Raw genomic sequence first — 144,179 nt, 5'->3', positions numbered from 1 at the left:
TGCAGCCTTTGGGGAGTGACCCAGTGGATGGATAGATGTTTCCCACCCCCGCCCCCAGAACTCTGCCTTTCAAATAAAAAATAAACAAATCTTTTAAAAAAATTAAAAAGAATATACAATGCAGAGCTAGACCTACACAAATATTGTCAGTCAATCTTTGAAAAAGGAGCAAAGTCAACTCAGTGGGGAAAAAAGAGAGTCTTTTCAAAAGTTGGTTTTAGAATAATACTCACATGCTCTCCTTCATCCCCCAAAGTACACCTAGGCATAGGTCTTATACTTTCCCCAAAATTAACTCAAAGTGGATCCTAGACCTAGCAATAAAATGGACACTGCAAAATTCCTAGAAAATAGCACATGATAAAATCTAGGTGGCTTTGGGTTTGGTGACAGTTCTTGGCCTTTGGAATATATGAATAAAATGGATAATGAAGTTAACCCACGATATTGTGATTAGTTACACATTCCTTTTAGTTATGGTGGATATCCTTTGATAACCATGAAATATTCTTAATATTATGACTATGTATGGAACGTTCCTGTTAAAAATATAACACGTTATTTTCATAGGACAACTGCTTGAACGTTAACTGAGGCATGCAAAATGTGTCATGCCAGAAAATTACTGAGAGGCAATTATCCCAGGGAAGTTTGTAGTGGAGAGAATGGACTCCATGATTGTGATGTTGTCGTCTCATGCATTAACTCAAAATGTGTCTTTTTCACTATAACTGACTAGCTAAATTTCAATTTTCAACTGTAATTCAAAAATTTAACTGCTGTGAACCATTTTTCAGAATAATTTTGTCCACAGGAGCAGGCTATTGTTCAAACAGGGTTCATCAACTCTTAATGGAGCTTTTCATATATAAAGCACCTGGCTCAGATTGTAAAGAGAACTTTTCTGATTTATTGCACTGGCTCACTAAAATAGATGAAAAGGTTTGAGATGGGCATTGACATGATGGTTTCATAAAATCCGGGAACTTCTGGAGTTGGAAGTAGTAAGGATAAGTTCGGATCATCCTGTCAGATGAATGCTGCCAAATGTGATCTACTTTCTTCAAGTTTGTTTCTTGGTCCAGATTTTCTCAAAATGGACTCTGTTATCATTTAGCATTTGCATTTGATGAATGATTTATATTATACAGCTTTGTAAGAAATTCAAAATGTACATTATCATATTAAAGGCTTTGAGAAGGACTAGGAGAAATAATCCTGCTTCAGTTTGCAACCAGTGTTACAAGGAGCAGGTACTAATGCTCACGCATGTTCAAAATGGGGAAAGATGACTGTTATGGTTTAGATATGGTCTATTTAGACACGGCCTAATTATGTCCTCCCGAAGGTTCATATGCTGAAGACTATCTCCAAGGTTGTGCTGTTGGATAGAGCAATTGATAAGTGGTGTAGTCCTGTAAGAGGTGAGACCCAGTGGCAGATTTTTGAGTCACTTGGCATGCCCTGGAATGGGGTTGTGGGACTCAGTCACTCTCTGCTCTACCGGTACTTCGGCTTGAGATGTAATTTTTACTTTCTCTTGCAGGCATTCCTACCATTGCCATCCAAACTATGAGATGATACAGCCAAGGGGTAAATGAGCCTATTTTTTTTCATGAATAGTCAGTTCTAGGTATTTCATCACAGTAACACAGAATTGAGTAACATTGACTAATACACCGACTTAGACAAAAGCAATATGGTGAGGTGGACATGTGGCACAGCAGTTAGGGCACTGTTTGGGACATCGGCAACTCATATCAGAGTCCCTGGGTTTGAATCCCAAATCACTTCCAATCCAGCTTTCTGCTAGTGTACACCCCGGGAGGCAGCAGATGATGACTCTAGTACTTGGGCCTCTGTCACCCAGGTGGGATGCCTGGGCTGTTTCCATCTCTCGGTTTCAGCCTGGTCCAACACTGGTTGTTGGAGACATTTCAGGAGTGAATCAATGGATTGGAGAACGTTTTCTGTCTGCCTGTGTCTCTGTGTGCCTCTCCGCCTCACAAGTAAATAAAAAATAAAAAAGCAGTTAGGACAATTGTAAATATTTTATGTGATATAACCTCTAAAATTTTCCTTTATAAGTGGTTTTTTGTAACAGTTTTTTCCCTATTAAAACTGGTCTACAGTTTCCCTAAGAAAAAAATGACGAACAAATTACTTTGGAGTATAGAAAGCAAGATTCAGGAATCTTTAAGAAGCATCTCAATCTCCTCAAAAAGTTGCTTAATACTCTGTAGTTTACTCCCAATATTAGAACTATGGCTATCAGCTGCTGATGACTTGAACAAAATATTCTCTAATTGAAACTTTTCAGCTTGAGAATGTGTGTGTGTGTGTGTGTGTATTCTACACATTTTATTGTCTTACTGAGTTTGTCCGAAATAAAGATGAACTAATTTAATAGTTATCAGTTAACACCCTATCACCTCCACCCCCTTAAAAATAATTTTATGAATCCGATCATTATCTTCACTCTAAGTACTACATCATACAATGAATTACCTATGATGAAACATTTTTTTAAACTTCCAAATTAGGTATACTATTCATCATCTGTGCCAACCATGTCACCACTGCTAATGTTCAAGAATATTATCTTTTTTTCCTGTATGTACATATCTTGCATTATTTTGTACACTTTAATTTTAACTTAGAATCCATTTGGTTGTGTAATTGATGAGAGGTACTACATTAGGGAAAGAGAACAAATATGGACTGTGATGTGTGTAATGAACTTTGCAATCATCCCCAGGGCTTGGGTAGTGTCAACTTTGATTAAATGCTTGCAGAATAAAGTTGAATAGGTGAAAAATTGTAAATGTCTATAATTCTATAAACAATGATTACTAAACAGTCTCACATCACATATCATCTTCTACTGAAACTTGGGTCTTTAAAAAAATTCTAATAGGGAGTAGGTGTTGTGTCATAGCAGGTGAAAGCTGTCACCTAGGGTGCTAGCATCCCATGTAGGTGCCAGGTTGTGTTCTGGCTGCTCCACTTCTGATCCAGTGGATTGATGATGGTCTGAGAAAAGCATTGGAAGATGGCCCAGGTGGTTTGGCCCTTATCACCCATGTGGGAAACCTGGAAGAAGCTGCTGACTCCTGGCTTCAGTCTGGCCCAGCCCTGGCCTTGAGACCTTTGGAGAGTGAACCAGGGATGGAAGATCTCTCTCTGTCTCTCTGTCTCTGTAACTCTGATTTTCAAATACACAAATAAATCTTTAAAAATATCTAATAGAGGGGCCAGCGCTGTGGTATAGTGGGTAAAGCTGCCGCCTGCAGCATCCCAAAAATCCAGCTCTCTGCTATGGCCTTGGGTCTCTGCACCCATGTGGGAGACCCAGAAGAAGATCTTGGCTCCTGGCTTTGGATCAGCACAGCTCTGGCCATTGTGGCCATCTGGGGAGTGAACCAGCAGATGGAAGATCTCTCTCTCTCTCTCTCTCTCTCTCTCTCTTTCTCTCTCTCTCTCTTTCTCTCTCTCTCTCTCTCTCTGCCTCTTCTTCTCTCTCTGTGTAACTCTGACTTTCAAATAAATAAATAAATCTTTAAAAAATCTAATAGAATCCACACAGTTGTGGTATAGTACTGCAATTGAAAATTGAAAAGAAAGGAGGGTAACTCACTCATAAAGAATGACAAATTATTGTTAAATCAGAAATGGTTTGGTTAAAGTTTCAGTAAGTTTTGGAGCAAAGAATTCGTCAGTTTAAAATACCAAACAATGCATTCTGATATTTCTGTTTTTAAAATATTTCTGTTTCTTTTTAAACAGGTTGGTAACCAAATTAGTTTTGAACTCTGAAGTGATGGATTGAGAAAAACAGGAAGCCTAAACATGAAATTATGGAACAGCTAAAGCCTATCTAGGCTATGGAACAACTACAGCCTATCTAGGCTAAACAAGACTTTTCCCCCAATAAAACTGAATGCCAGTGACTTCAAAACTACATGTTGAAGGATATGACAGAATCAGAATCAGAATCCAGATGTCCTGATTGCTGGTGTAATGCTTTTCCTTCATCAAACTCTCTCTCCATTTGGTATACTCAATATTAACTTTTTGCAAAATTATTATTTTTTTTTTACAAATTTTAAATTTCTGGACATTGTTTTCTCATCTCAAAAGCCAAGTTGTGTTCTCCTTCCCTCTTTGCTTACCACAGTTCAGAATGAAACATGATATAACAAAAAGCACATTACACTTGGTGCTTTGCCACTAGTACCTGGCTATGGTACTATGAGCATATTCCCACAGCCTGGTGGCTGACTACCACCAGAACAAGTGATCCAAGAAAGCGCAGGCCAGAAGCTACAACATATTTCTTAGCCTCAGTTGTCACACATTGTGATTTTTTATAGTATCCTATCGTTTGTATACGTGAGTCTCCTTTAATGTGTGAAATGACCATAGAAAGTCATACATACCAAGAGGCAAATATTATTACTTAGATGTTACCTTCAACACTGGCATAGAGTCATACCTGCTATCTCCCAGTTGCTGTGGTAGTGTCTTCCAAAAAAAAAAAAGTTAAATAAAACGTTTGACTTAGTAATTGGGCAGATGAGGCTGACTTATCTATAATCTTTTTTTATTTTTTAAATACTTTTTTATTTATTTACTTGAAAGTCAAAGTTACAGAGAGACAGAGGCAGAAAGAGAGAGAGAGAGAGAGAGAGAGAGAGGTCTTCTATCTGCTGGTTTACTCCCCAAATGGCCACAACAGCCGGAGCTGCGCTGATCCAAAGCCAGGAGCCAAGAGCTTCTTCCTGGTCTCCCAGGCTATATCAAAGAGCTGGATCTGAAGTGGAGCAGCTGGGACTCGAACTAGCACCCACATAGCATGCTGGCACTGCAGGCGGAAGCTTTACAGGCTACACCACAGTACCAGCCCTCTATAGTCTTTTTAATAACAAATCTTCAGACTGAAACAATTAGTTTTTAAATTTAGAGTTAAAATTGATAATAAGATATAGATATTATGTAAAGAAAACTGGGGGCCATAATAAATTAATTAGCAAAAAAATACTGTCTCATTTTCCTTTCCCTAATTATATTTAGTAATAATAGTGATTTCTTACTGAACATTTACTCTATATCAAGTAGTTAGACTTCCACAAAAATAAACAGAGAAAAGCCTTTAGCAAAAAGAATATTGTTTCTAAAGCCACAAAAAAACCCCACAACATTAATACTGATTAATTTTAATGTATACCATATAACTCTATAAACTAAGAAAGAATAAAAACACCAACTTTGAATTGCAGTACAGATTGTATGGCTATTTTCACTTGCCTTCAAACTGCATTTCAGTACATTGTTTTCAACTCTCTTAGCTTTAACAAATTAAGAAAGTAGAATTAAAATAATGTATGATTTCTCAACTCTCACCGGCTTGGCAGTAGGGAGTCCCTATAAAGTATGCCTGAAAGCACATTAGTGAAGAAAGCACTTGCCAGAAAGGACTCGTGGCTTTTTTTTTTTTAAAGATTTATTTATTTACTTGAAAGTCAGAGTTAAACACAGAGAAGGAGAGGTAGAGAGAGAGAGAGAGGTCTTCCATCTGCTGGTTCACTCCCCAGTTGCCTGCAATGGCCGGAGCTGGACTGGTCCGAAGCCAGGAGCCAAGAGCTACTTCTGGGTCTCCCATTCGGGTGCAGTGGCCCAAGGACTTGGGCCATCTTCTACTGCTTTCCCAGGCCATAGCAGAGAGCTGGATCGTAAGTGGAGCAGCTGGGACTTGAACCGGTGCCCGTATGGGATGCTGGCACTGCTGGCCCGGCCTTACCCACTATGTCACGGCACTGGCCCCTAGGGCTCATGGTTTTTAGAAGTGTGTGTCTATGTATTCCACTGATTTCAGCAGTTTATCATTTCATTATTTTAAATACAGAGTAAGGATAAGCTGACATATGCAAAACAACGTATTATAAGGCGAAAATAAAATGCCATCTGAGAAGGAAGAATTTAAGATACAGCTGTTCCTTTTGGGTCATTTCTAGGATACAGTCACGCACTACATATTTGTTATTGGTGAAAGTTCTTAACCTTAAGGCCAATTACTACAAATACAGAAAATTCTATGAAAGAATCTAGGAAAAAATTGCTGAAGCCCTTTTTATTTTTAGGATTTACATCTTTATCTAAAAGTCAGAATTACAAGGACAGGGAGAGAGAGAGAGAGAGGGAGAGAGGAAGTCTTCCATCCCCTGGTTCACTCCCCCAGATGGCTGCAACGGCTGGGGCTGTGCCAGGTTGAAGCCAGGAGCCAGGAGCTTCTTTCAGGTTGACAAAGAAAGCTGTTACTATATCAATACTCAGCCTGCAAGTATTAGCTTGCTAGGACTGACATAACAAAATACCACAGGCTAGGTGGCTGAAACATCAGAAACGGATTTTATCACAGTTCCTGGAAGCTTGAAGTCCAAGATGAAGGTGCTGAGATGATTGGTTTCAGTCTGTAACTTCCTTCCTTGACTTGTGGACAGCCATCTTCTCCCACGTCCTCACATGGTCTGTTCCCTGTGTGCATGCATCCTGATGTCTGTGTGTCCAAATTTCCTCTTCTTTGTAAGGACATCAGTCAGGTTGAATTACAGCTTCACCCTAATGGCCTTGTTTTCACTTACTCACTTCTTGGAAGGCCCTAACTCCAACTGCAGTCATATTCTGAGCTATTACAACTCTGAATACTACATGTGAATTTTGAGGGCACACAATCAAGGCACAACACCACACACGACAAGCTGAGCCACGAACAGAAATATCAGTCTAGTTAGGTCGATAAGGCAAAAGATAGAGTCACATGTACATAAGAATAAAGTAACATTGCTGCTTTACACAAGCCTGAAATAGCTCTACTCATGGCCTACTTGTGATACCTTTCAAATCTTAGAATTCTTAATGTGTACCCAAATGAAAACAGTGTTCTATATATTTATTTTTACTTTTATTTTTTGACACGCAGAGCTAGACAGTGAGAGAGAGAGACAGAGAGAAAGGTCTTCTTTTTCCGTTGGTTCACCCCCCAATGGCCGCTACGGCCGGCACGCTGCCCCGATCTGAAGCAAGGAGCTTACATGTTTATGGCCACTTTCCCACTACAACACTATGCTTGAGTAGTTGTACAAAGTTCACTTGGTCCACAAAGTAAAAAAAAAATAGTATCTAGTCCTTTTAAAAAAAAGTTTGTTAATCCTTTGCTCTTCTACAGCATTTCACACAGTGCTCACTTTACAGTAGTCACTTGATTAGAGTTTCCCAAAATTGATTGAAGATTACGTTTAAAAAGTACATATATTGGCTACTTCTGCCTTTACATTGAAGTGTATTTCCCATAGAATATATTATATAAAATCTAGATTCTTAAATTTCCAACAAAAAGCCTATTTAAACACACACACACACACACATACACATACACATAAACTGATGTCTTACACATCTTTTTCCCATTGCCTTAGCTCCTCTTTAAAATATCTATACCTTAGGAGGGTTAACTCAGGATCTGGGACCTCTTAAGCAACCTGTGGGCTACTTTTCTAAAACCCTAGACATGGTTGCACAAGGATGGCCTCACTGCCTAAAGACAATGGCAATAGCTGCCTTGCTGACAGAGGAGGTATCTAGAATTACACTGGGGCAAAATATCGCCCTTTATACCTCACATCAAGTAAATTCTCTATTAGAGCAAAAGGGCTTTCACTGGCTCACAGATAGTAGAATACTAAAATATCAGGTCCTCCTTCTAGAAAACCCTCAGGAAAAAAAATAAGGCATTACTCTACTCTAAACCAAGTTACTTTAATGCCATTTCCAGGGGAAAGTGGTCCCCTCCACTCCTGTACTGAGACTATAGATCAAGTCTATAGTCTTGATCTATGCCAGCAGAAGGGATCTAAAAGCCCCCTGACTAATGCAGATGAGGTTTGGTTCACAGACAGAAACAGTTTTGTCAGACAGGACCTGCTTCTCAGGGTATGCAACAGTTACAGCATGGCACGTTATTGAAGCGTGCTCTGCCCCCAGGAACTTTTGCTCAGCTAGCAGAACTGATTGCCTTAACCAGAGCTCTAGATCACACAAGGGATTTGTAAGGCTCTTCACTCTGCATGGAGACATCAGTCTTCTGGTAAGGTAAGAAGAGCCAACCAGGCTCTATGGAAAACATCAAGTATAGAAATGTGTGCTTGGTAAGAAAGGTTTAGAAGGAAAGAGTGCTGTTGGTAAGAAGGGTTAAAAAGGGAAGAGCTTTTAAATAAGGAAGGACATGGTTTGTAAGAATGACTTTATCCTGATGGCTAGTTTACTCTAGATTGGAATGGAAATGGTGAAATGTTTAAAGTAAGTTGAAGAGGGTGTGTGCAAGTCACAAAAGGTTATAAGAAAAAAAGTGTTGAACATGCTAACTGCTGCTCCAGGGGGTATCTGTGCCATGCTCCAGGAAGAATGTTGTCTCTGGGTCAATCAGACTGGACAGGTACAAACCCAAATTTGTACTTTTCCTGGACAATTCCGAACAGCTCCAGGACTAGGCCAAGCAGGGCTGGGATTTCTGGCCTGACATCTGGTCATGGAAATCCTGACTATTTCCTCTCCTTGGCCCAATAACGTCTGTAATCTTGCTGCTTCTCTTTGGACCGTGTGTTTTTAATACCCTTGTTTGTTTTTTGTCTCTAACAGACTAAAAGCTGTCGAACTCCAAATGGTCGTCAGACAAGGCTTCCAGCCCATTCCACTGGACAACCTGAGCAGCCCCCTGGACCAAGCAGCACAGTCTTTCCAAGGCCACTGTCACACACCATAAGACAGATAGCAAGAGGAAATACCCAAATCTCCCTCGACACCCACATGCCAGCTTTGAAGAAGTTACAGAAGACGGAACTCCATCCATAATCCCAAAAAGAATTTTGGGTATTACCTCTTGAGGGGGGAATGTTAGGTAGGTAGTCAGTTATGAGCTTATGTGTGTGTAACAGGCCTAAAGAGAAGACATCTATGTCCAGCATATGCATCTGCATCTCAAAATCATCCCCATAATGTTTCAGGGGCAGCCTGGCCCTCACATCCTGCCCTGCCCCCTTCTGCCTTCCACAATCTCCCAGGTGAAGCCTAGTATCTGCATCTCAAACACCCTGCTCCCTTCCTCCAGTCTGATAACATTTGCATCCATAAAGTCCTTTGTTTCAGACCTTCAAGAGAAGTTTTTCTATTTACATCCAAAAAGCCCTTTGTTCCAAGAGGAGCAGAGGTGGGGAAGCAAGACCCATCTCCTTAAAAACCCCCAGCCTCAACTGGACTGTGCGCTCAGCTCTCTGCATCTTTGCTGAGCTGCCCGCCTGGCCTGGCCGGGTGTACTCTCCACTCACCCATGCAGCCCCACTCTCCCCCAGTCTGAGCGACTGGGCACTCTCTCTCAGGTCCTGTCTGGAGAGGTGCCCATCCGTCCTTACAGATGTTCCTTCCTAATAAACCTTGCTATTTTACCTCCCACTAAAAAAAAAATCTATTCCATTAATTATTTAATTCATTTGGGGAGAGAGAGACAGTCTCTGGTTCACGTCCCCAAATGCCTGCAATAGCCAGGGTTGGGCCAGACCATAGCTAGAGCCAGGAACACAATCTGGGACTCTCATATGGGTGATAGGGACCCAAGTACTTGAGCCATCACCTTCTGTCTCCCAGCATGTGCATTTGCAGGAAGCTAGAATCACAAGTGGAGCCAAGACTCGAACACAGGCCTTCTGATATAGGATGCAGGTGTCTCATGTGGCATCCTAACAGTGTGCCTCCTTCCCAGCTTCTTTTAATTACTTCCTTTTCCTCCTCCAGAAATCCCTATATCTCCAGGTATTTTTAAAAAAATTTTGCTTCATACTTTCATTTAGTGTTGACTAGACCTATGATAGCTGGTAGTTAGGAGAAACATCTTCATGCCTGCCAATCATGAGTCATACTGGGTATATTGAATGCCCACACGAATGACCCACTGTACACTCTAGTAACTCCCATTCCACTCTAGTCATACATTATAAAGATGAATTCACCCAACTTAAATAATCCTGGAATGCTGTTTACATTCTCACTATGTTTTTCTTATCAAGTGATTCTCCCAGCCTCTTTAATTCTTCAACCACCTCACCATCTCCTTTGCTCATTTTCATCAGATGAACTTGTACCCTAATTAACAGAGAAAATAGAATCTATGAGATAAGTGCCACAGTAATCTTACTAGTAGTAATAAAATATTCATAAATCCAGTAACCTGTAGAATTTACAATGGCTGTATGTGTTTGTCAAAAGTAATTGTCCAAAAGATAATTTATTCTCCAGAAATGAAAGTGAGAAAGCAAAATGTTTGGTACAGGTTAAACTAGCCTAGGTTAGTTTATGATAAAGCCTTTTTTCTTGTTCATCTTTCTGACTTATATAATGCCTTGTGCATTGTGTGGGAATAATTTTTAATTTTCTAAATAGAATTCTCTATCACCTTAGAAAAATATGCACTATATACAGTGTATAATAATTTTAAAAGTAAATGTGCTTCCTATGTTTCACATTACATAGTCCCAAAGCTTCAGCATAATGCCTCAAAAATTATTTATTTGCAAGAATTATGCTATTGAGACTATAAGCAATTTGTTATGGATTGAATAGGACTTGGCTCCCCAAACTCATGCAGATGTTTGAACTCTGAGCCCTGTGCTGGAGGTTGATGGATTAAGGGTGGAGACCTTATCTAATTATGACATCTAAGATGTGGGCCTAGAAGCTCAGTGGGGGCTTGTCTGTATAAGGCAATTCTTATGAGAGAATTGGTTGCTTAAATTGAGTTCAGCTTCTCTCTGCTTCCTAATTCACCGTGTGATCGTTCTTCCTCATACATTTGCCATTGCCAGCCCCCAGCAAACTCCAGAGTAATGGGGCTGCTCGATCCGGAACTGTGAACCTCAAAATGAAGTCAAAGTAAACATTTTCCTTGCCAAGTAGCTCCTTTCAGGTATTTTAGTTAAGGTAGCCAGAAGCTGATTAATACAAAAAAGACCGTATGACTTCTCCAAAAACGTCATTCGTGAAGTAGTTCTATACAAGTACAAAAGGGCTCAGAGGTACAACTGGGAACGTCACATCATCACAAACATATAATGCTTATTTGATGTGATTTAAGTGTGTTTCTAGTGGTCAGTTTTTGGGGCTGAAAGCTCAGCTGTTGCCTACGATGACACTAGCACCCCATATAGGTGCGGGTTAGTCCCGGCAGCTCCACTTCCAATCCAGCTTCCTGTTAATGTGCCTTGGAAAGCAGTGGAACATGGCCCAACTGCTTGGGCCCCCCGCCACCCACATAAGAGCCAAGGATGGAGTTCCTGGCTCCTGGCTTCTGCCTGGCCAAGCCCAGGCTATTGTGGCCATTTAGGGAGTGAACCAGTGGATGAGATCTCTCTCTCTCTCTCTCTCTCTTTCTCTTTCTCTCCCTTTCTTTCCGTGTAATTCTGCCTTTCAAATAAATAAAATAAATCTTTTTTAAAAAATAAATCTTTTTGAAAAAATAAAATGTGTTTCTAAAGAAAAAAGGCAAGTCAAAAGAACTCAGAAAAAATCAATATAGTATTAATGTTCACCTATATTATCATTAGTTTATCATTTCTTCTGTTACAACAAAAGAAAATTTTTTTCTTAAAGAAAGCTATCAATTAAAAATTGCAATTTAATAGTAAGACACCATTGATTATCCAGTCAAGATGAAAAGATATTGATTATTTAACAAGTAAACTTTGACTATGTGGTATTATGCATTATTAAATTATTAATAAATACATTTAATTGTCCCATATATTTTGTGAGAAGCTAGAAGTTATTCCTTATTGTTGGATTATCTATATTTCTGGATTACTTATTTTTGAAATTTCATAAAAATATTTGCAATGGTATATGTATTAATAAATTAGTATATGTATATATATATCTCAAGGGGAAATGGAAAAATATAGATTCTGGTTGAAATGGAAAATATGTATGCATATATATATATATATGATAGTTTAAAGCAAAGTAGACTGTTTTGTTTCCATGTATTACTTACAATTAACATCATTTAATTCTCCCTAAGTTTTTTATATAAAATAAGATGCTCTTATTTTTATCTTTATTAATTAAAAGAAAAGCAGAAATAGACCAGGGAAATAAAGTAATGGTAGTAATGATAAGAAGAATATTTAACTTTACTGCTCCCCTGCCTGACTCCATCTTATTTCCACATATAAAAATGGCTTCAGCAGCAAATTGTTTTGCATTAGCCAAATCCTATCCTTCTCAAATGCATTTGATAACTGAAGGGAATATTTGCCTTGAGTCTCTTTTTGTCAGTTTTGAATTGTGCTTTACTTTAATGAAGGTCATAAAACAGTTTGAAATGAAGTTATTTATTTTGCTAATGTTATAATTAGAACTCTCTGTGAATGCTTTGTTCTTTTGTGCTTTCATTTGCATTTTCATTCAATGAATAATAGTTTTCACATGATGCTTATGTTGTGCTAAAATATTTATTTTGTCCAGTCCTTTCTCCCATTCTCTGCTTTAGATGATGCCAAACTGCAGGAGGAGGCAACTGCTTATTATTATTGACCATCCTTGATGCACAAAGACCTGACCTACAGGAGAACTATGTCTTCGACCAAGTATAATCCAATTTAAAGAAGAAGCTATTTGAGACTTAGCATCCATTCCCATAAATTTTGGTAGCCTGTTGGTATAGCTGCTAACATAAGATCATCCCTCAAAACAACTCTTTTTAGACTTTTGGTGAATTGTATGCCTTTGGCAATTCATGCCTTTCTGTTACAGTTGGTCATTTTTGTTCCAAAGTATTTTATTAGTATTGGACAGATTTTTTTTCTGGTTTCTGGGGAAATATTTTATAAATTAAATGACCTGAAATTGAATGATGATCTAGTCACTCAACCAATAATTGTTAGTTGTCCACCAAACAATGTAGAAAACACTGAAAAATCACCAGCAAATAATGCAGACATATCTTCTACCTTCATGAGCTTATGTTCTGATAGCAAAGATGGATAGTAAACAAATAAAAATTTAAATGTAATTACAAGTTGTGATAAGTACTACGAAGAAGCAAACAGAATGTTATTATGGAAAATAATGAGTAGGGGTTACTTTGGATGGAGTGCCAAAAAAGGCTTCGCTGAACAGGTAAAATTTAAGCTGATACCTGAAAGATCCAGCCACACCTGTGGAAGGAGAAAAGAGAAAGAACAGTGCCACAGACCCTGAGTGTGAATGAGCTGATGTGCACAAGGACTGAAAGAAAGCTAGAGTACAGGGAGCAACAGGTAGGAAATGAGGATGAGAAATAAACAAAGCTTTGTAGGCTGTGATAAGGAGTTTGAATTTTATTCTCATGTCAATGAAAAAAACCACATTTTTTAGGCCTAGAAGTAATTTAAATGATTTATATTTTATTTATTTGTGCTTCGCTTGAAAGGCAGAGAGATGGGGAGAAGTAGACAGAGAAGGAGAGATCTTCCATCTATCTATCAGTTCACTCCCCAAATGCCCATAACAGCTAGAGTTGTGTGAGGCTGAAGGCAAGGAGCGGAGAGCCCAATCCAGGTCTCCCACAGAGTGACAGGGACCCACGTTCTTGAGCCATCACTTCCTATTTCCCATTCTGTCCATCAGTGGGAAGCCGAATCTGAAGCAGAGCTGGGACTCAAACCAGGATATTGGTGCATCCCAAGCAGTGTCTTAACTAATGGGCCAATTTACATTTTTTTTTTAAAGCTTTCTTTACTATTTGGAAAATAGACCAGAGAATGTCAAGAGTAGAAGCATAGAGGCAGGGAGATCACATAAGAGACTACTGGGGGCCGGCACTGCGGCTCACTAGGCTAATCTTCCGCCTGCGGCGCCAGCACACTGGGATCTAGTCTCGGTTGGGGCGCCGGATTCTGTCCCGGTTGCTCCTCTTCCAGGCCAGCTTTCTGCTGTGGCTCGGGAGTGCAGTGGAGGATGGCCCAAGTGCTTGGGCCCTGCACCCACATGGGAGACCGGGAGAAGCGCCTGGCTCCTGGCTTCGGATCAGTGCAGCGTGCTGGCCGCAGCGCGCCAGCTGGAGCAGCCATTGGAGGGTGAACCAACGGCAAAAGGAAGACCTTTGTCTCTCTCACTGTCCACTCTGCCTGTCAAAAAAAAAAAAAAAAAAAAAAAAAAAAGAGGGAGAGACTATTGGGGATAGTCCAGACTAGAGAGGATAGTAGCTCGGACTATGTTGGTGGCAATAGGAATGAATGTAGTAAAGCCCACCAGACCCAGTGACGATTTGGATATGAGTGACAGAGTGAAGGGACCACAGGAATCAAAGAGGCCTTCTGGGCTTCTGTCTTGATCAGCAGAGTGGATGGTGGTCCAATGTACTATAATGAGAAGAAGGGCAGGAATAAAGGAAAACATCAAGGACCATTTTGGGCACATTTGAGATGTCTATGTATTATCTAACCAGATGAGTAGGCACTTGAACATACAAATTCTATTCAAATCAGTTTTTCTGGAACCAGAGATTTGGATTTCACCAGCACATAGATATTTAAAACTGACAAATTGAGGAGCCGGCGCTGTTTCGTAGCCGGAAAAGCCACCGCCTGCAGTGCCGGTATCCCATATGGGAGCCAGTTCAGGTTCTGGCTGCTCCACTTCCAATCCAACTCTCTTCTGTGGCCTGGGAAAGAAGTAGAGGCTGGCCCAAGTCCTTGGGCCCCTGCACCTGCAACTGCATGGGAGTAGTCTCCGTGGAGATATGCTTGGAACAACTGACACGTGAAATATCTAAAGATCCTGTTACCATATAGCTCAACGTTTTGGTTATTCTGACAAAAAGTTACTGTCAAAATGTTTCATAAACAATCTGTGCTCATAATTTAAAAAGCAGAAAGTTTCATTCCATTCATTTCAGCTAATGCAGTGTTAACAATAAATTTCTTCAGTTTTTATCTTGTTTTAGAGGTTTTAAATTAACATTTCCTTTTCTTATTTGGCTGATTCTATCACTGGCTTTGATGTCACAGAACCACATGCATTTTTCCAATTTATTTTAGTTTAGATCTCCTTAAAACCCAGATTTCAGTAGGTGAATAGAACAAATATTTTATAAAAAGGAAGCTCACTTTCTGTAATTTAATTTCTAAGCTCCAAAACTGAGTGACTGTATTCTATGAAGTCTCACATGATTTAAACCTGGATACTTATGGAGCCTCATGATAAGTAAGATATGCTCATGTCCTTCCTATAAAGGTTCCCAGATTTATGCTGCCAACAATGGAAGTCACATGTTTCCAGGGGAAGGTCAACACTTTTGGCATTTCCTGTCTGCTGTGGTTTGACAGATAATCACTTTTTTTTTTTTTTAAAAAAAAAGAAGTTTAAAACAAATCTCTTTTGAAATAGCTGGCTTCTCTAAGTGAGGTGGCAAGATGAGTTTTTGATAATACCATTTTATATTGATTTACCCATTCTTTTGATGAGTAAAAGTTTTTCTCATGTGAATAGTTTTAATTCATATTACATGCTCTATCTCAGTGCACTTTCACAGAAAGTACTTCAGTGTGGTATAATGGAAAAAGAAAGGCCTTTGTGTACAGTGCATCTGGTTCCCTACGAGGTGCTAGGGTTATATCCATTTTACAGATTAGGGAACTGAAGGAGATAGAAGTTAAGTATATTGTTCAAGTTTACAATATCTGTAAGTGGCAGAGTCAGGATTTTAATCAAGAAAGTCTGACTTGAGTCCATGACAATAATTTCTATCCTCTACTGCCTCCCATTGGCTACTATTTGATGACATCTGATAGGCCCTGAAGTCAGTAGCTCTTGCCCAAAATCATGCATCCATTCTAGAAGAAAAATCAGAACTTAATCCTGCTCTCAATAAACGTGTTATCTCTTTCCCAATATTCATTTCACAATACTCATCTGCTTCCCCTGACAGTAGGAGCACATACCTATGAAATACAGTTCTATAGAGTAAAATTGGAATTACATTACATAGTTTACATGGTAGAATGTGGTGGGGGAGATGTAGACCTTTATAGCTGAACAACTGGACAGACTTAATGGTTCTTGTGAAATCAACTGTGACCAACAGTAATCCAAACTTTGAAAGCAGCAGCACTAATCAAGTTCAGGTTTTCATCATGAGATCAGAAACATAGATATCAAGGTGATAATGGGATGTAATAGAGAGGGGAATCTGAATGGAAAGCTGAATAAGGTCTGGAAAAAAACCTGCAGTTGCAAAGAAAGACTTTCGCATTTCCACATGTCTTAATCTACTTATCTGAACTCTCTGCCACCCCTCCTTCCAAGAACACAGCTGCATTTCTTCCTGAATCCTGACAGAGAAAGAAAGACAACTGGATTTCTATTTTTATATTTTCACCGACACTGTTTCCAAGTGCACGCACATGCACATCTTTAAGACTGTTGAAAGTTTATATTCCTACTGAGCATCTGCACTGCAAAAAAAAAAAGTCAACCACTTAAACAGAAATTTCTGAATCTTAGTGATTATTTCTATATTGTACTCTGAATAGTTTCAAAGCTTTTGTGCTTGTTCTTGGTAAATATTTTTTTCTTACTTCATATTTTCCCATCTTACCTCATGCATCATGCTAAAATATAAGCATCTGATAAACTCAACTAAAAAACAAAGCCATATATACCAAATGAAAGACATGAAGACAAACCAAAAAGCAAAATGCCTCTATGACTCACTTCATGTGGTGCTTATAGGTCAGTAAGAAATGTCTGCATTTAAATTCTCTGATTAATTTGTGTGATGGGAAACCACTATGTCTTAAAGTGTTATTTACTTTGACCCATACACTTCAACTATATATTTTTTAAAGATTTATTTTATTTGAAATAGTTACAGAGAGAGAGAGGAAGAGAGAGGTCTCCCGTCTGCCGGTTCACTCCCCAACGGCCTCAACTGCCAGGGCTGGGTCAGGCTCAAACCTGGAGCCTAAGACTCTGTCTGGGTCTCCCACATGGGGGCAGGGGCCCAAGGATTTGGGCCATCTTCTGCTGGTTTCCCAGTAAGCTGATCAGAAGTGCAACAGTAGGGACTTGAACCATCATTCATATGGGATTTTGGCATCCCAGGCCGTGGCTTAACCTGCTGTGCCTAAATAACATTCTTAATGATAGCAAAAATAGTTAATAGTTATTTTTTATATTTCATCTGATTGTTTTTCCTTATTCTTCATCTTAAATTGAAATATACTGTCAATTTTTTTGTATTAAAAACACTAAACACTAACTGTGCAGTAAAACACATTCTCTCAAATCTTTTATGTAGGGGCCAGAGCTGTGGCATAGTGGGTGAAGCCACCGCCTGCGGTGTCGGCATCCCATGTGAGTGCTGGTTTGAGTCCCGGCTGCTCCACAGCCAATCCAGCTCTCTGTTATGGCCTGGGGAAGCAGTGGAAGATGGCCCTAGAGCTTGGGCCCCTGCATCCGCGTGGGAGACCCAGAGGAAGCTCCTGGCTCCTGGCTTCAGATCGGCACAGCTCTGGCCATTGCTGCCAATTGGGGAGTGAACTAGCGGATGGAAGACCTCTCTCTCTCTCTCTCTCTCTCTCTCTGCCTCTGCCTCTCTGTAACTCTGCCTTTCAAATAAAATAATTAAATCTTTAAAAAAATCTTTTATGTGTGTGTGTGTGTGTGCATTTAGCATTTCCCTACCATTGGCTTCCATTTGACTGTTCAATAACTATTTACAGGTATTTATAAAAAGAGATTGCTTCTCCGCAATTCTGGAGAGCAATTGTCAGGAAAAAGAATGGAGCTTTGGGTGTGAATGGAATTTTTGAAAGACTTGGAGTTGGTGTCCAATTGCTACCTACATTATTCAGTTATTGTTATACTGTCAGGAAGTAAGGAAAAGATAAGCTTCCTTCAGATTTCCATTTGTCTGATAGGAAAGGCAAACGTGGCAAAAAGCACAAAAAATGGACTATACATAAATAAACTGTTGACAACATATGGGAATCCCAGTGTACAGAGATTATGCTTCTTTTCTTCTTTCTTCAAGAATAAGTATATATAAGCAGAGCTGTCATATAATGCCATTCTTACTAGGTGAATGCCCACAACCTAAGTCTATACCTGTAACACAAAACACTGTACATATATTTCTTGGAATTTAATATTTTAACATAAACATCTCCCTCATGAAAACATGTTTTGAATTCCATAAAATGTGACAGCACTGTAAATAAGTGCAAGGGGTATAATTTGATATTTCAACATCTTTTATGACTTAAAGTGGGCCACTCCATGCCATTCCTAGCCACCTTGCCTATTTAAATTGGTACATTAGATTACAGGTACATTAGTTTTATTGTATACCACCTTAAGAGCAACATCAAAAATGTTGCTAAGTAACATGACATTACAAACCTCAAAAACATCTCTGGACTTTTTAAGTACAGAATTACATTAACTAAGAAGTTTTACTGATAATCTTTTAACTTATGCTTTTAAAGTGTTTTGAGCCACATTTAATACAGATGAGGCTTTGAAAATGTTGGTTTTAAGAATTTCAGTTTTTCTGTGTAAAAAATTGAAGTAGATGACAGAATTGATACAAGGTCCAAAGGAGAATACAGTTAAAAACATTTGGTAGCTCTAAGGCCCCAAATATAAAAGCTCATATCTTGGCCGGCGTCGCGGCTCAATAGGCTAATCCTCCGCCTTGCGGCGCCAGCACACCGGGTTCTAGTCCCGTTCGGGGCACCGATCCTGTCCCAATTGCCCCTCTTCCAGGCCAGCTCTCTGCTGTGGCCCAGGAGTGCAGTGGAGGATGACCCAAGTGCTTGGGCCCTGCACCCCAAGGGAGACCAGGAGAAGCACCTGGCTCCTGCCATTGGATCAGCACGGTGTGCCGGCCGCAGCACGCCTACTGCAGCGGCCATTGGAGGGTGAACCAACGGCAAAAAGGAAGACCTTTCTCTCTATCTCTCTCTGTCACTGTCCACTCTGCCTGTCAAAAATAATAATAATAAAAAAAGCTCATATCTTGCAACGTGTAACACTAGGAAATATTACCACAGAGTAAATTAGATACAAGAAGTTCCTAAAAATGGAAAAACAAAGCAAAAATCAATAAACTGCTTTGTCCTTTATTAATTTTAATTAAAAATGAGCTTAAAATTATCACCATACTCCCCGTAGTTATTGCTCATTTGTTGATAATTAGTATACTCATATAGTCCTGCATGTAAATTCTTATTGGCTGTATAATGAGGCTCTACCTGAAGTTGTGTTTTGTACCTCTGAAGAGGGTAAGACAGGGCAATTGAGACAGGTAGCAACAGGTTCAGAGGTCATAAAATGGCCCTGAATGATGCATATTATTTTTTAAAAAGATTTATTTATTTGAAAGAGCTACAGAGAGAGAGAGAGAGAGAGAGAGAGAGAGAGAGGTCTTCCATCTTCTGCTTCACTCCCCTAATGGCTGCAATGTTCAAGGCTGTGCCAGGACAAAGCAAGGAGCCAGTAGTTCCTTTTTTTTATAGAAAGCTTTTATTTAATAAATATAAATTCCCTAAATACAACTTTTGGATTATAGAGAGCCAGTAGTTTCTTCCATGTCTCCCACATGGGTGGCAGGGGCCCAAGTTCTTGAGCCATCTGCTGCTGCTTTCCCAGATGCATCAGCAGGAAACTGGATTAGAAGTGGAACCTATATGGGATGCTGACATCACTGACATCGGCTTTACCCACTATGCCACAACGCTGGCTCTAGTTCCTATTCTTAAGACTGTAAGGTTGCCACAAAACACACCGAATACCGGAATAAGGGAAAGCTTTTATTGGGGAAACCTGACAGACCAGAGGGAAGGGGCAAAGAGGGAAAAGAGGGAGAAGGAAAACGAAAGAGAGATCAAGGGAGACAGAAAAAAGAGAGCCACGTGTTTAGGAACGGATCCTCTTAAAACTTTGCCGAGATGGGAGTGGGGCGGGCAGGGAAGTAGGAGCAGTGAATCCCATTAGGATGGGGGTGGAGTTGACACTGGTGGTTGGGCCACTTGATCACCTGGCTTCCAGCAATGGCACAGGGGCTAGAGTCTAGGATGGTGTAGGGGTGTCATAGATAAGACTGCACCATTTTACTAACAAAGACAATTGAAACGTTGATTCATTGTTCATTTAAAATGATTTGTTGGTGCTATAAATACAGTAGTGAATAAGCCCTGTTATGAACCTCTCCTCATGGAGCTAGCCTTTCAGTTTTAAAAGGCCAGAAGTGCCCTAAGTAAAATCACCAGATTTCCTCTTATCCCATTGTCCCATCCCCTGCATAACTATAGTCAAAAACATAATGCCTCTCCTTCCATTTGCTTTTTTTCTTATACAAATAAATATATATCATGTAGATAGTTGTTTGTGCTTTGTTACATACATGATGTCATACTATACATTTTTATATACTGATTTTATTTGCTTAGCAAAATATCATGGGCATCCTTTAAGTATTTCCATAAATTTCCCTTTTCTTTTCAGTAGCTACATCATTCCATCATCACTACATCACATTATTTCAACATTTCTCTGTTGATACTCTTCAAAATCACTTACAGTATTATTATTACAACAAGCAACATGGAAATAAATACTTTGATACAGACTCTTGCGGCCGGCGCCTTGGCTTAACAGGCTAATCCTCCGCCTTGCGGCGCCGGCACACCAGGTTCTAGTCCCAGTTGGGGCGCCGGATTCTATCCCGGTTACCCCTCTTCCAGGCCAGCTCTCTGCTATGGCCCAGGAAGGCAGTGGAGGATGGCCCAAGTGCTTGGGCCCTGCACCCGCAAGGGAGACCAGGAGAAGCACCTAGCTCCTGGCTTCAGATCAGCGAGATGCGCCGTCCACAGCGGCCATTGGAGGGTGAACCAACGGCAAAAAGGAAGACCTTCCTCTCTGTCTCTCTCTCTCACTATCCACACTGCCTGTCAAAAAAAAAAAAAAGACTCTTGCATAGAGTTTTTTTATTAGATAAATTTCAAATGTGCGACTGCTAGCTTAAAGACAATGTAAATTTATAATTAAAAAAATGTTGCTCCTGAATTACTTTCCAAAGACATTGAATAACAGATGTCCTACTACATTGCTAATGATAATAATAACATTACAACATTTAGACAGGAATTACAATGTGCCGTAAACTATTGCCAGGGCATAATCAATACCAAAATGATTATATAATATGGGAACCATTATTATCTCAATTCTTACAGATGAATACACTGAATCAGAGACAGTTTATTAACTGTCCCAAATTGGCAAGTGATAGAGCTGTTATTTACCCTCATGGGGAGTCAGTGTTATGGGGCAGCAGGCTGACTTTGGCATCCTATATCAGAGCTCCTGTTCAAGTCCCAGCTGCTCTACTTCAGATCCAGCTCCCTGCTAATGTGCCTGGGAACACAATGGAAGATGGCCCAAGTGCTTGGTCTCTGTCACCTACGTGGGAGACCTGGGTGGAATTCCTAGTTCCTGGTTTCATCCTTGTCCAGATCTGAGTACTGCACCATTTGGGGCATGAACCAGCAGATGGGAGAACTTTTTATCTCTCTCTGTCTCTCCTTTCAAACATTTATACTCATCAATTTTGTTCAAGTCCATCGTTTTCTTTCAATCATTTAGTAGTTTCACTATCATGATGGAAAAAAGTTATTTTTATTATCTTAATTTTGTAGTTCATATTATTAGAGTTCTTTAGCATTTTTAATATGTTTATGGTCTTCATTCCCTCTGCTATGAATTATTATTTGTATTTCTCTTTTTTTCATCAGATGTGTCATTTTAGTCATTATCTTTTGTCAGTGTCTTTTGTATACTTATTGCAACAAGAATTTGCAATGAAAATAGTTTCTTTTGGTTTTCTCTTTCATCATCATTTGTCCTTAGACTTGAATGATGTGGACTTTTGCCATACAAAAATATTTATAAAAATTTTTTTTCACTTATGGTTTTTGAGGTCCTTTTGCTAAAGATACGCTGGTCTAAATAGAATCTGTGAATATTATACTAAATACCCTATAATATTTTATATTATTTTTAGAAAGATGACTTTAATATACAATGAAATAATTGGTGTGAAGTTAGAGTTCTGCTTTCATGTTCTGCCAATAGATAGCTGGTAGTTTCCAAACCATTTTTTGAATACTCTAATTTCCTCTTGCCTCTCTTTCATACATTCTCTGGGATTTTTGTATGGTGTTGTTCACCTACTCCCACCTACTCCTGGATGTAGTTGAATATTACTCTTTTTGTATGAGGAAGGATGATATAATCCTCGTAATTTCAAGGGTCGTGGCTAATGAGAGAGAATGATGCTATTTTAGGTCCAGATATTACAGTGCATCATTTTCTGCCACAAAGAGTCCTCTCTTTGTCCTTTTGAACAATGAACTTTGGGATTGAGTGGGTTTGTAAATAACCTATATTGGGATTAAGAGAGTTCGTTTGGAAATTCATCCCAATGATACTGTAATTCCAAAAGAAAAACATGGGAAATCTTTGTCTTTCATATGAACTGTAGGATATCTGTTTCAATTTCCTAAATTGCTTAAAATTTCTAAATATGTGTTGAACAGAAACACAAAACTACATGTTTTCTGAGTAGAAAGATTTACTTAACAGGATTTAAAATAGAAGAGGGAATATTTCACCTTTGTAGGTAAGCTTCTCACATTGTGTAGTCAAAAATTTGAGTGTGGAAATTTTCTTCACACTATGCTGTCTGCAAGTCAGCTACGTTTGTTTTTTAGCTCTATTCTAGCACTTCTCTTATCAACCACAAAAAAATAGCAATTGTTGGCACTTCTGTTCTTCATGGTATAGAGTATCATACCTGAAGAAGAATGAGAACTATTAAAACAGCTTATGTTCTAAAGACATTTTATTGATAGCATTAAAGAGTAAACCAAACCATAACACTTCACCGGAGAAAGATTTGCCAAGTACATTGTCACACTCAAATAGCAGAGACTTAATCTACATTTGAAAAATTGTCTTAAATATAAACCCTTTTATGTGATTTTGAGAAAAAGTTTACACAACATAAATAACTATGAACTTGACATATTAACTCATCAATGTGTTTATCTTATATAAAGTTTTAAACTAGATTTAATCTTTATATTACAAGAATAATATATGAAAAATCAAGCTAATAGGCATCCATCTATTGAAGTCACTTACAGTTGCACACTAAAGGAAAAAAAATTCCACACAGGCCTAGGATTTCTAGGAGCAACGTCATGGTATGTGGAACTAGATTCAGTGTAACACAAGCTAGTTTACTTCTCAGAATTTTTTTCTATTTTTCCTCTTGTTACAGGAATTGTAAAAGCTAACCTCAAAGAAAGTTTTGTGGTGTTCCTTAGACAAATATTTTTTTAAAGTAATATGTTTTAAGGGGAACAAAAAATAAATAAAAGGGGAGAAAAATAAAAATCCAGGTACATGGGTCATGGCATCTTTTTCTCCCTGAGGAAAATAGTTCATCTTATATTTTTCTTGCTTGATATCATAACCAAGTATAGCCAGTTTTTAGGGATTGTGGGCTTTAAATTTTATCTACAATCCAGTTTTTCATCCTCTTAGTTTAGTTTCCAGAAAACTCCCTTCAAATGTTGCCTGTGTCTTTAGCTGGTCTTTAGTCACTAAATGAATTTTGTTTCCTAATTTGGGACTCAGGTTCTTACCTCAAACACAAACAGCAAATAAAGGATTTGCTCTGGATTGCTTCAATCCTCCCTAAAATTGTTAGGGTCTTCCTATCACTCCTGTCATTCTCTTTCCTTGCTTTAAGCGAATTTATACTAAGGAAGTAGTAAATAATTGACTCATTCATTTATTAAATGGAAGTTCATTCATCTAACATCATGAACAACTACCAAGAGAAGAGATTCTACATGTTCATTAAACTACTAGATTATAATATTTTCCATCTCTCCTTTTTCCAAATGTCAAAATTGTCTCTCAGCTGGAGAATGGCCACATTAGCAACTTTCTTGCCCTAATCACATTCTCATTTGTTGTTAAAATTTGACTTGCACATATTAAATCCAGTGAGGGTTGATTCTGGTTTTTGAAACTTCCCTCCTAGAAAATTCTTAACAACTCTAAAGATTGTACAAAGGGCAATCAGGTGAAATATAGAGTAGCAGGTCAAATTTGTGTTTTGGATAAATAGTGAATGAGTAAATTTTTAGTCTAAGTATGGCTCATGAAACATATGAGAAATACTTAGACTAAAAATAGTATTCGTTAACAAAAAAATTTTAAAAACAGGAAAAGAACACCCCCCATAGCATTCACAATTTTTCTGAGATTCAAATTTGATTTGGCACCCTATATTTTTAAAAACTAAATTTCCAATCTATTTGCAAAGGTTCTGTCTTTACAAAAATCTATGCTTAATTTTACAAATTCCTAATTCTTCAACAATGAATATATACATAATATCAGTGCAGATATTCACAAAGAGATTTCTATTCTTTATGGGAAGTTTACCTACCAACATAATTTCACCGTCTTCATTTCATAAAATATTTTTATTAAAAACAGAATAAAGGAGATGAAGACTGGAGATGAAAGGTGATGAACTCTTGCCCTGGTCTAAAAATATGTATTGAGATCAACTTCTCTAAATATAGGGGATGGAAAGTTAGTATCTCTAAAGTATCTTTTTTTGTATCTAACAGCAGAGACCTTAGAGGCCTTGACAAAGCCCGATATTTTGGGAAGAATTCTTAAGGCAAAATTAAAGGACAACCTTCACCCAGGGCAAAGCACAGCAAATCCAAATAAAATTTAATTTTTGTCATGATTAGTAAACCTTGTAATTAAAAAGGAGAATGAAATCTTCAATTCCCATATGTATTTTAATGTAGTTCCTCAACCTTACCTATTTGTTTATTAATACTTATAGAAGAAATTTTTTTGATAATTTGTTATTACATATATCATATTATAATAAAGCTGTGAGGTAGGCAAGAATTATTAAGACAGCTTTACAGGTTTAGGAGACTAAAGTTAATCAACAACTTAGGTCATAGCACCAATAAGTTAGCTAAGCCAGCATGAATGACTAAGTTTTCTGATTATAAATCTGATACCTGTCCAATATACAAAATAATATATTAGATAAAAATATATCTTGATGATTAACAGGTGTGTCTCACTTGGTGTACTGTAATTTTTATTAAGTAGCATTTCCAAGGATTGAGTTGAGGGATTCTTCCTGAACAGCACCCCTGCTGTTACTCCAAATAGTCTCAGTAAAAACAATTTGTTGTCCTCCAAATGCAATTTCAAGAAAAATCCCTTAGTTCCTTTTATGGTAGAGTGCTTCGAATCTTTTTAAGCACTTTCTCCACAAAACTTCTGCAACAGCCAATTACCTTACACTTTGTTTTGTTATGTTTTTCTTCTTACCATATATAACACAGGTATGTCAAAATTATGTAATAAATTCTGAACTAAAATTAATTGTAGACAGAGATATGAAAAATACTCTACAATTAATATAAAAGCCCAAATGTAAGGTCAAATTTCTTTTAAGATTATAGAATTTTAAAGCGTTGGGACAGAGAAGACAGAAAGTGAATAAAACTACTCCAGAGGACCAATGCAAAACCATTTCCTTTAGCCACACGTGAAAGACTTGGAATATTTAAAATGTATGATGTATGTACTTTTATAAGTTGTTAAGTATTTGTATACAAGTTCTGTGTTCTTATACCACGGGCTCAGGTAGTGCTTTGTAATCCTTTTGACATTTTATAGAAGCTACAAGTTAAAGAGTCACTTGAATCAATTTGTAACAGATATCAGAACTGAGAGAGTACAACTGACTATTACACTGATGAGTCTGATGGAAAGAACAGACAGACAGGCAGCACCTTACACAGAACAGTGTCTGAATGAGACCTTTTTCAGTTAATATATTTTTTTTCATTTTTGCTAAAATGTAATTTTCAGGCAGGCATTGTGACACAGTATTAAGCCACATACATCTCGGGCATCCCATATGAGAGAACCAGTTCATGTCCTGGCTTCTCTGCTTCCAATCCTACTTCCTGGTTATGGGCCTGCGAAAGCAGCTGATGACATCCCTGCCACCTAGGTGGAGACCAGGATTGAGTATCTGGATCCTGACTTTGGCCTGACCAAACCCGGGCTCTTTTGGCCATTTGAGGAGTGCACTGGTGATTGGAAGAGCTTGCTCACTCTCTCCTACTCTCTCTGATGTTCTTCTTCTCAAACAAATAAATTAATAAATAAAAATTTTAAAAATTAAAAACTTGAAAACATAACTTACATGCAAATATAAAATGAACATGTCAATAATTATATTTAGTCCATCAGTTAATGAGAGAACAGTAATATATTAAAACTGTTTCGGCCGGCGCCGTGGCTCAACAGGCTAATCCTCCGCCTTGCGGCACCAGCACACGGGTTCTAGTCCCGGTCGGGGCGCCGGATTCTGTCCCGGTTGCTCCTCTTCCAGGCCAGCTCTCTGCTGTGGCCCGGGAGTGCAGTGGAGGATGGCCCAGGTCCTTGGGCCCTGCACCCCATGGGAGACCAGGAGAAACACCTGGCTCCTGACTTCGGATCAGCACGATGCGCCATCCACAGCAGCCATTGGAGGGTGAACCAACGGCAAAGGAAGACCTTTGTCTCTGTCTCTCTCTCTCACACTCTCTACTCTGCCTGTCAAAAATTAAAAAAAAGTAAAAAAAAACTTTCAAAAATGAATTTTTAAAAAAGCACATAAAGAGTTAATAAATATGATGAAATAAATTTGCTAATACATTCAAAATGGGTTTATATCTAATACGACATAACATGTTTGAGTCTATTTTTTCCCAAGTAACAGTCACATGTATTTTAGTGGCACAAATCTATTTGCATAGTTTAAACACATATTTGCATTACTACCAGTTGTATTCAAAATAATTTCTACCAAATAAGAAGTAGCCTAGGGAATGGAAAAAAAATGAGTCAAAGTTGAAAGTCCTCTCAAATTAAATAATCTCTCAAGAGTTTTTGTACACAATACCTAGCACTCCATTAAAAGGATACTCAGAAATCTTCACCTGTTCATTTCCAAGTCTAAGACTGTTTTCAAATAATTTGTTCAAATGTTATCAAGCTTTTCTGCATACTTGATTCTATAATGAATGACAAATTGATCTTATTTTATATCTGTTTATATATTACTAATACTGATAATTCAGCTTATAAACACCTGAAATATAAACATTATTATTTAAATATATGTTTCCGTATCATGCAAATAAATTCCTTTATTTTTGTAGATGAATGTATGTGTTGTAAAATAATTCATTTGTTTTGAAAGTAATATTCTACAAAAATAGAATTAAACTGAAAAAGCTTTGTCACATATTCAGCTTGGTTGCTGAACAAAAATTTAAAAGACACTTTATTTTCATTCAATATTGCTGATGCCCTTTCCAATGTGGCTACTCCCTTTGATGAGCTCTGTCAAAGATCATGATGCTGGTAGGTTTTGTGCTTACTTATAGACAGTGACGAGACATCACCCTTGCCATCCATGTAGTCATACCATTACCCTCTAGTAGGAAACTGTTAGACTAAATAGTTTTCAAATGAATTTGTTAATGAACTTGTGGGTTCTAGTAGTGTCCATCAGTTGTCATGACTCCCCATAAAATAGCTTCAATAAAAGTTCCCCATTTTAAAGAAATATGTCAAAAAGAGAGATACATTTATAAAAATATGCTACTGTCATGCCCCTCTTTAAATTTTACTTCACAAGGTACACTATGTCCTTCACCATAAAGGACTCACAAAATAAGTACATTAGCAACAAACATTTGAGGCTTTCAAAAACAAGCCATTAAATAACATTGCATGCTCTTTCTCCTTTTAGAAGGAACGACTAAAAGCACAGAGTTTTAAAAGGGAATTTCTGCTTCCATAAAGAGAAAATTAAAAATACAAATACAAAGGGCCAGGCAGCACTTTAAGTCACAGTTATTCTTATGAATATGAACAGCATTTCAAGGATATAGTTTAAAATCTTATTTTCCATAATTTGGTATACTGTATATGCACTTTTAAACAATGTTAATGCATGGAATAAAATAATTTTTCTCTTATTTACTTTTTGTTACTTTACTCTCCTGGGTTGAAATTTTAAAGAAATAGACAATGACATGAAGTTTAACGAATATTTACTTTTGACTGCCTCAGAGAAGATCATTACAGTTGAGGGAGAAGAGGAACATTTTTCCCTTAAAATCTTGTGCTTCTCCTCTTAAACTCTCTCAAAATTCTTGTTTCTAAATTTCTTTAAATATTGCCCCTTAAAAATGGAGACCCTTTCAACATAGTATTGGGAGTCCTAGCAAGAGAATTTAGGCAAGAAAAAGAAATACAATGAATCCAAATAAGATAGCAAGAATTATAATGATCTCTACAGGTGTTTGGTGCCCTGTGAATTACCGAGGAAAGATTAATAGCAGAAAGTACAATATTTACCCATACGCATTTAGCAATACACAGAAGAAGTAGCTTGCTGATTAATTAGAGATAGAGGTTTATATACCTAACTTAATAAAGGAAAAGAACAGATGTAAAGAGCTTCTATGGGGAGATTAACTAATTTATTAAGGTAGACAAATGTATTTTTGAAACAACAAACAGAAGATAAGAAAATTTGTGATAATGTATGTTTATAAAGCATGAGTGATCTTTTCCTTGGGAGCAAAATTCCCTAGAAATGGTGTTTTGGTCACCTTTATGCTCAGATGCTCATGCCTCTAGTTAGAGAAGGGAAGCTGCCATGCCTTCAGTTTAAAATAAGTTTTGTGCCACAGTGGTATATCCTGGATTACTTTGCTCCTAAACGGAAATAACCAAAATAATATGGAACCGGTATTGTACCATATACTCACATAGGCCAGTGGAAGAGAACACAGAGCCTATCAACAAATCCTCAACTATGGGATCAAATGGTTAACAAGGGTGCCCGAACCATTCAATGGAAAAAGGAGAATCTTTCAACAAGTTCTATTGAGAAAACGACATCTACCTGCAAAGAGTGAAATTGAACTAAAAATGTATACAAAATAATTCCAAAATGGATTAAAGAAATAAATATAAGAATTAAAACTATAAAGTACCTAGAAGAAAGTAAAGGGGAAAAGTTCACATGACACTGGGTTTGATAGTGATACCTGGGATATGGCACCTAAAGCATACGCAACAAAAGAAAAAAAAAGATAAATTATATTTAATTGAAATTTCAAATTGGACATTAAAGAGATAATCAACAGAGTAAAAAGACAAAAGGCATTCCAGAAAATGGAGAAAATATTTGCAAGCAATATATCTGTTAATGAATTAATATACAGAATATAAATACAACACTTTAACCCCAAAGCAAAATCAACACAAAACTCTCAATTTGATGAACAAATAAACAGTTAACTTTAATAGACATTTCTTCCAAGAAAAAAAAAATATATAAATAACCTATAAACACAAGAAATTATACTTAGAAATACCAATTATTAGGAAAATGCAAATCAAAACCACAGTGAGAACCATCTCATACACATTAGGCTATCATATTAAAACAAAACAAAATAAGACCAAAAAATAGCAAGTGTTGATAAGAATATGGAGGAAGTGGAATCCTTGTCTACTTTCAGTTGGGAATGTAAAATGGTGCAGTTGCTACAGTAAATAGTATAATAATTCTTCAAAATATTAAGAATAGGGGGTGGGCACTTGGTGTAGTGGTAGATGCCACTTGGGATGCTGACATCCCATACTGCAGTGCTGACTCCATTTCCAACTCCAGATTCTCACTAATGGGCACTTTGGTAAGCAACAGATGATGTCCCAAGTACTTGAATTCCTGCCACCCACATGGAAGACTCACACTGAGTTTCAGGCTCCTGGTTTCATTCTGACTCAATCTTAACTACTATGGGCATCTGAGGAATAGCCAGTAGATGGAAGATATATCTCTCTCAGTCTGTTTCTATCTCACTGTCTTTACCTTTCAAATAAAGAAATATTTTTAAGAATATAATTTCAATACATATGTCCTATCAATTCCATTTCTGAGTGCATACCTAAAAGAATTAAAGTCAGGAAATTGAGCATATATGTGTGCACACATGTTCATAACAATATTGTTTACAATAGCCAAAAGTTGGAAGTAACCCAAACATTTTTCTGTAAATGAATATATGTATGGAATACATATGTGTGGAATACATATATTCATTTACAATGAATATTATTTCACCTCAATGAAATATTATTTCACCTCAAAAAAAGAAGAAAATTCTGACACATGCCACAATATAGATGAAGTTTAAAGATATTATGCTAAGTAAAATAAAAGATAGCCACAAAAGGATAGGTATTCTATGATTCCATTCATATGAGGAAACCGGTATAGTCAAAATTATAGAGACAGAAAATAGAATGGTAGTTGTCAGAGATTGGTGGGCTGCAATAGGGAGTTAGCATTTAATGGGTACAGAATTTCAGTTTTGCAAGATAAAAAGAATTCTGGAGAGAGATCATAGCAATGATTGCACAGCAATGAGAATATAATTAAAGTCACTGAGCTGCACACTTAAAAATGTTTAAGATGGTGAATTTTATGTTACATGTAGTTTACAAATTTAAACATTATAATAAATTATTGAGAACCTCAATATTTCAGTTATAATTATTGATACATATCATATTTGAAATTAAAGCTGAAAAATATTACAAAGCACTTAAGTATGTATTAAAATTAAAAAATTAAAATAATAAACTTAAAATAATATTTATACAATGAGTAAACATAAATGACTTATATTTATCACAAGTATATTTTCCAAAACAAAATCTTAGTAAGAAAAATGCTATTGTTCTACATTTTTGCAAATCTCTTCAAAATATTTGTGAAGAATTAAATTGAAAGAAAATGCACATTTCTATGAACTTGTTGAGGATTCCTTATACGTAGCTTAATAGAGGACACATAGGCAGGCTCTCATAGCTTTTATCCTCTATATTTTCCAATATGTTATTTTGTTTGAAGTATATAAAGAAATTTCTAGTGGCCAGCACTGTGGCATAGCAGGTTAAACATTTGCCTGTGGAAACACATCCCATATGGGCGCTATTTCAAGTCTCAGCTGCTCCACTTCTGATCCAGCTCCCTGCTGATGGCCTGGAAAAGCAGAAGATGGCCCAAGTGCTTGGGCCCCTGCACCTACATGAGAGACCTGGAAGAAGTTTCTGGCTCTTGGCTTCAGATCAGCCTAGTTCTGGCCATTGCAGCATTTGGGGAGTGAACCAGCGGATGGAAGACCTCGTTTTCTGTCTCTCCCTCTCTGTGTCTGTAACTGCCTCTCAAGTAAATAAATAAATCTTAAAAAAAAGAAATTTCTGCCTCACACACACACACACATATATATATATATATATATATATAACACACACATATATAGTTGGAAAAAATAAAAAGATTTTAATAGTCTTCATAAACTGTAGATGGTCTTTTTTGTTGATATTGTGTTAATGTTTAACAAATGGTTCACTGGTTCACTCTCCAAATGTCCACAAGGACCAGGGTTTGGCCAAGTTTAAGCCATGAGCTGGGAACACAATCCAGGTCTCCCATATGATGGCAGAAATCCAACTATTTCAACCATCACCATTGTCTCCCAGGGCTTGCATTAGCAGAAAGCTGGAATTAGGAGCTGGAGGTGTGCATTGAACCTGGGCTTATCAGTATAGGATGTGGGCATCTTAACTGCTAAGTCAAATGTCTGTACCTTGTATGTTGTTCTTTATTTATAGAATTTTATTTGGTTTGTTCTTTCTGAATTTTTGAAATTATGATTATATTTTCAAGTTTGGTTGTAAATATGTCTCAAATATTCATTTTTTTTAACGTGTTCCTAGGAACCTGTTGAATCAAAGAAGACAACTGCTGGCTCAGATATCTTACAGAATGAGTTTTGCAATTTGACATAGAGGAGAAGTGTTCTCTATAATGATGGAGAAAGTATGGTTCATAGCAGTATATGGAAACATGATTCAGTTTAGAAGTGTATTGCCAAAGAGAAATAATGCCCTAGGAATGGAAAAAAAAATATCAAAGGAAAAGGATTTAAATCATAAATGCACTGATTTTTAAAACAGATAATACCATTTATATTGATATCATTTTTACTAAGGTCATTTCAGGGTGGTCCCTGACTAATAAAGCAGCTTTAAACCACAAGGGGCTCAGGACCAGTTTCCCATTATGTGTTTCCACGAGACATAATGAAAGAAACTCAATGATAGCTATAATTATGCAAGATAAATGTGTCACAAATTGAATGGCTTATTTCCTAAGAGTTATTCCCTCAAGGTCAGTCTCTATTCAAACTTAGAGATAATTAGATTCTACAGAAAATTTTAGAAACAGAAGGTTACTAATTCTGACCAAAAGTAATAAAACACTTTGCTTTCAGTTAATGAAATGGCATAGGACTCTGTGTTTTCCTCACCCTGTGTTGTTTCTGTCTTAGTAGCACATGGGAGATGAATTTTGCTGCATTTCAATATATTGCATTTCCCCTCAGCCTGTAATTTTGATAGTGTTTTGATATAATTGCTTTTTAAAACACTGATGCTAGTAGTTAGTTTCTGTGGCCCAATATTATATATCAAGGTCCAATGCAGGATAGTTTCTATAACAATGGTTAATGTATTTAAGGTATAAAATATCAGAAATTATGTACATAAAGTAGGATTCATTAGCCTGAGATAGCAAAGGAGAAAATAAAATCCTACTTCCTGGAAAGAAAATAGTGCTCTTAATGAGAAAAGATAGTAATATTTCTTTAAGACTATATTAATAATGTAATTGCCATAGATAATTTGCAATGGACTTTGATATGTTGATATTTTTACTTCTACTGACAATTTTAGAAAACATTTGATTAACATTATTAAAGTCAAAATAATACTTACAATACCTAACAATATGTTGTCTGCACTTCCACAAGGTTTTGACAACAGCTGCTGCTTGTAGAATACCAAATGTTTCAAAAGAAAATAAGTACAATAATCTGGGCAAATTTTGAAATGTGATGGCTTTTTATTAGTAGTAATTGAAATGTTTCCTCATTGTCCATTACTTGCACAGTATCCTTGGGCCTTTGAGGGGGAAAATAAGAATCTAATTATTATAGCAGAATCAGCTTTTCATCTTGGAATAACTTTGTGATATCCACTGTGCAATGCAATTAATCCCAGATTGATGTTTGTGTGCTTTGATGAACTGAATTTATTGAGCCTTGACACATTTTTCCTTCAGAAATGGGAAACTAGAAATATATACTCCTGGGGAATCAAGATTGAACCCCAGAAATTTAATAGGATTTTGTATCCAGGTTTCCATGGAAATAGATTAAGCACTCTGAGCCTGGGCTTCTATGTCCTAACAACCTTGGCCTTGGGAAGGAGCAGTACCTTCTCTCTAGTCCAACAATCCAAACAGGAAAACCTTGGGGGAGTCAAAAGTTTGTTTCAATTCAGAAAATCATAATCATGTTTTTTCTTCAAGTTTTGCAACTATAGTGTGGTGCTCTCTCTTGTTTTTCTTTCTTTTTCTTTCTTTCTTTTACTGCCATGTAAAAGGGGTCATTACAGGGAAACATCCTGCTGAAGCAGCTGGCCAAAAGCTAGAAGTGACCTAGGGCAGTTGAGAGACCAAGAAAAACAATGGAATTAAGCACATCACAATGTCTCTTGCTTTTTTTCTTAAAAACATGTTTGTCCTCACCAGTCAAAAACATTATAAGGTGATTTGTCATCTGTTTGAGCAGGTATTTTGTATTTTTAAAAAAATTCTTTATATACATATTCTTTCTACTATTGAATATATTTTTGAACTACACAACCACACACAGGAATTCCAATATACCAAAGAAGATGTTTTGTCTACTAGCAAAGAGTAGACAAGTTTAAAAGCATATATTACTATAATACAAATGAGATAAAATAAATGCATAAGATGTTTAAATGAAAGTCCTTGGTGATTCAGAGGACAGATCCTCATGACAAAGGCTTTGAAGTATGGACAGGGTTACCACAAATAGCAGGAGTAAAGTTACTAAAGTAAAGATGTAAAAGGTGTGTTTGGGGTATACTGTGTAGGTCCATCTGACTTAAAAGTAGAGTACTTAGTGGAGAATTAAGGCTGTTATAAAGTAAGTTGATAGTATGTTGTCACAAAAATTAAAAAAAAAGAAGGAAAGAGGATGGACGAAATGGAGGGAGACAAGTATTGTTATGTTCTTAGAATTGTATTTTTGAAATACATGAACTCTCTCTACATTAATGAATTTTCTTAAAAAGTAAAATGAATTAAATAAAAAATTAAAGTATGCGAGTGTGGAGTCAAAGATATAACAGTACATTGGCAAAAATATCATCACCCTGTACCTCATAAATATCTACAGCATCCAGTCACTGTGTGTCAATTAAAAAATCAAAATATTTTAACAGATACACTGTGCAAAGCATAAATATTAAACTAGGGAGTTCATGGTAATTCAGAAAAGAGTAAAGACCAGTAGAGGTTTTATGCAGCTTGAGAGTCTCAAAAACGTAGGAGGTCAACCATTCATGCTAAGACCCTACCCTTGGAGAGTCTAATTTAACTGAGCTGGGGATTTGATCCAGGTACTAGCTCTGTTTTAAAGTGAAAAAGGTTATTTTAATATGCAGCCACTATTAATAAGCACAGATCTAAGTGTAAAGAATTTATCAACTTCTTTGGCCACCATCCTCTTTCATGCTAGTCATTTTGTGAAACGTAAACCAATAATACTCATAAACTTTTAGAAAACATACTTGCAAAGTTTCAGCCTTAGAGATTTTGACTTACTTCCTTTAGGGCATGTATCTTCACTGCTGTCCACAAGCCACAATTGTTGAGAGACATTGGTCTAAGATGACTAAGGTACAGAGTCTTGATAATTCTAAAGCATATTTGAAGTCTTCAAATAAAGTTTAGATAAAGTAGTAGAAGGCTCACACACAGCACATGTCAGATTTAACAGTTCTTTCATCTAGTGTTTGTCTCTCTAGTAATACTTTCTTACTTTTGAAAATCAAAGTGGTGAGAGATATATAGAAACTCTTTGTATTACTAAAACTATTCTGAAATAAAATGTTAAATATGAAATAATAATAGCTACTTCACAATATCATTTGAATCTTAAGGGAATTTGATTAGCCATGTAAAGGTTTGAGGCTCATCCTGACATATAGGAACATTCCAATAAACATTCACCACCGCCATTTGTTGCGGAGAAAGGGAAGGCCTCCCTTTGCCCTCTGAAGATTTTCTGGAACAAATTGAGAATAGATTCGATGGGAGAAAACATATACAAATGCTTTAATGTGCAAAAAGGAAAAATCACAGCATAGTGGAAAATCAAAGCACTGTGACTGGCCATTAGCCTAAAGTCATTCACAATCTTATTTCTCCCTTTTTCTATATGGGAGGGAAGGAGAGAGATTGACAATAAAATATCAAATGATTTTAAGAGGACTCACTGGGTTTGGAGAACATATAATTACTGGATTAAAGTCCATTGGGCCCATAGAGCAAATGATGGATTGTAAATTAATCTCTATGGAATCAAAATAGAGGACAATGACGTAATGATCAGTCTGCCCAGGTGTATTGACAAACTGTAATCTTTTTTCTTGTGATGTGAGTTTAGTTAATGAAGGCTCAGAGGAGAGACTAGAGCTAATTGCTTCATCCTTGACAATTCTGAACTTCAGGCAGATAGCAGAAAACCTCACTATATGCATGGGATTAGGCAAGTGGCAAGAAGCAAAGAAGGTTAAAGGGACTTGATTCCAAGACTATTTTTAAAGCCTTTGAATTTGCTCAGCATGACAAAAAAAATCAAAATTTTACAGTATTACTCTTTGAATTCCAAAATTCCTCTGTCTAAAACTTCCCTAGAAATTTCACAAGTTAAAAGCTGAGCTGGGGATTGTGGAGAGAAAAATTGTGTTGGTAGCTGAGTGGCAAAATAGTTCATCAAATTGGTTTTCCATTTCTTAGAATGGGTCAGTTCACCAGTGTCTGCAAATAATAATTGATATAATTAAAAAGGAGAGAATGATCCTACATGGGAAGTGGGATATGCAGCAGACTCATAGAATGGCAAATGCCCTAAACAGCACTCCAGCCTCAGAATCAGCCCTTAAGGCATTCGGATCTGGCTGAAGAGTCCATGAGAGTTTCGCAGGCATGGAAAGCCAAGACATTGTGGAAAAAAAAAAAACTAAATGAAAGATCTCTGTGAGTGAGATCCCGGTGGGAAGAACGGACCATCAAAGAAGGAGATACCGTTCTTTGAAGGGAGGAGAGAACTTCCACTTTGAATACGGCCTTGTCTAAACAAGACTGGAGTTGGTGAACTCAAGAGGCTTCCATAGGCTTGGCAGCTCATGACAAGAGCCTCGGGTGATTACTGATGTCATAAATAAGAGTGTCAATTGTTAAGTCAACAACAGGAGTCACTGTGCACCTGCTCCCCATGTAGGACCTCTGTCCTTAATGTGTTGTACTATGCGAATTAACAGTAAAACTACTACCCAAACAGTACTCTATACTTTGTGTGTCTTTGAGGGTGCAGTCTGTTGAAAGATTTACTTAGTATATACTAAGTTGATCTTCTGTATATAAAGAAAATTGAAAATGAATCATGATGAAGAATGGGATGGGAGAGGGAGTGGGAGATGGGAGGGTTGCAGGTGGGGGGGAGGTTATATGGGGGGAAGTCACTATAATTCAAAAGTTGTACTTTGGAAATTTATATTTATTAGATAAAAGTAAAAAAAAAGAATGGGTCAATTCAATTAAAATTTTTGTCAGGGCCAGCGCTGTGGTGTAGTGAGTAAAGCCATTGCTTGCATTGCTGGTATCCCATATGGGCGCCGGTTCGAGTCCTGGCAGCTCCACTTCCAATCTAGCTCTCTGCTATATCCTAGGAAGGCACTGGAAGATGGTTCAAGTCCTTGGGCCCCTGCACCCATGTGGGAGACCCGGAAGAAGCTCTTGGCTCCTGGCTTCGGATCAGCACAGCTCCGGCCATTGCAGCCAATTGGGGAGTGAACCAGTGGATGGAAGACTCTCTCTTTGCCTCTCTTTCTCTCTCTGTGTAACTCTGACTTTCAAATAAATAAATAAATCTTCAAGAAAAATCGTGTCTCATTTCTGAAGGTGATGTTTGTAGGAATCCTCAAATCAAGCAAACAGTTCTTTAATAAGAGGCATTTATGTAGAAACAGAAGAAAAACAAAATTTAGTAACTGGGATAGTCTATAGACCAAGTTGATGAGACTGGAAGACACCTAGCTGAAGTTATTAGATATTTGGTTTCAATGTTGAGTGGAAATGGAAGCAGAATGTGGCAATTGGACAAATTTTTGCTATTTTGCAATCTGTGGTGATTTTTCCAGAGTCTAGCTCAAGTTCATCAGTTTTTTCTGTAGGCCTATAAAAAAGGTTAATTGTAAAATGAGTACAAGTTAGAAAAATGGAAGCAAATTTAGAAGCATTAGACTGACAGCCAGGAAAGAATTCAGAACAGAGCCCACATTTCAGCTGTATAGTATGTAAGAAATTTTCAAAAAGTTCAAGGAAATGTATACTATGAGAATACTTTGTGGGGCCAGTGCTGTGATGCAGTGGGTTAATGCCACAGCCTGTACCACTGGCATCCCATGTGGGCCAGTGGTGGTTCAAGTCTCAGCTGTTCCACTTCTGATCCAGCTCCCTGCTAATGTGCTTGGGAAAGCAGAGGAGAATGGCCCAAACCCTTGAGCCCCTGAATCCACGTGGGAAACTTGGATGAAGCTCTTGGCTCCTGGCTTTGGATCGTCCCAGCTTCAGCTGTTGCAACCATTTAGGGAGTAAACCATTAGATGGAAGATCTCTCTCTCTCTCTTTGTCTCGCTTCTCTCCCTGTAACTCTGCCTTTCAAATACATAAATAAATCTGAAAAAAAGAAAAGAAAATATTTTGCATGGATTTCAAAATTTTTTTCACTCCAAAATAAACTTATTTTTTAATTTCATTTTTCTATGAACTCTTTCAAATGTCCTCATAAAATCTGAAAAAACAAACAATAAAGATCAACATTATGATTGAATAACAGGTAAACCATAGTTTACTTCTGAAACATAATTGTTCTCTTTCCAGGCTTCCTAATTTTACCAAAGATAATCAACAAAAGTCTAATTTACTTTGAAAAATATTTTTTAAAATTATTTATTTGAAAGGCAAAGCTGCATAAGAAGAGAGAGAGAGAGATATCTTCCATCCACCGGTTCATACCCTGCATGTTCACAACAGCCAAGGCTGAGCCACATTAAAGCCAGGAGCCTCAAATTCCATCTGCCCACATAGGTGGTAAGAACCAACGTACTTGAGCCATTACCTACTGCCTACCAGGTGCATTAGCGGAAATCTGGATTGGAAATGTCGTAGCCAAGACTCCACCTGAAACTTCAGTATGGGATATGGGAATTCCAAGCAGTAGCTTAACCTGTAGTGCCACAACACCAGCTTAAAGTCAAATTTATTTGTAAAATGAGTTTATTTGCTTTCTGCTTGACTGATTTTTTAACTTTTATTTAACAAATATAAATTTCCAAAGCACAGCTTATGGATTACATTGGCTTCCCCCCCATAACTTCCCTCCCACCCACAACCCTCCCATCTCCCACTCCCTCTCCCCTTCCATTCACATCAAGATTCATTTTCAATTCTCTTTATATACAGAAGATCAATTTAGTATATATTAAGTAAAGATTTCAATAGTTTGCACCCACATAGAAACACAAAGTGTAAAGTACTGTTTGAGTACTAGTTATAGCATTAATTCACATTGTACAACACATTAAGGACAGAGATCCTACATGGGGAGTAAGTGCACAGTGACTCCTGTTGTTGATTTAACAATTGATACTCTTATTTATGACATCAGTAATTACCCGAGGCTCTTGTTATGAGCTGCCAAGGCTATGGAAGCCTCTTGAGTTCACCAACTCCGATCTTATTTAGACAAGGCCATAGTCAAAGTGGAAGTACTCTCCTCCCTTCAGAGAAAGGTACCTCCTTCTTTGATGGCCCGTTCTTTGCACTGGGATCTCACTCACCAGAGATCTTTCACTTAGGCCCTCTTTTTTGTTTTTGCCAGAGTGTCTTGGCTTTCCATGCCTAAAATACTCTCATGGGCTTTTCAGCTGGGTCCGAATACCTTAAGAGCTGATTCTGAGGCCAGAGTGCTGTTTAGGACATCTGCCATTCTATGAGTCTGCTGTGTATCCTGCTTCCCATGTTGGATCGTTCTCTCGTTTTTAATTCTATCAGTTAGTATTAGCAGACACTAGTCTTGTTTATGTGATCCCTTTGACTCTTAGACCTATCATTATGATCAATTGTGAACTGAAATTGATCACTTTGACTAGTGAGATGGCATCAGTACATGCCACCTTGATGGGATTGTATTGGAATCCCCTGGCACGTTTCTAACTCCACCATTTGAAGCAAGTTCCAATTGAGCATGTCCCAAATTGTACATCTCCTCCCTCTCTTATTCCCACTCTTATATTTAATAGGGATCACTTCTCAGTTAAATTTAAACACCTAAGAATAATTATGTGTTAATTAAAGAGTTCAACCCATAGTATTAAGTGGAACAACAACAACAAAAAACTAAAAGGGATAAAGTATTAAGTTGTTCATCAACAGTCAGGACAAGGGCTGATCAACTAACTGAGCACCGAAAAGGAAACCTGTTGAAGTGAAATGGACACTATGAGAAACAGTGACTTGACTGATTTTTTTTTAATAAAGTGCAGCAACAAGTGATTGGCCATATAGGCTTCTTTTGAATTTGCTTTATTGCCACTTAGAAAATTGATTTTTTTATGCATCCAGCAGGAGGAGGCATGGCACCTCACCTCATTTTTTCTAACATTATTTCAGTAGTTTTAAATTTACAAAAAAATTGTAGAGCTGTGCAAATAGTTCCCATATATCCCATACCCATCCCCTATTTTTTTATGAAAGAAACCTTTTACTTAAGGAATACAATCTTCATGCATTTCATAAGTACAACTTTAGAAATATAGTGATTCTTCCTACCTTACCCGCCCTCCCACGGACACTCCCACACCTCCTCCTCCTCCCTCTCCTATTCCCAGTCCCATTCTCTGCTAAGATCCATTTTCAGTTAACTTTATACACAGAAGACCAACTCTATATTAAGTAAAGAGTTCAATAATTTGCATGAAAAAAACCTACTTCAACAGTTGAGACAATGACTGTTCAAAGTCATTGCATCTTCAAGTTAATTTCACTTTTTTTTTTTACAAATTTAATTGATTATAAAGAAGCACTTAGACATAACTATAATACAACTCTTTGAGGACAGAGGTCCTGCATGGGAAGTTAGTGCACAGTGACTTCTGTTGTTAATTTAACAATTAACACTCTTATGTATGACATCAGTGATCTCCCAAGGCTCTTGACAAGAGCTGCCTAGGCTATGAAACTCTTTTGAGTCCACAAACTCCGTCAGTATTTGGACAAGGCCATAAGCAAAGTAGAAGTTCTCAGAAAACTGATTTTTTTTTAAAAGTATAATTTCCATTTTATTTTCCCAGTTTTCCCTCAGTCCTTACAGACTAAGTTCCTTACATGGAGTTTGCTGGAGGTTGTGGGGAAACACCAGCAGGCCTAAACTGGGCACTTCTGGGCTTCATGAAGATGCTTCCCAACTACTTGGCTGTGAACAACCAGACTCATATAATAATGTAGCTTCACCCACCGCTAGAAAAGCAAGTAGGTGTCAAAGACACTTCCGAAATGTCCCTGATAGCTCTGGCCTCCCTTATGTTTCAAATGATGAACTTCATAATGGCCTGATCTTTGGGCACACATGGGACACAGTTTGTGCAGTGAATAGGCTGCATGTGGCCTTGGCCCTTTTTGTCATGGCTATTGATTCTTCTTTCTCCTCCTTCTCCTCCTTCTCCTCTTCCTCTTCCTCCTTTTTCTTCTTCTTCGTCTTCTTCTGGGTCACTTTGGAAGCGAGGACCAGAAAGGGCAGGGATTTTAATAAGGAATACCAAATTAAACTATTTTGAAAGCATCTCAAAACAAGAAGGCTAAGTCAAGGGCTCTCTATAGATTTCCCTTTTAGTATTAGAGTGAATTTCCCATTTTTTGAAATTCTCCAAATAAACTGAAGTTCTTGGGACTGTCAGAAAGTGACATTTTTTACTTCATGCAAGACCAGGAAGCCTAAAGGAACTATTTAAAGAATCTACCAGACTAGTTTTACAGGGAGCTCCTATTGCTTCATAAAGTCAACCATTAGTTCCTTAAGATAGTCTGGTCACATCTGAATATATGGCATTCCAGGAAAAGCACCATTAACATAATCAGTGTTTCTAATCATGTCCTGTGATAAGAAGAACCTATTCTTATTGAACTTACATGATTAACTATATTGCCATAAGATATGAATATTTGTAAATGGTTTCTGAATTCTGAGTTAATCGGGGAGGGAGAAAGGCAAAGGCTTCAATTCTACTGAAAAAAATTATACCATATCAAAGTGATGCAAACTATAGATAACCTAAAAGAAAAAAAAATCCTTAAATCTGGGAAACATAAAAAGAATCAGTGATGTCTCAAACAAAAAGTAATAATAAGTTGTAATTCTTTAACAGCTTAGTCAGTTCTTGTAACTTTTTTGTTTTGCTTGATGTTGGCTTAGCAATTTTATGAGTCCAGGTTTTTATTAGAATTCTAGAATTGTTACCTAGTTCAAGAGTGTGGTGTTAAAACTACCAGCAACCTGTATTGTCAGAGTTTTACCCATTATTTTTATGATCATCTGGAAGAAGCATCAGTTTGGGATTACTGCTTGCAAGATGCTTTCAGAAAAATAGAGCAGTTGAACAATTGTCAAGACTTAAAACACCATGATCTGTGAGAGTACAGAATTGACAAAGATACTTGGTTATTTCTGTGGAATAGAAGAATTTAACATTAGAAATATGACTGATACCAAATACTAAGTCATATTAGGTTCTAGGAATAGTCTACAATTAGGAACACACGCTAATAACACATTCATACAAATGTAACTCAAAGCTAAACAACATTTATTTTTTGATAAAGTTTTACATTTAATACATCAAAGAAACCTACTTTATATGTTTCTTAGACTCCAATGGCCCTTCAGAATGTCTAAAGTTATTCTGAGATCAAATGACTTAAGTTTGAATTAACATTTGATTTTAGGAAATGTGTCACATATGTCAAGCTTTAAAACATTCGATCAAAATAGGATCACAAGTTACTGAGAAATAATACTTATCCACTTAAGCAGAGCGGTAATTTAAAAGACTTTTGCATTAGGGTATTATGAATAACAAAGTTAATTTTAATAAAACTTTATGAATAAATGTGTACAATCTCAGCTTTGACCACACAAGAGAATATTTTATAAAGCTTTTTTGTAATCCTTTTATCTATTTAATTTTACCTATTTAAAGTAAATTTTTGTCTTAAAAGAATCTGCAAATAACCCCTAAACCTGACAAAAATACTTTTTTTTAACAAAAACATATTCTGATATTTTCCTTACAACATTCTTCAGCAAAAATACTTCCCAGTTTCCCTGTTTATTTTATATACAAAATTCTTTCTCATTTCTAAAGGTTTGAATTACATATATTAATCTCCAGCAATTAATTGATAGCCAGTATTTTATAGATAAAAACTATTTTATAATCTCTAGAAATATATTTTAACATGGAATAAGATGTATTTACTGACAAACCCAAGGGTATTTTTGCCTTTCTATAAAATTTGAGAAGCAAAAGGTAGATAAGCTTAAGCCCTGTTTTTAAGCAATTAATATTTTGTATTTTATCTTATTTCAATATTATCTAAGTATTTAATGAATGTCCATTATCTAATCTAATTTAGCAGCATTTTAGGGGAATAGTTACCAAAAGTATTTGTGAAACTTGTTTAAGTAAACATGTTAGAAAAAGCCATTGTTGTTAAGTTTATTCATTAGCTTGTTTTTTTTTTTTTTTTTTTTTTTTTTGACAGGCAGAGTGGGCAGTGAGAGAGAGAGACAAAGGTCTTCCTTTTCTGTTGGTTCATCCTGCAATGGTCGCTGCAGCCGCGCCCTGTGGCCGGGGCACCGCGCTGATCCGAAGCCAGGAGCCAGGTGCTTCTCCTGGTCTCCCATGGGGTGCAGGGCCCAAGCACTTGGGCCATCCTCCACTGCACTCCCTGACCACAGCAGAGAGCTGGCCTGGAAGAGGAGCAACTGGGACAGAATCCGGCGCCCCGACCGGGACTAGAACCCCGTGTGCTGGAGCCACAAGGCGGAGGATTAGCCTACTGAGCCAGGGCGCCAGCTGTATTCTTTCTTTTTTTTTTTTTTAGATTTATTTTATTTATTTGAAAGACAATTATAGAGAGAAGTAGAGAAAAAGAGAGAGAGCGAGAGAGAGAGAGAGAGAGAGAGAGATCTTCCATCTGTTGGTTCACTTCCCAAATGGCTGCAACAGCCAGAGCTGGGCCTTCTGAAGCCAGGAGCAGGAACTTCCCCTGGGTCTCCCGAGCGGGTGCTGGGGCCCAAGGACTTGGGCCATCTTCTACTGCTTTCCCAGGCCATAGCAGAGAGCTGGATCACAAGTGGAGCAGCCAGGACTGGAACCCGTGCCCATATAGGATGCTGGTACTGCAAGCGATGGCTTCACCCACTATGCCACAGTGCCGGTCCCTAGCATGTACTCTTTATATCTATTTAATTTACTTGTTTTTCAGATTAAATTCATATTTTTAATGAACTTAAATATCTACTAGAGATGAAAGTTGTGTACTTAAATTATATTGAATGCTGATAGTCATGTCTGTTTTAATTAGACCAATAGCACTTTTATTTACCAAAGATTACTAAAGTCAAATGAACTTGAAAAACATCTAAAACTATTAGTTAAATTGTGAGCACACAATTTTTAAGTCAATTTTGTAGAAATTTTGTACTCTGTGACCAGTCTAGCAGCCTGGGGAGCCTTAGCCTTCAGTGCTGAATATTCTAACAGAATTCAAATGCCCAAAGCAAATCCACTGTCAAGTAGTGGCCTGGGTTCTGACATCACCAGCAACCAAACCAATAACTTCTCTTGCAACACTTTGTCATTTACTCTCACTTCCGTGTGAGCTTGTCAGAAACTTGAGGATTTTCTTATCCTTTATGCAAAGTAATGAGGAAACTAGAAAGCTAAAAAAATTGTACCTTTTACCAGTGAGTTGCTAGTCACTCTACATTCCAAGTTCAGTTGTCTTTTCATAGTACACAGTAACTCCAGGTACCACTAGAAGCCAAAGAGATCAAAGAATTAAATATAAAAGAATCTAAAGCTTTAGCTTGAGAGGAAATCATTCATGATTTTTGGGCTCTGTGAGAAAGACATAAAGTCTCCCAAAAAGGGGTCAGCGGTGCTATTTTTATGTAGGTTCATGAAAGAGTCACAGAGTCAGTATAATGTTCCTCCAGGTTTTATGTGTTGGTTAGAACTCAGGTGTTTCCCTTAGTAATTTTTTAATCCATTGACCACAAAATGAGGGAGGTATGGCCTTGACTGGGCTTGAATCTTAAAATCCTTCAAGATGAAAGGGAAAAACAAAGGTAGCAGAAGGAGATAGAAGGAACTTGAAGCATGGAAAGATCAAGTCTCAGTGGAGCCAGTTTGGGTAGAACTTGAGTTTCCCCACAAGGTGAATGAAGTTTTAGTTAGTAGGGATTTGAGAAAAGGAGTTTAGCCAACTGAGCAAGATCCGAAGGGGAGAGAAGGGAAGCCTTAAAATATTTTTTTAAATATCAGCTCCAATTATGCTGATTTATTTTAAATCATAGAGCTAATTCAAATATCCCTTTTCCTTCCTGAGATGAATAGCTGAGGTTTGCGGTTTGGAAAGAACAAGTGGGCTTAGGAAGAATTTGCCCTGCTAACAACTGGCCTTCTTCCAGAGTTGAGAGACCACCAGCAGGAGCACCAAGGGCAGCACTTCCTCCCTTCACCAGAGAAGAACCTGTGGCACCTGCTCACATCCACGTCTCCTAGCAGCAGAGGGAGTCTCTGTCCCAGTCTCAGTCTGTGTCTGGCCCATCCCAAGGAAACACAGAAGTCATTATGTTTTACTTATCGTTTGATATCAGGAAGCAGATCCCCAACCAAGATGGAAATCTAAAGATTGCTCTATTCAGCACTTAAAGTTCTTGGTCTTTGAATTGTTTTAAAAAACTGATGTCTTTCCTTCTTAGGACATGGTTCTATTTCAACTCAGGAGAGAAGATAAAGCAAACAGCAAAGCTCCCATCAAACTCCAAATATTAACCAAAATTTTAAACCAGAGATATTATGTTACCTGTGACTCAGGCATGAGTATAATTTAAAATTCAACACTAAAACTCATAAAGAATATAACAAAATTCTGATCATTCCTAAAGACAGACAAAATGCAAAAATGTCTGCTCTCTGCAGATGGTGGTGCCCGCCCACATTTTTTGTACAGCCATATTTCTTGACATCTTAAGCCTTTGATTCATCATATGTACACATGGGTCCTATATGCTATCTATCCTCAACAGACAGAAAGTAGAACACAAAGGCTGTTGATCAGAGGGAAAAGGATCACTTGCAAAGAATACACTGAAGTCAAGGGTCAAATCAAAATTTAAAGTAAGTAATTAAAAGTTAATTCAAACTAATCCTTATAAGTATTTATATCTTGAAACAAAGAAATTGTATTTCAGGAAATGGAGTTCTATTCAAAGAAGGGGGGGTTTCAAATAGAGGCTCACTTTATTTTTAATTGATACATAAAAATTGTACATATTTGTGTAGTAATATGTGATGGTTTGATATGTGTATACATTTTGTAATGTTCAAGTCTGGGTAAACATATATGTCTCCCAGACATTTTTCATCCCTTTAAAACAAAAATATTCAATATTTTTTCTCTTGGCTTTTAAAACTCTAGCACATTATTAATATTTATAGTCTCCTGCCTACCATGCATCAGGACACTTCTTTCTCTATATTTCTCTTTTTAAAAAAAGTCAGAAGAAAATATCTTGAGTGTTTTCACAATAAAGAAAAAAATGTTTGAGGAGATACATATATTTACCTTGAATGGAAATGATATAACGTATACATGCAGATAAACATTGCATGGTTCTCTCTGGCTTTATCTATATATCTATATCTATTTATATCCATATCTATATCTATATATGTGTTTGAGTGGTTACTATATAACTGAAATATATTTAAAAATAATAAAAATCACTGAGAGTGTACACATACATATGCCCCCCCACATGAATTAAGAAAAACACCAAAAATTGTTTCTATTATACAACTGTGACATGGAATCTGTTAATCAAATTGTTCTCATCCCTCTCTCTCCCTGGTCTTCTCAGACTCTGGTAGCCACCATTCCACTCTCAAATTGTTTGAGATCAACATTATTACATTCCATATATGAGTGAGATCACGTGCACTTGTCTCTATGCCTGTCTTATTTCACTTAACATGATTATCTTCAAGTCATCCATGTTGTAGCCAATGAACAGGATTTTATCTTTTTTTATGGATGAATAGTATTACACTGTGGGCATGTAACACACATTTTTATCCATTGAGCAACCAATAAAATCTTAAACTGTTTCCATTTCTTGCCTATTGTGAATAGTATTATAATAAAATTGGAATGCAGATGTCTTTTAAACACACTAATTTCATTTCATTTGGATGTATGCCAAGTAGTGAGATCATTGGATCATGTAATATTTCTTTTTTAAAGATTTATTTATTTTTTTTGAAAGCTAGTTACACAGAGAGAAGAAAGGCGGAGAGAGAGAGGTCTTCCATCCAATGGTTCACTCCCCACTTGGCCTCAATGGCTGGAACTGTGCCAATCCGAAGCCAGGAGCCAGGAGCTTCCACCTGATCTCCCATGCTTGTTCTGGGTCTCCTATGTGGGAGCAGGGGCCCAAGGACTTCAGCCATCTTCTACTTCTATCCTAAGCCATAGCAGAGAGCTGGATGGGAAGTGGAGCAGCTGGTCCTGAACCAGCGCCCATATGAGATGCTGGAGCTTCAGGCCAGGGTGTTAACCCCTGTGCCACAGCACCAGCCTTGAAAATGTGATTTTTAAATTGAATGTTCTTGGCACTCTTATTTAAAATCATTTAACCATGTATGTACACTTATATGGACCCTATTCTAGTCCATTGGTTTATATATCTTTCTTTAAGTCAGTACTATACCATTTTGATTACATAGTTTCATATATAATATTTCTATTTTAAAAACTTTTTGGAGGAACCACAATTCCACTTTCTATAATGGGTGTATTGATTTCAATACCAGAAGTTTTCAGGAGTTTTCCTTTCTCCGCGTCCTCACAGTAATCTGATGCTTGTTATCTTTGTCTTATTGATAATAGCCATTCTACCTGGTGTGCGGTGATACCTCACAGTGGTATTGATTTGTATTTTACTGATTATTACTTGTGTTGAGAAATTTCTCATGTACTTCTTGGCCATTTATATATTTTTCTTTGAAAAATATCTATTTATATACACCTATCTTTTCTTCCATATGTTATCTCTTCACCCCATTTATTGTTCCCTTTGTTGTGCAGAAATTTTTTAGTTGTAAAAATCCCATCTGTTTGTTTTCACTTTTGTTTTTTTGCTTTTAGGATCTGATACAAGGAATTCATGTCCAGCAAAACAGCCTGAATTATTCCTCCTATGATTTATTCAAGCAGTTTCATAGTTTAAGGTCTGACATTGAGGTCTTTAATGTGTTTTGTATTGATTTTTGTATATGGTAAGATATATAGTCTGGTTTCATTCTTACATGTATGGGTATCTGTTCTTCTCAGCACCATTTACTGAAAAGATGTGCTTTATCCAGTGGAGGTTTCCAGCACTTTGTGAAAGATCTGTTGGCTTTTCATATTTGGGTTTTAATTCTATATTTTCTATTTTGTTCTAATGATATGAGATAGTTTTAAATACTAAAGTTTGTAGTATATTTTGAACTCAAGTTGCACAATGACTCTTATTTATTCTTTTTGCTTAAGATTATTTTGGCCACTATGAGTGTTTTGTGGTACTACACAAATTTTAAGATTTTTTTCTCGCCCTGAGAAGACTGTCATTGATATTTTGATAGATACTGACTTAATGATAATTTTGAGTAGGTTAGAAATTTTAAAAATATCAGTTCTCTCAATATGTGAACAGAGAATGTCTGTCAACTTTTTGTGTCCTTATTTCTTTCACCAGTGTTTAAGACTTATTTCTTTTATTTGAAAGGTAGAATTAAAGAGAGGAGAAAGAGAGAGAGAGAGAGAGAGAGAGAGAGAGAGAGAGAGAAATCCTCCATCTGCTGGTTCACTTCCCAAATGGCCACAATGGCTACGTTTGGGCCAGGCCAAAATCAGGAGCCTGGAACTCCACCCAGGTCTCCAAAATGGGTAAAGGGACTCAAGCACTTGGGACATTTTCTGCTACTTTCCCGTGCACCATAAAAGGGAGCTGAATCAGAAGTGGAGAAGCCAAGATTCAAGCTGGCATCACCCACATAGGTTGTAGGCATTGCAGGCAGCCCCTTGGTTCTCTGCGCAACAATACCAGACACAGTGTTTTATAGCCATCATTATACAGATCTTTCACCTATCTACTTAAATTTATTTCTCAGTATTTTATTTTTTTAAGTTGAACAAATTTCACATATTTCATATGTACAGATTAGGAGCATAATGATACTTCCTACTCTACCTCCCTCTTGTCCATGCACCCACTCTCCCTTCCTCCTCCTACATTTCTTATTCTTTCTTTTAATTTTTGGGAAGATCTCCTTTCCTTTTATTTTATATTCATAAGATTAACTCTATACTAAGTAAGGAATTCAACAAATAGTAAGAAGGAAAAAGCACTGTTCCTTAACAATAAAGACAAGTGCTGTAAACAATCATCAAATCTCAATGTCAATTTTACTCATATACATTACATTTTTGTACTCTATTAGTTTTCAAAGATCAGGGAAAATATAGACTATTTTTATTGGCCTGGCTTATTTCACTAAGTATAATGGTTTCATAACTCGATTGTTTGTTTTGTTGTTGAGTTCCTTGATCTCTTTATATATTCTGGTTATTAATCCTTTATCAGTTGCATATAATTTCTCCCATTTTGTTGGCTGCCTCTTCACTTTGGTAAATGCTTCTTTTGCAGTGCAGAAACTTCTCAATTTGATCAATCTAATTTCTCAAATTTGGCTTTGATTGCCTGTGTTTCTGGGGTCTTTTCCAAGAACTCTATATGCCAATGTCTTGCGGGATTTCCCAAATCATTTCTAATAATTTGATGGTATCATTTTGTAGATTTAAGTCTTTGATACGTTTTGAGTGGATTTTTGTGTAAGGTGTAAAATAGAGGTCTTGCTTCATACTTCCACATGAGAATCCAGTTTTTCCAGCACCATTTGTTGAAGAGACTGTCCTTGCTCCAGGGATTGATTTTAACTCCCGTGTGAAATATAAGTTGCTTGTAGACATGTGGACTGATTTCTGGAGTTTCTATTCTGTTCCATTGTTATACATGTCTATTTTTGTGCCAGTACCAGGCTGTTTGGATTATAACTTCTATGAAGTATGTCTTGAAATATGCTACTTTGTTGCCTCTGTCTTTGTTTTGTTATTTGAAATTGTCTTAGCAATTCAGGGTCTCTTGTGTTTCCATATGAATTTTAGCAGCATTTTTCCTAGATCTGAGAATGTTGTTTGTATTTTGATTGGGATCTCATTGAATCTGTACATTGTTTTGGAAGTATGAATTTTGATATTAATTCTTCCAATCCACAAATATCATTGATTTTTCCATTTTTTTGTGTCCTCCTTTATTTCTTTAATGTTTTGTGACCAGGAATCTTTTTTTTTTCTAGATTTTTCAATTTGTTGTCATATACTTATTCTAGTAATTCCTGATGATTCTATATTATTTTTGTCTATTGTTAAATCTCCTTTTTAATCTCTGATTTCATTGGTTTGGGTCTTCTCCCTCTTTTTTGGTTGGTTGGGCCAATGGTGTATCAATTTTGCTTATTTTTTTCAAAAAATATCTGTTCATTTTCACTGATCTTTTGTGTTTTTTTTTTGTTTCAATTTTGTTACTTCTTCTCTAATTTTTATCATTTCTTTCATCTTAGTACTTTTGGGCTTGGTTTGTTGTTGTTTTTTTCCCTAGGTCCTTGAGATGCATTGGCATATCATTTTTGATACTTTTCCAATTTCTTGATGTAGGCACTAATTGCTATTAATTTTTAACATTCTTTTTGCTATTTCCCATAATTTTTGATATGTTGTCTTGTCATCATTCATTTCTAGGAAATTTTTGTTTTCCCTTTTGATTTCTTCTCTGATCCTCTGTTCATTCAGGAGTGTGTTGTTCAGTCTCCATGTGTTTGCATATTTTCTTTTTTTTAACTTTTATTTAATGAATATAAATTTCCAATGTACAGCTTATGGATTACAATGGCTTCCCCCTCCCATAACTTCCCTCCCACCCGCAACCCTCCCCTCTCCCACTCCCTCTCCCCTTCCATTCACATCAAGATTCATTTTCAATTTTCTTTATATACAGAAGATCAATTTAGTATATATTAAGTAAAGATTTCAACAGTTTGCACCCACATAGAAACACAAAGTGAAACATACTGTTTGAGTACTAGTTATAGCATTAAATCACAATGGACAGCACATTAAGGACAGAGATCCCACATGAGGAACAAGTGCACAGTGAGTGACTCCTGTTGCTGACCCAACAAATTGACACTCTAATTTATGGCGCCAGTAACTACCCTAGGCTCTCGTCATGAGTTGCCAAGGCTATGGAAGCCTTCCAAGTTTGCCGACTCTGATCATATTTAGACAAGGTCATAAAAGACAGGGTGAGGATAGTAACCAATGATCCTAAGAGTGGCATTAACCAGGTCTGAACAATTATACAGCATTAAGTGGGGAAGAGGACCATCAGTACACACAGGTTGGGAGTAGAGCCATTGGTGGTAGAGTAGAGGTTATGATTACAAAGGAATGAGGCCCAAGTGTGCTAGTCAGGGTCTAGAACAAAGGACAGAGTCATTGTTAGAGGAGCTATGAAAGGTGCTGTCTAAGCTACAATTAAGTTTTCTGATTGAGAGGCAAATAGAACCTGACAGAAGGGGCTTGATAATAATCTGTTGGGCTTTAGGCCTTGTAAGTTAAGAGATCCAGACCTATCTATCTCTTCACATGGGGTATATCCTAAGGGAGGTGTGAACCTCCTAGGGGAAGGCACTCTGTTGACTTTCATTACTTGGCTGGCCTGGGAGGAGAGCTGGCCAGGTAAAGGCAGGTGGCATCTCTAACAAGAAATTTACAGTTCTGCCTGCAATGTTGCTGACCCTACTTGGCTGTCGTGTTTGCATATTTTCTAGAGATTTTTAAGTTGTTAATTCCTACCTTCATTACACTGTAATCTGAAGACGTACATGTTATGATTTCAATTTTATAATTTGCTGAAAATTATATTATGGTCTAGCATATTGTCTATCCTAGAGAAAATTCCATGTACTGATGAACAGAATATATATTCTTTAACTATGTGGTGAAATGCTCTATAGATATTATTTAGGCCTATTTCTTCCATAGTTTAGATTATCTCTGCTGTTTCTTTGTTGATTTTCTGCCTAATGGATCTGTTTGTGGATGAAAATGGAGTGCTAAAGTCCCCCCATTACTATTGAATTGAAGTATATGCCTCCCTTTGGGTCCATTAACATTAGTTTCAAATAGCCTATTTCTCTGTAGAACTTCCACTGTAATCTTCTTCGCTCCCATGGGAATGTATTACCTCCACTTTTCTTCTGCTATTTTCCCCTGGTCAAAAGCAGCACGTCTTTATTCATCAATCTTGGAATCGTCTGAAGGTAATCTGTACAATTTATTTAAGCTTCATTTCAAACTTGCAAGATACTTGCTACTATGGTCAGTTTACAGATAAAGTCTTAAAAAAAGAAAAATTAAAATAATATGTTGATTACAGAAGACAGAGTTAATATTATGCCATGTGTACTCCTGAATGTATCAGTGTATTCTTGGAGTCACTGGCTAAACAAAAAGTTTACACAAAATAGAATCAAAAAGACACTTTTAATTTGATGAAAAAAATATGAAGCTTAGGGTGAGCATTTGTACATATAGAGGTCTTTGTATAGTTCCCTGACATAGTGTATGGTTATTAAATTTTCTTTCCCTTCCTAGTAACATTCCCCAAATTGGGTGGCATTTCTCTCATGCACATTTTAGAATATTTTCTTTATGTCTTACTGTGGAGAGTTTGACTACAATATGTCGTGGTGAAGATCTTATCTGGTCGTGTCTGTTAGGAGTTCTATGTGCTTTCTGTATTTGGGTGTCACAATCTTTCTCCAAATTAGGGAATTTTTCTGCTACTATTTCACTGACTTTGTCTTTTAATCCATTCTCTCCACACCTTCAGGAACTCCAAAGACACATATGTTTGGTCTTTAAAAGCATGCTTATGTCTTTGCATAGATCTTATTGAGTTGGATATGACTGGTGGCCTGTGTGTTTCCTATACCTAGATATTTGTAGCTGGAGAATTTTCTGTTATCTCTTTGAATAAGCTTTCTCCTCCTTTGATCCCCAAAGTCCCAATTAAATCATAATAACTAAGATGCTAATTTTTAGTGGTGCCCCAAAGTTCTCACGAACTTTCTTTATTCTTGTTTTCTTTTTCTCTAAGCTTCTATGAGTTGTCTGCAGCTCAGGTAGACTTGAAACCTGAGACTGCTACAACCAGCTTCAAAAGATGCCATCTGAGATGAGAATCTATCTGATCAACTGGAGTCATGGATCTCCACTTGAAACCAGGACTGTTCCAGAAGCTCCTTCCTTAGGTATGGGTCTCAGAACAGGGACCATTAAGACTTTTTTGGACTTACAAGAGTGTCTCGAAGATGCTGTCCAACGTTCCACGTTACACAATATTTTCCCATAACTAAAGACTTTCTCCTCATTTTCTGTTCAAGAAATGGGTCGGGAGAAATGATGAAGGCAATTCCTTGATACTAAGCTGTGTCACACATGAGTTTCACAGCTGCAAGGCCCTGCCCAATTTCATGGATGTGTGCCTGTGGCTGCTAGTTAGGAAGGTCAAAACACAAGTCCACTCTATCAGAGCACAGGTCTCTGCCTGGTGTCGGGGCAGGTCTAAAGGTGTTTTCTCTTAGTATTGGCCTGGGGACAAGAGACTTTGGGCTTTACCTCATGCTAATCTCTATGCAGCAGGCTCAGTAACTGAGCTACAAGGCAAAGCTTTACATTTACTTCTCCACCCTACTCCCTATTAGTAAGATCCTTGCTTTCCTGTCTGCTGGAAGTTGAGGGAGGAGTGATGATGGCAGTCCCATGGATGCTTGGTTAAGCAGGCTACAGTCTCTGTCTGCAGATGATGGCCCAGAAGCAGAGGCCATGGGGCCCTGTTCAACACTAGATTTTACCATCGTGGCATCGTACTGGAATCCAAATCTAAAAACTAGTTTTAGTTCTTTGTCCATCTTCCAAGTGGGCCATCAGGTGTCTCAACTGCTTAGAGTTGTGGGAACCTGGCACACACAACTCTTTCCTTTCAGCTTTTTCCAAGAATCTTTCTTATTTTACTAAAACCAGGAACTATGGTCTATTACTTGATTTCCATAGCCCTGAGAAGGGGATGATATATGACCAGCTATTAAAATTCATGTCTCTATGGGGTGATGATTATCAGGAATCTTACTTACTTGCCATCTTACTCAACCCTCCCTCTACATTTTTTCATCATTCTTTTAGATTATAACCCTTTTACTTATTTAAAAACAGTCTACTAGAAAACAATATATAGTGTTGCACCAGCAGCAGCCTCACACATCACCTGTTTACTTTGTCTCTTGTTTGCATGATATTCTTTTGTGCTTGATTTAATATCAGGTTGTTTTGTTTATCATGACCCCTAAGTGTACAAAATCCATGGCTATTGCCAGTAAAAGGCCACAGTGAGTGACGACCTGGAAATATTAAGGGACACAAGGGTGAAAAGTCAGTAATGGTTATTGATCACCAATCAGGCATGTCCCATTCTACCATATCTATGATCTTGAAGAATAACAACAAAGTGACACGAGCTGTTAAAGGATTTGCTTCATTGAAAGCATTGAGACTAACAAATACTGAAAAAGGGTGTATATCAGATGTAAGATAACTTCTAAGGACTGTGATTGAAAAGTAGACCGAAAAGCATATCCCTCTCAGCACCACAGTGATCATGACCAAAGCAAAATTGTTGAAAGAGAAGACTGGACTCAACTCTAATGCTGAATTTTCCAATGGCTCTGGTTGGTTTAAATCAGTAAAAAATATTACTAATTACACAGTGAGAAAGTGAGTGATCAGTTTGTGAGTACTGACTTGAAGGTACACGGAGGATTCTTTGAAATTCTAGCTGATTCTAGAGGTAAATTATTTGCCAGAATAATGGATGCTTAAAAGGGATTCCATCCATAAGGAAGTCAAGTCAGGGATTGGTTTCAAGGATGTTAAGGACAAGAAAACATTCATCTTGGAGTAATGTTGCAGGGTAGGGATTGAAGCCCTTTTAGATCTCTAACAGTGAGAACCCCAGAGCAGTCAAGTTTGTCAATAAACACACTACCAGCGCACTAGAGCAACAATAAAAAGTCTTGGATGGCACAGCTTCTTTTCCAAAATGCCCTGCTGAGCTGCTATGCCAATGAAATGTAAAATACTGCTAAGTAACAACACACCTTTGAAGATTTTGTTTATTTAGGTTTTCATAAGTACATTTCATATAATGTTAGCATAATGATGAAAGAGCCTAAGAGTACATTTTATAGAACACATTCTCATTGTTTGACCATTTCTAGCATAATATGCATATTGTATACATTTAAAGGCATATTTAGGCCTGGAAAGCATTGTGACTCTGATGTACAAACAGCCTCTGTCCTTATAGGAGCTGAAAAACATAATTATTTCTTCATAAGATATTAAGTTACTCTTTTTGAAATTACTCATTTGTGTGGACAGACACATCATGCCAAGCTGAATTTCTTTTCCTTAAGATGCATGTGAAGCATATCAGTATGAACTATAGAAAGATGTTTACAGGAGTGACAGTGAAATAACTGGCAAAAAAATCACTGTGTTGCATTTCTCCAGTGACAGAGTAATAAATTAAAGCATTTAAAGAAGTTCCCAACTTTTCATTATACATTCATAATGTTGATATACTGTATTGATTGCTTATTGTACATCGATGTTTCTTATTCTCATGAGTTTCCAAAAAAATTCCCAACAGGGCCATAAAGGATACCATATATATTTTATTTGACAGGCAGAGTTAGACAGAGAGAGAGACAGAGAAAGGTCTTCCTTCCATTGGTTCACCCCCAAAATGGCCACTACGGCCAGAGCTGTGCTGATCTGAAGCCAGGAGTCAGGTGCTTCCTCCTGGTCTCCCATGCGAGTGCGGGGCCCAAGCACTTGGGCCATCCTCCACTGCCTTCCCGGGCCACAGCAGAGAGCTGGATTGGAAGAGGAGCAACTGGAACAGAACCGGCACCCCAACTGGGACTAGAACCCGGGGTGCTGGTGCTGCAGGTGGAGGATTAGCCTAGTGAGCCATGGTGCCAGTCAGGACACCATATTTTGTTGATTATAAGATGCATTTTTTAAATTCAAATTTCATTTTTATGGAATTTATGCATAATACAGTAGATGATACATTTAGTATAATGTTCTTTTTTTTTGCCATAAAGCTGTTATTAACCAATGTATCATAAAACTGAAAAGTTCTGAAAATAGAGGAAATATGGTAATCATCAGTAAAGCAATCTTTCCTTTTCTTAAAAGCTGCTATGATTCTTCTACCCAAACAGTTTTTTCTACAAGTTTCATCAAACAATGTTTACATAATGACTGGGATTTCTTTTAGCATCTATTTTTTGACATTTATTTTCTATAATGAAAAATAAGCATGATGTTCAATGCATTTTTCTATAACATATAATAGCTTCATGGTGTTCAAAATAAAAATTAAAACTACTATGAAATATCATCTTACAAGTATAAACATGGCTGTTTTAAAAAACAAAAAATAAGACATGCTGGTGAGGAAATGAAAAAAAGGGGCCCCTAGCGTACTGTTAGTAAGAATGTAGATTCATGGGGCCCAGTGTTTTGGTGTAGTAGGTTAAGCCTCTAGCTGCAATGCTGGCATCCCATATTGGTGCTGGTTTGAGATTAGGCTTCTCCACTTCCAATCCTGCTCCCTGCTGTTGCACCTGGAAAAGCAGCAGAAGACAGCCCAAGTGATTGGGCTCCTGTACCCACATGGGAGACCCAGAAAATGCTCTGTGGAGCTCTGTGGAGCAGCAGAGACTTGAACTGGTGCCCATATGGCATGCTGGGACCACAGGCAGCAGCTTTACCTGTTACGTCACAGTACCAGCCCCTGTTAAATAGATTTTAAAGTCTTGTGTCACAAAAAATTAACTATGTGAGATGATATATATGTTAATCTACTTCATTAGAGTAACCATTTTATTATTCACCTGTATCTATTTCCTATAATGTATGTTATCAATCTTAAATATACAGAATAAAACTTATTTTAATTGATAGAACATGCACAAATCACATATAAGTCTGTGACTGAAAAATTGAAAATCAGTGTTGTGTACTGACCATTCTCAAGAACCAAATATTATTACATGCTTAATAAAAGTAGAAACCAGGATGCTTTCTTTTGAGTTTGCATGTGACAAATGCTGTAGAAGTGCTGCTGCATAAATATGTTATGGAAATGATCAGCTTTGGCATTTGCTTAGTCATTTTACTTCTATACATTTTAGGTGATAGCAAGTAATTTACATATATTCACAATTTTTGAGAAACAGGTCTTTGGCAAAATCTGATAAATATTTGAACTTATTTTATGACAAGTGGTAAAACAGTGTATGTTTGATCAAGATGACTCAGTTTTAACCATAAGTGGTATCGTTAGATGTTCAAATACATGTTGCCACCATAGGAGTTATGTGGGTCACTGACAACCATCACATTGAACTATATGAAATGCCATTTTTGTAGGTCAATAAAGTCAAATGTTAGCAATGTAGTATGGTTCAAATTAATAAAATAAATTTTAGAATTATTTTAAGTAAACATTTTATATATGTGATATATATAACATGATGTTTTAAACATACATGTACATGATTATTATAGTCAAAGCCTAGTATATTCATTTCCCCACAGTTACCTTTTGTGTGGCAATGGTGTCTGAAATAATATCATTAAACTATAATAATTTAATGACTGTCAAAACTTTTTTTTACAGAGAGTAAACTTTTTGCTTTGCTCTGGTTTTATCAACTAGTGCATAGGGTAGATAAACATTGCATGATTAATCAAGTAAAGGTAATTTGTTCCACTAATTAAAGCTTTCTTATCATAGAACTTTCAGTATGTGAAGAAGACTTAATGTTTAATTGCAAGAATTTAATGAGTTATGAGAATGATAATTCGAAAGTTTGAGTTTTGTATTTTCAGTTTTTGTTATGGAATAAACTTCAGTCTGATTTCAAATAATGAAATAATTTAGAAGTATGACATCAGTATGCAAATGTCCTTAATGGGCTATAATAACATATACATAATTTCACCTCTCACCATGTAACAGAAATGGTGATGAAAGGTCAATAGCAGCATGGATAGAAACTCATTTAAATGGAGGGCTAGTCATTGCAGCCTTCCATTTTTCCTAAATCCTCTTTCTATATTCTCTATCACCTTTCCTTCTAGTGGCCCAAGCTATGATCTGCAATCATCCTCAAATCATCTTTCCTCTCATCCCTCTATATCTGATCATTCATCAGACTCCATCACTTATATTTCACAAGTATCCATGAAAGCAATGTTTGCCTCATAATTCCAACTTTCACATTTTTTGGATCTCATTATGCTAACCAAATTTAGATTTCTGAAATATGAAAAATATTACCCCTTACTTAAAAATGTATAAGGCTTCTCTTGTTTATAGAATCAATTCTTACTCAAATAATCATAAAAACTTTAAAATAGGCTCTAATATTCCCTTCTAGCTTCATCATGTTTTCCAACTGACCATTGTCACAAATATTACTTAAGTCCCCATTAACATCAAACTCTTCACACTTTCAATACCGTGTGCTTGTATTATATTGTAGCTGAATGAATCCAAGTGAATCCAGTGGCAGAAAGCACAAATGTTGATATGCACTTTAAAAATTATATATCACAATACAAAAACAGACTGAAAGTTTTCTTGTTGGTTCATGTCATGGTCTTATGTATGTCATATACTAGTCAACACATTTGTCTCAGAGCATGTGAGTGCTGTCAATATTATATGAGATGAGATGAGGTCTTTAAAAGAAAGGGGGTCTAGGATCTATCAAAGGTTTTAATTAGCAAAATTGGAGCTTGTAATGTAGTTATCCTGTAAAGAAACTGGAATGAGCTAGTCTGACCTTGCTTCATTGAAAATAACAGGTGGATTCGTTCTATGTGGTCAGCTTCCTTCACCAATATAGTGTTAATGTCTCAATTACAAAGCTTAATACTTGAAAATGTGAAACCTCAATCACATGGGTTGATTTTAAATTCAGCCTTGAACTATTTTGACCATATTTTTTCTTTGTGACCCACATCATAGTATTTATGCTGAGGTGGCCATTTGGTGCAACAGTTGACCCTGCATAGGAGGCTTGCATCTTATATCAGAATGCCTAGGTTTGAGTCCCAGCTCCACTTCTGATTTCAGCATCCTAACAGTACACATCTTGGGAAGCAGCACTTGATTGCTCAAATATCTGGGTCCCTGCCACCCATGTGGGAGACCCAGACTAAATTCTGGACTCTCTGCTTTGACCTGATCCAATCCCAGCTATTGTGGATATTTGTGCAGTGAACCAGCAGATGGAAGACCTCTCTTTTTTTCCTCTCTCAAATAAATAAAGATAAATTAACAAAATATGCATTCTCCTATCTAGTGAAATAAGCTCCTTTCTTGGCCAAAACAATAAAAAAGTCTATACAATAATATATCTAGTCAAGGACTGTATGAGCATCTGGTAGGTCCTATGTAAAACACTGAGTTATCTTGAGTGTATAAAAAATTTTACTTATACAATGTGGAGCTTGCCTTAGGTCACTTAACTGAAAATTTAAGTTAAAGTAGATCATCATAAAATAATGCATGTTCTTAAACATTTCATTTTTATCCACTCATCCACCAAGGAACACTGAATTCGTTTCTGAATCTTGTTTATTATCAATAATGCTTCAGTGAATATGTGAGTGCAGATAACTCTTTGTGATGCTAACTTCATTTCCTTTGGATATATACATAGATAAGTATGATTATAGTAGGATTATAAGTAGGATTATAAGTAGGATTGCTGGATCATATGGTAGTTCTATTTTTTAGGTTTTTTTAAGAAACTTCCATAATATTCTCCATAATGGATCTACTAATTCACATTTCCACCAACAGTACATAGCAGTTTCTTTTTCTGTAAGTCTTTGCTAGCATTTATTTTTTTCTTTTATGATAAAAGTCATTCTGAATGTGGAAAGGTGATATCCTATTTTGATTTTTTAAAAAGGTTTATTTTATTTATTTGAAAGGTAGAAGTACAGAGAGAGAGAGTGAGGGAGAGACAGAGTGTTCTTCCATCTACTGGTTTACTTCCCAAATGGCTGTAAAGGCCAGGGCTGGGCCAGGCCAAAACCAGGAGCCAGAAGCTTCATTTGAGTTACCAAAGAGGATGCAGGGGAGTTCAAGCATTTGGACTATCTTCTACTGCTTTCCCAGATGCATTTGCAGGGAGCTGGATCAGAAGTGGGGCAGCCATGACTCAAACCAATGGGATGCAGGCACTGCAAGCGGAGGCTGAACTTTCTATGTCACAGCACTGGTTCCTTACTTTAATTTTAATTTCATCTTTTTGGTGATTAGTGATGTTGAGCACTTTTTCATTTATCTGGTGGTCATGTGCATGTCTTCTTTATAATAAAGTTCATTTAGGTTTTGGCCCATTTTTTGGCAGTTGATTACTTTTGAGTTCTTTATATGTTTTGGATAGTAACACATTATCTGCTATATGGTTGGGAAATATTTTCTCTAATTAGTAGGTTGCTTTTAATTTTGTTGATTGCTTCCTTTGTTAGGCAGAAGGGTTTTAGTTTGATGTAGTTCCACTTGTTTATTTTCACTTTTTTGTCCTTGCTTTTGATGTCATATCTAAAACATCACTACCAAGACCAATGCCAAGGAGTTCTTTTCTTGAATTTTTCTAGAAGTTTTATTGTTTCAGATACTACATTTAAAATTTTAATATATTTTAATTAATTTTTGCATATAGTTTAAGATGAGTCAAAGTTCATTCTTCCAGTTTTCCAATGCTATTGTGAAGGAATTTTTTTTCCCCTTGTTCACTATTGGCATTCTTGTTGAAGATTAGTTGACCATATGGATATGTGTGTGGGTTTTCTCCTAGGTTCTATATTCTCTTCTACTTGTCAATCTGTTTTTGTCAATACTATACTTATATGATTATTATGATAAGGAAAATATGATATATACAAACAAAATAGACTATTATTTAATAACACAAGGAAGGAAATACTTATATTTGTAACAATATGTATGAAACTGGAGGACATTATACCAAGTTAAATAAGCTAGACACAGAATGACAAATGCTATATGATTTTAGTAACATGAATTTTAAAAATGTTGAAGTCATGGAAACAGAGTAGAGAGTGGTTAACAGGGACTGAGAGTTGAAGAGAATAAGGAGATGAGGAGTACGAACTTTCAGAGAGAGTGTGAGAAAGTTTGGGAATCTGTTTTACAGCATAAGTGGTAATGATTGTGCTAATTACTTTGGGGTAAATGTTGCACAATATACACCTATATTAAATTATTACATTGTGTACTTTATTTTTTTTAATTTTTTTTTATTTTTTGACAGGCAGAGTGGACAGTGAGAGAGAGACAGAGAGAAAGGTCTTCCTTTTGCCGTTGGTTCACCCTCCAATGGCCGCCGCGGTAGCGCGCTGCGGCCGGCGCACCGCGCTGTTCCGATGGCAGGAGCCAGGTGCTTCTCCTGGTCTCCCTTGGGGTGCAGGGCCCAAGCACTTAGGCCATCCTCCACTGCACTCCCTGGCCACAGCAGAGAGCTGGCCTGGAAGAGGGGCAACCGGGACAGGATCGGTGCCCCAACCGGGACTAGAACCCGGTGTGCCGGCGCCGCAAGGCGGAGGATTAGCCTGTTGAGCCACGGCGCCGGCCTACATTGTGTACTTTAAATACATACAGTCTTTATTTGTGAATTAAATAATTCAAACTTGAGAAATTATTTTAATTGAAAATATAGATTTACATTTATTTCCCAATATTATGATTTGTGATCAAAGCCTTTTCTTTGAGTATGGTGCACTGGTTAGAGTGGTGTGTCACCTTTGCTCCACAAACCATATAGTGTGTCATGTCTAACTTCCAACATTTGATTTCTTTAAAACACAAGATTAACTTAAGAACCACAAACATGCTTTAGTATAAATCTTGTACGAGCCACACCCATATCAATTTGATATTTGAGGTTACTCATCTTTAATTTTCTATTTGAAAGAATTCAGCATTATTTTCATAAAACATTAGGTTTTGCATTTGGGTTTATAAAGAACCAATAAATATGACATAAAACATTTTGGGAACTGATGTTAGTTCTTGGTAAACTCAGAAACAGAAGCAGAAATATGTAGAAAATTATAGCATTAAGAATTTTATCAGATCATTTTATAAAGAACAAGGGGAAGATTGATTGATTTTGCAAGTCAGTTAAGTGGATTTTAATTAAGAGAACTTCCATATCCTTTCAAATAAATTGGCCTCTAATCTTACAACTAGCTATGCTATTTGCAACATTACTACTGAGTATTTTATTATGACATTGCTATTGTTATGAGATATTATGGAGTATCTATTGCCCTTTGTAGGGTCTATTTTAGTCCTTTTATTACTTCTTTGTTTCTCCTTCTTCTTCTTTTCCTTTTGATGATTTATTTATTTATTTATTTGAAAGATTTACAGAGAGAGAGAGAGAGGGAAAGATAGAGAAAGAGGTCGTCCATTTGCTGATTCACTCCTCAAATGGCCACAATAGCCAACACTGGGCCTGGGCAAAGCCAGGATCCAGGAGTTTCTTCCAGGTTTCCCACGTGGGTAGCGTGGACCCAAGCCTTTAGGTCATATTCCATTGCTTTTCTTAGGCCATTAGCAGGGAGCTGAATTGAAAGTGGAGAAACTGCAGCCGGCGCCGCGGCTCACTAGGCTAATCCTCCGCCTTGCGGCGCCGGCACACCGGGTTCTAGCCCTGGTCAGGGCACCGATCCTGTCCCGGTTGCCCCTCTTCCAGGCCAGCTGTCTGCTGTGGCCAGGGAGTGCAGTGGAGGATGGCCCAAGTCCTTGGGCCCTGCACCCCATGGGAGACCAGGAGAAGCACCTGGCTCCTGCCTTTGGATCAGCGCGATGCGCCGGCCGCAGCGCTCCTACCGCGGCGGCCATTGGAGGGTGAACCAACGGCAAAAGGAAGACCTTTCTCTCTGTCTCTCTCTCACTGTCCACTCTGCCTGTCAAAAAAAAAAAAAAAAAAAAAGAGAGAGAGAGAGAGAAAGTGGAGAAACTGGTACTGGAACCAGCACCCATATGGGTTGCAGGAATCACAGGCAGCCACCTTATCCACTATGCCACAATGTCAATCCCATGAGCCAATTCTTTAAAAACAAGTCTCTGTTTCTGTCTGTCTCTCCGTCTCTGTCCCTCTGTCCCTGGTTCTCTGGCTCTGGCTCTGTCTTGCTGTCTCCATATAGATATATATTCTCAAACAGAAATGTATGTTTATATATGCACACATACACACACATTTTCTTTTGGTTCCGTTTTTCTGGACAATCCTAATATATTTCCCTTGACTGAATCTTTGTGAAAAACTTGAAAGCATTGCCATTTATAAACATAAAGCACATATAATTTCTTGTTACTGATGACTCAACTACTATCTGGAGCTCAATTAATATAAGAGATTTAGAAACATTGAAAAATATAACTAATATAATTGTAATTATTTTATTTAGCTATTGTAAGTGAACTGAAAAAAACTGTATGTTTGTGGCTATGCCATCTGCAGATGCAAGGATATAATGGTTATATGTTCAAACATATATTTGTTTTTTTTTTCTTCAGACTACCTAGTCTGGTATAAAATGGTTTATAAATTTAATTTTAAAACACTTGCACTGAATTTGCCTTTGAAATAATAAAATGTTAATAAAGTTAAAACAAACAAAACAATGTTGCACTGAAACAGTTAATAGACTTAGTGAGCTAGAATTAACGTTCCTCAAAGATAGTCTAAAAAAAGCTTTAAAATTTGAAATGAAGACCATCTGGAACTGTTAAGAGAGATTATGTAATTCAAGAAACAATGTAAAAAGTAGATAGTTACAAAATAAATAATTTTAACTCAACGAGCTATCACAAAGTAGAATAAATTTCAAGTGTCCCAAGGAGTGAAATGTATTTTTTTTTATAAAAACATAGAAAAGACTGCAGGCTATCATTTAACATCTTCTTAAATCTAAAAATAAAGAAAAATTATTATAAAGCAAAGATTTATATATTGAATTAGTTAGAAAAGTTAAAATCTGAAACTTTGTTATTATTTTGAACTGCCAACTCAATGCCAGAGATAATACAAATTGTCAAAAAACATCCCTTATTGAAAACCACTCTGGTACTATGACCAAAGAAACTTAAAAATGACCTAAACATGGACTCAATAATTTCATTTCTAGAAATTTATTCAGAGAAAATATCAGATGTGGAAACTGAAAGTTATATATAAAGACAGAGTGGACGTTTGTCCTGGAGGTTAAAAGGCCCAGTGTAGGGGCCAGCGCTGTGGCGCAGCGGGTTAACGCCCTGGTCTGAAACACCAGCATTCCATATAGGTGCCCGTTCTAGTTCCAGCTGCTCCTCTTCCGGTCCAGCTCTCTGCTATGGCCTGGGAAAGCAGTGGATGACGGCCCAAGTCCTTGGGCCCCTGCACCCATGTGGGAGACCCGGAGGAGGCTCCTGGCTCCTGGCTTCTGATTGGCGCAGCTCTGGCCGTTTCGGCCAATTGGGGAGTGAACCATTGGATGGAAGATCTCTCTCTCTCTCTCACTTTCTCTCTCTCGCTGTCTCTCCCTCTGTGTAACTCTGACTTTCAAATAAATAAATCTTAAAAAAAAAAAAGGCCCATTGGATATATATAAAGCAGTGTCTGGGATCAAATCCCAGCTCCACTTCCTTTTCTAGCTTCCAGCTATTGCACACCCTGGGAGGCAGTGAATGATGGTCAAATAATTGTCTCCCTGCTAACCAAGTAGGCGACCAAGACTGAGTTCCTGGCATCTGGCTTTTGCTGGGCCAACCCCTGGATGTTGTAAGCATGTAGGCAGTGAATCAGCAGAGAGGAGGTTTCTCTAGCTCTCTCTCTCTCTCTCTCTCTGCTTCATCATCTTCTTCTTTTTTAAAGATTTATTTATTTGAAAGGCAGAGTTGCAGAGGCACAGGTAGAAAGAGAGAGAGAGAGAGAGGTTCACTTCCCAATTGGCTGGAGATGCACCAATCAGAAACCAGGAGCCAGGAGCTCCCTCCGAGTCTTTCCACGAGGGTGCAGGGGCCCGAGTACTTGGGCCACCTTCCACTGCTTTCCCAGGCCATAGCAGAGAGCTAGATAGGAAGTGGAGCAGCTGGGACTCTAACCAGAGCCCATATTGGTTGCCGGCACTGCAGGTGATGGCTTTATCCACTATGCCACAGCGCTGGCCCCTCTCTACTTCTTAAATAAACAAAAATTTAAAAAGAATTTATATATAAAGACATTATGGATATATAATTTCTAAGAAGTAATCCTTAAAACAGCTTATGTATTCAACATGAGGGACCTTATTACATATGTCATGGCACAGTCATGTGATAAAATACTTTATCAATATTTTCAAACTCATGTTCAAAGATCACTTGGTGCTATGCAAAAACTGAGTAAGATCTCCAATTAGTTAAAAAAAAACAGGAAAAAATCAGACAAATTCAACCTTCTAAATTATAGAAATTATTATGTGTGATAAAAGGTCCTGAAGTGTAGCCCAGCAATATTTTAATGAAGATTATCTGTGTGGGTGGTGAGATCACAGGTGATTTTCCCATTTGTACTTTTGTATTTAGTTTAAGTTTTCTGTAATAATTATCTGACTTTTATCATCAGAAATACAAAGCTGTTAAAATCCACATTGTAGTACATAATTGCAACAAAAGATTAGCTCTGTTTTTGCTTCAATTGTTTTTTTATTATACTAGTAGAATGAGGTTTAAATTGGGTAGGGGAAGAATAAAAGCTACTCCTCCTTCAATAAATTATCTAATGTCTCTTATCATTTCCTGCACACTTTATGCCACTTTAAGCCACCTCAATTCCATCTGGCTAGATAACTAAATGATTATCCAAATTAGAAAACTGAATCTACTTAGGAAGACGTATTGTGGTTCTGATAATACTGTGATACTGGCACCCTATATAGGAAGATTTCTAGACAATGTACTCTTGAAGATGAAGTGCATACACAACAAGATATAAACACTTGTGTAAATAGTGCTAGAAAACACATGAAAACATGTAAGAGTGCCAGTATACAATACAGATGTGCATGTTTCTCTGTGTGCTCCCGCATATAGCATTTTACAATCAAGATTGGTAGCAGAACCATCTGCTGGAGCTGTGAAAAGTTCTCATACCTAGATCTTAAGCGTTTTTTATAATTGCTTTTAGAAGCTCATCAAAAACACAGACTCAGCTACAATATGAGTGAAATTCCTTTCATGATTCTTTCTAAGATATGTTTAATGACCTATTTTACTCCAGGCATTAAAGCCAGGCAGAGAAAAGAAAAAAAAATTGTCAGGTAATGGAACACAATATATTAGAAACTATCGATCGCTACTTGATCTGCCTGTGGGGGACAACCAGCTATATAAGTTCATGATGGCAATTTGGGGAAAAATGTTACTAGGAAGGGAAAGAAAATTTAATAACAGTACACTATGTTGGGGCACTATACGAAGATCTCTATATGTACAATTTTTTAAGCTTCATTTCAAGCTTGCAAGATACTCACTATTATGCTCAGTTTACAGATAAAGCCTTGAAAGACCAAAAAATTAAAATAATATGCTGAATTATAGAAGGTATAGTTAATATTATACCATGTGCATTCCTGAATGTATCAGTATATTCTTGGAGACACTGGCTAAACAAAAAGTTTATACAACATAGAATCAAAAAGAGATGTTTAGTTTGATGCAAAAGAAAAAAAAATGAAACATAGGGTGAGCATTTCTTGCAGCAGTTAAAATGTAGCTTGCGACTCACACATCCCATATTACAGTGCCTGGTTCAAGTCTTGGCATTCTTCTGATCCAGCTTCCTGCTAACACATTGGGAGGCACCTGCCACTCATGTAGGAGACCTGGATGGAGTTCCCACCTCTTGGCTTTGGTTTGGTCCATAGTTCTTACAGACATTTAAGTAGCTAACCAGTGGGTGGAAGATATCTCTTGGTCTGTCTCCCTCTGTCTTTGAATCTCTGGCTTTCAAATACAATGAAAATGAAGCAAATGAACAAAAACCTTTGCTTTTAAATTCATACATAGTTTTTATATATTATACACTTTCATGAGCTTTTTGAAAAGTGCTCAAATAAAATAACTTAGAAAGGATTATAAGGCCTTTTTAGTGAGATACTAGCAGAAAACTTCCCAGGTTTGGAGGACAGAGACATCCAAGTACAGGAAGCACATAGAACCCCAATAAACAACCAAAAGAGATCCTCACCACGACAAGTTGTAATCAAACTCACCACAGTGAAACATAAAGAAAAGATTATAAAATGTGTAAGAGAGAAACGTCAGATTACTCTCAGAGGATCTCCAATTAGTCTCACAGCAGACTTCTCATCAGAAACCCAACAGGCTAGGAGGGAATGGCGAGATATATCCCAAGTACTAAGAGAAAACAACTGCCATCGCAGAATGTTATATCCTGCAAAGCTCTCATTTGTGAATGAAGGTTAAATAAAGACCTTTTATACCAAACAGAAATTGAAAGAATTTGTCACCACTCATCCAGCCTGCAAAAGATGCTTAAAGATGTGTTACACAGAAACACAGAAACACGGCCACCAATACGAAAGAAGGTAAAGGAAGAAAGTCTCCCAGTAAAAGACCGCAGGAAGTTCAAAGCTTATACTAGAAATATCTTTGGAAAAATGGCAGGGCAAAGTCACTACTTACCAATAGTCACAGTGAATGTAAATAGCCTCAACTCTCCAGTTAAAAGGCACAGACTGGCTGAATGTATTACAAAAACAAAACTCATCTATTTGCTGCTTATAAGAAACACATCTTTCCAACAAAGATGCATGCAGACTGAAAGTGAAAGGTTGGAAAAAGATATTCCATGACAACAGAAACCAAAAAAAAGCAGATGTAGCCATCTTAATATCAGACAAAATAAGCGTTAACACAAAAAATGTTAAGAGAGTCAAAGAGGGGCACTATATAATGATTAAGGGATCAATTCAACAGGAAGTTGTAACTATTATAAACGTATATGCACCTAATTACAGGACAAGAGTTTATTTAAAAGATATGCAAAGGAACATAAAGGGAGACTTAGAATCCAATACAATAGTATTGGGGAATTCAATACTCCACTATCAGAAATAGATCAAATCTAAAACCAATTCCTGGAGCAAAGACAGTCTATTCAATAAATGGTGGTGGGAAAACTGGATTTCCACATGCAGAAGAATGAAGCAAGACCCCTACCTTACACCTTACACAAAAATCCATTCAACATGGATTAAAGACCTAAATCTATGACCCGACACCATCAAATTATTAGAGAACACTGGAGAAACCCTGCAAGATATTGGCACTGGCAAAGACTTCTTGGAAAAGACCCTGGAGGCACAGGCAGTCAAAACCAAAATTAACTACTGGGATTGCATCAAATTGAGAAGTTTCTATACTTCAAAAGAAACAGTCAGGAAAGTGAAGAGGCAACCGACAGAATGGGAAAAAATATTTGCAAACTATGCAACAGGTAAAGGATTAATAACCAGAATCTACAAAGAGATCAAGAAACCTCACACCAGCAAAACAAACAATGCATTTAAGAGATGGGCCAAGGACCTCAATAGACATTTTTCCAAAGAGGAAATCCAAATGGCCAACAGGTACATGAAAAAATGTTCAGGATCACTAGCAATCAGGGAAATGCAAATCAAAACCACAATGAGGTTTCACCTCACCCCGGTGAGAATGGCTCACATTCAGAAATCTACCAACAATAGATGCTGGAGAGGATGTGGGGAAAAAGGGACACTAACCCACTGTTGGTGGGAATGCAAACTGGTTAAGCCACTATGGAAGTCAGTCTGGAGATTCCTCAGAAACCTGAATATAACCCTGCCATACAACCGAGCCATCCCACTCCTTGGAATTTACCCAAAGGAAATTAAATTTGCAAACAAAAGAGCTGTCTGCACCTTAATGTTTATTGCAGCTCAATTCACAATAGCTAAGACCTGGAATCAACCTAAATGTCCATAAACAGAAGACTGGATAAAGAAATTATTGTATATGTACTCTATAGAATACTATACAGCAGTAAAAAACAATGAAATTCGGTCATTTGCAACAAGATGGAGCAATCTGGAAAACATCATGCTGAGTGAAATAAGCCAGTCCCAAAGGGACAAATATCCTATGTTCTCCCTGACTGGTGACAACTAACTGAGCACCTAAAAGGTAGCCTGTTGAAGTGAGATGGACACTATGAGAAACAATGTCCTGGTCAGCCCTTGTCTTGACTGTCGTGGAACAACTTACTGTTTTATTCCTTTTAGTATTTTTTGTTCTACTTAATACCATTGGTTGAACTCTTTAATTAAGACACAATTATTCTTAGGTGTTTAAATTTAACTGAAAAGTGATCTCTGTTAAATATAAGAGTGGGAATAAGAGAGGGAGGAGATGTACAATTTGCGACATGCTGAATCGGACTTGCCCCAAATGGTAGAGTTAGAAACGTTTCAGGGGATTCTAATTCAATCCCATCAAGGTGGCATGTTCCAATGCCATCTTACTTGTTAAAGTGATAAGTTTAAGTTCATAATTGATCATAATGATAGGGTTAAAAGTCAAAGGAATCACATAAACAAGACTAGTGTCTGCTAATACTAACTGATAGAATTAAAAAGGAGAGAACCATCCAACATGGGAAGCAGGATACACAGCAGACTCATAGAAGGGCAGAGATCCTGAACTGCACTCTGGCCTCAGAATCAGCCTTTAATCAGCCCTTGGCTTGGTGCTATGGTCTGAATTCTTGTGCAAATTCATATGTGAAATCTAATCACCAATACAATGGTGTTAGAAGAAGATGAGGTCTTTGGGAGACGATTCAGAGATGAGGGTGGGAGCCGTCATGGATGAGATTAGTGCCCTTATATAAAAGCCTAGAGGATAGACACTCACCCTTCCTGCCGAACGAGGACACAACAAGAAGACACGATGTATGGACCAGAAAGCAGGTTTTCATCAACACCAAACCTGCTAGAGCCTTGATCTTTGACTTTCCAGGCTCCACAACTATCAGAAACAAGTTTCTGTTATTTATAAGTGATGTGGTTTATGACATTTTGTTATAGAATCCTGTAAAATCGAAGTGGTATTTTCCCATAATGTATTCTATTTCTGAAAAGAAACTAATGTAATTATAAAATACAAAAATCATGAAGTACTATCACAGAAGATAAGTTTAGTAGTATTTGCATGTATGTACATATGCATGTATATATGTATTTATTTATTTAAGAGGGAGAGAAATAGAGACAGACAGATCTCCTGGCTGCTGGTTCATTCCCCTGATGCTCACAGTGACCAGGACTGGGCTGTGGCTGAAGTCAGGAGCATGGAACTCAATCCAGGTCTTCCATGTTGGGTGGCAGGGACAAAAGTAGGATTATCCATCTCCTGCTGCTTCCCAAGGTCCAAACTGGTATGAAGATGGCATTAGGAAACAGAGAGAATTGAACACAATCTGATGTGGGACACATGTATCTTAACTAGCAAGTCAGGCACTAAGACATGTAGTTTTCATACAAATCACTGAAAATTCCTGAGGAGTGTGTATTCTCTTTAGAATCACAACTAGCCAAATAATATTCTCTATTACCACTATATTAACTAATGGAATAAGGTTCTATCCATATATTGGGTACTTACTACATATGAGATTGATGGACATTTTTTAAATAACCAAATATAAATCTTGAGACACTGAGTAAAACATTAATATGCTTAATCACACTCAATTGCACATTGTTACAATTATCATATGCAAATATGACCTTGCACTGTTTTCAAATATTAATATATGCTATTGTACAGAATGACATTACTACTCTCTTGTGGGTTTTTTGCCTCTCCATAGGCCTCTCTTTTCATTTAAGATTTTCAAAAGTTTGATCTTCTATAAAGCAATTTTTTCCTCAGAAGTTGTTATCATCATGATCACACAGCATTACATACTTCCTAAATCTCTGGATGGTAAGCAAGTTTCAAAAGGCAATGTACAAAAATAAATCAAAGAGATGTCAATACTGAGATGAATTTCTCTTTAAATAAAACGAACTCATCATAAATTGCTCCATAGAGGAGTTGCATTGCTACATGTCAACCATTGATCGGTATCCCACTGGTATAGCAATTCACATGTATAATTGGCTTTCTGTTTTCTTTAGTTTTCAGTACTACTGTAAGGAGCTTTCAAAAAGCTTGTGGCAAAATGAAATTAAAAGATAACGTGCATTTTCCATGAATGTTTTGAAGCCCCAGTGTATTATGCAAGTGGAAAAGAGCTTCAAAGACACATGCAAGTTCACTGGAGGGTCACAAACTGGACATTTAAAAAATAACTTTGTTTCCTTCTACTACATCTATGTTCTCTGAAAATGCCTATGTTCATACAAAAAGAAAGTGTAAGAATGAAACAGACATCTGATGATTTGATTATCACTTTTAGCCCTTGTCTATATTCCTGTGGAAAAGTGGTTTTTCTACTTTTTGCTTATGGAACATTATGGTTAGTGGAACATTAAGCCTGTGATTATAAAGTAAGTTGAAATTGTGTTATTATAAAAATTAAAGGGAAAAAAAGAAAGGAAAGAAGGAGGGGGAATTGGTGTTGGGAGAAGAAAGAGGTATGGTTATCTTCTTCTTAGAATTGAATCTATGAAATATATGAAATCTGTTCTCTTTATATTAACTAAAATTATTTTAAAAATAAAATGCCTATGTTTAATGTTTTACTTAAGTATAATAAATCAAAATAATAACTTTAATTTATTTAATTTACTCCAGGACAGAAATTTGAGTACATCTTAGCATATCATGATTAAACCAAATCTACACAGTAGCTATTTTTGTCATTTTGAAAAACTGAGGTCCAGTGGTTATGTTTTGTCCAAAATTGTACAGCTATTTGTCTAAATAGACAAGAATCAGACCAAAGGCTAGGCATACAGCCCATTTTTGCATTATTTCATACTGCTTCAAGTATGAATGAACTGCAGATTAATAATTTATGTGCAATAGATAATTGTGTTATAAAGAATTAAATCTAGGGGCCAGCTCTGTGGCATAGTGGCTAAAGCCCCTGCCTGAAGTGCCGGCATCCCACATGGGCACTGGTTTGAGTCCTGGCTGCTCCTCTTCCCATCAAGCTCTCTGCTGTGGCCTGGGAAAGCAGTACAAGATGCACCCAAGTCCTTGGGCCCCTGCACCCTCGTGGGAGACCTGGAAGAACTCCTGGCTGCTGGCTTTGGATCAGTGCAGCTCTAGCTATCATGGCCATCTGGAAAGTGAACCAACAGATGGAAGACCTCTCTCTCTCTCTTTCCCTCTGCCTCTCTGCCTTCAAATGAATAAATAAAAATTTTTAAAAGATTTATTTTATTTATTTGAAAGAGTTACAGAGGAAGGTAGAGACAGAGAGAGAGGTCTTCCATCCTCTGGCTCACTCTCCAGATGGCCGCAATGGCTGGAGCTGCGCCGATAAAAAGCCAGGAGCCAGGAGCTTCCTCCGGGTCTCCCACGTGGGTGAAGGGGCCCAAGGACTTGAGGCATCTTCTACTGCTTTCCCAGGCCACAGCAGAGAGCTGGATTGCAAGAGCAGCCAGGACTAGAACCAGTGCCCAGAGGGGCTGCAGGCACTTCAGGCCAGAGCTTTAACCCGCAGCTCCACAGCGCTGGCTGCAAATAAATAAATCTTAAAAAAAAAAATAACCAGCATAATGTGCAACTTGAACTCATTCATTCTAACTGAAATCCCATGTCCTTTGGCCAACTCTCCCCAATTTTGTCACCCCTCAGTCACTGCTAGATACCATTTTCATCCCTGTTTCTGCAAGACTGACTTTTTTACATTTCACACATGACTGATAATTCAAAAAGTTTATGCAAAATGTGTACTATGAAAAAACCATGCAAACATTGCCAGATGTTTCTTTTACCAAAAGGACCATCTTTTAATTCAACTTTTCTACAAACTTTTAGAGAAACATGCAAGTGACTTTCTGTGCTGGGTTTATTTTTACATGTGATGCCCTCCAGGTTGTGAATTTTCATATGACAGTATCTCCTTTTTGAAGGCTAAGTAGTATTCCACCTTTCTTTTTAATCATTGTTTTGTTATCCATTCATCCATATTTTTACCCGTTCATCCACTGATGCACATATAATCATTCCCATATTCTCACTGTTATGAGCAATGCTGCAATGAGCATGTGTGTGCAGATATCACTTTGATATACTGACTTCATGTCCTTTGGATATATACTCACTGATAGATTGATTAATCACATGGTAATTTTCTTTTCGGTGTTTTGAAGAGTATCCAAAGAGAATTCAATAATCATTGTACTGACTTACTTTCCCAACAGTGCACAATGGCTTCCTTTACATTCTTTGTTTGTTTGTTTTTTAACTTTTATTTAATGAATATAAATTTCCAATGTACAGCTTATGAATTACAATGACTTCCCCCCCCATAACTTCCCTCACACCCACAACCCTCCCCTTTCCCACTCCCTCTCCCCTTCCATACACATCAAGATTCATTTTCAATTCTCTTTATATACAGAAGATCAATTTAGTATATATTAAGTAAAGATTTCAACAGTTTGCACCCACATAGAAACACAAAGTGAAACATACTGTTTGAGTACTAGTTATAGCATTAAGTCACAATGTATAGCACATTAAGGACAGAGATCCCACATGACGAGCAAGTGCACAGTGATTCCTGTTGTTGACCCAACAAATTGACACTCCAGTTTATGGTGCCAGTAACCATCCTAGGCTCCCATCATGAGTTGCCAAGACTATGGAAGCCTCCCAAGTTCGCCAACTCTGATCATATATAGACAAGGTCATAGTCAAAGTGGAAGTTCTCTCCTCTCTTCAGAGAAAGGCACCTCCCTCTTTTTTTTGTTTTTAAGGGAAAGGGTTTGTTGGGGAACACCCAACAGACCGGAAAGCTGATTCCAGCTAAGACTGGGAGAAAAGTCACTCATCTTTTGTAGGTAGAGGGGTTTGTCTGTAGAGAAATTTTGAACAATTATACAGCATTAAGTGGGGAAGAGGACCATCAGTACACACAGGTTGGGAGTAGAGCCATGGGTGGTAGAGTAGAGGTTATGATTACAAAGAAATGAGGCCCAAGTACGCTAGACAGGGTCTAGAACAAAGGACAGAGTCATTGTTAGAGGAGCTAAGAAAGGTGCTGTCTAAGCTACAATTAAGTTTTCTGATTGAGAGGCAAATAGAACCTGATAGAAGGGGCTTGATAATAATCTGGTGGGCTTTAGGCCTTGTAAGTTAAGAGGCCCAGACCTATCTATCTCTTCACATGGGGTACATCCTAAGGGAGGTGTGAACCTCCTAGGGGAAGGCACTCTGTTGACTTTCATTACTTGGCTGGCCTGGGAGGAGAGCTGGCCAGGTAAAGGCAGGTGGCATCTCTAACAAGAAATTTACAGTTCTGCCTGCAATGTTCCTGACCCTACTTGACCATACCCTCAGCTGCAGTGGTCACTTTGGAAGTTGGGCTGAGTGAAGGGCTTTTCAGCTTAGAGCCAATAAGATCTGTGGCTCTGACCTGGGCATCCTTTGACTCCAGGGCAGGTCCATTTCCAGTGATCGAACTCTTGGCAGAGCTGCCAGGGCTCTTCACAAGCTGACTTCTGCTGAAGCCCAGGCTTACCACATTGAAAGCCACTGCAGTGGACTGGACTGTTGGGTCTCCTTGAGGGCAGATCACTGTACAGATCAGCCATTAATAGGCCTGCCACCCATTACTTCTGATGCCTAGCTTTCTTTTCCTCCTGGTTTTTGTTAAAGCAGACCAGAGGATGCAAGTCAAGGGAGTTCCCAAGTCCCATCTCTAATCTTCGGTGGCCTAAACTGTAAGTCTATAGTCACAGGCATGTTCTGTAGTAGTTTTTCTAAGGTAGACAATGCCCATGAGGAAAATTCTATTCTCACTTTAAAACTTTCTTTCCCTTTTGTCTGAAAGGGAGGTTTTTTTCTACTTACTGTTTACTTCGCTGATGGCGAAGTAAATCTAGCTATGAAATTATAATTTAAGCTCTTATTTTGGCTATGCTATTACAGAAAAATGTTAGGCATCTCTCTTATAAGGTCTAAAGATTAAATTGTGCATCCTACAGATTCCTTCATAATAGAATTAGTTTCCTACCTTGAAGAGAATAGAGAAATGAAAGAACAAGTTGGGCTTAGAATAGAGAAATGAGGGAGCAAGTCCTAGATCGCTTGCTGACAATAGCAATATCACATGAATACTTAGCAAACCGTTTCAACCATTAGATAACAACTTAAGAAAACATTTGCCAGAAGGTCCAATGCCTTCTATAAATTTTAAGAATCATTTATTTGGAAACACCTCTTAAATATCTAACATGGTGTAGTTTGTTTAACCAGTAACCTTAAGCACAAACATATAAAGTGTTTTTAGTTTCTTTCTACCAACAAGTATAAAACACATGATGCAGAGATTCAGGTCACGAATTAAAACGTATGTTTGATTAATTTTAGCAGCTCAAATTTATGGACAATCTTATCTATAAGCCAATTAAAATAAAACTCTTAATAAAATTTTCCCATGTGGACATACAATATGTACACACATATAACCTAACATAATAGACCAATATAGCAATTTTAATAATAGCTTTTAAAGTCTTTAAACTCTTTTTGTAGATTGCCAACTGATTTGAATTGCTTTTTGTTTTTAGTAACCTCAGTTAACCATACTTTCTCTCAGTTGGTACTGTTAATACATTATTGGCTTCATCTGTTTACAGAGCCATCCCAAAGTACTTATTACAATAGAATTGGCTGGAAAAAGTCCATAGGAACCTATAGGAGGACAGCTAAACACAGAACCAACAACGCTTTAGTTTTATGAGCAGTAATTATATATAACTGTGGATGACAAAAGACTTTAAGTTGCCATGTTTAAAATGATAAACTCATCAACCAATAAGAGGCACTTGCTTACTTCACAGTATTTTTGAAAGCACCTGTAGGATTTTACAAGTATTTAACTCTTTAAGACCTCTAGGGCTTTCTCATTAAGATAGCTATCATGTCTAGTAACACAATTAGGATAACATTTTAAATAAGGTAACACAAATTTCAGCCTGAGGTTTTTTCATTTATGTTGGAGTGGTATATCTTTTTCCAGCCTTTCACTTTCAGTCTGTATGCATCTTTGTTGGAAAGATGTGTTTCTTGTAAACAGCAAATAGATGGGTTTTGTTCCTTAACCCAATCAGCCAATCTGTGTCTTTTAACTGGACAGTTCAGGCCATTAACGTTCAATGTGACTATTGATAAGTAGTAATTTGCCCTGTAATTTGCCAAAGATATTTTCTAATATATATAGTTTGAGCTTCCTGGGATCTTTTTCTGTGAGGTTTCCTTCCTTTACCTTCTTTCATATTGATGACCGTGTTTCTGTGTTTCTGTGTGTAACCCATCTTTAAGCATCTTTTGCAGGGCTGGAAGAGTGGTGACAAATTCAATTTCTGTTTGCTATGAAAGGTCTTTATTTTACCTTCATTCACAAATGAGAGCTTTACCGGATATAATATTCTGGGCTGGCAGTTTTTCTCTTAGTACCTGGGCTATGTCTTGCCATTCCCTTCTAGCTTGTAGGGTTTCTGATGAGAAGTCTGCTGTGAGACTAATTGGAGATCCTCTGAGAGTAATATGATGTTTCTCTCTTGCACATTTTAGAATCTTTTCTTTATGTTTCACTGTGGTGAGTTTGATTACAACATGTCGTGGTGAGGATCTCTTTTGGTCATGTTTACTATGGCTTCTATGAGCTTCCTGTACTAGGATGTCTCTGTCCTTCTCCAAACCTGGGAAATTTTCTGCTAGTATCTCACTAAAAAGGCTTGAAATGGGTGTGTCCTGAGAGTTCTGTTTGGTTCCTCAAGGTTAAGGGTGTGCCAAAACGTGACACTCCCAGGTTAGGCGTGGTAAATCTTTCTCTCTCTCTCTCTCTCTCTCTCTTTTTGATTAGAATGGAAGTAATTCCGCAGAGATGAGCGGAATTGGAGGTAGTTAGCAGGTGAATGATATATCCACAGCAGCCAGTGATCCGAAGCTCTTTCCCAAGGACCACACAGGGAATCTGTGCTGCCCTCAGTCTGGGCTCAAATTCTCCTGCAGTCTCCCACTGGGTTACCAAGGTTACCAAATTGTAGTGTCTCTGGAGAGTACTCACATGAATTCCGTGAGTTCTCTCCCCCACCTTCTCTTTTTTCACAGTCTCAGTTCATTAGCACCACACATTCACTAGGTCCTAGTCTCCTGTTATTTCACCCCCCGCCCAGAGTCAGGTTTTTCTGCTTGGCTGAGATCCGGTGCAGACCTGAGGTCACCCCACTTATGATGTATGTCCAAAATGGTGCCTGCTCTTTGTCTTGCTCACCTTTGAGAGGTGAGCAGAGAGAAACTCATGTCCATATCGGTTATTTTTTTTCCTCTCTCTTCTAGTTAGCCAGGTGAACTTTTCCCCAAGGGTTTTCAAGCCTCATTCCCTCTAGTCTCCTCTTTACGCTTTCCCAACGGTGTCTCTGGCTATTGAGGTTCAGCTCACCTTGAGTTCCAGCACTGGTGTGTTGATTCTGCCGCTGGTGTCCCGAACTGGGCTCTCACGCTCTCCACGCAGGTCCACTGTGAATCACTAGTTCCGGAAGCATTTCCTCTGCTGTTTATTCCCCTACTCTTCCTTGAACCTGCAGTATCTCCACTTTTATTAAACTGTCTCTTCCCAGACTATCAGTGTGCTCCCTTCCTATTCCACCATCTTGCCGATTGTTTTTCATCTTTGTGATAGTGAAGGGCAGACAGTCAAACAGGTAAGAAGAGATAGTTCATTGGAGTTTTAATTTACATTTCTACTCTGATGACAGATGTTAAGCTTTTTTTCACATATATGTTGGTCACTGTGTGTCTTTCCAAAATGTTTATCCGTATTTCTTGCTCATTTTTATTCATATCTCTTGCTCAGTTATTCATCAAGTTATTTGTTTTCTTACTAATCAGTTGTTTGAGTTCCTCATTTATTTTGGATGTTAATGTATTCTAATATGTAGGGTTCGTATGTATTTTCTTCCATCATATAAGTTTATTCTTCACTCTTTCTTTAAAAAATTTTATTTATTTATTTGAAAGTCAGAGTTACACAGAGAGAGGAGAGGCAGAGAGAGAGAGAGAGAGAGAGAGAGAGAGAGAGGCATTCCATCCACTGGTTCACTCTCCAATTGGCCACAACTGGCAGGAGCCACAATGATCTGAAGCCAGGAGCCAGGAGCCAGGAGCTTGTTCCGGGTCACCCACGTGGGGGCAGGGTTTCAAGGATCTGGGCCATCTTCTACTGCTTTCCCAGGCCATGGCAGAGAGCTGGATAGGAAGTGGAGTTGCTGGGTTTCGAGCTGGTGCCCATATGGGATGCCGGCGCTTCAGGCCAGGGCGTTAACCTGCTGCGTCACAGCACCAGCCCCTTTTCTTCACTCTTGATAGTTTCCTTTGTTGGTGGTGCTGAGGTGGGCCTGCAGCTGTGGCTCTGGTGGCAGTCTGGTACCTGGTACCAGAGGAAAACCTGAAGCCTGGGCCTACTGGATGGATGGCCTGAAACTGGGGCGGGTCCAGAGGCTGTGTTTTCTGGGCAGGCCTAGAGTCTGCTGTTGGGGAATTCTGTTTGGCAATCAGGATAGGCTTGGGGACTCAGTTTACCCATACTTTTCTAGATCCTAGAGCCTCAGGGTGTGGCCCAGAGTTTGAATCAGTGTATTCCAGTTTGTTGACTATGGTTGAGATGGCTAGTTTGGTGCTAAGGTTGGCCTGAAGTCTTTAGCTACAGGGTCTGCCCTGGTATTGAATGTAGTCCAGAGCATGGCCTATGGAGGTCACTCCAGTGGTGGGGATTGGGGTAGAGAATCAATACATTGTGCAGATCTGAAGCATGTAATGGGGCTGGCCTGGCAGTGAGGGAGGTCTGGAGCCTGTGTCTGTCTATATTTTGCCCAAGAAGGAGGGCTTGGAGAGGAGTCTGCCTGGAAGACTAGAACCTGTGGCTACAGGATCTCTCCTGACACCAAGCAGGACTGGATGCTCAGTTCAAGTAGACCAGCCTGGAGTCTGGTACCCCAGGGTTCAGTTTGGTGCAGGGTTTTGGATTTGAGGCAAAGTCCAATGCTTCCTTTCTTCTCTTTCCTCCATTAACAGTGTATCTCCTTCCTTACTGTGTTGCCTGTGTGGGATTGGGGATGGTGACACTGGTAATGTGGAATGATCCTTCCTACCTTCTTTAGTGGGCCTTTTCTCATTTTTGGTGCTATATGCAGGTGCTGTAAATTCTAACTTGCTTTCCTTAAGCTCTGAAACCATTTCTGTGATTGGATAGTAGTTTGAACTGATATTTCCATAAAGAAATACATGATGGAGAGTACTATTACACCATCTTGCAGTACTTTTTTTTTAGATTTTATTCATTTATTTATTTGAGAGGTAGAGTTACAGACAGTGAGAGGAAGAGACAGAGATAAAGGTCTTCCATCTGCAGGTTCACTCCCCAAATGGCCACAATGGCTGGAGCAGGGAGCCAGGAGCCAGAAGCTTCTTCGGGGTCTCCCACACAGGTGCAGGGGCCCAAGTGCTTGGGCCATCTTTTATTGCTTTCCCAGGCCTTCCTTAGCAGAGAGATGGATCAGAAGTGGAGCAGCTGGGGCTAGAACCAGCGCCCATGTGGGATGCCCTGCAGACTGGTGGTTAACCTACTGCACCACAGCACCGGCCCCCTTGCAGTACTTTTAAGGCCCATAAATAAACTCTTCCTCATATGTTCCTGGAACAAACAATATTTTACTGATTTTTTCATTAATGGACTCATGTTTTTTAGTGTGATCTTTTTTTATTTTTAAAAGGTTTATTTATTTATTTGAAAGTCAGAGTTACACAGAGAGAAGAGAGGCAGAGAGAGAGAGAGAGAGAGAGAGAGAGAGAGAGAGAGGTCTTCCATCCACTGGTTCACTCCCCGATTGGCTGCAATGGCTGGAGCTATGCCGATCCGGAGCCAGGATCTTCTTCGCAGTCTCCCATGTGGGTGCAGGGGCCCAAAGACTTGAGTAATCTACTGCTTTCCAAGGCCATAGCAGAGAGCTGGATCAGTAGTGGAGTAGCCAGGACTCAAACCATCACCCATATGGGATGCCAGCACTGCACGCAGAGGCTTTACCTGCTATGGCAGCACTGGCCACTGGTTGTGTTTAGTATTTGTATGAGTCATTTTTTTTTTTACCATTTTTGAGCATTCTTTTAAAATATTTATTTGCTTATTTGAAAAATAGAATTACAAAGAGAGACAGACAGGAGAGAGAGAGAGAGTGTTCCATCCACTGGGTCACTCCCTAAATGCTGCAATGGTCAGGTTGCTAAGCCAGGCCACAGCCAGGAACCTGGAACTCCATCCGGGTTTCCCATGTGGGTGCTAGGGACCCAACTACTTGGACCACCTTCTATTGTTTTCTTAGGTGCATTAGCAGGGAGCTGAATTGGAATTGGAGCAGCTGGAATTTGAACTGGTGCTCATATGAGGTGCCGACATTGCAGACAGTGACTTACACTGTTGCACCAAAATGTCAGCCCCTAACATGATCAAGAATCTACATTTCATATTTTTATTATATTTCTAATTTGTTAATATACAGAGAATAGATTTCATGAATTTTATAGGTATGATTCTAAGAATACAGCAATATTTTCTCCCAACAGCACATCCCTCCATCCTCCTTCCTTTCTTTTTCTTTTAACTTTTTTCAATAACATTGTTTTAGTTTACTTTATAGTCACAGGCTCAATGCTCCTCTAAACAAAGAGCTGTACAAGTGAAAGGTAGAGAGATCCCTGTTCCACAGGGGTTTAGACAAGGGTTATAGACAACAACCAAACCACAAGATTATCAGTTTAGCTCAATAAACATTAAGTTTTTTTGTGAATGTGTTCTATTTATTAGCTACAATCAGAGAAAGAATATGATAAGTGTCTTTTTGGGTCTGGCTTATTTCATTACATATAATGGTTTCTAATTACATCCATTTTGTTGCAAAAACAGAATTTCATTCTTTTTTATGGCCGAGTCGTTTCCCATACATTTTATATTTCTCAAAATGTCAACCTTTTCCATTTGTGATTTCTTGAACTCCTTTTAATGGTTTATGTCTTTTACAAAATCAGAATCATGAGATTGATACTTTATTCTAATACTTTTGTTGTTGTTAGATTTATCTTTTGATTTTTATTTTATTTCATTTTATTTGAAGTGCAGAGAGAGAGTGGCAGAGAGACATTGAGAGAGAGATCATCCATCTGCTTATTCACTCCTCAAATGCCCACAACAGCAGTACTGGACCAAGCCTGCAGCTTAATACAGGTCTCTAACATGGGTGGCAATGTTTTGAGGAAGGGCCCCCAGCTGTGTTTATTCCGGCTTTTTTCTTGGCATGAGAGAAGGATTCAAAGCAGAGACATATATAACATCCAAGAATGGAGTCAGGATTCATTTGAAGAGATAGGTCACATTCAGAGGTGAAAGCATGCAGCCCCATGAGATGAGAAATGCTCCACAGTAGAGTCTGGCTGCCCTCTTTATTGGGTAGTGGGTGGTGCCCTAATTAAATATAGAAAAGGAGTGGAGTTTAGGTGAGATGCAGTGCATATGATGATTTCTAGGAAGCTTTCCATGGAGTCTCCACATGGAACTCTGTGTACATGTGTCCATCATGGCATCTTCATGGTGGAGGAGGCTTAGGTATATCATGAAAAAGTGAATGTACTGAATTGGTGTGTAAGGGGTGGAGTTTCAGGTACAGGGCTGTAGCACAGAGACTGCTAGAAATGCCTCAGTTTCTGTGTCCTCATTAACTCTGTGCCTGATCCATGTAATTTCCCTCCACGGAGTTTTGTCCCTTAATCTTTATGGGAGGTTGAGGGAGGAAGGTCTGTCTTCCTTATTTGTTTGCTTCAAGATGAATCAGGGTGTTATTTCTACCTATCTGGGAAACGAAATTCCCCTGCTAACTGACCTAGAGATTCCATCTCAGAAGCTGGAGGATTACTAGCAGTTGTTGGTGATACCTGGTGTCCCTGCTTGACCACATTTCTATGAAAACCCATTGAATTTTGGAACAGACAAGCTTGACTGTTATGATGAACGTAATTAAGAAAAGAAAGAACAAGGGTGGGATACTTTTTAGAAAAGGGAAATCATTTCCTATTGCTTCCTAGACGGTGGATGCTGGCAGGCTTTCCTTATTGAAATTAGAGAAACATTTAGCTTGAATATAAATCCTTGTGAAAGCTCTTGCCATGAGTACACTGTTGTTAAATTAAATATATCAGCTACCATTAGTTATTGCACATAATCCACCTTTCTCTACCAGTAGATATTCCAGGACTAGGTGCTTGTCCATGCATACTTCAGCTAGGGAATTTACAGACTTATGTAGTTGTTGTAGACTCTGTCAAATACTCCTGCACATCGCCTTTCTATTCATTTTAGTGCTTTGTTGCTCACTTGTAAGTTCAAGCTTTAGATGTTTGCCATACCTTACACTGTAAATAATCAATTCAGGATAACGTGGAAATATATCTATAGTGAATTTATTTCTAAACAAAAAAAGTATAATTATTACTTTTGTTCAGTGGAGTGCATGTATAACTTTCTATTTGTTTTATTTTATTTCAAAGACAGAGTAACAGAGACAGGGAGATATTTTGTCTATTGGTTCACTTCCCAATTGCCTGCAATAACCAGCACAGAGTTAGACCAAAATCAGGAGTCCAGAATGCAACCCAGGTCTCCCACATGGGTAGCACATACCCAGATGTTTGAGTCATCACCTATTGGCCCCCAGAGTGTGCATTAGCAGCATCCTGGATCAGATGCAGAACAGGGCCTTAAATGCAATCACGCTGATGTGAGATAAGGCACCCCAAGTGGGAACTTAATCCCTGTGTAAAATACTTGCTCCTATGTATACCTTTCAATGAAGATAGGAAATTAAGGACTTGTTAAGGCTTAATAGTAGGAGCTGGCGCTGTGGCATAGCAGGTAAAGCCACTGCCTGCAGTGCCAGCATTCCATATGGGTGATGGTTTGAGTCCTGGCTACTCTGCTTCTGCTCTAGCTCTTGGCTATGGCCTGGGAAAGCAGTAGAGGATGGCCCTGGTCCTTGAGCCTCTGTGCCCACGTGGGAGACCTGGAAGAATCTCCTGGCTTCGGATTGGCGCAGCTCCAGCCATTGCTGCCAACTGGGGAGTGAACCAGCGGATGGAAGATCTCTCTCTGCTTCTCCTCTCTCTGTGTTACTCTTTCAAATAAACAAATCTGTAAGAAAAGGCTTAATAGTGGAAATAGTATAATTGCATGGGTTTGACCTAAAAGATAGTGTAGTATTTTAAACTGGCATTTTTTGATGATTATAATGTATATAATTAAAAGTGCTTTATACAGATAACAGTGTGTTTCCTATAGCTGAATAGAAGACTGTCAAGTGTAAATTGTTCAAGCTAAAACCAAAACAAAAAGAAAATATTTCATACTTCAATAGTCAAAAGCTATGAAACTTCACTTACCACAATCTACTGTCACTCAAAACTTGGAACAAAAATTAGAAGAGAATGAATTATATTGATAGAAATTAAGTCATTCAAGAAATGTATCTGGGGGCTGGCACTGTGACATAGTAGGTTAATCCTCTGCCTGTGGCACTAGCTTCCCATATGGGCACCAGTTCAAGTCCTGGCTGCACCTCTTTTGGTCTAGCTCTCTGCTGCGGCCTGGAATGATGCACCTAGTGCTTGAGCCCCTTGTTTCCATGTGGAAGACCCAAGAGAATCTCTTGACTCCTGGCTTTGGATTGGCCTGGCTCTGTCAGTTGCAGCCATATGGGGAGTGAACTAGTGGGTGGAAGACCTTCCTGTCTCTCTGTCTAAACTCTCTCTCTCAAATAAATAAATATAAATATTTAAAAAAGTAATATATCTGGCTTTCAGAACATACTATCTACAACTCTGCAAAGATAAATATTTAAAATTATCCCTCTTTTGAAATCAGTTAAATTTAGTAGTAATTAATATTATAAAGAACACAGTAATTAAATAGCTTAATAATATGAAAATTGAAATTTAAAATTTTTATAACAGTAAAAGTAATAAACTTCAGGTTTTATTACATTCTGTAAGCTTATAAACAACTCTGAACATTTCTAAGTTGTGCTGACAAGAATAATACATAACTCATGTGTAGGAGGAAACTGAATATGAGATGATTCCTAAACATTCACTTTTCTTTTTGTTTCCAAATGAGAGTTTCTATGTTACTAGTGTGGATTTAAAAAAATCTTAAAATAGTTGGTCAGTAGATCAAATTCGCCATTTCTTTTTAATAAATTTGTGTGGAGAACAAAAACATTTTGGCAGGAATTTATCTAGTCAGTATTTAGTTCACAACTTTGTTGTAAATTTAGACCATTGGGTCCTCAATTTTAATATGTCTGTATAAATAGGTTTTCTGAAGAATGTTTGGTTTCAGTTACAATGATATGGATTTTTTACATGCTTATGAAATGGGTTTGATCGAGGTGTTGAAGACTTGATACTCTCAGTCACTGATCTCTGTACTCTCCCTGCTCACTATGTAGAGCAGAGATATTCAATTCCTTTGGGAATCGTGAGTCTTATCTTGGGTTGCTATGTAGATGTCTTCTAATGACTTATAGATTTTTTTTAAAAAATTCATTTCCTTTCCAGGAGTGAATTCACATGTATTTTTTGAACATTTATGAGCTGAGCACTAAAATGAGAAATAAAGGTGTGTGAGATATGGACTTTTCACTCCTTTGCTCTTTTTCTTCCATTTTAATAAGAAAACCATAAAAACTGTTGTATCTGCTGCTTCAATTCCATTTCTGCTCCAAATCATTTAGATCTGAATTTTAACCCTCTTATTTTGCTAAAATTTCTCTTTAAGCGAATAGTAATTTCATGTTGCTTTATACCCATATATCTTACTCGAATGATCTACTTTCCAAATCAACATATATATTAGTTAATGATAATGAATTATTTAGATTTATCATGAGAGACAAAGCATGCACATTGTTTTGCTTTGGTTAGCTAAATAGATTGTGACATAAAATTGAACAGAAATACCTTCCTTTCATAGTTTCCATTTTTAGAATTCAGACAGTTGTTTTGGTATATTTAGGCCATCTGTATTTATTTATTTATTTGGCCAGGCAGAGTTAGACAGTGAGACAGAGAGACAGAGAGAAAGGTCTTCCTTTCTGTTGATTCACCCCCCAAATGGCCGCTACGGCTGCTGCGCTGCGCCGATCTGAAGCCAGGAGCCAGGTGCTTCCTCCTGGTCTCCCATGCAGGTGCAAGGCCCAAGCACTTGGGCCATCCTCCACTGCACTCCCGGGCCACAGCAGTAAGCTGGACTGGAAGAGGAACAACCGGGACAGAATCCAGCACCCCAACTGGGACTAGAACCAGGGGTGCCGGCGCCACAGGCAGAGGATTAGCCAAGTGAGCCATGGTGCCATAGGCCATCTGTATTTACCTTGGTTAGTAAAAGAAAAAATATTGTGTGGACATGTGTATGTTTTTAGAGTTGTATATCTCCTAACACACCTAGGATACTTGGACAAAGAAGTTGTAAGCTGCCAAAATTAAGTTGGTGGGGAAAGGGAATTGTAAGCCATAGTAGTAATGATCTTCCAACATAAAGTCTATGGAAAGAATATCTTGAAAGGAAGTTCATTTGTGAGTACAATATGTGAAGAAATAGCCTACTTAAAGCTAAAGTTCTGGGCCTATCTGGAGCAGCAGTGGCTAACGGCAATTATAAACCATGGGAACGTTTTTGCCATTAAGAAATAGTGGTTTTTACTGAGTATCTTAGGGTGATGTTATTTAATTCAGCAATGAATTCCACAATTAAAGACTATATAATACACTTTCCTAATTCTATTAAGCAGTCTTCAGGACAAAAGAAAGTTTATGAAGTTAACAAGAATATAATAATTTTAAAATGCAACTCAAATGTTAAGTATATTCAGGGGTACCTTAAAAAGTTTGTGGAAACTGGAATTAAAAGATGTTTTAGTGCTAAAATTTGAAATACATCCATATGAAAGGTCTTCAAAAACTTCATGAAGATATGTTATGAAAAATAATGTGCTTCACTCTAAAAAATTTGTACCAAAACAATCTAATTGATTTTTTTCTGATTTTTTTTCACATAGCCTTGACAAGTATTTTAATGAACAACATTTAAAGCTCTTCCTGCTGCCAGAAATATGCAGGAAGAAATGAGCATATTCCTTTAATGCAACCTTGACAGTTGTACTAAGTGAAGAAACAGACAATATAAATAGAAAATGCAGTATCTCTAAGACATTGCAGTTTGCCCATAGTAAGAGTGCTTGGGCGATCACTGCGTTTAAAATGTATGTAGGATTTTACACTCAGGAACACAGTTACCTTAAGCAATAATATTCTATTACAATGTAATACAAAATTACTACCTCAATAAAATGTTTACTATCTGAATGCAGAAGAGATTTAAAATTATATATATACACTCTAATTACCTAGCATGCTCCAATATAAGTGAAAAATGTATATATAGCTGTTTTTAAAATATTACAGCTCTCATTATTTCTGTGGAAGTTGATTAGGGAAATAAGGAAGGGAAAGAAGTATAACATTACTGAAGTAATGTTTATAGAATACCTATGTATGTACCAGGCAGAGGGGGCAGCATATTGAATCAAAAATAGTGCTTCACAGCCTTGTGAAATAAATATTAATTATTCAGTTAAGAAATAAGAAATTCTCCAAAGGCAATTCAAATGTCATGGTCTCCCTCCAATGTCTTTTTTCCCCAATGAAACTTTTTATTTAAGGAATAACAACTTCACGCATTTCATGAATACAACTTTAGAAATAGTGATTCTTCCCACTATACACGCCCTTCCACCCACACTCCCACCCCTCCTTCTCCTTCTCCCTCTTCCATTCCCAGTCCCATTCTCCACTAAGATTCATTTTCAATTAACTTCATTTATTTATTTATTTTTTAACAGGCAGAGTGGATAGTGAGAAGAAAGAGAAACAGAGAGAAAGGTCTTCCTTTTGGCCATTGGTTCACCCTCCAATGGCAGCTGCGGCCGGCGCATCTCGCTGATCCGAAGCCAGGAGCCAGGTGCTTCTCCTGGTCTCCCATGTGGGTGCAGGGCCCAAGCACTTGGGCCATTCTCCACTGCCTTCCCGGGCCATAGCAGAGAGCTGGCCTGGAAGAGGGGCAACCGGGATAGAATCCGGCGCCCCAACCGGGACTAGAACCTGGTGTGCTGGCGCCGCAAGGCAGAGGATTAGCCTGTTGAGCCACGGCGCCAGCTTCAATTAACTTTACACATGGAAGACCAACTCTATACTAAGTAAAGAGTTCAACAATTTCCATGAAAAAAAAAAAACCAAAAACCAAAAAAAAAAAACTGTTCCTCAACAGTCGAGACAAGGACTGTTCAAAGTCATTGCATCTTGAAGTTAATTTCACTTTTTTTTAAAAAGAAACTTAGTTAACTTTAAAGAAGCACCCAAGAATGATATATCTTTTAAGAGCACATAGACACAATTATAGTACAACTCTGAGGACAAAGGTCTTGCATGGGAAGTTAGTGCAATGGGAAGTTAGTACACAGTGACTTGTGTTGTTAATTTAACAATTAAAACTCTTTTTGTTTAACATCAGCTTTATTTTTTGAGATCTGGTTGCAAACAATAACATTCATGCATTTGATTTCAGTGACCTTTGAAAAAAGTATGCATTAATGTGACCAGCGGAACTGTCACTACAGTCAAGATATAAAACATTAACTTTTTTTTAAGATTTATTTATTCATTTGAAAGTAAGAGTTATACAGAGAAAAGGAGAAGCAGAGAGAGAGAGACAGAGAGAGAGAGAGAGAGAGAGAGAGAGAGAGAGAGAGAGAGAGAGGTTTTCCATCTGTTGGTTCACTCCATAATCAACCTCAACAGCCAGAGCTGAGCCAATATGATGCCAGGAGCCAGGAGCTTTTTCTGGGTCTCCCATGTGGGTAGAGGGGCCCAAGGCTTTGGGCCATCTTCCACTGCTTTCCCAGGCCATAGCAGAGAGCTGGATTGCAAGTCCAGCCAGGACTCTAACTGGTGCCTTTAAGGGATGCCAGCACGGCAGGCAGCAGCTTTATGCGCTATGCCACAGCTCCAGCCCCATCAATTAGCACTCTTATGCATGATGTCAGTGATCATAAAAGGCTCTTTTTTTTTGTTAAACAAACATTTATTTTATTTTTTTCATTTATTAAACTTTTATTTAATGAATATAAATTTCCAAAGTACAGCTTATGGGTTACAATGGCTTCCTCCCTCCCATAACTTCCCTCCTGCCCGCAACCCTCCCCTTTCCCGCTCCCTCTCCCCTTCCATTCACATCAAGATTAATTTTCAATTTTCTTTATATACATAAGATCAATTTAGTATATATTAGGTAAAGATTTCAACAGTTTGCCCCATATAGCAACACAAAGTGAAAAAACTACCGTTGGAGTACTAGTTATAGCATTAAATAAGAGTGTACAGCACATTAAAGTCAGAGATCCTACATAATATTTTTTTAAAATTAATTAATTTTCTATGCCATTTCCAATTTAACACCAGGTTGTTTTTTTTTTTTCATTTCCAATTCTCTTTATATACGGAAGATCAATTCAGTATATAATTAGTAAAGACCTCATCAGTTTGTACCCACACAGAAACACAAAGTATAAAAATACTGTTTCAGTACTAGTTATAGCATCACTTCACCTTAGACAACACATTAAGGACAGATCCCACATGGGGTGTAAGTACACAGTGACTCCTGTTGCCGACTTAACAATTTGACACTCCTGTTCATGGCGTCAGTAATCTCCCTAGGCTCCAGTCATGAATTGCCAGGGCTATGGAAGCCTTTAGAGTTTGCTGACTTTGATCTTATTCCGATAGGGTCATAGTCAAAGTGGAAGTTCTCTCCTCCCTTCGGAGAAAGGTACCTCCTTCTTTGATGGCCCCGTTCTTTCCACTGGGATCTCACTCACAGAGATCTTTCATTTAGGTCTTTTTTTTTTCCCATGGTATCTTGGCTTTCCATGCCTACAATACTCTCATGGGCTCTTCAGCCAGATCCGAATGCCTTGAGGGCTGATTCTGAGGCCAGAGTGTTGTTTAGGACATCTGCCATTCTATGAGTCTGCTGTGTATCCCATTTCCCATGTTGGATCCTTCTCTCCCTTTTTGATTCTATCAGTTAGTATTAGCAGACACTTGTCTTGTTTGTGTGATCCCTTTTACTCTTAGACCTAGCAGAGCCATCAATTGTGAGCTGAAATTGATCACTTGGACTAGTGAGATGGCATTGGTACATGCCACCTTGATGGGATTGTATTGGAATCCCCTGGCACATTTCTAACTCCACCATTTGCGGCAAGTCCGATTGAGCATGTCCCAAATTGTACATCTCCTCCCTCTCTTTTTCCACTCTTAAATTTAACAGGGATCACTTTTCAGTTAAAATTTAAACACCTAAGAATAATTGTGTGTTAATTACAGAGTTCAACCACTAGTACTAGAACAACAACAACAACAACAACAACAAATACTAAAAAGGATAAAGTATTACATTGTACAACAACAGTCAGGACAAGAGCTGATCAGGTCATAGTTTCTTATAGTGTCCATTTCACTTCAACAGGTTTCCCCTTTGGTGCTCAGTTGTCACCGATCAGGGAGAACACATGATATTTGTCTCTTTGGGACTGGCTTAATTCACTCAGCATGATGTTTTCTAGATTGCTCCATCTTGTTGCAAATGACCGGGTTTCGTTGTTTCTTACTGCTGTATAGTATTCTATGGAGTACATGTCCCATAATTTCTTTATCCAGTCTACTGTTGATGGGCATTTGGGTTGGTTCCAGGTCTTAGCTATTGTGAATTGAGCTGCAATAAAAATTAATGTGCAGATGGCTTTTTTATTTGCCAAATTAATTTCCTTTGGGTAAATTCCAAGGAGTGGGATGGCTGGGTTGTATGGTAGGGTTATGTTCAGGTTTCTGAGGAATCTCCAGACTGACTTCCATAGTGGCTTAACCAGTTTGCATTCCCACCAGCAGTGGGTTAGTGTCCCTTTTTCCCCACATCCTCTCCAGCATCTATTGTTGGTAGATTTCTGAATGTGAGCCATTCTCTCCGGGGTGAGATGGAACCTCATTGTGGTTTTGATTTGCATGTCTCTGATTGCTAGTGATCTTGAACATTTTTTCATGTGCCTGTTGGCCATTTGGATTTCCTCTTTGGAAAAATGTCTATTGAGGTCCTTGGCCCATCTCTTAAGTGGGCTGTTTGTTTTGTTGTTTTGGATTTTCTTGATTTCTTTGTAGAATCTGGTTATCAACCCTTTATCTGTAGTATAGTTTGCAAATATTTTTTCCCATTCTGTTGGTTGCCTCTTCACTTTCCTGACTGTTTCTTTTGAAGTACAGAAACTTCTCAATTTGATGCAATCCCAAATGTTAATTTTGGTTTTGACTGCCTATGCTGCTGGAGTATTTTCCAAGAAGTCTTTGCCTGTGCCTATATCTTGCAGGGTTTCTCCAATGCTCTCTAATAATTTGATGGTTTCAGGTCATAGATTTAAGTCTTTAATCCATGTTGAGTGAATTTTTGTGTAAGGTGAATGGTATGCGTCTTGCTTCAAGCTTCTGCATGTGGAAATCCAATTTTCCCAGCACCATTTATTGAATAGGCTGTCCTTATTCCACGGATTAGATTTGGATCTTTGGTCAAATATAAGTTGGCTGTAGATGTTTGGATTGATTTCTGGTGTTTCTATTCTGCTCCATTGGTCTATCCATCTGTTTCTGTACCAGTACCATGCTGTTTTGATAACAACTGCCCTGTAGTATGTCCCGAAATCTGGTATTGTGATGCCTCCGGCTTTGTTTTTGTTGTACAAGATTGCTTTGGCTATTCGAGGTCTTCTGTGTCTCCATATGAATTTCAGCATCATTTTTTCCAGATCTGAGAAGAAGGTCTTTGGTGTTTTGATTGGTATTGCATTGAATGTATAAATTGCTTTTGGGAGAATAGACATTTTGATGATATTGATTCTTCCAAGCCATGAGCATGGAAGATTTCTCCATTTTTTGGTATCCTCTTCTATTTCTTTCTGTAAGGTTTTGTAGTTTTCATCGTAGAGATCTTTAACGTCCTTGGTTAAGTTTATTCCAAGGTATTTGATTGTTTTTGTAGCTATTGTGAATGGGATTGATCTTAGAAGTTCTTCCTCAGCTGTGGCATTGTCTGTGTATACAAAGGCTGTTGATTTTTGTGCATTGATTTTATATCCTGCTACTTTGCCAAACTCTTTGATGAGTTCCAGCAGTCTCTTAGTAGAGTTCTTTGGGTCCCCTAAATAAAGAATCATATCATCTGCAAAGAGGGATAGTTTGAGTTCTTCCTTCCCAATTTGTATCCCTTTAATTTCTTTTTCTTGCCTAATAGCTCTGGCTAAAACTTCCAGAACTATATTGAATAACAGTGGTGAGAGTGGGCATCCCTGTCTGGTACCAGATCTCAGCGGAAATGCTTCCAACTTTTCCCCATTCAATAGGATGTTGGCCGTGGGTTTTTCATATATTGCTTTGATTGTATTGAGGACTCTTCCTTCCATACCCAGTTTGCTTAGAGTTTTCATCATGAAAGGGTGTTGTATTTTATCAAATACTTTCTCTGCGTCTATTGAGAGAATCATATGGTTTTTCTTCTGCAGTCTGTTAATGTAGTGTATTACGTTGATTGTTTTGCGAACGTTGAACCATCCCTGCATACCAGGGATAAATCCCACTTGGTCTGGGTGGATGATCTTTCTGATGTGTTGTTGCATTCTATTGGCCAGAATTTTATTGAGTATTTTTGCATCTATGTTCATCAGGGATATGGGTCTGTAATTCTCTTTCAATGCTGCATCTTTTTCCGGCTTAGGAATTAAGGTGATGCTGGATTCATAGAAAGAATTTGGGAGGATTCCCTCTTTTTCGATTGTTTTGAATAGTTTGAGAAGAATTGGAGTTAGTTCTTCTCTAAATGTCTGGTAGAACTCAGCAGTGAATCCATCTGGTCCTGGGCTTTTCTTTGTTGAGGAGGGCCTTTATTACTGTTTCAATTTCTGTGTCAGTTATTGGTCTGTTTAGGTTTTCTATGTCTTCCTGGCTCAATTTAGGGAGGTTGTATGTGTCCAAGAATCTGTCCATTTCTGATAGATTTCCCTGTTTGCTGGCATACAAGTCCTTGTAGTAATTTCTGATGATTCTTTTTATTTCTGTGGTGTCTGTTGTTACGTTTCCATTTTCATCTCTGATCCTATTGATTTGGGTCTTTCTCTTATGTTTTTAGTGAGTTGGGCCAATGGGGTGTCAATTTTGTTTATTTTTTCAAAAAAACAGCTCCTTGTTTGGCTGATTTTTTCTAATGTTTTTTTTTTGGATTCAATCCTGTTGATTTCTTCTCTGATTTTAATTATTTCTCTTCTCCTACTGGGTTTGGGTTTGGTTTGCTGCAGATTTTTAGATCCATGAGATGACTTGAAAGCTCATCTATTTGGTGCCTTTCCAATTTCTTGATGTAGGCACCTATTGATATAAACTTTCCTCTTAACACTGCTTTTGTTGTATCCCATAGGTTTTGGTATGTTGTGCTTTTATCCTCATTTACTTCAAGAAAAATTTTGATTTCTCTTTTAATTTCTTCTATGACCCATTGTTCATTCAGGAGCATGTTGTTCAATCTCCATGTGTTTGCACATGCTCTAGGGATTCCTGAGTTGCTAATTTCCAATTTCATTCCTTTGTGGTCTGAGAAGCTGCATGGTATGATTCTAATTCTTTTGAATTTGCTGAGACTTGCTTTATGGCCTAGTATGTGGTCAATCCTAGAGAGGGTTCCATGTACTGCTGAGAAGAATGTAAAGTCCTTAGATGTAGGATGAAATGTTCTGTAGATATCTGTTAGATCCATTTGGGCTATAGTGTCATTTAAATCTACTGTCTCCTTGTTGATCTTCTGTCCTGGTAATCTGTCTATCTCTGAGAGTGGAGTATTGAAGTCCCCCAGTACTATTGTATTGATGTCTAAGTCTCCCTTTAAGTCCCTTAACAAGTCTTTTAAATAAGCTGGTGCCCTGTAATTAGGTGCATGTACATTGATAATTGTTATATCTTCCTGTTGAATGGATCCCTTAATCATTAAATAGTGCCCCTCTTTGTCTCTCCTAACAGTTTTTGTGGTAAAGTTTATGTTGTCCGATATTAAGATGGCTACGCCCGCTCTTTTTTCATTTCTGTTGGCATGGTATATATTTTTCCAGCCTTTCACTTTCAGTCTGTATGCATCATTGTTGGAAAGATGAGTTTCTTGTAAGCAGCAAAAAGATGGGTTTTGTTCCTTAACCCAATCAGCCAATCGGTGTCTTTTAACTGGACAGTTCAAGCCATTATCATTCAATGTGACTATTGAGAAGGAGTAAATTTGCCCTGTCATTTGCCAAAGATTTTTTCTAACATATGGTTTGAAACTCCTGTGATCTTTTGCTGTGAGGTTTCCTTCCTTTATCTTCTTTCATATTGGTGACCGTGTTTCTGTGTTTCTGTATGTAACACATCTTTAAACATCTTTTGCAGGGCTGGACGAGTGGCGACAAATTCTTTCAATTTCTGTTTGCTGTGTAAGGTCTTTATTTCACCTTCATTCACAAATGAGAGCTTTGTAGGATATAATATTCTGGGCTGGCAGTTTTTCTCTCTTAGTACCTGGGCTATATCTTGCCATTCTCTCCTAGCTTGTAGGGTTTCTGATGAGAAGTCAGCTGTGAGTCTAATTGGAGATCCTCTGAGAGTAATCTGGCATTTCTCTCTTGCACATTTTAGGATCATTTCTTTGTGTTTCACTGTGGTGAGTTTTATTACGACGTGTCGTGGTGAGGATCTCTTTTGATCATGTTTATTAGGGGTTCTATGAGCTTCTTGTACTAGGATGTCTCTGTCCTTCTCCAGACCCAGGAAATTTTCTGCTAGTATCTCACTAAAAAGGCCTTCTAATCCTTTCTCCCTCTCCATGCCTTCAGGAACTCCTAGAACCCGAATGTTGGGTTTTTTAATAGTATCCTGTAGATTCCTGACAGTATTTTTTAGATTTCTGATTTCTTCTTCTTTTCTTTGATTTGACTGTTTCCTTTCCTGTTCTCTGTCTTCTAATTCCGATATTCTCTCTTCTGCTTCGCCCATTCTGTTTTTAAGGCTCTGTAATGTGTTTGTCATTTGATCTATTGAGTTCTTCATTTCATTGTGGTTTTTTGTCACTATCACAATTTCCTGTTCTACTAGTTGTTTCATTTCATTTTGATTCCTCCTTAATATTTCATTTTCACGAGAGAGATTTTCTATCTTGTCCATTAAGGATTTCTGTAGTTCAAGAATTTGTTTTTGAGAACTTCTTAATGTTCTTATCAATTTTTTGTGATCTGTTTCTTGCATTTCCTCTATCTTTTCATCTTCATAATCTTGGATTGGGATGTCTTGTTCATTTGGGGGCATCATAGTGTCTTCCTTGCTCTTGTTACCTCGGTTTCTATGTTTGTTGTTTGGCATGTTGGAGGTAATTTATGTTTTTTTGTTTTTTTTTTTTTTGGCTGTGGTTTTTTTTTTCTCGTTATACTATGCCTCTAAGTGGGCTGTCTGCTTTGATGGATCCTTAGAGGCTGTGATGGGTGTGTCCAGAGAGCTCTGCTTGATTCTTCGGGTTTAAGGCTGTGCAAAAAGCGACTCACCCAGATTGTTCTCTCCCTTGCTCCTTGCTGGATTGCTCTCTCTCTCTCTCTTTTTTTTTTTTGACTCAGTTGGGAAGTTATTCAGTACAGGTGAGTGGAATTGAGTGTAGTTGAAATCTGGCCTCTGTGAGTATTCGTTTGATCTACCCCTGGGACCACACAAAGAGTTTATGCAGCCCTCAATTTGTTCTCAAGTTTCAAGTTACTGAGTTTGTGACCTCCTTGGCAGCGCTTTACATATGTAAAATGGCTCCTGCTTTTTGTTTTGCTTGGTGAGTGAATAGAGACGCCTCTGCTTTTCCCCCCCAATGTCTCAGGTTTCTGAGGCTTTTGTCTTACCTCCAGCTCCGTTCCCGTGCTGGCAAGATTCTGAGGCTCGGCTCCCGTGGTTGGGTTTCCACGCGGTGGTCTCCCTGTAGGTTCTCTGTGTCACATTCACTAGATCTGGAAGCGTTTCCTCTGCAGTTTTTTTCTTGAATCTTTTCCTGAGGCTACAGTAATTCCACTTTTTTTTTTATTAAACTTTTATTAAACTTAGAGGCATAGTATAACGAGAGAAAAAAACAAAAACAAAAACACCACAAATTATCTCTAACATGCCAAGCAAGAAACATAGAAGTGGAGGTACCAAAAACAATGAAGGCACTATGACGCCCCCAAGTGAACAAGACACGCCAATGCAGGATTATGAAGATGAAGATATAGAGGAAGCAGATTCCAAAAAAGTGATAAGAACATTAAGAAGTTCTCAAAAACAAATTCTTGAACTACAGAAATCCTTAATGGACAAGATAGAAAATCTCTCCCGTGAAAATGAAATATTAAGGAGGAATCAAAATGAAATGAAAAAACTAGTGGAACAGGAATTTGCGATAATGACAAAAAAACACAATGAAATGAAGAACTCAATAGATCAAATGGCAAACACATTACAGAGCCTTAAAAACAGAATGGGTGAAGCAGAAGAGAGAATATCGGAATTAGAAGACAGAGAACAGGAAAGGAAACAGTCAAATCAAAGAAAAGAAGAAGAAATCAGAAATCTAAAAAATACTGTCAGGAATCTACAGGATACTATTAAAAAACCCAACATTCGGGTTCTAGGAGTTCCTGAAGGCATGGAAAGGGAGAAAGGATTAGAAGGCCTTTTTAGTGAGATACTAGCAGAAAATTTCCCAAGTTTGGAGAAGGACAGAGACATCCTAGTACAGGAAGCTCAGAGAACCCCTAATAAACATGATCAAAAGAGATCCTCACCACGACACGTCGTAATCAAACTCACCACAGTGAAACACAAAGAAAAGATCCTAAAATGTGCAAGAGAGAAACGCCAGATTACTCTCAGAGGATCTCCAATTAGACTTACAGCTGATTTCTCATCAGAAACCCTACAAGCCAGGAGAGAATGGCGAGATATAGCCCAGGTACTAAGAGAGAAAAACTGCCAGCCCAGAATATTATATCCTGCAAAGCTCTCATTTGTGAATGAAGGTGAAATTAAGACCTTTCACAGCAAACAGAAATTGAAAGAATTTGTCGCCACTCGTCCAGCCCTGCAAAAGATGCTTAAAGATGTGTTACATACAGAAACACAGAAAAACGGTCACCAATATGAAAGAAGGTAAAGGAAGGAAAACTCACAGCAAAAGATCACAGGAATCTCAAACCAGATATTAGAAAATATCTTTGGCAAATGGCAGGGCAAAGTTACTCCTTCTCAATAGTCACATTGAATGTCAATGGCTTGAACTGTCCAGTTAAAAGACACCGATTGGCTGATTGGGTTAAGGAACAAAACCCATCTTTTTGCTGCTTACAAGAAACCCATCTATCCAACAATGATCCATACAAGCTGAGAGTGAAAGGCTGGAAAAAGATATACCACGCCAACAGAAATGAAAAGAGAGCGGGCGTAGCCATCTTAATATCAGACAACATAAACTTTACCACAAAAACTGTTAGGAGAGACAAAGAGGGGCACTATATAATGATTAAGGGAACCATTCAACAGGAAGATATAACGATTATCAATGTATATGCACCTAATTACAGGGCACCAGCTTATTTAAAAGACTTGTTAAGGGACTTAAAGGGAGACTTAGACCCCAATACAATAGTACTGGGGGACTTCAATACTCCACTCTCAGAGATAGACAGATCAACAGGACAGAAGATCAACAAGGAGACAGTAGATTTAAATGACACTATAGCCCAAATGGATCTAACAGATATCTACAGAACATTTCATCCTACATCTAAGGACTTTACATTCTTCTCAGCAGTACATGGAACCCTCTCTAGGATTGACCACATACTAGGCCATAAAGCAAGTCTCAGCAAATTCAAAAGAATTAGAATCATACCATGCAGCTTCTCAGACCACAAAGGAATGAAATTGGAAATTGGCAACTCAGGAATCCCTAGAGCATGTGCAAACACATGGAGATTGAACAACATGCTCCTGAATGAACAATGGGTCATAGAAGAAATTAAAAGAGAAATCAAAAATTTTCTGGAAGTAAATGAGGATAACACCACAACATACCAAAACCTATGGGATACAACAAAAGCAGTGTTAAGAGGAAAGTTTATATCAATAGGAGCCTACATCAAGAAATTGGAAAGGCACCAAATAGATGAGCTTTCAAGTCATCTCAAGGATCTAGAAAATCTGCAGCAAGCCAAACCCAAACCCAGTAGGAGAAGAGAAATAATTAAAATCAGAGAAGAAATCAACAGGATTGAATCCAAAAAAACATTACAAAAAATCAGCCAAACGAGGAGCTGGTTTTTTGAAAAAATAAACAAAATTGACACACCATTGGCCCAACTAACTAAAAAAAGAAGAGAAAAGACCCAAATCAATAGGATCAGAGATGAAATGGGAAATGTAACAACAGACGCCACAGAAATAAAAAGAATCATCAGAAATTACTACAAGGACTTGTATGCCAGCAAACAGGGAAATCTATCAGAAATGGACAGATTCTTGGACACATACAACCTCCCTAAATTGAGCCAGGAAGACATAGAAAACCTAAACAGACCAATAACTGACACAGAAATTGAAACAGTAATAAAGGCCCTCCCAACAAAGAAAAGCCCAGGGCCAGATGGATTCACTGCTGAGTTCTACCAGATATTTAGAGAAGAACTAACTCCAATTCTTCTCAAACTATTCAGAGCAATCGAAAAAGAGGGAATCCTCCCAAATTCCTTCTATGAAGCCACCATCACCTTAATTCCTAAGCCAGAAAGAGATGCAACATTGAAAGAAAATTACAGACCAATATCCCTGATGAACATAGATGCAAAAATACTCAATAAAATTCTGGCCAATAGAATGCAACAACACATCAGAAAGATCATCCACCCAGACCAAGTGGGATTCATCCCCGGTATGCAGGGATGGTTCAACATTCGCAAAACAATCAACGTAATACACTACATTAACAGACTGCAGAAGAAAAACCATATGATTCTCTCAATAGACGCAGAGAAAGCATTTGATAAAATACAACACCCTTTCATGATGAAAACTCTAAGCAAACTGGGTATGGAAGGAACATTCCTTAATACAATCAAAGCAATATATGAAAAACCCACGGCCAACATCCTATTGAATGGGGAAAAGTTGGAAGCATTTCCACTGAAATCTGGTACCAGACAGGGATGCCCTCTCTCACCACTGCTATTCAATATAGTTCTGGAAGTTTTGGCCAGAGCTATTAGGCAAGAAAAAGAAATTAAAGGGATACAAATTGGGAAGGACGAACTCAAACTATCCCTCTTTGCAGATGATATGATTCTTTATTTAGGGGACCCAAAGAACTCTACTAAGAGACTGCTGGAACTCATCGAAGAGTTTGGCAAAGTAGCAGGATATAAAATCAATGCACAAAAATCAACAGCCTTTGTATACACAGGCAATGCCACGGCTGAGGAAGAACTTCTAAAATCAATCCCATTCACAATAGCCACAAAAACAATCAAATACCTTGGAATAAACTTAACCAAGGACGTTAAAGATCTCTACGATGAAAACTACAAAACCTTACAGAAAGAAATAGAAGAGGATACCAAAAAATGGAGAAATCTTCCATGCTCATGGCTTGGAAGAATCAATATCATCAAAATGTCTATTCTCCCAAAAGCAATTTATACATTCAATGCAATACCCATCAAGATCCCGAAGACCTTCTTCTCAGATATAGAAAAAATGATGCTGAAATTCATATGGAGACACAGAAGACCTCGAATAGCCAAAGCAATCCTGTACAACAAAAACAAAGCCGGAGGCATCACAATACCTGATTTTAGGACATACTACAGGGCAGTTGTTATCAAAACAGCATGGTACTGGTACAGAAACAGATGGATAGACCAATGGAACAGAATAGAAACACCAGAAATCAATCCAAACATCTACAGCCAACTTATATTTGACCAAAGATCCAAATCTAATCCCTGGAATAAGGACAGTCTATTCAATAAATGGTGCTGGGAAAATTGGATTTCCACATGCAGAAGCTTGAAGCAAGACCCATACCTATCACCTTACACAAAAATTCACTCAACATGGATTAAAAACTTAAATCTACGAACTGAAACCATCAAATTATTAGAGAGCATTGGAGAAACCCTGCAAGATATAGGCACAGGCAAAGACTTCCTGGAAAATACTCCAGTAATTCCACTTTTATGAAACTTTATTTTCCCAAACTACGTCGCACATCCTCACTATCCGCCATCTTGGCTCCGCCCCTGTTTTCCTACCTTTTTTTAAAAATTTATTTTTAAGAAAAGGAAAATTCTGATTAGTCATAATTATGTTATTGTGTCTTCCAAGTTATACGTGATATTTTTATCCTAAGTGTCTAGCTATCTATCTAGCTTGATATTTACAACTGATCTAGTAGTCCCTCAAGCTAACCCTGGTAGTTTGATTAGAAACTTGGAGTTAGAAACAAGTTTCTTTATTATTATTATTATTATTATTAATAGTAATAGTAGTAATATTTGAACATGAGATGGATAGAGACAAAGAGAGAGAAGAGAAGAGGGGATATATAGAGAGAATATCCTATCTTTTCTTTCACTCCCTAAATACTGGTAATCGCTGGAGCTGGAAAAGGAGGAGAAAGAACTCAGTCAGGGTCTTCCATGTGGGTGGCAGGCACCCAACTCTTTGAGCCAGCAGTTACTCTCTTCTAGGGTATGTATTAGCAGGAATCTTGAATTGATAGTGCAGCCTGGAAGCAAACCCAAGAACTCCAATATGGAATGTGGGCATGCTAACCAGTGTCTTAAACTGCCATGCTAAACCCACACTGAGAAACAAGTTTTCTAAAACATCTAAACTGTTGCTGCTCTACACCCCTGAAAAAGATTGTTCTAAAATAAAGGGTTAAAATTGATTTTCCTTTTATTCTAACTTTTTATTTATAATAATCATACATATTTCTGGGCTACAGTATGATATGTCAATACATTTATACAGTGTGTACAGATCAGAAAAGGCCAATCAGCACCTTGCCCTCTTTGACATTCTTTTCTGATAGGAGACTTAGAGTTTCTCTCTTCTATATCTTCATACAGTACAAACTAGATCATTATGAACTATGGGTTCTCCACTATTGTGAGTAACACTGGGAACTTATTCCTTCAATTTAACTCTGATTTGGTACCCTTTATCAAAATCTAAATTCACTTTATCTCCCCATCCCTCTAAGCCTCTACTAATCACTATCCCATCATAAGACTGAGTTTTTTTCATTTGTTTTCATTTTCCGCATATGGGAAAGCAATGTTGTATTTGTCTTCCTGAGTCTGGCTTATTTCCCTTAACATGCTCCAGTTTCATCCATTTTGCTGCAAATTACAGGATTTTATTGTTTGTATGACTGAATAATATTGCCTTATGTATGTCTACCACATTTTCTGTATCCATTCATCTGATGAGGGACACCTTGGTTGATTCTGTATCTTGGTTATTGTGAATATTGCTGCAGTAAACATGGTTGCAAGCTTCTGCACAGCAAACAAAACAATCAGCACAGTGAAGAGACATCTGACACAATGGGAGACAATATTTGTAAGCTACTTATATGACAAAGGATTAATACACAGAATATATCAGGTAGTGAAAAAGTTGCACAACACAAAACAAGTAATGCAGTTAAGAACTAGGTAAAAGACTATTCCAGAGGTCTATGAGAACCTCAATAGATGGTTCTCAAAAGAAGAAATAAATTTGTCAACAAATATATTTTAAATGCTCAATATCGATAGACATCCAGGAAATGAAAATAAAAACCTCAATGAGCTATCAGTTCATCCCTGTCAGAATGTTTATTATCAAAAAGAAAGTAACAAACACAGACAAGAATGTGGAGAAAGGGAACTCTTTCACACAGTTAGTGGGGATAAAAATTAGTAGGGCCACTATGGAAAGCAGTATTAAGATTTCTTTAAAAAAAAAAAAGAACTAGAAATGGAACTGCAATATAAGTCAGCAATTCCAATCCTGTACATATATTCAGAAGACATGAAACCTTTGTATCAAAGAGATACCTGTTCCACCATGTTTACTGAAATTGTTTTAAGGAAATCATAATGAAGAGAAATGAAGAGAAACACTTGTATAGTTAACGAATCAGCTACATCAACATCAGTGAAAAATGATATGACAGATGATGAATAGAGAACACTTTTGACTCCTGTTCAACTACCCAGAAATAATCAGGTTAACAAAAGTTACATATTCAGATATATAGAGTCGAGCAAAAGGAAAAAACAATCACTTGTAATTCATTGTGAGGAAATGCTAATCCATGACCACAAATTTAGCTTAGGTTATCAAAACAAACAAAAAAAAAAAACTGACTTGAGTCTTAATTATAACTAATCTTTTTTTAATTGAACTTTCACTAAACAAGTTATAAAACCCAGTTTATATCCCTTAGTTCCCCATTTTTCCTGTTGCTTTATAAAATCTTTTTTACTGAACCAGTGCTGTGGCGTATTGGGTAAAGCCACCGCCTGCAGTGCCGGCATCCCATATGATTGCCGGTTTGAGTCCCGGCTGCTTCACTTCCCATCCAGCTCTCTGCTATGGCTTGGGAAAGCAGTAGAAGGTGGCCGAAGCCCTTGGGCCCCTGCACCAGTGTGGGAGACCCAGAAGAAACTATGGCTCCTGGCTTCAGATCAGTACAGCTCTGGCCATTGCAGCTAACTGGGGAGTGAACCAGCAAATGGAAGCCCTCTCTCTTTCTCTGCCTCTCCTTCTCTCTCTGTGTAACTCTGACTTTTGAGTAAAATAAATAAATCTTTAAAAAATGTTTTTGCAAGAATTTTAATTATTAACAGGAACTCTCATTTTTACTGTATATGGCTACATTATTACTCATGTCTCCAAGTAAATTGCCTTACATGTAATTTTTGCCCAAGAAAACATTTATTTAAGATATACAGGCTTTGTGCATTTCACCAATACAATTTTAGGAACATAGTGATTCTTTCCACCCTATCCTTCCTCCCACCTGCACTCCCACTCTACTTCCTCCTCTTTAATTCCCATTCTTATTTTTTACTAAGATCTATTTCAGCTCACTTTATACACATAAGATTAACCCTATATTAAGTACAGAGTTCAACAAATAGTATGAAAAAAACAAAAACACACACACAAAAAACTGTTCCTCAATAGTTGAGACAAGGGCTGTCCAAAAGTAGATCTTAGTAAAAAGATGGATGATTCCCAACTGGGCCAAGACAGAGCAGATGGCAGAGATTTAATCGTAATACTCAAAGTGGAATGCACTTTAAACTTATGAATAGCTTATTTCTGTAATTTCTCATTAACATTTTTTGGACTACAGTTGTCTGTGGGTAACTGAAACCACAAAATTAAAACTGTAGATAAGCCGGGACTACTGTATTCTAATTGACTAGAGTTTAGTCTAAATAGGACTCTTAGAAATACTGCAGGTCTATTGTCACCATTGGAAATAAATGTGTCATACTCTCTTAACCTGACAGCTTTTCTTCTTCTGCCCTTATGTTCACCAATCACCTTTTCTTTATAACTTAGCATCCTGTTGATGTCTTCCCTATGGGAAACTAAAGCACACATCATACATTCATAAGAATGCATAACAATTATTCTTTCTATTTAATATTAAAGTATTCCCTTCAGCTCCGAGCTGACTCTTGGGAAGGCAGTGTCTCAGACCTGCACCCAGGAGGCTCCCCCTCCCCAGGCCTCTCTTCTCTCCTTGTGAGTCCCCTGGTCTCATTGACCTCTGGAATCTGATTTCCTGGGGTGAGGTGAAAGCAGGCCCAGGGAGGGAGGTTACCACTTAGGAAGCCACAGCTGCTATCAAGGTGATAGAAGTACTGACAACAGCTGACTCTCAGAAACTGCTACACCAGCTGAACACTGTTGGAACACGAGTCTAGATGTCAACCAAAAGTCTCTGGCTTGAGACTAATTAAGTCTGCACACCATAATGGTCTCAGAATGACTGCACGACTAAGGGACTTCCAAGTAAAAGATCGTCTTAGTCTAATTCAGTTTTTTGGCTTTCACAGGGAGACATTTTCTGGAGCTGTGAATTTACTGGACAGATTCCTGTGTAAAATGAAGGTACAGCCCAAGCACCTTGGACGTGTCAGTGTCTGAGTTGTTTTTATTTGGCTGTAAAATCAATAGAAGAGGAAAGGAATGTCAGACTGTCAACTGACTTGATCCAGATAAGTCAGTATAGGTTCATGGTTTCAGACTTGATGATAATGGAAAAGATTGTACTGGAGAAGGTGTGCTGGACAGGCAAAGCTACTAATGCCTTTCAGTTTCTGCAAATCTATTACCCACTCATTGAAGAGAACTTGCCGTTTGAAAGCAGAAATAGCCTTACTTTTTGAAAGACTGGAAGCTCAGCCATGTCACTGCAGGATCATATTTCTTTAAAGCAAAGCATATAGAGTTAACAGAAAGAATAGGAGGTCTTCAAAAACATTCCGAGACAAATGGCAGAGATTTGACCTTCTGGCAAGAGCTTGTATCGAAGTGCTTAACTGAATATTCATCAAACAAGTGTTCGAAACCAAATAGAAGTTGAAATGGATTGTGTTTGGGCATACTGCACAGCAGTTGAGCCATAGATACTGGAGAATAACTCACCTTCCAACAATTCCTGAAATGGTTCCTTAATTCGTAAATTTGGATCATTGTTATTCTTCATATAGAGGAAATTATCCAGTACTATAATTTTCTTTTAAAATTGTAGAGTTAAAATATCAATTATCTTCAAAGTAAACAAAATGGAGTTACAATAGCAATTCACTGATCTGGTAAGATAATATTTGAAGACATATACTATATATAGTACCCTAAGGGTAAGGAATTATTCAACCTCTGATATGTATGTTAGTCATTTCATTAATCAACAGATAAAAAGTGTCTTCCTCAACAACCTGAGTTTTTAAAGCAGCCGTAAAATGGTATTTTCTTATAGCACATCATTTTGTTCTATGTAGACCCAAGCTCTGGCTCATTTAAAGATATACTAGCTGAGTAGGAGAGTAAGACCAAACTTTTGGGTCATATGTAGACTAATTTGAGAATGTTAGCTTATAAGCAAAATCAATATGAACTTGGATAGTGTATTTAAAGAAAAAGCAAGATATAGCTGATGAGTCTTGACATTGGGTGTCTGGAAACTGCAAGAGTGCCAACACTGTAATTACTATAATATTTGGAATTCTGGGAACGTAGTTACATGCATAAAATGTAAACTTGGGGTCACTGTGTATCCAGTCTTGACATTTAAATTTCTTAACTAGTAGTAATGGTTTATCTTTTTCCATTCAAAATTAAATTAATATTGAACTTATCTGTCATTATGAAACTTAACCTAAACAGCTAGTTCACTTTTGATAGTAATTATTTCACTGGTGTCTGATAAGTTGTTTTTTTTTGTTGTTGTTGTTTATTTAAAGAGGATTATTACAGCACAACAAAAGCTCTGAACCCCTTCTCCACAAGCCTGAGCTGTGGATTCCATGGTGTTTTCATGAGTTTCAATTTCAAGCCTTAAAACTTTACAACTAGATGAGCATGATGTTCTCAGGCTTGGGAAAACTGCCTAATTAGTATTATGTTATAGTGGAATTATGTTTAGATATGAATTCATCTGTGAAGCACTCAAATCAAAGTTAAAAGCATAAATGTGAGGCACTAATCACAAGCTTGGGAAAGGAAACTGTGAATATTCATTTCTTAACATTGATTTAACGTTCTATATTTGATTGATATATTTAGGTAGTATGGAAAATGCTAACCTACGTAATTTAAATGTTTTACATTATGAGGTTTTCAGCAAAGTAACATTTCACATATGCACTTTTAAGGTATAACAAAGGTTAGTGTTTTAGGCAGTTTAAATGGTTTCCTGTTGCCCAAAATGCAATACTATAATTCTGAGAAGGGGACATTATTAGTATATGGGAATTACATTTAAATTTGAAGGTGTTTTATAGGAAGCAAAAAAAAAGGCTTAGTAAGTTTGGCAAATTCATAATCTTTAATATTTCTTCAAGGAAACAGGTGATGTTTTGTATGTGCGATAAGATCTTTTATACAGAATCTACTGCCCCAGTCTAGTCCAACCAAGAAAATTGTTTTCTAATTTATTAGCTGCTAAAATTATCACTCTGAGAACTTACTTTACTCCACTAAAGTAAGTTCAGACTAGATTTAACACTCCAGAAGTCTTTATTAAGTGCTGCTTTCATAAAATTGCCATTGCTTCTAATTCAGATTGGAATAAAATTCTAAAGAATATGCTTTCACTAGTGCCCTTACTGCATCTTACGAAAAGTCAGTAGACTTCATAAGTAGATCACTGAGGCAGTGTTCAAGAAACAGTCTTCAGTCAGTCAGTGAATGCAAAGAGGTCTACAGTGTGACGGTGCCATGGATAAGTAACGGAGTTTATTCAGAGTGGTTATAATCAATTTTGACACGATGTTGTGGATAAATATGCAGCAAAAAATAAAAACCAAAGAATCACAGCATATATTATCCTCAAATTTTATAACACATGGTTTATAGGTAACTTCAGTTTTCCCAAAAGGCTGGTAATATTTTGGTTATTTTGATACATCATTGTTAACTTTGAGTTGGCAGAGGGAGCCTAACCAAATATCATTCTCTTTGGTACTAAGTGATATAACGTTCAATAAAGCTATTGAAATGCAAACAAAATTAGAGTATTGACATTTTGATTACATTTGGCAGTCTCACGGAACTTGGTTGACTTTTCCTTTGAGCTTGATTCAGTATGTTTTGATTCTCTCCTTACACAGGGAGTTCCTGATCAAAGAGATGTAATAATTAGGATTTTCAATTAAATGTTTGATTTTTTAACTGTAGTGAGATAACTAGTAGGCTTTGTCTGGTCACCAGTCTACATCACTGAACACTTTTTGTTAAATTTCTGGAGAGACCAAAGAAGATTTTGTATAAATTAGACAAGTATAAACACTTTGAAGACACATGATATGTATTAACTGCATCATAGTTTTTGATACATAGTTGTACTCAATACATGCTTTTGAATAAGTGAATTAGTAAATTTATTAGTATAAATATTCATAAGTTGTCTGCATTTATTTCAAATTAAAATTACCCATTTACTTTTTCTAAGATCTATTTATTTGAAAAGAAGAGTTATATAGAGAGGAGGGACAGACACAGAGAGAGAGAGAGAGAGATCTTCCATCTGCTGGTTCACTCCCCAGGTGGCTGCAACTGCAGGGGCTGGACCAGACCAAAGCCAAGAGCCAGGAGCTTCATCCAAGTCTCCCATGTGGGTGCAGGGGCCCAAGCGATTGGGCTATCTTCTGCTTTCCCAGGTGCATTAACAGGGAGCTGCATGAGAAGTGGGGCAGCCAAGATTTGAACCAGTCCCCATATGGGATGCCAGCATCACAGGTGGCAGCTTAACCCATGTATGACACAACTCCAGCATCCCAAGTTTTTGAAGAAGTTTGAATCATAAAATTTGAATTCATTTTAATTTATAATAGAAGCACCTAGCTCTATAGATTAATATAGTCTCCATTCTTAAAGATATCCCTATATAAAACTCACCCTCATCATTTCAACATATGCGTTCACCACCCCATGACTTCTTTCATAGATGTGTTGTTTCAATGAAAGAATGGTGAGAAATTGTATCATTAGATAACATTACACCACAGGCTGGAAAATCTCATGATACTGCTTTGTTTCCACTGTCAACAGTTCCCTGTGCTCCCATTGTTCTTTTACAACCAGCTTTGTTATTTCAGGGGACAGGCAATCAAAGGCTAGTTCCCCAACATATATCCTATGCTAGTAAATCTTTGTCTAAAATGTCATTCATAAGTTTGACACTATTTTTCCCCTGGCTCTTTAAATATGTTGTCCAAGTCTGAATGTTTCCAATGACCTTTCACCAGGGAATTGTAATCTGGATGATATCAGAAATTGCTGATTATTTCATTTCTTTGAAATTGCCTTATTTCCTTTACTAACCTCAGGTTAACAGCAGATCAAAAGTGCACTGCCAGAAAGTATCTAGGTTTTATGTGAACCTAAAGTCCAGTTTTGCCTCTTAAAGAAGTAAATCCACAAAAATTTTGCTTGAAAAAGCCAGTTGCGCAGAAAATCCCTCAGTGAGCCATGTGGAAAATATGATTGCATTTGGAACCTTACTCTAATACTGCCTTTCAAACTCATGATTAACAATTGTGTTGTTATAGAGTTTTTCTAACATTTTATATAAAATTCATGCTGTTTTAATGTTCACAGATTTGTGCACATTATATCAAAAACCAATAGTATCATTCAGCATAATCTAACTTATCAAGAAAAATAAAACTTTCAATAAGAAAAAAATTTTTCTCTCTCCAAATTGTTTTATACCTTTGTAGCACTCAATTTAGAAAATAATCTCAATGCCAAAAAACGATTCTGTTTATTTAAGAGTCTCATGCTCTACTGACTGAGCTAGCCGGGCTCTAAGATTCTGTTTATTTAATACACAGTAACTTTCTCTTACTCCATTTTCCCATTCTGTACTAAAACATAGCCAATGCGGTATTTTGAAACATTTATAATTCAGCTGTAAATAGCACCTTCAGAATCTGGGGGAAGGAGGAAAGTGAGACTGTAGGAGTGAGAATTGGAACAGTGTACGTGTTCCCTCATCCTTTGGCATGCAGCTTTCTGATACGACTTACTATTTATTTCTGACATTCACACAGGCAATTACAAAAGTCTACCTGTGTGGGGCCACATCAGATGCTGAGTCAGCAAATTAGCATCTAGTTTTAGTATCAGCAAGCATTATACTTGTAGAATTTTTCCTTACATTTAATTTAAACCACTCATGGTAAAACTTTTCTTCTTAGTCTACTATGAAAGAAAATAACACGTTTGTTTTGTTACTATTAAAATAATTAATGATGATATTAAAATACAGACTTGCAACGAACTAATTTAAATTCTTATAATCAGAGCTAGCGTTTAGCCTAGCAGTTAAGACATCCATGTCCCACATCAGCTACAAGGGTTCCAATACCTGACTCCAGTTTCCTGCAAATGCAGGCCCTGGGACTCAGCAGTGATGTTTCATGTAACTGGATTTCTGCTACCTATGTAAGAGACCTGGATTGCATTCCCTGCTCCTGCTTTTGGTCCCTGCCAAGCCACAGCCATTGTAGTCATGAGGAGTGAACCAACAGATGAGACTGCTCTCTTTCTCTCTAACAAATTTTACATTTTCAAAAATGATTTTAAAAGAATTCTTGTAGCTTTTCATGTAGATTGTTTCTTAATTTTAGACTTAAATTCTCATTGTTTTAGTATCCTTAGTCTCTGCATTTTAGTAGCATGTATATATTCTGAATATTTTAATGTTTGTATCACTAAGAAAAAAAGGTTTTTCTCTATTGAAAATGCATTTAGACAAGAAACCTACTTGAATTTTTCTAAAAACATAGAAGCCTAAGTGCAACTTTTAAATGATTTATTAATTTTTTGAAAGGGAGAGTAACAGAGCGAGAGGGAGAGAGAGAGAGAGAGAGTGAGCAAACTTTTTTTCATCCACTGGTTCACTCCCCAACAACTTAACTGCAACAGTTAAGGCTATGCCCGGCCAAAGCCAGGATCTAGGACTCCATCCAGGTCTCCCATATACAGCGTAAGAATTCAAGTACTTGGGCCATCATCCACGCTCTCCCTGGTGCATTAATAGGAAGCTGGATCAGAAGCCTGAAGTAATCAGGACTTGAACCAGACACTCCGATGTAGGAAGTGGTTGTCCCAAACAGTGGTTTGACCTGCTGTGCCAAATACCTGCTCCTAATTGTTACTGTTTTTTTTAATATTAATTTATTTCATTTGAAAGAGTTGCAAAGAGAGTTAGAGAGAGAGAGAGACAGAGAGGTCTTTCATGCATTGGCCTACTCCCCAAATGCTCCCAATGGCTGGGGCTGGGCTAGGCCAAAGCCAGGAGCCTGAAACCCCATCCAGGCCTCCCACATGGGTGGCAGGGGCCCAGGTGCTTGGGCCATTTTTTGCTGCTTTCCCAAGGGTATTAGCCAGGAGCTGCATCAGAAGTGTAGTAGCTGGGATTCAAACCAGCATCCATATAAGATGCTGGTATTGCAGACAGTGGCTTAATCGGCTATGTCACAACACTGGTCACATGATACTTTTAAGCAGAGTCATTGAAAGGCCATTTCTCTTGATTTATTGAACTATTCTCTTAATATTTATAGCCATAAGTACTTAATTTCATTATTCATTTTTCATTTTGTTCCAATGAAAATTGATTAATTTGGTTAAATTCACTCACTCCATTGAATAATTAACACTTCAAATTCAGAGACTGTTTTAAGCATCAAGCCAACTGGAAACACCATATGCTTCCAGATTTTCAAGATATTGTTTTCTTCTCCCTGTTTTAAATTTCATGCATGTTACAGTTAAAGACTATTTCTCACCTGCATATGCATTGCTTTTGTGGAAAATAAATGTACCTTTATGTCATATCTGAACTAGCTCAAAATATTTCAGCAGAACTTCAAATGCTAGCACACAAAAAGCATGGATTTCCAAGGTGCTCACTGTGAATTATAGTCACTTAGCATTTAGATGGAATGCTTTATTTGCAATATGCTCATGTAAACACTTGCTTGGCCATGCAAGTAAACAGTAGAAGAGCAATCCCAGCTATTTGCTACCAGCTTGGCAGTGTCTCTATTTTTTAATGATTAGGAGCTGGACAGAAACTGATTACACAGTATGCCATATTGTATCCTTCTCTGGTGACTTAGTGCCACATCTACGCCTACATTTACAAAGTATATTTTGAAGATATACTGCTTATCTAACACATTGAAGCCACTTTTCTGTCAGACATAATAGCTAAAACGCTCTTATGGAGATCTCTAATGTGTATATTCTTAGATGCGAAGCTCCTGTTGCAAAGTTTACAAGTTAAGAATCTAACTCATTATTCTTACTATGTATTTGTGGTCACTGAGAATGTGATCATCTGTTTTATTAAATGCTGTGATTTTTGGTGGCCTTATATTTCAGATTTAGCTTAATAAAAATTGATAATTGAGAGATGCAGTATACATAGTCTCAACAGTATGATAATCAGTTAATGCTAAAGTCTAAAAACCAATTTAAAATAAATTGGGAAATGATAGAGATAATTAAAAGTGATTTCATTACAGGAGTGCAGGCAAATCTCAGGATGATTCATTTTGAACCTTAAAGACTATAAAAATAGCTACTATTCTCAAGAACCACTTTTGGAAATTTAACAGAAACATACACGAATGATAATTCTCTTCTTGGGGATAACACTATAGGGAACACACTTTTTATGAACACACCTTTTAGAGATCCAAGTGAACTACCTGGGTACATTCTTAAGCATTAAGATGGTCTACAGTCACTCATCATAACCTAGTTTCCACAAGATTAGCATTGTGATTTTAGGTCACAGAGAAAAGAGTAACTCTAGAACAATGATTGAAAGTGCAAGAGTAGTGTTGCAAGAGATAGCTCTCTCTGGGTGTTTCATGTCCTTGTACATCTTCCTGAATTGCCAAAAATGACAGGTCCCAACTGCTATTCATTCAGGTCATTTTTCAGAATTGAGTTTACAGCAACATTGAAGGATAAAGCAGTATTTATCCCAAGCATACAAAGAGTATGCTTGTACATTGCTTGACACTAAAGAAGTGAATTTCCCAAGTCCTTTGTGTGTATGTTTCTAGGCCGTATCACACTATTCCTTCAAAACTTGGGAGCAAGGGAAACCTGTGCTAAAATGCCTGTGTTCATGCTGATTGCTGTACCATGAGGAATAAAGTCTGTTCTCTCTGTCCCAGGGGTTATATATGTTCTGCCAGCATCTATGAAGGCGTTGCAGGCTTAGTAGCTTGCACATAGGGAAAAATAAAATTCCAGCTCTGATGGGAAAGACATTAATATTTCTTTATCAAACTAAATATCCACCAATATTATCATGAGAATCAATGCCACTGTTTCTTGGTGTGAGTTAATGCCGCCGAAGCCTGGAGCTTCACAATAATCAAGATCCATTCAGCTACTGAATTTGCCTTTGGCCTCTTAATATTTCTTTTTTGGTAAACTCCTCCCCAACCCCGCAACCCTTAATTTAATTAAGGAATCCAATCCATTCATAAATGCTTATCTTATATCTGAATTGCCAGAGTTTTAAAAATGGAGATAATTCCTTAAGTAAAAAGACATCTTCAGAGGCCAGTGCTGTGGCACAGCAGGTTAACACCCTGGCCTGAAGTGCTGGCATCCCATATGAGCACTGGTTCGAGACCCAGCTGCTCCACTCCCAATCCAGCTCTCTGCTATGGCCTGGGAAAGCCGTGGCAGATGGCCCGAGGCCTTGGGCTCCTGCACCTGCGTGGGAGACCCGGAAGAATCTCCTGGCTCCTGGCATCAGATCGGTGCAGCTCCAGCCATTGCAGCCAATTTGGGAGTGAACCATCGGATGGAAGACCTCTCTCTCTCTGCCTCTCCTCTCTCTGTGTAACTCTGACTTTCAAATAAAAATAAATAAATCTTTAAAAAATACATCTTCAAATCTAATGAATAGAGTGTGATAAAGTATATAGAATAATGAAAGAAATTCTAAAGAAGAAGAAAAAATTTCTTCTGACTGAATAGAAAACATTAATGGAAGACATTGAGACTGTTCATATCTTCAGAGATTTGTAAAGTTTTAATGGACACAAACATTGGTGAGAATTTTCTTTGGTGAATAAAACTGCTTGAGCCAATTCATGATAATGGGAAAGTATGAGACATGCTAAGAATAGTAGGTAGATTTATTTCATTAGAGTATTCCTTATGGTAAAACGTGGAGAAAAGTTGAGAAATATTGGTTGGGACAAATATAAGTGTGGAAATAATGTCTTGTATGTTTAATGTTATCAATAAGTAGATGCTGAGAGGCAATATTTAGGCATGAGTGGGAAAGAGAACTGCAACAAATTGGAAGCTTGTGGAGGGTTCTGCATTGTGACAGTGGGGATGGTCATAGCATATTTGAAGATATTTCAAAAAAAAGTCATGGAGGTGAGGCATTGTTTGTGGCACAGCAGTTAAGGGGCATGCATCCCATTATCTGAATGCCTTGTCTCAAGTCCTGGTTCTGCTTATGATTCCAGATTCTGGTTTTTACACATCCTGAGAGGCAGAAGGTGATGATTCAAGTGCTTGGGTCCCTGTCACCCATGTAGAAGACTCGAATTGAGTTCCAGGCTCCTGGCTTCAGCCTCAGACCCAACTGCATCAGACATTTGGGGAGTGAACCAGCTGATGAAGGATCTCTCTCTCTCCCCTCTCTCTCAGTCTTTGAAATAAAAAAAAAATAAATAAAATTTAAAAAGAAATAGTTCATGGAACATAAAATTAAAATACAATTTTATTTTGGTAAAAATTCCTCTTTAATATTTTTGTTTATTTAATTGAAAGGCAAAGTTACAGAGAGAGGGATAGACAGAGAGAGAAAGATCTTCTATCTGCTGGTTCACTTCCTGAATGGCTGAAAATGACCAGTGCTGGGCCATGCCAAAGGCAGGAACCTGGAACTCCATCTAGGTCTGCCTCTTGGGTGGCAGGGGCCCAAGCACTTGGGCCATCATGCACCTCCTTCCTAGGAGCATTAGCAGGAAGCTGGTTTGGAAGTAGAGCAGTCAGAACTCCAACCAGTACTTGGATATGTTGCTGCTGGCATCATAAGCAATAGCTTAACCTGCTGTGCCACAATGCCAGTCTCACACTGTAAAAATTTTGAGAAATAAACTAATGTACATAAAATTGCATTTAGGAAATAATAGATTGTTTTTAGTATATTGGGTCAATTTGAGGGGCAACTGGTTTGGGATCTATAGTTAGGAGAATATCACTAGTGTGGTAGCAGAATGTAAAATGTGTGTACACAAGAATCATGCCTATATGACAACATGGAAAACATTTAAAGTGTTGAGACCAGAGGATTTAAGGATTTCTTCTCTTTCTTTTAAAAAATATTAATTAAATTTGATGTTTTATTTTATTTAATAGATTTACTTATTTATTTGAAAGTCAGAGCTACACAGAGAGAGAAGAAGAGGCAGAGAGAGAGAGAGAGAGGTCTTCCATCTGCTGGTTCACTCCCCAGTTGGCCACAATGGCCAGAGCTGCACTGATCCGAAACCAGGAGCCAGGAGCTTCTTCCAGGTCTCCGATGTGGGTGCAGGGGCCCAAGGACTTGGACCATCCTCCATTGCTTTCCCAGGCCATAACAGAGAGCTGGATAGGAAGTGGAGCAACTGGGTCTCGAATCGGCACCCATATGGGATGCTGGCACTTCAAGCCAGGGAGTTAACTCGCTGTGCCATAGCACTGCCCCCTCCCCCCCAAATAAATAAATAAAAAAAAAGAAATCTCACGTTACCTCATAAAAATACATGATTTAAATGGGCTAGTTAAAAATAAACTTTAAAAGGAATTTTCAAAAGTTTATGGAAAATACACATTACAAGAAAATTATGCATAGATTTAAAATTGTTTCCATCAATATAAACTTATCTTTTAATTTAAAAATTTTAGAAGCAGCCCAAATATCCACAGACTGTGAATGAATAAATAAAATATTGTATAAGCATATAAAAGAGGATTATTGGGGGGCTGGTGCTGTGGCGCACCAGGTTAACGCCCTGGCCTGAAGTGCTGGCATCCCATTTGGGCGCCAGTTCGAGACCCGGCTGCTCCACTTCCTATCCAGCTCTCTGCTATGGCCTGGGTAAGCAGTAGAAGATGGGCCCAAGTCCTTGGGCCCCTGCGCCCACAAGAGAGACCGGGAAGAAGCACCTGGTTCCTGGCTTCAGATCGGTGCAGCTCCGGCCATTGCGGCCAATTGGGGAGTGAACCATCAGATGGAAGACCTCTCTGTTTCTTTCTCTCTGCTTCTCCTCTCTCTGTGTAGCTCTGACTTTCAAGTAAATAACTAAATCCTTTCAAAAAAGAGAATTATTGGATAATAAAAAACAATAAACGACTGGTACATCGCACAACATGTATGAACACTAAAAAGATATTGAAAGAAAGTATACATAAAAGCCCATATATTGTATGATTCTACTACTGTGAAATATCATAAATGGGATAATTCATAGAGGCAGAAATTAAATTATTGATTATCTAAGACGGGAGAGGAGAAAATAGAGGAGTGATTGCTAGTGACTTTTGTGGGATGATGAAAATATAATATGATTAGATAGTAGGAAATTTTATAATTCTTGAGTTGCATCTAAAAAAATTTTTTTTTTGTTATCTAAAAAAAAATTCTGTGCAAGCCATGAGAACCGTCCCCAGTCAATGCTGGAAGTTTACAAGCAGCTACTGAAGGACCAGGGATAATACGGAGAGGATTATTGCTATATTCACTGGCAGTTTTACTAGATAGCCTCTAATAGGCATTGCAATTTGATGCGAATGGAAGGGGAGAGGGAGTGGGAAAGGGGAGGGTTGCGGGTGGGAGGGAAGTTATGGGGGGGGGAGCCATTGTAATCCATAAAATATACTTCGGAAATTTATATGCATTAAATAAAAGTTAAAAAAATAAAAATAAAAACATAAAATAAAGATACAATCTCTCATTCGAACAGGAAAGAACAATGGCTGTAGTCAGTTGTAAACTCTCTGTAAATAGCAAACTGTCTCTAAAAGAAACTCAATTTTGTATGACTTCTCTATAGCATTTCCATGAATTATACTGAGATCAACAAGAGGGCTTGTTAATATATTCATTTGAATCTCCATCAAATAATGGCAGATTCCCAATCACTGTGAAGTCACAGTATTCAAATATTCAGTGATTCCAATTTGAAAGAAAAGCATGCTTCAGTATTCTGAATCCACTAAGGTATTTTAATGAGAAAGAACAGATCTGTGTTGGGAAATTCCAGAATTCAGTATCAAATTTTTCAGATTACATTTTCTATGTACATGTATAGACTTACACTCCATCTAAACAAATGTGTATTGTCCATACTTTGTAAACTCTTCCTAATTTTAAAATAGTAAGCACTCTCAGATAAAGTCACCAAATACCACTTTTCAAAAACTTACAATAACACCTTTGGCATATATACAAACATGTCCAGAGACTCATAAGTTCTGACTGTCAAGATTTACAATACATACAAAGTAGTAGCTCAAATGTATAACATAGAGGAAGTGAGTGAAGGGACTACCACAGAAATCTACAAACCAAATGATCTGATAGTCTAAAACTTGTGAAAATGAAATTTGTGAAGCAGTATACATCATATTATATTCTGATTGACTATATGTCTGTCTTCCCCCAAAAGACCTTAAGTGATTTGAGGGCAGGAAAATCTTTATGACAATAGCCATTATAGCCATAAGAAAGTAAAGGTACATGGCATAGAGATTTTCAAATATTTTATCACAGGAGATTATTGAAATTTAATTTATCTTTTTTGTGTGTGTGTTTCATGGTTTTAATAAAATGTTGCCTTTGGGATTTACTTAGTATTCTATTACATATACTTTTTTTCCTCCAACACTTTTTTTTAAACTTTTATTTAATGCATATAAATTTCCAAAGTATAGCTTATGGGTTACAATGGCTTCCCCCCCCCCCCATAACTTCCCTCCTACCCGCAACCCTCCCCTTTCCTGCTCCCTCTCCCCTTCCTTTCACATCAAGATTCATTTTCAATTCTCTATATACAGAAGATCAGTTTAGCATATATTAAGTAAAGATTTCAACAGTTTGCAGCCACATAAAAACACAAAGTGAAAAATACTGTTTGAGTACTAGTTATAGCATTAAATCACAATGTACAGCACATTGACAGAGATCCTACATGAGGAGTAAGTGCACAGTGACTCCTGTTGTTGACTTAACACAATACTGAGGTCCAGTCTAACTCTTTGGAAAAAGCTTTATTTTATGAAGATCAAAGACACAGAAGAAATGAAATTGAAAATTTTAAAGCTTTGAGATTTTTTTTTTTTGCTGTAGAACAATGATATTTTAGGACATGATCCCTTAAAATCCTCATCTTCATTGACCTCTCTACTTTGCTTTGGCCACCGACCACAATGCCTTACCTTAGATCCTCATTACTCAGAAATACTGAGATGTCAAGTTCTGAAATACCTTCTTTGTGCCCCAAACACAGATTTGCATTTACCCACTCCCACGTAGGTTTCTCTGACTCACATTTTGATTAATTTTCCCAATTGAATTTCTAGCATCTGATTTCACATGAATATGACCAATTATTTCAGTGATTATTTTTTTAGCATTCTCCTGATTTTTATTGTCTATGACATGCCATTTCTCAACCCAGAGCGAATTTCCACTCTGCTTTCTTGACTCCCACTTCTGAACTGTGAAGCATTGCTACATAAATTCACGAAACTATGTTAATTGGAGCCACTGCAATTTCATTTTGTCTCACCTCAGCTGAACTGTCCCTGTTGCTTGGCAATCCTTTTATTTATCAGTGTTGATTCCCCATTACATTTCACAAAGCAGCTGTTCAAACATTTCTACTCTTCAAGTTCCCAAACTCTCCATCGTGTTTTTACTTCCAGCAGATGCCTCTCTTATTGATAAGGTCAAGAAATTCTATAAAACTTCATTTTTCATTTTTATCTACCTAAGATTTCTTCTTCTAGTCATCTTTTTCTGTATTAAAATAGTGAGTATCCTTCTTTGCTACAACTTCCATTCAATCCTATTCTCTTTCCTCTTTGGGACTTTTATTTGACCACATTTATTTTTTTCCTTTATAATCTAAATCCCTCCTTGTCTCAGATATATCAGGAATATCTTGTCTGAACATGTTGAATTTCATAAAAGGTGAGTCTCTCGCTTCTCTTGCCAACTCACACCTTAATTTTTTGCGATTTGTTTTAGCTCTATTCTACAAATAAAGTCACGAGTATTCATCTAATGAAAATTCTGTGGAATCTCCTCCATATTTCCCGCCCAGGAAGCCTATACTGCATACAATTTTGTTGTTAAATGATATGATTTGAGCGTATTACCCAAGGGATCATGTATTGGAAAGTTGGACCATAAGATGGCAATGATGGGAGATCATGGAACCTTTAAGAGGTTGGGCTTAGTGGGAGTTGGTTAGATCATTGGGAGTACTGCCCTTGGAAGCAATTCAGGTCATTTTCCTGGGACCCTAAGTTAGTTTTGGTAAAAGAAAGTTGTTATCAGTATGAGACTTACCCCTTGAATCTCTTTTGGCTTCCTGGCTAGTGATGTGCTCTCTCACAACTGCATATACTCCCACTATTAAGCTGCTATCATCCAAGAGGTTCTTACCAGAACTGAGCCGATGTCCAAAATATTTCTTCAAATTCACATAACTGTGAGCTAAACAACTCTTTTTATTTATAAACAGAAAATGGGATCATGAAAAAAGCTGAAACCAGAAAGTACTGTTGTTAGCCTAACTATATTTGAAACTGTAGAAATGGCTTTGCTAAAGTTTGGAAGAGTTTGGAGGAGCAGGCTAGAAAAAGCCTAGAATGTTCTAAGCAGAGAGTTATGAACAATTCTGGTGAGGGCCCAGAAGACATGATTAGAGAACTACTCTCAGATGGAAATGAGGATTATATTGGAAATTAAAATAAGGCTCACCTTGTTACACTGTAGTAAAGAAACTGGCTTCATTGTATCTATTCCATAAAGCTATATTTAAGAATTTAAGGACTTAAGAATGTTGGATTAGTTTATATGGAAGAAGAAATTTCTAAAGGAAATACAGAAGTTGTGTGGGTACTTTTTGGTTGTTTTTAGTGTGATTTGGGAACAAAAGGAAACAAAGCAGACAGATTTGGGAATGTCCAAGCCTGGCAAGAGAAAGACCATAAAAGCATGCAAGAATTGTGGCTGAGATCAGGGCAGCTGGGGGCATTTCAGGAATCTTTGTGTCTACCCCTCCCTTCATAGGTGCAGAAGCCTGCAAGGGCAGAATTGTTTCATGGAACGCCAGGATGCTGTGAGCAGGCTCGCTGGCCAGGGCCACTTTGAGATTTTATTTCCTGCTTTTCACTGGTGAATCACTCTGCAGCAGCTACAACTCTGGTTCAAGTGGGTCCAGGCACAGCTTGTGTTGGTGGCAGGCATTTTTGGCAGCCACATTGCACTGATTCTGTAGATGCACAGAACACCAGGGTTTTAGGGTCCTGGCAGCTTCCACTAAACTTTCCAAGAAAAGCCCAAGAGACCAGGAAGAAGTCTGCCACAGGATCAGAGCCTCTGCAAAAGCACCCAGTATGGCCGTGCTTAATGGAGTTACGAGAGTGAAACTGCAGAGGGGACTCAAGAAAAGTAGAGCTACCAGCAATGTGACTCTCCCACCAGGAAGGCCACAAACATCAGAGAAGTAGCCTCATGGACCAGCAAGGCTGTAGATTCAGGGCTACCACAAAGATAATTTCTTATTTTAAGATTAATAGGTGGCTGTGGGCATCGTGGCACAGCAGTTTAACACACTGCTTGCATTGCTTGCATCCCTTATAGGAGTGCCTGAGATTAAGTCCCACCTCTGCCTCCACTTCCAATGGTCCCTGGCACGTGGCAGCCCAGGGTGGAGGTGACTTCGCCGAGCCCTTACTGTTTGGGCATTTGGAGAGTAAACCAGTGAATGGAAGATTCTCTCTCCCTGTCTCTGTCTCTTTTTCAAGTCAATAAAAATAGAGTAAATAAACTTTAAAAATTTAATAGATAATGATTGCAATCCTGGCTTCCTTTCCTAATCTGAAGCCCCAGCAAAACTATTTTCTTCCAGTTATGTTGAATGAAACTACTTCTAATCACATCACAACCTGTACTTTCCAGAGTTTATACTTCTCCAACCCATCAAACTTCTTTTGCTCATTTAAGCATAGTCACATTTTTGTGTGTATTTCCTATGCTTTATATAATCATCCAGAAGTGCCTGAAAATATTTAGTCAAATGGAAACCAGTTATGAAAAATAAATAGAGGTTTTCTTCCTCCCTTCCTCCTTCACTCCCTTCCTTCCATCTTTCTTTCTAGCCTGGAACTCCATCCAGGTCTCTGACATAAGTGACGAGGACTCAGGTATTTGGGCCACCATCTGCTGACTCCCTGGTGGGTTAGCAGGAAGCTGGAACAGAAATGGAGAAGCTGGGACTCGACCACACTCTGATATAGGATCCAGGCATGTCAAGCAGCAGCTTCACTTCTCTGTACTACAAAGTCTGCACCTCAGATGGACTTTCTTTTTCACACTTTGAAGGAATGTTTGCTATCTTCTTTGAGCCACATTGCTACAATATAAATGAACAGTGGTCTATCATTTGTTTATAACATTTGTTAGTCACTGTATATTAGGCAAATAATAAGTTTTGCATAGATAAGGAAGTTAATCTGTACCTTGAAAACATAGGTTTTGGAGATGAGAAGAAAAACTATAATAATTTTTTAACTGGAAAGATGTGTTTTGGCTACTCACTTCAAAGTATGGTGTGGAATATAACAGCTTCCTTAATTTTCATTTAGTAATTTTACAGGTATTACAGGTATTATCTACCTGTACCATGATTACTCAGATCACAAAAGAGTATAATTTTAAATAAAATCTTCCTTACTTAGATGTTATCATAAAATAAAGTATAATTTTACACTAAGCAAAATTTGTCTTCTTAATTTTTTAGTCATAAAATCCTAGGTTTTTTTTTAATTAAACTTTTATTTAATGAATATAAATTTCCAAAGTACAGCTTATGGGTTACAATGGCTTCCCCCTCCCAAAACTTCCCTCCCACCCACAACCCTCCCCCTTCCCGCTCCCTCTCTCCTTCCAATCACATCATGATTCATTTTCAATTCTCTTTATATACAGAAGATCAGTTTAGTATATATTAGGTAACGATTTCAACAGTTTGCCCCCATATAGCAACACAAAGTGAAAAAAATACTGTTGGAGTACTAGTTATAGCATTAAATAAGAGTGTACAGCACATTAAAGACAGAGATCCTATATAATATTTTTTTAAAAAATTAATTAATTTTCTATGCCATTTCCAATTTAACAGCAGGTTTTTTTTTTCATTTCCAATTATCTTTATATACAGAAGATCGATTCAGTATATAATTAGTAAAGACCTCATCAGTTTGTACCCACGCAGAAACACAAAGTGTAAAAATACTGTTTCAGTACTAGTTATAGCATCACTGCACATTAAAGCCATATAATTTTCTCAAGTCATATCTAATATTCATGTAATCCAAGAAAACAAAAAAATCCAGAAAAGCAAAACTACTGGTTTGAGAAGCCTTTTGGGGATATATTCCAGTTATGGACCATACTGTTGTTCTAAACCTTTGTGAGTGCTTCTGAAGAAGCAGCAGCAGTTAGCATAGTACATGGGCTTTTGCTAAAATGTAAACCCCGTTACTCATGAAAATCTTTGGATTATTTCTTCAATCTGTTGTGGACACTGAATATTCTAAATTGGCAGAAAGATGTCTATTAAATTATAGTTAAGATTATAAACCCTACTTATACTACAATAATTGTATAAAAATTATAAATCTCTGTGTTTCACTAAAATACTTAAAATCTGAATGATTATATTTTACTACTGTGTGCTGAATTTTTAATGTACTAAATCAATTTTAACTGAACTAGTTTAATTCATTGACAGCTGACTAGATGCATTTCTGATGTCCTTAATATAGAGTTAAGTTGAATGTGCCCCAAAAAGTAGAACAATAAATTTTGATTTGATCTGATAGTTATATTCCAATTGCAAATGGTAAGGCCATGAGGATTTAAGCAAATATGATGAGGCTTAACTCTTTTCCTATCAAAAACAGAAATCATATTATTATTCAAACTGAATTTACCATTATCCTGTTTAAAGATCATCATAAATAACATTTTTATTATACTGGTCCATACGATTGAAATTACATTAGGTTGTTTAAATTTTTTTTTAAAAATCAAGTATCCTCCAAAATATAGCCACTTCAACTGTATTGACTTACTTTGTTTGTAAAATTCCTTAGGGATTTTAGAAATTAAAATCATATATGTAATAATGATAAAAGGTCAGTGAAATTAAGGTTTTCATTTTTTACCTTAAAAGCGATCAGCCTGAAACAGATAATTGACATTTAGATTCTATGATTTATAGTGAAATAAGATTTACCTTGGTTATTCTTAGGAGAAAACAAGTTTTTATTTTATTTTCCAGTAACAGACTATTTTATACAACTCTCTAATTCACTTCCTGTCTTCTGTACCCTAACTGTTGCTGACAAATGTTTGCATTTTACCTTAAAAAAACACCTTGCTCCCTTCACGGAAACTCCTGAAAACTGTTTTCCGCTGTACTGCCCACAAAACTGACATTAAACAATGCTGACGCCAGTCATTGTTTCCTGAGCTCAAGGCTTTCTCAGTTTTTTTTTTTTTTTTTCCAAACAAGTTGCAGTATCATCAAAGGTCTTCCATTACCTTTTTTTTTTTAATTTTAATTTTTTTTTTTATTTTTTGACAGGCAGAGTGAGAGAGACAGTGAGAGAGAGACAGAGAGAAAGGTCTTCCTTTTGCCGTTGGTTCACCCTCCAATGGCCGCCGGAGTAGGCGTGCTGCGGCCGGTGCACCACGCTGATCCGATGGCAGGAGCCAGGTGCTTCTCCTGGTCTCCCTTGGGGTGCAGGGCCCAAGGACTTGGGCCATCCTCCACTGCACTCCCTGGCCACAGCAGAGAGCTGGCCTGGAAGAGGGGCATCCGGGACAGGATCGGTGCCCCGACCGGGACTAGAACCCGGTGTGCCGGCGCCGCAAGGCGGAGGATTAGCCTAGTGAGCCGCTGCGCCGGCCTTTCCATTACCTTTTTAAAAGCAGTGTTAGCTCCTAGAGATTAAATATATATGTGTGTATATATAATTAAGAATATTTCTTACATTTGGTTATAATTATTATATAATTATTTAAGAAATATGAAATTTCCCAGACCATAGCAGGTCTGGGAAATATGAAATTATTTGGATATCTTCTTGTTTGCTTTTGGCAGATTAAATAAGAGAATATAAACTAGGAAGTTTTCTTCTTTTTGCTAAAAATGAATGTCATTTTCATCTGTAACAGGGAAACTGATTAATCTATATGACATCTTCTGATTATAAACCCTAGAAATTTTCTTGTTTGGTTTTGTTTTGTGACAAGAAAATGTTATTTTTATTATCTGAAAATTTAATTCTGTAAAATGTGTGCATTGTTTCTGATAATAATTTTAATTTTGTGCTTCTACTCTGGCCTCTGAAACTGTGATTGAATGAATTCATTTACATGAAAAGTAGGAAAATGACATTTAGAGCAAATCGAATGTGGAAACAGTATACCTCTTATTAACATATACTTCTGGGGCTGCTGTTGTGGCATAACAGGTAAAGCCACTACCTGTGACATTGGCATGCCATATGGGCATCAGTGAAATAGACTGGAACGATAGCCATCTAGCCCATCATTGCCATATTGGTGACCTGCAGGAGGAATCTGGGGAGAAAAGTCCACTTCGTGTAGGAGAATGTATTGATGTAGTGACTCAAATCACAGGGCAACTAACATGGGTGCAAACACCGGAGTGATGCAGCACTAAGTAATGTTCTTACATTAATTAGAGCTTCCAAACATTGCTTCCTAATACTTGAATTCACAAAAGCTAGTGGGAACCCATTGAGGAATTGTATCTATTCGAGTTGTGGGCCAAGTACACTTGCAGAAAGATGAAGGAAAAACGACCTCAGCTATGTGGGATAAAATTATCTTTGTAGCATGAGCAAATTTTATGAAGATGTTAAGACATTTTTGTTGTCATTTAGTCATAAACTATATAGCCAAGATATTTAATCACTGTAAGTGAGGGGAATTCAATGATTCAATATATTCAGTGAAAACATAGCAGTATCTGTAGAAACTAGAAATGTAATACATGTCCTGGGATACAGAAATTGTATTCTTAGGTATCTAGCATACAGAAACACAGGAATACATGAGACTATGTATGCATTATGAGTGTTGCCCAACTCACCAACCATAGTTATACAAGTTGTTCTCCATATATCTCCAATAAATGTCCTTCACACACAACATGTGAATGGTGCTCATTGGAGTTATTCAACTACCATGACCCTATTTATTCTAGCAGCTGGGTAAATCATTCATGGCACATGAGCGTCATGGCTATTAGAATTCTTTCAGAAAGAATGAACTTCATTTATATCTAGCCATATAAATGGGTTTCAAAAATGTTATTTCGAGTTCAAGACAACGCAATAAAATAGATACATTGTGACATCTAGTCATGCAAGTTAAAAACAAATTATTGTATTTTATGGGCACATGAATCTATTTTTAAAAAAGAATGAAAAATATATTTCTTTAGTCAGAAATCTTGCCTTCAGGGAACAGAATATACCAGTACTAATGTAAGGGGAAAAAGATATTATTGCAAGGTTATTGGATAGCTCAAAAATTGCTAATGAAGAGTGTTTGGCTTAGTAGTTAAGATGCTGCTTGAGGGGCCGGTGCCATGGGCACCAGTTTCTAGTCCCGGTTGGGGCACCGGGTACTAGTCCCGGTTGCCCCTCTTCCAGTCCAGCTCTCTGCTGTGGCACAGGAGGCAAGTGAAGGATGGCCCAAGTGCTTGGGCCCCTGTACCCGCATGGGAGACCAGGAGGAGGCACCTGGCTCCTGGCTTCAGATTGCCACAGCGCCGGCTGTGGCAGCCATTTGGGGGGTGAATCAATGGAAGGAAGACCTTTCTCTCTCTTTTTTTTGGACAGGCAGAGTTAGACAGTGAGAGAGAGAAAGGAGAGAGACAGAGAGAAAGGTCTTCCTCCCATTGGTTCACTCCCCAAATAGCCACTACGGCCGGTGTGCTGCAGCCCCCGCGCTGCGCAGATCGGAAGCCAGCAGCCAGGTGCTTCCTCCTGATCTCCCATGCGGGTGCAGGGCCCAAGCACTTGGGTCATCCTCCACTGCCCTCCCAGGCCACAGCAGAGAGCTGGACTGGAAGAGGAGTAACCGGGACAGAATCTGGCGCCCCAACCGGGACTAGAACCCGGGGTGCCAGCGCCGCAGGCAGAAGATTAGCTAAGTAAGCCACGGCGCCGGCCCAAGTACTTCAATTCTCTTCTTGTGGTATCTCTCACCATAATTCTTCCTTCACCAATACTTTTTATTAGTCTTTTTTATTATGATCATCCTAATGGGTATGAAATGGTATCCAATTGTTGTTTTGTGTTTTTCTAATGGACAGTGCTATTGGGCATTTTTTATACTCTTATTTGATTTTTCAGTTTCTTCTTTAGAGAAATATCTAATCAGATCTTTTGCTCATTTTTAATTGTGTTATTTATCTACTTATTGGGTCATAAGAATTCTTTTTTATCTTGTATACTTGAACTTTGTATGATTTGAAAATATTTCCTTCCATTTTGTGACTTCTCTCTTCACTCAAGTAGCATGCTTTGCATGCACAAATATTTCCATGAAGTCAAATTTTTCTTTTGTTGTTTGTGCTTCTTATAATTTCTAAGAAATAATTGATAAATTCAAGATCTTGATTATTTCTATATTTTTTATTATAAATCTTTTATAGTTCCTTTTCTTGCTCAAAGATTTATTTTTATTTATTTGAAAGGTAGAACATCAGAGGGAGACAAACAGAAATATTCCATCTGCTGATTCTCTCCCCCAAATTGGTCACACAGCTAAGACTGGGCCAGGGCAAAGCCAGGAGCCTGGAACTTAGTTCAGGTCTCCTATGTGGGTGACAGGAGCTCAAATACTTGAGCCATCATCTGCTGTATCCCAGGGTATGCATTACCAGAAAGCTGAACTGGAAAGTGGAACTGAGACTCAAATTCAGGCAATCCAACATGGAATGCAGGCATCCCAAGCGTCACCTTAACCACAGCACCAAACACACACCCCTCACTTATGTCTTGTTGCCCTGTTTTGGTCTCTTTTACTGCTTATCACGATGATTGTCAGCTCTCATGGCTCCGGTGGGTTTGACTTTTAGCATGCAAATATGTTTAAAATGAAAGTTGGAGTCTACTTGAAGTCATGTTAGCAGCCATCTTGGATCTCACCAATTTAAACTAGCTGGCCTGGGGAGGATCTTCTTTCCTTAAGCCATGCTGTTCTCAAGGAGACAAAATGTTAGGGTGGGGGCAAAACTAACGTTGCCCTAGATAATGTATGTCTACATGGCTGATTAGCTTGATTTTTTTTCTATTTTTTTTCATTTTTTAATTTTTTTAAATTTTTTTTTAAACTTTTATTTAATGAATATAAATTTCCAGTGTACAGCTTATGGATTACAATGGCTCCCCCCCCCCATAACTTCCCTCCCACCCGCAACCCTCCCCTCTCCCGCTCCCCTTCCATTTGCATCAAGATTCATTTTCAATTCTCTTTATATACAGAAGATCAATTTAGTATAAAGATTTTAACCATTTGCACCCACATAGAAACACAAAGTGAAACATACTGTTTGAGTACTAGTTATAGCATTAAATCAAAATGTACAGCACATTAAGGACAGAGATCCCACATGAGGAGCAAGTGCACAGTGGCTCCTGTTGTTGACCCAACAAATTGACACTCTAGTTTATGGTGCCAGTAACCACCCTAGGCTGTCGTCATGAGTTGCCAAGGCTATGGAAGCCTTCCAAGTTTGCTGACTCTGATCATATTTAGACAAGGTCATAAAAGACAGAGTGAGGATAGTAACCAATGATCCTAAGAGTGGCATTTACCAGGTTTGAACAATTATACAGCATTAAGTGGGGAAGAGGACCATCAGTACACACAGGTTGGGAGTAGAGCCATTGGTGGTAGAGTAGAGGTTATGATTACACAGGAATGAGGCCCAAGTACATTAGACAGGGTCTAGAACAAAGGACAGAGTCATTATTAGAGGAGCTAAGAAAGGTGCTGTCTAAGCTACAAGTAATTTTTCTGATTGAGAGGCAAATAGAACCTGATAGAAGGGGCTTGATAATAATCTGTTGGGCTTTAGGTCTTGTAAATTCAGAGGCCCAGACCTATCTATCTCTTCACATGGGGTATATCCTAAGGGAGGTGTGAACCTCCTAGGGGAAGGCACTCTGTTGACTTTCATTACTTGGCTCGCCTGGGAGGAGAGCTGGCCAGGTAAAGGCAGGGGACATCTCTAACAAGAAATTTACAGTTCTGCCTGCAATGTTGCTGACCCTACTTGACCATCCCCTCAGCTGCAGTGGTCACTTTGGAAGTTGGGCTGAGTGAAGGGCTTTTCAGCTTAGAGCCAATAAGATCTGTGGCTCTGACCTGGGCATCCTTCGACTCCAGGGCAGGTCCATTTCCAGTGATCCAACTCTTGGCAGAGCTGCCAGGGCTCTTCACAAGCTGACTTCTGCTGAAGCCCAGGCTTACCACATTGAAAGCCACTGCAGTGGACTGGCCTGTTGGGTCTCCTTGAGGGCAGATCACTGTACAGATCAGCCATTAATAGGCCTGCCACCCATTGCTTCTGATGCCGAGCTTTCTTTTCCTCCTGGTTTGTGTTAAAGCAGACCAGAGGATGCAAGTCAAGGGAGTGCCCGTTTCCCATCTCTAATCTTCGGTGGCCTGAACTACAAGTCTATAGTCACAGGCATGTTCTGTAGTAGTTTTTCTAAGGTAGACAATGCCCATGAGGAAAATTATATTCTCGCTTAAAAACTTTCTTTCCCTTTTGTCTGAAAGGGAGGTTTTTTCTGCTTACTGTATACTTTGCTGATGGCGAAGTGAATCTAGCTATGAGATTATTATTTAAGTTCTTATTTTGGCTATGCTATTACAGAAAAATGTTAGCCATCTCTTTTATAAGGTCTAAAGATTAAATTGTGCTTCCTACTTTGACTATGACCCTATCGGAATAAGATCAAAGTCAGCGAACTCTAAAGGCTTCCATAGCCCTGGCAACTCATGACTAGAGCCTAGGGAGATTACTGACGCCATGAACAGGAGTGTCAAATTGTTAAATCAGCAACAGGAGTCACTGTGTACTTACACGCCATGTGGGATCTGTCCCTAATGTGTCGTCTAAAGTGAAGTGATGCTATAACTAGTACTGAAACAGTATTTTTATACTTTGCGTTTCTGTGTGGGCACAAACTGATGAGGTCTTTACTAATTATATACTAAAGTGATCTTCTGTATATAAAGAGAATTGGAAATGAAAAAAAAAAAAACAACCTGGTGTTAAAATGGAAATGGCATAGAAAATTAATTAATTTGGAAAAAAAAATTGTGTAGGATCTCTGTCTTTAATGTGCTGTACATTGCTATTTAATGCTATAATTAGTAATCCAATGGTAGTTTTTTCACTTTATGTTGCTATATGGGCAAAATGTTGAAATCTTTACCTAATATATACTAAACTGATCTTCTGTATACAAAGAGAATTGAAAATGAATCTTTACATGAATGGAAGGGGAAAGGGAGCGGGAAAGGGGAGGGCTGCGGGCGGGAGGGAAGTTATGGGAGGGGGGAAGCCATTGTAACCCATAAGCTATACTTTGGAAATTTATATTCATTAAATAAAAGTTTAATAAAAAAATAATAAAGTTATAAAAAAAAGAATTAGTTTCCTACCTTGAGGAGAATAGAGAAATGAAAGAACAAGTTGGGCTTCGAATAGAGAAATGAGGGAGCAAGTCCTAGATCGCTTGCTGACAATAGCAATATCACATGAATACTTAGCAAACAGTTTCAACCATTAGATAACAACGATTTTTTTTTCTATTTTTACCAAAGTTTTACATGTGCATGGAGTAAAATAGTATTACGAATCTTATTGAGGAAAAGAAAATATAAATTAAAAAAAGAACCCTCTCAAATAAGTACTCAAGCCTCCCACATTTTCCAGATCCTCTGAGGCAAATATTATCAACTATTTTAACTGATCATTTCTTAAATTTCCCTAACTCTGAATAACATGAGTATATAGCTGGTTTATTTTTCAGTGTTAGGTTTCTCCCACCGATTTCTTCAAATGAAAAATATGAATTCACCATTCTTCCAAATTCTACCGCGTATATGAGAGCAATTCCTGTATTTCTCCACCAATTGGCCCATTTTAATTTTAATTAGGTTGCAACTCAGTACCTACAGCATTACTATTCATACAGTATACAAGTGATGCAGTTAACAAACAGTAATTACTTTGGCTTTCTTGCACTTTTCTATCTGAAATTAATAACTGACTTGCAGGGTTTTGTGTGTGTGTGTGTGTGTATGTGTTTGTCAGTTTCCTTTTATCACATAATTTATCCTTCACTTGAAAATTAGCGTTCCCAAGTGTAATTGTTACTTTTATGGGGTAGAGTTTGGGCCCTAATTGAATATATAAGCAGAGTGGAGTCTGGTGGGGTTTAGTATGCATGAGGCTTTCTGACATTTCCATGTGGAGCTTAATTAATTTAAACAGGGTATCCTTTGTGATTTCAAATGAGCTACAGGTGCATTATGGGAAAGTAGTCATGTTGGATAGATAGGTAAGGGATGGAGGTGGAGTTACATGCGGGACTGGCAAAAACTATGATTTTGGCTCACCTAGTCTTACCTAATCTTTCTGTCTAGTTCCCTCATGTAATTCCCATTATCCTAAGACTTTTTCTGCCCTTTACTGGTTCCTTGATTTCTAGATGTGAAGTTTTTTATTTTTGTTTTTTCTTTTTGGCATTATTCTCAAAGAGAAAGAATGAGTAGGAGCATTAAAGACCTTGAACACTTCAAAATGCCTTAATTTTACCCTCATATTTACCTGGCAACTTACTTGTATATAGAATCCTGTGTAGGGAATAATTTTCTCTTAGAATTTCAAAGGCAGTTCACCTTTTTATCCATGTTAAAGCATTACTGTTGGAAATCAAATGCCTTTATGTATCTTAATATTTTGTGTATAATCTATTTTTTCTTCATTTTTCTTTTGAAAATTGCTTATGATTTTTTTGTACCAGTGTTCTGAAATTTTATGGTTATTCTCCTTGTAAAGCAATAGCCATTAGTTATGCTGGTTACTCAGTAAGGCTTGCAATCTTGAAATTCAATTTGTTCCCTGAGTTCTGGGAATTTTTTTCTTGACTGATTTCTTTCATAATTTCCTACCCTTAAGTTTTCCCTTTTCTCTCTGATTCCTTTTATTTAGATATTGAAGCTTAAGGAGGGAATTTCTAGTTTTCTTGTCTTTTTCTCTGTTTTACCTCACTGCCATTTTGTTCAAGTTTCTGGGAGATTATTCATCTTTATCTTAATTTTATTTCATTTAATGTGAGATCCCTCATAGGTTCATAGAGAGTTTCCTACCATCCACATCTTCAAGTCATTTGCTTTGGAATGGGTGTTGTGACACAACAGGTTAAGCCACCACTCAGAATATCCTTATTCCATATTGGATGGCTGATTCAAGTCCCAATTACTCTATTTCCAATACAGTTCCCTGTTCATGCATCCTGGGAAGCAGCAGAGGATGCCTCAACTGCTTGGACCCCAGCCACCTACATAGGAGACCCAGATAGAATTCCTGGTTCCTGGCATTAGCCTGGTCCAGCCCTGGCTATTACAGATCTTTGAGGAGTAAACCAAAAGTTGAAAGATATCTCTCTCTCTGTGTGTGTGTGTGTATTTGTCTGTCTGTGTCTGGCTCTGTAGTTCTGTCTTCCAAGTTGATAAAAAAATACATAAACATATTTTTACAATATCTTTCCTTTTGGGCTGATCAGCTTCTGTATTGGTTATCTTTTAATCACCATAATGAAATATCTAGCAAAGGCAATTTATGAAGTAAGGATGTTTATTTTGGTTTAGAGTCCAAGATTGGGTGGCCCCACTGGTTTAATATCTGATGGGACTAGAGAATAACAATGTTGCAGTGCATGCCAAGAAAGAATCACATGGTAAGTAAGGAAGCAGAGAGAGGGTGGCTAGTCCCAATTCAGTTTTTATAATCACAAGATCTCACAGTAATTACTTCCCAAGGGCATGCCTCCAATTATCTGAGGCATCTCATTGGGTCTATTTCTTGGACACCATAAATGGATTAAGTTTCTACCTTCTTAGTACCATTAAATTATGACTATGAGGATTAGAAGTCTGAGTTTTGGAGTCATATATAATATTCAAACCATATCAATATTCTGAGATAAATCTTGCCCAATCTTATGTGTAGATAGCTTGGATCTGGCTGTTAGTATTCTGAGAGTGAATATGTAACGTTTACACTTAATTTTCCTGTTTTCCACACACTGCACTGAACTTCAGCTCTTATCACTCTAGTCCAAAGACACTTTGCCTTCTGCAAAGGGTAAACCTGTAATTTGCTGCTGGATTGGATGAGTAAGCCTTCTCAGAGAGGAATGTGGGATCTGATTCCTAAATTATACAAGCTTTCTAATTTTGTTCCCTTTTAGATCCACTTTCAGAATCTCATGGTGACAATTCTGAAAACTTTTGAGGAGCACAATGAGCACAATATAAACTCCAGGAGGGCCAAAAGTTTTGTTTTGTTTTTTAAACAACTGTGTCCCCAGAGCCTAAAACATAGGTGCCTGAAACAGAATTAGCCACTCAGCACATACTTGCTGAGTTAGAAAAATAATGTGCCAAGATTGGGTGAATGATTGTGAGATAATGACCAAAGTTGAAAAATTTAGTTAGTTCTTTATATATAGTATAACCAAAACTGTGAGAACATATAATTTGATTTCACAATTTTTCCTAGAAGTTGAATATCCGATTAAAAAATGGATATTTTGGAAGTACAACTCTGTATCAGGGTAATTGCTATCTTTTTTCACTCATATAATTTTTATTTAAACAATCATTAAGAAACTATTGTTTTTTTAAAAAATGAAGCAAGTAGTAAAATAATGCAATTAGTATCCCAAAATATGTGATGTTCTTAATTTAAAACTTCTACTTATATGTAGCAACAAAATTTTAATTGAAGTAAACTATTAGATGTTGAAAACTGGATACAAGGTTTAATACATAACTTAATATCAAACACCATGGTTTTGTTTAATTAGGGACTGCTTATTATAAGGGGAAAGAAGCATAAACAGTATATAGGGAAAGACCAAACAAAAAAGGTGATGAACATGGGACATATATAATATCTAAACAGAATATTTAAAAGGTCCAAAATTTTTATTCCGAATGCCAGTAATCTTACTGATGTGCAACTGATAAGTCTTAAGGGCTACTTTTATTTATATTTTGAAAAGTTTGTCATCAGTGATCATAGTCCATATTATGCAAATCAAATGTTTTTAAATGTAATTTTTTTGTCATTCTAGTATAATACTGATGGTTGCAAGAAAAGAAATAGATGCCTTTCTCCCCTTTTGCTTCCAGTGCTACTGTGTGAATTTTTAACTCAAGATGTCCCTCTGCTGGATTTCTGAATTATTGAAACATAATTGATTCTTTGTACAGGGCATACCTAGTTTTCCAAAATGAATTATCTAAAATACTTCTGCTTTTTAATAAACTAACTTTACCATTGTTGAATTGTGCTGCTGAAAAGCAACAAAATATACATGCCAAAATATCAACAAATTTGGAAATTGCTGCTAAAAATTATGCCCTAGTGTGATCAATTTTCCAAGTACAGTCCCACATTCAATGCCTACTTCCCTTACTCTCAGCAAAACTTTTACCTATAATCAGATTGATGTGAGATCCTTAACCTACTTTCTTCACACCAGTTCCTCTTCTTTTGTTCATTGCTGCTTACCACTCTCCTGCTTTCTGTTTTTACATTCTTCATTCCAAAGTCATTATTATATCATTTTTTTTCCATCTCTTTCTGAACCTTTCCATAACTATGATTCTCTTTCTAATGAATTTTTATGGTCATAAAATACAAATGGCACAAAAATTTACCATTTTAGTCTTTTTTTTAGATGTAAAATCAGTGAACTTAAGAATGTTCACATTTAGCAACTATCACTGTTACCATCTCCAGACCTTTTTCACTTCCAAAACTGAAAATCTACACCCATTAAACAATTTCTCATCCCTCCAACCTCTAATTACTCTTATCCTAGTCTCTGCCTGTGATTCTGACTACTCTAGGTAACTCAAAAAAGAGGAATCATACTATATTTTGTTTTCATTTATGTCTGGCTTATTTCAATTAATAAAGGATGTTTGAGTCAGACATGTTGTAATATGTACCTGGATTTCATTTCATTTTAAGATTGAAGAATATTTTGAAGAAGTTCCAAGATGGCGGAATAGGGAGGGAGTTCACTGGTAGTCCAGGAAAAGATAGTTTAATGAAAGAGGAGATAGTGTAGTCTCAGGGAAGAGTTAGGGAAAAAACAGTAGAGGAAACTCTTCTGGAATTAGAGGGACACAGTGGGTCTACGTGGAGGGCACAGGCACCCATGGATAGGGACCTTAGCTGCCAAGAGTATCTGCACTGGCACTGGAAAGAGAGGTGAGACGAAACCACAATAGCCTGAGACAGTGGTGAAAAAGCAGCAGGAAGAGCCTAGAGGGAACAAGGCTTGAAGCCCCATGGGGAAAAGTACACCAGCCTAACTAGAGGAAAGAAAAAATTAAAATGGACAGTACAGACATGATTCTGTCTTTCAACTCACCTTACAAAGGCATGTGAGGCAATAGAGCAGGCGCCATTTTGGACATACGTAACAGCTGTGCCAGCTTGGGGATGTGCCTGCCCTCAACCAAGCAGAAAAACCTGGCTCTAGTTGGGAGTAACAACAGGAGACTAAGACCTAGTGAATGTGTGGAGCTTATGAACCGGGACTGTGAAGAAAAAAAAAAAACTGAGGGTGTGTGGGAGCACTCATGGTGTGGCTGAGATGTCAGTAGTCTTGGTGGGAGATGCCACAAACTCAGGCGGCCTTGGCTACCCAGTGAGAGACATTGCACGGGAATCTGAGCTTGCACTGAGGACTGCACAAATCCTCTGTGTGGTCCTTGGGACAGAGAGGATGAGTGTTAGACCCACTGGGGCTGGCACTCAGGCATTGATCACCATCTAGGAGAAGAGCTCAGCTGAGTGGAATTACTTCCCTTCTGAATAAAAGAAAAAAAGAGAGAGAGAGAGAGAGAGAGAGAGAGAGAGATTTACCATGCAAACCTTAGGCACACCCTTAACCCTGAAGAACTGAACAGAGCTCTCTGGCTACATCCATAACAAACCTCTAGAGATTCAGCAAAAGCAGATAGTTCACTTACGAGTAATGGTATAACGAGAAAAGCCACAACCACCACAACAAAAAGAAATCAAAGAGTATCTCCACAATGCCAAACAACAAACATAAAAACTGAGGAAACAAGAACAAGGAAGACAACATGACTCTCCCAAAAGAACATGACACTCCAGTACAAGATTATGAAGATGATGAGATAGAAGAAATGCAAGAAATGAAACTCAAAAGTTTATAAGAATATTAGAAGTAATCAAAAACAAATGCATGAATTCCTATAATCCGCCCCACAATCCATGCACGACAAGACAGAAAATCCCTCATGAAAATGAAATCTTAAGGAGGAATCAAAATGAAATGAGGAATTTAGTATAACATGAACTTGAGATATTGAAGAGAAACCAAAATGATAAAGAATTCAATAGAACAAATAAAAAACACATTTGAGAGCCTTAAAAACAGAGTCAGTGAAACAGAAGAGAGAATATCAGACTTGGAAGACAGAGCAAAGGAAAGTATACAGTCAAACCAAAGAAAAGAACAGGAAATCAGAAATCTAAAAAATATTGTTGGGAATCTACAGGATACTATTAAAAAACCCAACATTCGGGTTCTAGGAGTTCCTGAAGGCATGGAGAGGGAGAAAGGATTAGAAGGCCTTTTTAGTGAGATACTAGCAGAAAACTTCCCAGGTTTGGAGAAGGACAGAGACATCCTAGTACAGGAAGCTCAAAGAACCCCTAATAAACATGACCAAAAGAGATCCTCACCATGACACGTAATCAAACTCACCACAGTGAAACATAAAGAAAAGATTCTAAAATGTACAAGAGAGAAACATCAGATTACTCTCAGAGGATCTCCCATTAGACTCACAGCAGATTTCTCATCAGAAACCTTATAGGCTAGGAGGGAATGGAGAGATATAGCCTAGGTATTAAGAGAAAAACTGCCAGCCCAGAATATTATATCTGGCAAAACTCTCATTTGTTAATGAAGGTGAAATAAAGACCTTTCATAGCAAACAGAAATTGTAAGAATTTGTCACCACTTGTCCAACCCTGCAAAAGATGCTTAAAGATGTGATACACAGCGGCCGGCGCCGTGGCTCAACAGGCTAATCCTCTGCCTTGCGGCGCCGGCACACTGGGTTCTAGTCCCGGTCAGGGAACTGGATTCTGTCCTGGTTGCCCCTCTTAGAGGCCAGCTCTCTGCTGTGGCCAGGGAGTGCAGATGGAGGATGGCCCAAGTGCTTGGGCCCTGCACCCCATGGGCGACCAGGAGAAGCACCTGGCTCCTGGCTTCAGATCAGCGAGATGCGCCAGCCACAGCGGCCATTGGAGGGTGAACCAACGGCAAAGGAATACCTTTCTCTGTCTCTCTCACTGTCCACTCTGCCTGTAAAAAAAAAAAAAAAAAAAAAAAAAAAAAAAAAAAAAAAAAAAAAGATGTGCTACACACAGAAACACAGAAACATGGTCATCAATATGAAAGAAGGTAAAGGAAGTAAAGGAAGGAAAGCTCACAGCAAAAGATCACAGGGAATTCAAAGCATGTATTAGAAAATCTTTGGAAAATGGCAGGGCAAATTCACTACTTACCAATAGTCACATTGAATGTAAATGGCCTCAACTCTCCAGTTAAAAGGCACTGACTTGCTGAATGTATTAAAAAACTAAACCCATATATTTGCTTCTTACAAGAAACACATCTTTCCAACAAAGATGCATGCAGACTGAAAGTGAAGGGTTGGAAAAAGATATTCCATGTTAACAGAAACCAAAAAAGAGCTGGTGTAGCCATCTTAATATCAGACAAAATAAACTTTAACACAAAAACTGTTAGGAGAGACAAAGAGGGGCAGTATATAATGATTAATGGATTAATTCAACAGGAAGATGTAACTATTATAAATGTATATGCACCTAACTATAGGGCACTGGATTATTTAAAAGATAATCTTGTTAAGGAACTTAAAGGCAAACTTAGATTCCAATACAATAGTACTGGGGGACTTCAATTCTCCACTCTCAGAAAAAGACAGATCAACCAGACAGAAAATCAACAAGGAAACAGCAGATTTAATTGACACTATAGACCAAATGGATCTAACAGATATCTACAGAACATTTCATCCTACATCTAAAGACATTACATTCTTCTCAGCAGTACATGGAATCTTCTCTAGGATTGACCACATACTAGGCCATTAAGCAAGTCTAAACAAATTCAAAAGAATCAAAATCATACCATGCATCTTCTCAGGCCACAATGAAATGAAGCTGGAAATTAGCAACTCAGGAATCCCGAGAGCATATGCAAACACATGGAGACTGAACAACATGCTCCTGAATGAACAGTGGGTCATAGAAGCAATCAAAAGAGAAATCAAAAACTTTCTGGAAGTAAGTGAGGATAACAATACAACATATTAAAACTTATGGGATACAGCAAAAGCAGTGTTAAGAGGAAAGTTTATAGCAATAGGTGCCTACATCAAGAAATTGGAAAGGCACCAAATAGATGAGCTTTCAGTGAATCTCAAGGATCTAGAAAAACTGCAGCAAACCAGACCCAAAACTAGTAGGAGAAGAGAAATAATTGAAATTAGAGAAGAAAACAGCAGAATGGAATCCAAAAAACATTACAAAAGATCAGCAAAATGAAGAGCTATTTTTTTGAAACAATAAACAAAATTGACACACCATTGTCCCAAGTAACTAAAAAATGGAGAGAAAAGACTCAAATAATAAAATCAGAGATTAAAAAGGGAATGTTACAACAGACAACACAGCAATAAAAAGAGTAATCAGAAATTACTGCAAAGAATTGTATGCCAGCAAACAGGGAAATCTATCAGAAATGGATAGATTCCTGCACACATACAACCTACCGAAATTGAACCATGAAGAAATAGAAAACCTAAACAGACCCATAACTGAGACAGAAATTGAAACAGTAATAAAGGCCCTCCCAAAAAGAAAAGCCCAGGACTAATGGATTCACTGCTGAATTCTACCAGACATTTAAAGAATTAACTCCAATTCTCAAACTATTCAGAACAACTGAAAGAGATGTAATCCTCCCAAATCTCCCAAATTCTTTCTATGAATCCAGCATCACCTTAATTCCTAAACCTGAAAAAGATGTAGCAGAGAAAGAATTACAGACCAATTTTCCTGAGGAACATAGACACAACAATCCTCAATAAAATTTTATCCAAGAGCATGCAACAACACATCAGAAAGACCATCCACCAAGACCAAGTGGGATTTATCCCTGGTATGCAGGAATGGTTCAGCATTGGCAAATCAAGCAATGTGATACACCACATTAACAAACTGCAGAAGGAAAACCATATGATTCTCTCAATAGATGCAGAGAAAGTGTTTGATAAAAAACAACACCCTTTCATGATGAAAACTCTAAGCAAATTGGGGATAGAAGGAACATTCCTCAATACAATCAAAGCAATTTATGAAAAACCCTCGACCAGCATCCTATTGAATGGGGAAAAGTTGGAAGCATTTCCATTGAGATCTAGTACCAGACAGGGATGCCCACTCTCACCATTGCCATTCAATATAGTACTGAAGTTTTAGCCAGAGCCATTAGGCAAGAAAAGAAATTCAAGGAATACAAATTGGGAAGGAAGAAGTCAAACTATCCCTCTTGCAGAGAATATGATTCTTTATTTAGGGGATCCAAAGAACTCTACTAAGAGACTATTGGAACTCATAGAAGAGTTTGGAAACATAGCAGGATATAAAATCAATGCATAAAAATCAAGAGCCTTTGTATACACAGGCAATGCCATGGCTGAGAAAGAACTTCTAAAATCAATCCCATTGACAATAGCTACAAGAACAATCAAATACCTTGGAATAAATAAATTCTTAAAGAAAGAAATAGAGGAGGATACCAAAAAATGGAAAAAATCTTCCATGCTCATGGATTGGAAGTATCAACATCATTGAAATGGCCATTCTACCAAAAGCAATTTATAGATTCAATGTGATACCAATCAAAATACCAAAGACATTCTTCTCAGATCTAGAAAACATGATGCTGAAATTCATATGGAGACACAGGAGACTTCCAATAGCTAAAGCAATCTTGTACAACAAAAACAAAGCCGGAGGCATCATAATACCAGTTTAAGAAATTATACAAGGCTGTTATAATCAGAACAGCATGGTACTAGTACAGAAACTGATGGATAGACCAATGGAACAGAATAGAAACACCAGAAATCAATCCAAATATCTATAACCAACTTATATTTGATCAAGGATCTAAAACCAGTCCCTGGAGCAAGGACAGTGTATTCAACAAATCATGCTGAGAAAACTGGATCTCCACATGCAGAACATGAAGCAAGACCCCTCTCTTACACTTTACCCAAAAATCCACTCAACATGGATTAAAGATCTAAATCTAAAACCTGACACCATCAAATTATTAGAGAACATTGGAGAAACCCTGCAACATACAGGCACAGGCAAAGACTTCTTGGAAGAGACCCCAGAGGCACAGGCAGTCAAAGCCAAAATTAATAATTGGGATTACATCAAATTGAGAAGTTTCTGTACTACAAAAGAAACAGTCAGGAAAGTGGAGAGGCAAGAACAGAATGGGAAAAAAATATTTGTGAAATTTGCAACTGATAAAGGTTTAATAACCAGAATCTATAAAGAGATCAAGAAACTCCACACCAGCAAAACAAACAACACTCTTAAGAGATGGGCCAAGGACCTCAATAGGCATTTTTCAAAAGAGGAAATCCAAATGGCCAACAGACACATGAAAAAATGTTCAGGATCACTAGCAATCAGGGAAATGCAAATCAAAACCACAATGAGGTTTCACCTCACCCCAGTTAGAATGGCTCACATTCAGAAATCTACCAACAACAGAAGCGGCAAGATGGCAGAATAGGCAGGGAGCACACTATTAGTCCGCAGAGAGAGACAGGTTAATATAAGTGGAGATACTGCAGGGTCAAGGAAGAGTAGGGGATGAAACAGCATAGGAAACTCTTCCGGAACTAGTGATTCACAGTGTACCTGCCTGGAGAGCGTGGGAGCCCAAGTTCGGGACACCAGCAGCAGACTCAACGCACCAGCGCTGGAACCCGAGGTGAGCCGAACCACAATAGCCCGAGACACCAGCGGGCAAGCGGAAAGAGGAGGCTAGAGGGAACGAGGCTTGAAACTTCGTGGGGAAAAGTTCACCAGGCTAACTAGAAGAGAGAGAGGAAAAAAATAAAAAAAGTGACCGATACGGACACAAGTTACTCTCTCTCCGCTCACCTCTCAAAGGCGAGCAAAACAAAGAGCAGGCGCCATTTTGGACATACGTCATAAGCAGGGCGACCTCAGGTCTGCACCAGCCCTGAGCCTAGCAGAAAAACCTGACTCTGGGGGGGAGGGGTGAAATAACAGGAGATTAACATCTAACTTGGCAACCCAGTGGGAGATTGCAGGAGAATTGGAGCCCACACTGAGGGCAGCAGAGATTCCCTGTGTGGTCCTTGGGAAAGAGCTTCCAATCTCTGGCTCCTGTGGGTATATCATTTGCCTGCTAACTACCTCCAATTACGTTCAGCTGTGCGGAATTACTTCCCTTTTGAATCAAAAAAGAGAGAGATTTACCACACCTAACCTGGGAGTGTCATCTTTGACACACCCTCAGCCCTGAGGAACCAAACACAGCTCTCAGTCCACACTCATCTCAAGCCTCTAAGGCACCACTGAAAGCAGACAGTCCACTTAATATAGAGCCATAGTGTAACAAGAAAAAACACCACAGTGAAGAAACCAAATATCTCCAACATGCCAAACAACAAACGCAAAAACCAAGCTAACAAGAACAAGGAAGACACTATGACACCCCCAAATGAAAAAGACACCCCAATTCAAGATTATGAAGATGACAAGATTGAAGAAATACAAGAAGCAGATCTCAAAAAATTGATAAGAACATTAAGAAGTTCTCAAAAACAAATTCTTGAACTACAGAAATCCTTCATGGACAAGACAGAAAATCTCTCTCGTGAAAATGAAATATTAAGAAGGAATCAAAATGAAATGAAACAACTAGTGGAACAAGAAATGGTGGTAGTGACGAGAAATCATAATGAAATGAAGAATTCAATAGATCAAATGACAAACACATTAGAGAGTCTTAAAAACAGAATGGGCAAAGCAGAAGAGAGAATATCAGACTTAGAAGACAGAGAACAGGAAAGGAAACAATCAAATCAAAGAAAAGAAGAAGAAATCAGAAATCTAAAAAATACTGTCAGGAATCTACAGGATACTCTTAAAAAACCCAACATTCGGGTTCTAGGAGTACCTGAAGGCATGGAGAGAGAGAAAGGATTAGAAGGCCTTTTTAGTGAGATACTAGCAGAAAATTTCCCAGGTTTGGAGAAAGACGGAGGCATCCTAATACAGGAAGCTCATAGAACCCCTAATAAACATGACCAAAAGAGATCCTCACCACGACACGTCGTAATCAAACTCACCACAGTGAAACACAAAGAAAAGATCCTAAAATGTGCAAGAGAGAAACGCCAGATTACTCTCAGAGGATCTCCAATTAGACTCACAGCTGACTTCTCTTCAGAAACCCTACAAGCTAGGAGAGAATGGCGAGACATAGCCCAGGTACTAAGAGAGAAAAACTGCCAGCCCAGAATATTATATCCTGCAAAGCTCTCATTTATGAATGAAGGTGAAATAAAGACCTTTCACAGCAAACAGACATTGAAAGAATTTATCGCCACTCGTCCAGCCCTGCAAAAGATGCTGAAAGATGTGTTACATACAGAAACACAGAAACACGGTCACCAATATGAAAGAAGGTAAAGGTAGGAAACCTCACACCAAAAGATCACAGGAATCTCAAACCATATATTAGAAAGTATCTTTGGCTAATGGCAGGGCAAAGTTACTCCTTCTCAATAGTCACATTGAATGTTAATGGCTTGAACTGTCCAGTTAAAAGACACCGATTGGCTGATTGGGTTAAGGAACAAAACCCATCCTTTTGCTGCTTACAAGAAACCCATCTATCCAACAATGATCCATACAGGCTGAGAGTGAAAGGCTGGAAAAAGATATACCACGCCAACAGAAATGAAAAGAGAGCGGGCGTAGCCATCTTAATATCGGACAACATAAACTTTACTACAAAAACTGTTAAGAAAGATAAAGAGGGGCATTATTTAATGATTAAGGGATCCATTCAACAGGAAGATATAACGATTATCAATGTATATGCACCTAATTACAGGGCACCAGCTTATTTAAAAGACTTGTTAAGGGACTTAAAGGGAGACTTAGACCCCAATACAATAGTACTGGGGGACTTCAATACTCCACTCTCAGAGATAGACAGATCAACAGGACAGAAGATCAACAAGGAGACAGTAGATTTAAATGACACTATAGCCCAAATGGATCTAACAGATATCTACAGAACATTTCATCCTACATCTAAGGACTTTACATTCTTCTCAGCAGTACATGGAACCTTCTCTAGGATTGACCACATACTAGGCCATAAAGCAAGTCTCAGCAAATTCAAAAGAATTAGAATCATACCATGCAGCTTCTCAGACCACAAAGGAATGAAATTGGAAATTGGCAACTCAGGAATCCCTAGAGCATGTGCAAACACATGGAGATTGAACAACATGCTCCTGAATGAACAATGGGTCATAGAAGAAATTAAAAGAGAAATCAAAAATTTTCTGGAAGTAAATGAGGATAACAGCACAACATACCAAAACCTATGGGATACAACAAAAGCAGTGTTAAGAGGAAAGTTTATATCAATAGGTGCCTACATCAAGAAATTGGAAAGGCACCAAACAGATGAGCTTTCAAGTCATCTCAAGGATCTAGAAAATCTGCAGCAAACCAGACCCAAAACTAGTAGGAGAAGAGAAATAATTAAAATCAGAGAAGAAATCAACAGGATTGAATCCAAAAAAACATTACAAAAAATCAGCCAAACAAGGAGCTGGTTTTTTGAAAAAATAAACAAAATTGACACCCCATTGGCCCAACTAACTAAAAAAAGAAGAGAAAAGACCCAAATCAATAGGATCAGAGATGAAATGGGAAACGTAACAACAGACGCCACAGAAATAAAAAGAATCATCAGAAATTACTACAAGGACTTGTATGCCAGCAAACAGGGAAATCTATCAGAAATGGACAGATTCTTGGACACATACAACCTCCCTAAATTGAGCCAGGAAGACATAGAAAACCTAAACAGACCAATAACTGACACAGAAATTGAAACAGTAATAAAGGCCCTCCCAACAAAGAAAAGCCCAGGGCCAGATGGATTCACTGCTGAGTTCTACCAGACATTTAGAGAAGAACTAACTCCAATTCTTCTCAAACTATTCAGAGCAATCGAAAAAGAGGGAATCCTCCCAAATTCTATGAAGCCACCATCACCTTAATTCCTAAGCCAGAAAGAGACGCAACATTGAAAGAGAATTACAGACCAATATCCCTGATGAACATAGATGCAAAAATACTCAATAAAATTCTGGCCAATAGAATACAACAACACATCAGAAAGATCATCCACCAAGACCAAGTGGGATTTATCCCTGGTATGCAGGAATGGTTCAACATTCGCAAAACAATCAACGTAATACACTACATTAACAGACTGCAGAAGAAAAACCATATGATTCTCTCAATAGACGCAGAGAAAGCATTTGATAAAATACAACACCCTTTCATGATGAAAACTCTAAGCAAACTGGGTATGGAAGGAACATTCCTTAATACAATCAAAGCAATATATGAAAAACCCACGGCCAACATCCTATTGAATGGGGAAAAGTTGGAAGCATTTCCACTGAAATCTGGTACCAGACAGGGATGCCCTCTCTCACCACTGCTATTCAATATAGTTCTGGAAGTTTTGGCCAGAGCTATTAGGCAAGAAAAAGAAATTAAAGGGATACAAATCAGGAAGGACGAACTCAAACTATCCCTCTTTGCAGATGATATGATTCTTTATTTAGGGGACCCAAAGAACTCTACTAAGAGACTGCTGGAACTCATCGAAGAGTTTGGCAAAGTAGCAGGATATAAAATCAATGCACAAAAATCAACAGCCTTTGTATACACAGGCAATGCCACGGCTGAGGAAGAACTTCTAAAATCAATCCCATTCACAATAGCTACAAAAACAATCAAATACCTTGGAATAAACTTAACCAAAGACATTAAAGATCTCTACGATGAAAACTACAAAACCTTACAGAAAGAAATTGAAGAGGATACCAAAAAATGGAGAAATCTTCCATGCTCATGGATTGGAAGAATCAATATCATCAAAATGTCTATTCTCCCAAAAGCAATTTATACATTCAATGCAATACCCATCAAGATCCCCAAGACCTTCTTCTCAGATCTGGAAAAAATGATGCTGAAATTCATATGGAGATACAGAAGACCTCGAATAGCCAAAGCAATCCTGTACAACAAAAACAAAGCCGGAGGCATCACAATACCTGATTTTAGGACATACTATAGGGCAGTTGTTATCAAAACAGCATGGTACTGGTACAGAAACAGATGGATAGACCAATGGAACAGAATAGAAACACCAGAAATCAATCCAAACATCTACAGCCAACTTATATTTGACCAAAGATCCAAAACTAATCCCTGGTATAAGGACAGCCTATTCAATAAATGGTGCTGGGAAAATTGGATTTCCACGTGCAGAAGCTTGAAGCAAGACGCATACCATTCACCTTACACAAAAATTCACTCAACATGGATTAAAGACTTAAATCTATGACCCGAAACCATCAAATTATTAGAGAGCATTGGAGAAACCCTGCAAGATATAGGCACAGGCAAAGACTTCCTGGAAAATACTCCAACAGCACAGGCAGTCAAAACCAAAATTAACATTTGGGATTGCATCAAATTGAGAAGTTTCTGTACTTCAAAAGAAACAGTCAGGAAAGTGAAGAGGCAACCAACAGAATGGGAAAAAATATTTGCAAAC

General features: G+C 37.7%; 1 pseudogene; it reads left to right on the top strand.

The window, feature by feature from the left end:
* Positions 1-54,455: 54,455 nt before the first annotated feature.
* Positions 54,456-104,423, top strand: LOC133752673 (cyclin-G1-like; annotated as a pseudogene).
* The last annotated feature ends 39,756 nt before the right edge of the window (positions 104,424-144,179 follow it).

Source organism: Lepus europaeus, chromosome X (assembly GCF_033115175.1).
Source record: "Lepus europaeus isolate LE1 chromosome X, mLepTim1.pri, whole genome shotgun sequence".
NCBI classification, from domain to species: Eukaryota; Metazoa; Chordata; class Mammalia; order Lagomorpha; family Leporidae; genus Lepus; species Lepus europaeus.
The sequence above is the reverse complement of the archived record's forward strand: the minus strand, read 5'-3'. Positions and strand labels throughout refer to the sequence as shown.